Genomic DNA, 130,784 nt, shown 5'->3' with positions numbered 1-130,784 from the left:
TTAGCTGCATTGTTGTGGGGGAAGAAATGTTTTTTCTGCCCATGCATGAAAATGAATAGATAAATCTCTTGAGATGAAGAGACAGTTATTTTGTCCTGAAGAGTGGGAAGTGGATGGAGGAAACAGAGGGGAGTCTACAGTGAGCTACAGCTTAAGAATCAGTGCAAGATATTTATTCCTTGCAGAGGCAAACGAGAGCAGTTCCACAATTTTTCTTCTTCTAGGTCAGGAACACAGGAGTGACACTACAGTAACACACTTCCTTCCTGAGAGAAGGCAGCAGTTTAAACTTACTGTATTTAATAAGGGGGTGAGAGACAACAAAGCAACAAAATAAAACGTCTGCCTACAACATATGGAATGTTGTAGACTGGGGAAGAAGTTAGTCAGAAGTCCAAATGCTTGAAAAGTGGAAAGCAGGAGTGCACTGGTTACAAAGCACTTACTCCAAAGTTATCCCTGAACTGAATGGATGCACTCTCTCTTTGGTTACCTACAGCTAACATCTCTCCCTTTAAAGTTTTCTGCCGTGGCAGAAAGAGCTCTGCTCTTTGCATCGTGAAGGATGCAGGCACTAGAAAGGAGGAAGCCAAAGTAGTTGTGGCTCAGGGGTGAGATAACCCTGCAGGGTTTGTATACTACAGTAAGTCTATCAGTAATTGACAAGACCTTGCTCGAGAGAATGCTTGTGCTGGAGCACTCACCAGAGTGGAGAAGCAGTGCACAGGAAGGGCAATTTGGGCCTTAAGAGCTATTCTCTGGATAAGGAGGTAGTTAAAGAGTAGGGAATGGAACAATCTGGGAATGCTGACAAGGCAGATACTTGCTTTTCCATTGCTCTATAAACTTTTGTCAAGGTGCAATATAGACATTAAGCCACACTGCCCGCGGCATAAGAGGCCAGGTTCTCATCTGCACTGGGGCTGATTGGAGACCTGTGCACGTTTCTGCTATTTATGCTCTGTGCTCAAGGGCAGAGTAGCTGATCTGCAGCCCCAGGATGCTAATGAAGAGCTGGGAGGAGGGTTTCAGTGGGATATGTGCTTTCCCTTCTCTTCTGGAAAGTGTCTCCTCTGTTCTTTGTTAAGTTGGAAAGAATAGAGCATGGAAAAAAGAGGTAAGCAGCTCTGTAGCAAAAGTTCCTTAGTAAAGGAAAAATCCTCCCTTGCAGTCTGGTGAGAATAACACACGTTGCTCTAGTTACTGGGGGCACGGGTGAAGGGAGCTAGTGAGGATGACAGAAAAAGAGTGCAGCAGGCGTCATTGCATGGTGGTGATCTACTTTTAAGAGATACCAGAAAAACCTATTAAGTATATAACCTTAGTGGCCAGAAAAATGTGTTAAGAGGTTTATTCATGTAGGAGAAGCTTTGTCTTATAAATACAGATAAGGGCTTCTTTTTCTTCTTTTGGATTTCCTATACAGAAAACATATGTGGACTATAATTTCCTTTCTGGGAAGCTCTACCTAGTTATGCTGCTTTCTGTTTGGCAGGACTGCGAGGTCCATGCTGCAAATGGGATGGCTCAGTGTGATGAGTTCTTCCTAACATGTATCCCATTACATCCTGTTCAAAGCCCCATCCTGCAAAGCTTTATGCATGTGCTGTCCTGCAAGAAGGCTGGTTATTTCACGAGCAAATGTAGGACCACTGTGTGCTGAAGGTTAAGGATAGCTGTTGTTCTTTTCAGAATGTACCTGCTGCAGGGCTTCCCCTGGCTGACCTGAAAAGGAGGGAAAGACACACAAAATATGGAGCCACAGATCCCACTCTTCTATTTTTTTCCTGCTTTCTCTCAACATACACACTTTCATTTCAGGCCCTACAAAGCACCTCAGATGGAAATACTGTTGTGGGGATTAAGTAAACCTGCTGTCCTTCATGTTACCACCTTCCTTCCTTAACAACTTTTTTGCCTGTTTGAGAGGGTAGAACAGGACCTCTTTCAGCTCCCCAGCTTCATCTACCAACACAAGTCTAACCACTACCTTTATGTTGAACTTAAGTCAACCTGTGTCTCATCTTTACATCCATCTTCTTTAGTCCAAATTAAAATCTAGTACTGTTTCTTTGTTGTTTCTTTATAGATGGCTGCCAAAAGCTCAAGCTCATCCATGCCCATTTTCAGCATTCTGAGAAATGCCAAGCTCAGTCCTCCCCACTTAGCATCAGCCTTTTACGGTCTCCCCAAACCACATGGCCATCACTCAGGGCTACCACACATCTGGTCCTTCTACCCTGGCTGCCTTGCTGTCTTCCTATCCACACAACCGTGTCCTGTATTATGTTGCTTACGCGTGGTCTTCCCTAGCCATTCATGTGTCGAACCACTCACTGAGACTCCTGACATCACATAACAGCCAGAGCCCTTTCCTCTGTCCTCAACAGGGGAGCTATAAAGACACCCCTCAGAATAATGCTGGACTGGGTCATCCCCCTTGTGCTTGGCTTTTTGCCTCCCTCTCATTTGCCTTGACTTCCCACATCTTCACAGCTCTCCAGATGCCCTTTTCCAAACGATTTTGGAGGCATGGAAGCCTGTTCCAGCCTTCCCTTCACAGTTATTCAGACATTGTTGGGTTGTACCTGTATGATTGCTTTTACCGCTGTGAACATCCACAACACACTGTTGTCATCCTTTTTCACACCTCCTCTAAGTTCCTGTTGTGTGTGTCTACAAACAAGTAAACTAAATAACTGCAAATGTTAGACACTCTTGTGTCTTAATCATGATGACTAACATTGCCTCATGGCTTCTTTATGCTCCTCTATCCACATCCATCTGCTGTTGCTTTGCTTACTGATCGATAACTGTGAATCAGGGCATTTCCCCTTCTCCACCCCAGTCCATGCCTGTTGCTCTTAGGGGCTATGAAAGCTTCCAAAATCATGCCATTCCTCAGAGACAGGGCAAGGCATGTCCTGCTGGTACAAGGAAGCTTCCTCTTATGAATGTTAAGGACCATCCCATCCATGCAAGTTGTGAAATAACAAAATTACACCATGCTTGCATTATAATGCCGTTGTATTTAACTGCTGAGGTGAAAGTAGAGCTCATAACCAAGTTGCAAAACTCCTGCCTTGCTCCTTCTCAGGCACTGTCGCTGCTCTGTGACACGCTTGCAAAACTGCCATTTTGCTGTATTTCTACCAGAGTGCTTTGGGTATTTTTTCTGGTTGTTTTTTGTCTCGGGAATATGATGATAAAAATCTGTTCTTTCTTGGTTTTGTCAAAACCTCTGAGGCGAGGTCTATCTCTGTGCCCCTGCAGCCTGGTTCAAGTGCGGTGCAGGTACTGGCAGCTTTTCCTCTTCTGGCAGGAGGGCTTGCCAGAAAAGTCATGAAATGCTGCAGTGAGCATTACTTTTTCCTACTGGGGTGGAAACCAAGGCAAAGAGGGATGTAGAAGCTAGCTGTTTGTCCTAAAGCAAGCCAGGAGGAAAGCCGAGGCTAGAGCACAAGGGTCAGGTTGACCTCTTCCTTGCTGCCAGAGTGGCTGTTGCCATCTCTGCTGTCTTCCCAGGATGAGGTCTGGTGCTGGTGTACAGGCAGCAGATGACATTGCTTCCCCAGTTCCAGCTGCCCATTGCAGTGTTAGCTCCAGCTTAAAATGTGTGACTGCAGAGGAATTAAAACATACTTTAAAAACCCAAACCGAACAAAGCAGAGCAAATGGCTCTTCTTGAAAAGCAGCTGCTGAACTCCACTGGCTGGAACCACAAGCCTTTTTAGGGCAAGTGACGGTTCCCTTCTCCCCTGGGGAAGAAGGCTCTGCTGCAGCTTATCTATCTGTCAAGGGAGGTTAGCAAGGGAATCTGGCATATGTTTCAGCTTTTCAGTGTGCAGCTCTGCTCTAAATCACATTTTCATGTGGCAGCACGATTGGGATGGCTCCAGCACTGCAGATGACAACCTGTTCGTGCTCGCTGGCCAGGGTGATTTAGCCAATAACAAGTCAAAGTTGGCATCCCTTGGGTGTTTGTGAGGGGGCTACAACCTCAGTTCTCACCTGTTCTGCCCCTTGAGCTGTCTTTTCCATTAGGCTAAAGTGGGAGTAAGGTAATACACCTAGGATTTAGTAACTGTCTGTATCAGGGCCAGCTTTAGTCACAGAGGTTTCTTTCAGGCAGCAAATTGCTGAGGAGAGCAAATCAGCAAATCAGCCTGGCAGTAAGCATTCTGCAGACCTGTTGCCTCTTCTCCTAGCTTCATCCTGTGCCCACCTCATCTTCAGTGATGCAGCCGCTGCTGGGGCAGGAGGCAGATCACAGCAAGCGCCTGGGCTTCCTCCTCCCTAGGGCCAGGAGTATAAAGAAGTGACAGGGTGCAGGGGGGAGTGTAACACCAAACAAGCTTTCAGACATGGGAAGTTATTTTCAGCTCATTTATGAGCAGCAAATATCTCATCATGTGTGGCCAAGGAGCTTTTCTCAGCACACAAGAAAACATAATTGGGAAGTGAAGAACAGGCACAAAACCATGCTGGCTGCTGCTGTTTCGAGGGCGCGTTGTTGCCAGGCTGAGCTGAGGAGGCTTTAGAAGCCTTGGAGTATGATGGTCCCTTCGCCTCCCCCAGGCATGATGCCTCTGGGGTGCAAGATAATGTCAAGTGCACAAGATGGAAAGTGGCGAACCAAGGTAACTCCCTGCCCCATACTGAAACCAGTGGGTTTGTACTCAACACAGTTTCTCATTTGCATAGAATTTCAGGGGATGATGCTAAAGAGGAGGTGGGGAGAGAGGTATTCCTAGTTCTCCCAAAAGGGCTTTTGACTCCATTTTGTTCTGGGGATATAGGTTTGCTTTTCAACCAGCAGGCCTGCCTGCTTTATGGTTGTAAGGGCAGTGCAGGGATGCTTGGGCAAGCTCCTACCTATAGCTCACCGCAAGAAGAATGGGCACTGTTTGCTCTGCCAGTACACTAATTCACAATACCTGGCTGCAACACTAATGCACAAAACCTGTTGCCTTCGTCAGGAGACTCTGGGAGCTGAAAAGTTGGAGGTGTTGGGTCATTTACAGTGAAGTAGAGAAGGCATTCATTGCCTGTTTATGTTGCAGGCAGGTGTCTGACTGCCTGTCCTGTGTGCTTTCAGTTCAAATTGGAAGTGAAATAGCAAAGCCTGCTTGTTTGGGAACAGTGACCCCATGAAGGTGTGCTCCTTGGAGCAGGAGATGAAATGCTGGTGGAGAAAGAGAACAAGGTGGTGGAGGGGATGAACCAGGGAGCAAATCTTGCAATTTAACATTCAGGAACCTTGGTAGAAGGTGAGAATCTTGGGCTTTCATTCCTGGCGTCATGAATGTGTTAGGGTTTATATAATGATTCTGAAATGCAAAATGTAAAAACAGTCCTGGGAGTATGGGCATGGTGTCCTGGACTTCTCCTTCCTATATGAGTCCCAGATCATTTGATTATTACATAAAGGTGACCAACATCCACAGCAAAATATCTTCCAGCATCAGCTCCTGTCTTGCTGTTAGGCCAATACTGTGAGAGGTATGAATTAGCTTCCATCGCAGAAATAAAGGTGTGGACCCTGAAACCTAATGATTACATATTTCTCTCAGAGTAACAAACAAAGTGTTTATCATAGGTAATTGGATGAAAGAAATCTCTTAAGATAAATGACAGCAGATAAATGAGAGACTGGGTTTTTTTTCTGTACAGTTGCCCAGGACTGTTTAGAAAGAATTCAGACACACCCAAAGAGTCTCACATTGTTAGCTCGGTCCAGGAATTAGAGTTTCTCTCCTATATGAAAAATGTGAAAAAATGCAAAGTGCAACTGGGAGCTTGAAGTCTTGTGGGATGGGAGGCTAGAAGTGTACTTGACAAAAGTGATTTTTATTTTACTTTTACTGCTGAATCACTCAGGTTTTTGTTGGTTGCCATTGAAAAAAAAGTTGATAATGGAAATGTCCATTTGTCCATTTTTCTATCTCACTTTTCATCCTGTGGGAAAGAAAACAAAGATAAACTGTACTCCATCAGTAATCATGAGGCCCGAAGTTAACCTTTTACTCACTTGCCTTATTCTGGCACATTCAAAGTGTGGGGAGTTCTGAATTAACCATCAAAACAGCACAAAACTGGGAGTTGGGCTTGATTTTGGTAGGTAGCATTAGAAAGCAGAAAACCAATGTGTTCATTCTTGCTTGAACTTCAGACAGAGCCTACAGAAGCTCTGAAGGTCCCAGCAGCAGCTGCAGATCTAGCTGGCCACAAAGCAGAGCCCTCAGCAGCTTGCCAAGGAGTATCTGGGGCCTTGCCTGTGTCATCTGTGCTTAATGAGCCTAGTCCTCTTGGCACCAAAGGGCAGTCTGTCCTGTCATTTAAGCATGCTCATGTCAGGACCAAGATGTTTTACCACTGCAGTATAGAACTGCTTTCTGCCTGCCCTTAGCAGAGGAACAATGCAACAGCTGAACTCCACAATACACAGTTTTGAGAATTAAACCAGGAACAGTGGAGCTCTGCATTATTCTCAGATCCCAAAGTGTGCACCAAGTTGCACTGCTGCTCCAGCTGCATCTGGGGGGACATGTGGGAACACTTCTGCAGTTCTCTAGCCGGGGTTTGAAGCCAGAGCTGTTACTGGCAGCCCAGCCCTGCAGCCCTCTCCCCTGCACTGTCTTTGCCCAGCTGAGGAGCGAGCAGGCAGACAGCAGGGGTGTCAGAGAAGGTGGGAGCAAGTCAAGTAGCCGCCTCACCTCTGGCCTTCTTCACCTTCAGGAAACATCTTTTGCTCTGTGTATACTCCAAAGCTTGAAGCTGCCACATGTTTCTTAGCGAGATGTTTCCCTAATGTAATTTCCCAAGCTGGTAGTGTAATGTTTTTCCTCACAGATAGATCATAACCTCAGGCAGAGTGAGACTTCAGACACGGGTACATCTATGAAAAAACTGGCATCCTCTTCTGTCAAGCAACAGTTAAAAGAAAATCTGCAAAGGGATTAGCTGCCATATACTCCGGGGCTTGTGACAGATGTCCTGAAAATCTGGAAATGCATCGATCTATCTTTACACAGGGTTGTTTTGGGCTTTTTTTTGTTCTCCCTCGTTCTCCCTCTCCTCGTCCCTATGCCCAGGGTACACAAATGGGAATTCCTTCACAGAGCTGCCTGGTGCCACGCATTAACTGGCATACTGGTCCTGGGGTGCAATCTAGGCTGAGTTGCACTCAAAACCTCAGTCTAGTTACAGATGCCAGCTTCTCTGCAATGGCAGCGCTGTTGGTTTGTGCCAGGGCACTAAGGATTTCCTCTCTGTTCCAACTGCAACCTCTCAGCTCATTTTAAAGGAGCTTAAATGTTGGCCATTAAATATAAATATCTTCTTTTTCCTCTGGGTGAAACTGATGTTCAGAACTTCACAGTGTAAATAAGGTCTGCAGAAAATGTTTTAGGCAATGTTTCAGCCAAAATAAATGGATCTGGCCATTTCTCCCTGCTTTAGCTGTTGGTGAGACTCTTCTTGCTTTCACAGTGTTGCAGAAGAGCTTTGGCCTGATATGGCTTTCCCCCAAGCACATCTTCAGGCTTCAAGTAGCCAGAACACCCTGAAATGTGTGGATTTTGTTGCGTGATCTTGGGCAAATCACATAGGACAATTGTTTCTTAAAGTGCTTTCTGTTTCTGGATGGTTTGATTCTGATTGCTCAATTTGAAACACCCAGGTGGCCTCTTGAGATGAGGGGGATGTGGATGCACACACATCATCACTGCTCCCAGTGGTACAGGATACAGCCTTTTAAACTGTTCTCCAGCTCTGGCTGGACTTGCTGCCCTCAGGGAGGAAGTTGCTCCTGCAACTGCAGTTAAACTTCCCTCTCCTCATTTTCTGGTATCTCTTTTCCTCACACACAGGAACAAATTGCTCCTCCTGACTTGTGGAGGAATTGGGAACCTCCTTACTTGCTTGGTTGAGCCCAGTCCCCTTTTTGCTATACTCTGTTACCATTAGCCATGCAGGTCACTGCTTGCTCCTAAAGGCTGCAAATCTGTCTTTTGCCTTGTTCCCTCCCCTGCTTGCTGATCAGAGTAGTGGGGTAAATACACACTGGGTCCAGTACTTGAGGGTGTGCAGTGTTTTGTCCTGAAGAAGCACCAGCATTCTTATTTCATTACATACATCTTGCTTTTCTGCCAAACCTCTTTTCTCTGAGGGCCAGACAATCATCTGACTTCACTCTTCATCTGTGGCTCATGGGAAGCCTGTTCACATTGGGGAGCAGCATATCTGGAGTCTGGATGTTGACATCACTTTGATTTCCTGGGGCAAAGGATGTAGCTCTCACTAACAACTGTTGTATTACAGCAGCCTCTGACAGCCCAGAGGTTTGTAGACATCTACCCTGGCCCTTGGCTGCACAGCAGCCACCCAGCCTTGCCTCTCACTCAGGCTTCAGACACCCAGTGTTTGTGCTTCTCCTGCTACAGAAAGCAGGGCCAACAGGAATCACCTGTGACTTGGTGTGAGCACAGAGCAGCTCAGCAAATGACAGCATAGGGAACAATTTTCCCTTTGCCCTGAAAGCAAGCTCCCACTGTCCGGCCTCTATCCTTCCCTGCTGAGGTGAACAATGGGAAAACAAGCCTGAGCACACTTCTGGCAGTGACGGAGCAACAAGAAAGACGATGGTGTGGGTTGCGACCTAACGTGTATATCATCAGCATCGCTTGAGTCACGCCCATCTGCCTCCAGCTATTGCAGCAATCCCACTGCCAAAGAGCAACCACATGGCCTGACCAAAATGATCCAGCTGCTGCTGAGGGCAGAGCTGCTGAATGATTCAGTTGTGCTGGGTGGACAAGGCAGCCCAGATCTGTCTTCCTGGAAAGCTGCTTTGCAGTAACCATGTGCTTGAAAATATATTGTCTTTGAGGTGACTGTGGTGTTTGTTCCTGTTCAACTGTGTGAATAAGTCGTGCAGATGGACAGACATCCATTGGGAGCCAGAGCCTCACCTTGAGAGCTCAAAATGCTGGAGGCAAGCCCAAGGGAGGGCAGGCTGTCTACTTAGGGTTAGAAAAGCCATCCTGCCCAACCCTCAGTTTCCCCACTGATGCAAGAGCGAGGCCGATGTTTTCCCCAAAAGAGTGTTTGTGAAGTCCTCTGAAGAAGGGCATTCTCATAAACACCACGCTATTTTTATTATTGGGGTCAGGGAGGAGAACGTGTGTAAAGGTGATGAAGCTTTTGAAACACAGATTCCCATTAATAGTCTTTAGGAGTTCTTATTATAATTTAATTTGACTGGAATTGGATTAATCTTATAATGCTATAATGTCATTTCCATGGTCTTTTTGTATTTTTATTGTTACTATGCATTAATGCAATATCCTGCCAGAGCTCTGAGAAGAGGATGTGAGTTTAGTGAATTGCTGATAACATTTTTGCAGGGCATTTTTATTGCTCCTGTTGGGCTCGTACACTATAAAGTCACACAGTGCCTGCAAATAGCGGGAACAACCCCAAAGTTATCTTGAATTATCTTTTAACAAGCTCCACTGGTGAAAGCAATGTATTCAGAATCAAGACACCAGGGGTCTGCTCCCAGCTGGTCCCTGACCTGTGCCAGGAGCTCACCTGAATCATGCCGTTGTTTTCCTCCCCCTCTTCAGCTGGAAGTGGAAATAGTTTGCCCATATAGGAATGTAGTGTGTCTGTGGTCTATATCCCTAGCCATCTAAAAAAGCTTCCTTGTATCATCAAGCTTTAATGCTTCCTTTTCATTGAGTTTATCCTTGAAAAAAAATGCCTTTTTCCTACCTGTGTCCTGTATTTCTTAATTTGCCTTTTATTTTTCCTCTGCTATTATTTGTTTCTCTAGTTATGTATCTTTTGAAGCATTGTCTTTATCCTGCATCCATTTAAAGATGCTGAAAGTTTTTATTTGAAAGTAGCCCCATGGTGCTTGGTCTGAACATTCATGGGCCTGTCCATGAGGACTTGGAAAGGAGGCTGCATGTGAACAACATAAAGCAAGCTGAGCAATATTCTAGTGGATGACGTTTCAGCTCTCAATTCATCTAAGAGAAAAGGTAAAGAGACTGGTATTTTCTATTAGCTCTTATCATCACCTCTGTTTCTTTTCCAAATCTTACTTGAAGGCAGTCTTGATGTAATTAAAGCTTAAGGGCTAAAGCGTTAGTTTCATTTTCAGTGCAAACGCAACAGTAACCCTTTCTCTCCCGTATGTCTCTGGTTATTCTGTTCCATGGCTCCTCCGTTCAAAGAACATGACAAAGCTGCAAATTAAACCTCCTACTCTGCAAATGGCACAGCTTAACATTATTAGCCCGCAGAAAGAGAATTTGCTGGGTCACTGGGAGCTGGCTACCAACGCATCTGTCACGCCAGCCACATTGGGAAGCGAGTCCATATGGTGAGACAGCCAGCTTCTGACTTCTGCTGGCTTCAGCTTCTAAGGACTTGGCATCTTTTATTAGATGGCTTGGAACTGTGCTCGTTTCTGCTGTTCTGTGACACAGGAGGGTTGGGGCTCCTGCATTTGCATCACCAAGGGGGTGCACTGGGGACTTCATTTGTAGACACAAGGGTCTCCTGCCAAGGGTCCTTGCAGGAATAGAGCACTAGAACGGGACCTCAAGCTGCTATTGCTGCCACTTCTGGCCTCTTATTTTTGTGAGCAAACAAGCAACCGGGGGTTTTGTTTGCAAGGATGTTGTAACATCTGTGCCATGGAGGACTTTCTCATTCCTCTGTTATTTACGAACAACATAAACCCCAGTCCCCAGTGTTGCCATGTATACATTCCAGTGGTTCCTGGATGTACTCTCAATGCATTTCTGCCGTTGACACACTAACGTTGACTGCCTCAGCAGCATCCCAAGCGCAGCAGTGCCTGCACATGGCGGGGGCTCACATCTGGCAACCCTGGATTAGGGTCTCGATAACAGCACATCGCAGCGGGACGGTCACGACTTGGTCGAAACTTGCAAATCCCGGCTGTTATTTTTTGTTTGCATGAGAACAAAGGAGAGCGTTTATGCCATTTCCCAAGAAGCCGGGTTTCCGAGGAGCGCCCGAGGACTCTCTTTTGCCCTTAAAACAAAGGAACCCACTTTACCCCCGCGCTCTTTCCCGAGCCTGGCTCCACCGCCCCACGCCACAGCCCGTTACAATCACGCTCCGCACCCCTCCTCCACGCCCCCATCCCAGCAGAGCCCGCTACCCGCCGCCCGGGGTGAGGAGGGGGGAGCGCTCGGTGGTGGCGGCGGGGCGGGCCGGGGGAGGAGTTAGTCTGCGCGGAGGAAGCGCCGGGCACCCCGCGGCGGCGGCAGCAGCGCCGGGCGGGAGGTTGGGCGGGCAGGTGAGGGCGGCGGGCTGTGCGCACAGCGCCCCGCTTATTGTTATAACTTTTCGGGGTGGGGTTTTTTGTTGTTGCTCTGTGCGCAGAGCCCCCCTCTCGTCCGCGCAGTTATTGTTTTTCGGACGAGACGCGCTTTCTCCCCTTCCTCCCGCCTCTCCCCAGGGAGCCGTCGGCGCGGAGCGGGGAGGGGAGGCGCGGCGGCCGCCTCGCTGTGGGGGCGATGCCCCCGCCTGCCTTGGCGCCTCCCCGTGCCGGCCCCGCCGCCTTCCCTTTGTGCCACCGGGCCCGGCGCGACGCCTGTCCCGGGAGCCGGCGGCCCGCGGCGCCCCGCGGAGGGAGGTAAGGGAGGCTGCCGCCCCGCGCCCCGGCAGCCATGCGGACCCTGCGACCGCAGCTCGCCTCCTTCCTCCTGCTCGGTAAGTGGCGGGCGGCGGAGGGGGAGGGCTGGGACGGGACGGGGGTCCCCGAGCGGGGCGGGTGTCCTACCTCGCAGGGCTTCCCGGAGGGTCAGCCCTCCCGAAAATACCCAACGCCTTCCCCGGGAGTTGTCACTGCCCACTGCGTTTCTGCAGTCGGAGGGAGGAGGGGGAATGAATGAATAAATAAATATATATATATATATATATATATATATATATATATATATATAAAATAAGTCGGTGTTTCCGCTTCACCTGCGATACCCCAGTAACCATCCCCCGCCGAGCCCCGGGGAGCAGTGCGGCGTCCGGCCGGAGCGGGCGGCTGGGCCGTGGGAGCGTCGTGGCCAGGCAGGGCAGGGCACGGCACCTCCACCGCTCCGGGCTCCGACATCACCTTAGGACGCCGAGCTGCCACCGGAGCTGCTCCGTGAGGGGGTCAGGAACCGGCGGCTCGGAAGGGCACGGTAAGGGTAGGGAATCCCGTGTAGGTCTTGAGCTTGCACAGTGAAGGCAGAGGAAGTGCCTGGGGGGTAAGGTAGGCTGCGGAAGCAAGAGTCCTCGGCTCTCGAAGCGTACGTGTAAATGTCGAGGGGAGGCAGTCCCTGCTGTCGTAAAATGCAGTTTGATTGCTTTGTACTGTCTCGCCGAACTCCTCCTGCAGTCTCTTCTCTTTCTGCCAGCGTTTTGTACCCTGTGAACCGTTAAACGTGTGTCTTTGTCCCGTCTCATAAGTACCTGCCCAGGAGGTGACTGTAGACAGTTCTGTAAAGTACTCTGGGAGGAACCCCGCTGCTGCGTGAGAGGTGCTGTAGCAGTGCAAGATGCCTTCCTACAAATTTGGGAAAAGCAGAATACAAGACAATTAAAATGTCTCTTACATCTCTTGCGGCAGCCCATGTGTCTGGTTTAGTATTGAGGAGTTGATAGGAACGTTTGTGGTAAATACAGTACAGCACTGTCACACTGCTTTCTGCTTGTGTATGTACAGAGCAGCTTCAGAGTTGTTTTGATTTGCCTTTCATTGGTAAGATTTTCTGCTGGCATTATTACTATTGAGGTAAGAAGCAGCAAGGCTGCTGTTGTACTGTCTTGAGAATTGTCACATACCTGCTCTGCCAATTTGGAAACATCTTCACTTGAATTGCAGCGTGCTTCTAGGTCTCCAATTTGCATGTGTGGTTTTTCATGCTGTCTGTCTTTAGGAAGAGAGAGAGAGATGACTCTTTGAAATGGTTTTGGAGAAGGTTCAAAGTTCCCTTAACCAGTAGCTCTCTTCCTTGGCTTCCCTGAAAAAAGCCATCTGAAAGCTAAGTTTATCCAGGGTGATTTAGCTCCATGAGTGCAAGTGGTCTGTTGTAGCCCACAAGATGGGTGTAGATGAATGGGAGTTGCTTGCTGCCTTGGCTTTTTGTGCTCAATATCTCTTCTCTTGAAGAACAATTATATCGTTGTGGATTAAGTCTTCCTAATACAGAACGAGTGAGTGAGCGAGCGACTGGTTTCCTGCACGCTGCTCCAAAGCTGATGCAGCAGCATAGCAGCAGAGGGCATCCATCGTCCTGCCGAAGGCTTCCTGCAGCAGTACAGAAGTGGGACTTTCCAGGCCTGGGCTGGACACCCTGTGTCTGTGCTAACCCCACTGCCTGACCAGCTGCCAAGGCTGCCCCGACTTGCTTAGTGCAGGAGCTGGCTTTCTGGGTTTGACCTAAAGCTGGCTCTGGTGTGCCTTTGCCCTCCCTGGGTTGGGGGTGAACTGCGAGGTGCCTTCTGTCCCTTGAAGAATTGGTCCCTAAATCCCATGGACATTTCTAGTTCCTAAAATCATTGTGCTGGCCTCCTTGTGTCAAATGTGGGGTTGTTGTTAATGGTAGGAAGCATACCATGTGCATGCTTGGAGTTAGTTTTCTTATGATATTTTTCATCTGGGTTTCTTGATACAATTGATCTGCATTTGCCCAGCTGATGATTTTAACAAAACTAGGGATGTGTGACTGTGCCTCAAAACCTCAAGGTGCACTTAAGTGCTTTAGGTTGCTGTTTGTAAAACTGAGACATCGTTTGACTTGGTAGGGAAGAGGCTGGAGTAAAAGGGCTTATTTTGTGACAAAAATTGCTGACTGGCTAGTAAAGGACTCTTGCTTTCCAAACAAATAATGTTAGTGCTAGAATATACTCAACTATAGGTTGTGTATGCAGAAAAAGAAATGTAACTCAATTTTTCCTTGTCCTTTTGCAAACTCATTAGAATCACTGAAAGAGGAATTGTGGTTGAGGAAAGAGCCAGTGGATGATTTAATATAACATATCAGGTATTAGCTAGCTACAAGAATCTAAGTAACTGCAAAACCAGGGTTTGAAAACCCACATCTGGCATGTGGGTGTAACATTTGTAGATCTCTGCTGGTTTTTCCCCTCTTGCTGCAGTGTTTGTTACAGGGTTCTTTAAACAAGTGGCACTTCATCACAGCAAGTACAAAACGGGAAAATAGAGCAAGTGCTGTAAATAATCCTCATGCAGCGATGAGACCATTAATACTTGTGCCAGCCAGTGCTAATCCTATGTGCAGTTTCAAGATTTACTTTCTTTCTTTTGCAAGGATGCAAAGTATGATACTCCTCATATTTATAGTGTAATATATAGGAAACACAATAGGCTTCTGGGGAATGCTGAATTCATTCATGTCAGTGACTAGTTTATGAATAGTTCAGCTTTTGAGTCTCTTGGCAGTCTCCAGTATACCACCTGTAAATGCAATTTACAGCTCTTTGTGTTCAAACATTGCATATGTATATATGTACATAGACTCATTACCCTCTTCCTCTCTCTATGCATAGTAATTGGTGATTTATTTGTGATTCCTAGAGGGGTGTAGAGCCTGCGTAAGGTCTTGAAACTGCAGCTCACTTGTAAATGATGTGTTGGAGTGAAATAATGATACAGAAGTGACTCTTGAAGAAAGAAGGGAACATCTTGAAGGCCTGTCTCCCAGAGGGGAAGGGGTGCTGGCTGGGAAGCAGCAGTGTGCAGGTGACTGCTGCTCAATTGTTTGGCTGTCAGGTGTCAGCTGTCACACCCTCCTGCTCTTCTGCTGCCTCTGTGGGCACAGGGGCTGAGGGGGTCCATATGGGGCTGACACACAAGCCTAGGTGCACTAGAGCTGAAGGCTGCTTGGCTGGAGGGGTAAAGGCAAAGAGATTGACAGAGTGGGTGTTGCAGACCCAGTGTTTGGGGTTGTTTTTGTTTACCAAAGCTAGCAGCCCAGGAATGTTGCTGGTGCCTCATCTGCTCATCCATGCATTGTTAGCAGCAGTGTCCAAGATTGTGCTTTCTCCATCTGTGTCTGCCCAAAGCCCTCTGCTGCAAGCTTTGTTTTGCAAACCCATCGTGCTGCCCTCACCCCTGTGTTTGCTGCCTCTAGGTCACTGTGCAGTGCCGGACCTGGACTGATACCAAAGGTGGTGGGTTGGCCTTTGGCTCTGCTTCTTTTGGGGAAGGTGTTGGATGGGGTGGCCCTGGCTGCTGCCTCATTTCTGCATGTGGTTCGCCTGTCTCTCTGGGCTTGCCAAGCGCAGCTGTTGGTGTTGGGCTGGCAGGCTCCACTCATACACATCCCCAGATGTAATTCTTCATGGTCAGACTCACTCCCTGCAGTCTTGGCCAGACTGCCTGACATCCTGAGGCTCCTGCAGATCCTGTTTATTTACACAGGAGGTTTTGGTTTATGCGAATTGTCATCTTTTAGTTGACCTTCCGTCAAGTTAGATGTCTTTATGAAAGCAGTTTTTATCGTAAATCAAATGTGTGCTTTGAACGCTTTTACCAGACCCATTATATAAAGTGAAAGGCAGAATAAACAGTGCTGCAGGCCACAGGGAGGGGGTAAAAGAAAGAGGGTCATAATGAGAGCATTGCTTCTGTGTTGGGAGGCTTACTGAATTTTTTGGACCAGGAAACTGCTTTTTCTTTAAAATTTTAAAAGAAAAGTTCTTCCTTTTGTCTCTCTTGGCTTCCCTCTTACCCCTGCAAAATCAGTCATGGATTCAGCCATTGACCTAAAGGTTATACAGTCTAGTATGAAGCCAGAGGTATTTTAGTTGGTTTAACTTAGATGAATCAGAGTGCTGTAAGCTGAAAGAGTACTCTGTATTGTCTGATAGTTACTGATCTGCAGACCCTGCCTAGAAACTCACAGCTTTTCAAGCAGGATTGGGATTTATTCTTGTTGCTAGGGTTCCACTTCTTACGAATTGACTTGTCTGCTGATATCAAGGACATTTAGGCCCTCCAGCCAGTGTCTGGAAAACTGCAATATTGAGATTTGCCTCTGGCTTTCAAGTTGCTAAATACTCCTTAATGATAACCCACTAAATTGGTTGCAACTCTGTTTTTATATTGGTATCTCTTTCCTAGTCATATAAAATCCTCTCAAGGAATAGTTCTCTGGTTAAATGTTAGGGGACATTTAGCATCTGTTTCTTATCAACTATGGAGAGGCTAAAATGGAGCCTTTCCTGACAAAGTAGGGTTTGATCAAATTGCAAGGAAGAGAAACTGGGTCTGTGGCTGCCTTCAGTGAGTATAGGATGTCTGTGTGTGTATATAAGCCCTAACCTGTTGCACACCCTATGTCTATCAGCATGCTAAGAACATGCTTCCAGTAATGTATGTTAGTAAGCTTTTTGTCATTAGGAGGTTTAATCGGGAAATGGCAATGAGACAAGAGGAAATCTTGCCTTTCTAGCTGCTGCTAAAGTCATAATTCAGTAAATAATTGAACATGAGCAAAAAAACCGAGACTATCTTAGCTATATGATGGGAAGCTTTTCTCCAAAAGGGAGAGGCTTTGACACTCAGGACTCGCACTGTTTATGCACAGGCGCTTGCACGAACACTAAAAAGCAGAGCAGCTTCTGCAAGGGCTTTTCCCAGTCTGGCTCCTGCCTGGCATGGGGAGCAAAGGGTGCAGGCCAGGGTGCTCATGTGAGGAACGGGTTGGAGGGACTTGCTTAATTTGAAAACTAACTTGTCAAAATCAGAAAATATATAGAGGGATTGTGGAGGACTCATCTGACTTGAATGTAGTTCTGGTTTTCACATGGCCCTGCGAATGTTTATGGGTGCCCAGGAGAAGGGGGGCTGCTGTACAGGCAGGTGGCTGGAGGGCACAGTTAATTAATTTGGCTGGGTTTCCCTGGATTGCTGTTCATGCAATGGGGCCTCAGTACCATGGGTCCGGGGTGTGTGACTGGTTGCTCAGTTCTGCCAAACAAGTGACATGAGTCCAGTGTTTGACTGCAGCCACTCTCTAAACTGCTACCGGCTCCTGACAGAGGCTGCTTGCTCTGCCCTGCATAGTGTTCAGTCTGCAGTTTCTGGCTGAAGCCACTGCCTGCACCCTCCTGTGGCTTCTTCCGTCTGATTTTACCACTGCTGGTGGTTCCTTAGTGATTCCAGGTCTGTTTCCCGCTCCTGCTGGATGCTGTGAAGTGGGGAAAAGATGAGCCAAGGGAAGGTGCTAGGAAGAGAAGGAAGATGAACCTAACTGGTAAGAAAGATGAGAACAGGCTTAGGAGGATGGATCTTACCAAACGCTGGGCCTTTCACAACACTCATAGCTTTTAAAGCGTCAAAGGCTCACAAGCACAGAAGAAACAGAGAGGATCATCTGTATTTATTATCTTGTTCCTGAGCCGGTGTACTTGCCCCCCTCTTGGCCGACTTCTTTCCTACCAAGGTATGGATTCCATTTGGGACTCAAAAAACATCTAGCACTTCTCCTGGCTTTTTTGATCTTGACAGCTGTAAGCCTTTGCCAGCCAGGAAGGGCTGAGGCTGCTGTTGAAGTGCGGGAGAGATACCTGTGCAGTTTATGGCCTCAAAGCTGGCCCCATTGGGATAGCAGAAACAATCAGTATCCAGAGCGTATGCCACTGGACAGCTGCACAGCCATCAGTGCTGCTGAGCATTACACTAATACTAGCTGTTTGGTTTGGGATTCTAGGTTTGGTTTTTCTGGCCCTTGCAAAACAGCTCATCAGGGTCTGACATGATCAGAGGTGATTTCAACAGCTAGGTTTTGTTTCGCTTTAACTAGTGTCAGAAGTCTGGAATTGGTGTCGTTTGCTTGGTGTTCCCTAATCCACACACAAGAACAAATAGCTTTGCTCTAAAGCAAATGCATTCCCTTCTGGAGATGTCATGATTACAGGGAGAAGAGCAGGCAATAGGTGGTGCATCTGAGTTTTTTGGGGATTATTTTATTTGTTTGCTTTCTTGATGGTCTTGATGGTCATTTTTCCCATCCTGCTGCATTCCTGATCTGTCTGCCTGAGGCACATTGCCACTTCTATGGCTTTTGGGCTTTGTATGGAAGTTGATAAGCTTAACAAGGGAGCTGGGAGCACAGGGTGAGGTAGATGTGTTTTTCTATGGACTCTGTATTGCCAAATACGTGTTCTGTGTTTTAGGGGAGGGAGCTCAGCACAGGCCCGCGCTGCTGTGTGAAATGGATGGTTTTGAAAGCTTTTAGAGGAATGGAGGCTTGAAGAAAGCCCAAAAAAGCAAGAGTTTTTGTTTGCCTCTCAGGGCAAGAAGGGCTCTGATCCCTCATTACAGCATGGGTACCAAGATTTGGCTGCTTAGATAAATTGTGATTTTTGACTTCTTGGGTGAATCTTTTGTCTCCATTCAGCATCATCACCAGGGATGTAGGAACCTGCCTAGGTTCCTCCAAATCTCTTTGGAAGCGTAGCTGGACCTTGAGTAAGAGCCACAGAAGGTGGCAGGTACTTGCCAGAAGTCATCCAGAGGCTCTTTACTCAGGAAGACTGTACTGCTGGAATCTGGCACTTATTAACTCAAGTTACCCAGTACCTAGAATCTAACCAAAGGGCTGTGGCTGGCTGCCAGGCTGAAATTACCACCTGGGTGTCAAGCCTTTTTGGTTCCTTCTTGCAGACTTAAAATAGGAGCTCCCAACGAGCATGTGTGCCAGCCCTTTTTCTAGTCATTATTCTTCTTACAGCTTTGTAAAGTGTTCAAGGTAATTATAGTACTTACTAATATTTATTCCTTTCTCAGCAATTATCTGAATGCATTTATCTCCAGTGTGCTTTCAAAGTACTCTGCCCCCTCTCACCGTATCATTTTGTCTTGCTGGCTTAGTGCTTTCTGCTCCCTCCCTTCTCACACAATCACAGAAAGTCTCAGGGCAGACATGCTGCGCTTGTATTTAACAGTGCATGTAAACATATTACTGTTTGGGGGCAGGGGGCAGATACAGAAATCCTAGGCAAAACTAGAGCTCCTTCCCTAGAATCTATTCCATTTAGCAAAAAGCCACAGTCTCACTTTTACTCCTTTTACTTTTACTCCTTTTGTTGTCCTTGGTCCTCAGCTTCTTCCACCTCCTGAATGCTCTGTCAAGCTTGCTTTTCCTCTCCTGAAGATTCCTGTATCCCATGTTCCTGTTCTGCTGTCTAATCCCATTATAGAGGAGGGGTGTTTGCTCTGTCTTGGAGGGGACAATTGCTTAACTGCCCTGCCAGGTACTAAGGCGCTTTGCGATGAAGAGCATGGATATCAAGAGAAACTGGGCTGGCGCTGTGCCATCTCCCAGCTTTCTGCTGACTGCCTGTGGCCTGCAAACAGTATCTTAAGAGCTCCTGCTGAAGGGTTTGACCTTTACGCCTGCAGCGTTATCGGGCGCCTACAGCAGGAGTCACAACATGGAAATTCCAGTGCTTTCTTCTCACTGGTGATATAACTGTAGGCAGGTTGCTCTGTCTCTGCTCTCATCTTCTTGAAGCAGAGAGCGGTTTAAAAGGTGTCATGGGTGGTTTGTTTGTTGGAGAAGTGCTGTGTTAGGGCTGAGGTTTTGCCTGCTGCCATTAAGCAAGCAGGCTGCTTGTTTCTTACATGTTGGGAGGGAGCGTAGCGTGGAAGAGATCGTTATGCCCTAATTGATTTCACTCTTGGTGTTAGGAAAGGAAGAAAATGGATTTTTTTGCTTTGTGCTCTGTGGTGTTACTTACCTGCACAAGCTCTCTCGCTTACCCTACATGAATGGGACCTGCCGCTCCTTGCCACCCCATTGCATTCATGAGGCATAACCCACGTGAATGTAATTTGGAGCTGCTGTGATTCGTTCTAGCCGTCAGCGTTACAGCGGCACAGTTTATCTATGGGTCACTGGCATGTAAGGAGCTGTTACATTTAATCAGTCCCATGCCATGAGCTAGCTGGCAGTTAAATCTAATCCAGAGTGTGTAGCTGCCAAATGCTTTAAGTCACCAAGCACTTGCTCCTTTCTGCTGTAAATAAAGCAGACTTGAAAAAGATCAGCTTCAGGTGCCCTGCCTGTGAGCGGGGATTAGAGATCAGCTTTGGGTGCCTGTGCTGCAGGGGGTTAGAGGCTGTCCAGTGTCTGCATTCTTGCACGTGTTTAAGTCTTGCCTGAGATGCCTAGTTTTGTTTTCTTCTTTCCTTGCTTGTGCTGCTTTTACACCCCATCCACTCGTCTTCAATTTTCCACTTGTACCTGCAGTGTCCCTCTGCAGCTGCAGGTTAACCCGTTTCCCCTCCATAGCAAGAGCTCTCCAATGATGTGCTTGAAATCAGGTACACCTCCTTCTGTTGCTGAAGGTGGGAGAGGTGAAGCTAAAATCTTGCAGCTTGTCTGCCTTTGTGGGGCAGGTCATGGAAGATCACCCTGTTTAAATGGCATTTTAAATGGAATAACTTTGCAAAAGTCACGGATGAAGACTGACAGTTGGTATGCACACAGGTTTGCCCTTGGTTTGCTTTGGCTTGGGCGCTCCCAGGGAGCTTGGCAGAGGACCCTTGCTGCCCTGCAGCCACCATGTGAAGAAAGGACAGTGCTTACTGCAGCAGTTACTTAGATACTGCAGATATTTAAACCTGATATTTACTGCAGCAGCCTGTCCCTGGTGCTCAGGCTGACTTTTCTTTATTTCAGCCTTTCACAGAATCACAGAATCCCAAGGGTTGGAAGGGACCTCAAAAGATCATCTAGTCCAACCCCCCTGCAAGAGCAGGGTAACCTACAGTACATCACACAGGAACTTGTCCAGGCGGGCCTTGAATATCTCCAGTGTAGGAGACTCCACAACCCCCCTGGGCAACCTGTTCCAGTGCTTTGTCACTCTTACAGTAAAGAAGTTCTTCCTGATGTTAACGTGGAACTTCCTATGCTCCAGTTTACACCCATTGCCCCTTGTCCTATCACTGGATATCACTGAAAAAAGCCTAGCTCCATCATCCTGACACCTACCCTTTACATATTTGTAAACATTGATGAGGTCACCCCTCAGTCTCCTCTTCTCCAAGCTAAAGAGACCCAGCTCCCTCAGCCTCTCCTCATAAGGGAGATGTTCCACTCCCTTAATCATCTTTGTGGCTCTGCGCTGGACTCCTTCAAGCAATTCCCTGTCCTTCTTGAACAGAGGGGCCCAGAACTGGACACAATATTCCAGATGCGGCCTCACCAAGGCTGAGTAGAGGGGGAGGAGAACCTCTCTTGACTTACTAACCACTCCCTTTCTAATGCACCCTAAGATGCCATTTGCCTTCTTGGCCACAAGAGCACATTGCTGGCTCATGGTCATCCTCCTATCCACCAGGACCCCCAGGTCCCTTTCCCCTTCGCTACTTTCCAGCAGGTCAACCCCCAGCCTGTACTGGTACATGGGGTTGTTCTTCCCCAGATGCAAGACTCTACACTTGCCCTTGTTAAATTTCATCAAGTTTCTCCCCGCCCAACTCTCCAGCCTGTCCAGGTCTCGCTGAATGGCAGCACAGTCCTCTGGTGTGTCAGCCACTCCTCCCAGTTTTGTGTCATCAGCAAACTTGCTGATGGTGCACTCAGTTCCCTCATCCAGGTCATTGATGAAAATATTAAACAGCACCGGTCCCAGCACCGACCCCTGAGGAACTCCACTAGTCACAGACCTCCAGCTAGATTCTGCGCCATTGACCACAACTCTCTGCCTTCTTCCTTTCAACCAGTTCTCGATCCACCTCACTACTTGATCGTCAAGCCCACACTTCTTTAGCTTATCTATGAGGATGCTGTGGGAGACAGTATCAAATGCCTTACTGAAATTAGAAGGTGGCAGCAAATGCGTGGTTGGTTTTTTAACTGATGGAGGTGGTAAGGCCATCTGAGACATCCCTGAGGTGTTGGGGTAGCATAGGGTGGGCAAGGAGTTAGTCTTGGAGATGTCTGTCATCTCTTTTCAGAGGGTTGCCCATGCTGGGCTAGTGCCACCCTACTTCTGGCTCTCATCTGGATCACAAACCTGTATAGTTTAGTCTGTCCCTGTCTTCTGGCTGGCTTGTTTTGGGGGAAGATGTAGGGTGAGAGGGGAGAGCATCAGGGAAGATCTATTGTGTATCAAGCACCTAATAGCTGCTCTAGCAGATCCACTGGGATATGTTACTAAAAGCATCCTAATGATCTTAAGGTTTGAGCCTTGGAAACCTGCTTGCTGGGAAGGGCAGCCCAGGGCCTTATGCTCGGCTCCTGGAGGAGGAGGGCTGGGTTCCTGGCAGGGATTGGAGCAGGAGTTGGGTTTTTGGGGTGCCGGGGGTACCCATCCCTCTGTGAGAAGGAGCTGGAGCCATGCACAGGGCTTTGGCATGGCAAAGGAATGACTTGGGAGGCTTGGCCAAGCACCAGCTACAGCTGTTACCTCAGAAATGTAGATTACCAGTGACTGCAGCTGTATGGAGGCCAGCTAGGTCCCTGAAGAGATGTAATCTGAGGAAAGGGTAATTTTCTTCACAGAGACATCTGGGTGTTGGTGGAAGAGGGAGATGCCCAGAGGAACGTGGCAGTAGCTGAGGCCAGCAGCCGGGCCACTGGCAGCACATGTGGGAGAAGCACTATGAATTGTGGCTCCCATCCCAGCTGCAGGAGGAGGACCTGGCTCTGCTGCTTCCATTTCTTCTCACCACTGCTGCTCCTGAGGTAGCAGTGTCTGCCTTCCTCCTCTGGGAGCTGGGGATGGTCTGGAAAAGAGGTGGGCCATTTCTCAGCTGAAAAATGATGGAAGCAAGGGTTGGGTGAGAAGGGGGGATCCATTAGGTCTGGAAGTTGCCAGTGGAGCCATGGAGACCACTGAGGTAGGTGGGGGTGATGAGGAAGGGGCAAAAATGAGGATGGACAGATACAAAAGAAATGCATATACATGATCCTGAAAGTGCTGTGTTAGAGGTTCTCTGTCGTTACTGTGGTGATCAGCATCAGTTTCTAAATCGTCCTCCATATGTGGATGTGAGTCTTGAATGTGGGTAGGGTGAAGTGAGGCTTCTGGGGAAGTGTGCTAGCGGGAGGCCAAAAATAAATTATCAAAAGCAAGAATTGAGAAATTAACAAAACTAAACGGATGTATACAGCTCTAAGAAAAGGGTGTCGTAGTTGAAAGCATATTTTTGAAAATCCATTTGCTTAGTCATCTTACAGATAACTTTGCTATTTTTACCTTCTTTGCTCTGATGACATTTTGCTGTCTATAATGGGTTTAGCATCCGCATTCTTGTGTACAGGGGAAACGTATCTGCTAATTTTGAGTTGCCATTGTAGAGCTGCTATACCTCTTGGCTGTGAAACAATTAAAATACTGTTCTTAAAGCTGTTTGAAAGGAGTACAGCTGGCATTACTTCCCCTTCTAGCCCTTTTATTTTTTTTTTGAGCCCATCTCTCCTGTGTGCAGTAAAATTTGAATAGAGAATATATTCCCTTGCCTTTTCAAATGTAATAAGGAGTGTGCCCTCAACTCCCCCAGACAGAATAGCAGTGATGTTTGGGTTCAGCACAGTAATCTACTGGGAAATGAATGTAAGATCAAGGGCATTTGCAGATTTGTATCTCTTGTAGGGGCTGTGGCATTGCTAGGAGGTTGCTCACAAATGGTGGCTTAGATTACCTCTCTTGCAGGCAGCAAGATTTGCATCTTGGCATTCTTGTTTGATGTGCAAGTAGTGATGAGAGCTGTATACTTGAATTCAGATTTTCTGAGTTGCAGTCTGCAGTTATTAGGGCAGTGCTTAGACCCGGGAGGCTTTCTTCGTGTTTTCATCCTGTTTCAGTAACTGTGTCTCTTGTTATCTTGTTCCTGAATGTTTTCTCTTGTAAGAGGAGACTGTTCATTGCAGTTGTTAAACCTCAAATGTCTTGAGTCTCCCTTAGGGAAGAGGAGGAACAGTTCCTGAGGTTTCTGTGTAAGTGGAGCATAGAAACACCTACGTGTCTTTCCCAAGTATACAGCCAGGAGCTATTACTGGTGCTGTCCTAACCAGCTGATGGATTCTGGCTAGTTCAGCCTCTGTTTCCTCCCTTTTGCTCACTTGCTGCATTTAGTAAGGGAGTTTAGTAAGGAGTTCAGTAAGGGAGCTGGAGTTTCTGCTTTCTTGGGTATATAATGGTATGGGATGCCTCTGGTTGCTTTTGTCAGAGCAGTTTAGCTAGGAGGTGTCAAAGGAAATTATGGGTGTTTGGTCTCCTGGCTGGATGTAGCCATGCAGATTTTAGTGAAATGTGCATTGAATAAACACTGGGTAAATCACCTGGGATGAGGACTGCCTGGAAGCCAGGGTTGGGAGCTGTGCTTGTCTTTGGCAGGATTTAAAACATTTGAATGTGAAGGGTTTTTTGTACCCTGTATTTGGTTCCTGTTGGTTCAATGATTTATAGTGTTCCTTCTTATGCTCTCTTTAAAGTCAGCCGGCCAACCTTAGGAAAGGATTATCTGAGTAGAATTCTTTCTGATGCATTGCCATCAGAGTTACTTCTTTCCCGCTCTTTCGCAGTGCTGGTGTGACCCATTGCCATATAACGTGCTGGGATCAACCCCTGGGCGTGACAGAGCCCCTCGGTCGTGCCTCAGGAGACAGGTTGGGCCCAGCTCGTGTGCCGTGGAGGAAACAGCTGTGGTGGGCTTGGGGACACCTCCCCAGGCTAGGATGGCCATGGCTTTAGGTGCTGGGGGTGGCTTTTGTGTGCTCTGGGATACATACCAAGAGCAGCCACGCACCAGCAGTGCCCCGATGTTGCCTTGTGAGCCTGTGCAGGGCATTTAATTTTGCTTCCCTGTCTGGAGGTAGTGTTTCATAGCTGCTGTGGGTAGGTACTCACCAAGCCATGCTTGTGCATGCTTAAATGCAATCTATGTCAACCCTCACATGCAGTCTGCTGCAGTAAACTGAGGAGGGGGGATGGCATCAGCAGTTCCTTTGGGCTTACTCTTCCCAGCTTCCTGGATCTCCCTTTCTTCCTCCCTTCTCTCTGTCTTTGGTCTCCTCCAGCTCTGTCAGTCCCCAACAGTTCCAGACCTGCGTGTGTGGTGTTTTGGTGTCATTGCCGTATCTGTTCAGCTTGTATCACTCAATTGCTGTTAAAGCTTATAATCACTCTAAGAATCTCTGGAGTGCAGCTATTTACAGAAAAAACCAAACCCCACCCTTCCAGACTTGCATCAAACAAGAGTTTTATTCTCATTAATTGAATTCCTCTAGAGGCTGATGACTTGGGCATGCTGAAATCAGATAAATAAAAAGCCTCCCTCCCTGGCAGCTATATAAGCCTTTCCTTAACTCCCTGATCGGAGGGGACTAGGACTCTGCTAAGTAAGTAGCTGAAGACCAAAACTGCTGCACTGGGGAATATATGCAGGAGGACGCTCAGTGTGGTGTATTGGCTGAGAAAGGGTTTACCTCCACCTCTCCCCCACTTCCTTTTCTCAGTTGATTGAGGAAGATTTTTTGTTCAGTGACAAATGGTGTTTAGTCACCCTCAGACACATAATCTCTGTCTAGAAACTGGGGCTCTGCTTTCTTTCAGGCCTTCTGGTAAACCTGCAGCCCTACAAAGGGACAAGTCTGCTCTTGCTGGTCAGGCTGTATCTCCTTTGGAGCATCTCTTGGGCTGTGCTGCCCCATCTCATCACATGGGTGCTGAGATGTGTTGCTCTGGGAGACAGGAGAGCATTTGGACTTGTGCCCAAGGTGTGGTGTTGCTGAACTGATGCTGTAATCCTTAAAAAATCCAGTTTACAGCTTTTTCCATACTCCATAATCAAGTGAGACTGCGGTCATTAAGGTCAGGTCCCCTTCTCCATTGCATCTGTAGTTCTTGTCTTGGTGCCAACAGCTGGGGCCCCTCTCATTCAGCAAGTGCTGTTGGTTAGTCCAGGATCCTTCTTTCCTGTGCATAGATCACACATGCCTTAGTGAGGTCCCTTGCTTGCTTAACTTGGTTTTCAGCAATACCACTTTCCTCCTTTAGGGTCTTTCTGCTGTCTCCCTTCTCCTGCCATCCCTGTTGCCAGCTTTCTTCTTGCACGCTAGACTTGGATTTCCCCCCACGCCTCTCCTTCTGTCAATATTTGTGTCCCATATCTGTTTAAACCTCTGACACAGTGGCATCTGCCCGCAACCCCTGGGACACTTTTTCCACCATCTCTCCCATGTCCCGGCCCCACCATCTGCTGCCTCTGCTCCGCTGTCAGCAGCGGCTTGAAGCCGGCGTGAGTCCTCTGACTGCACCAACCTACCTGTCTCTGAGAGCGCTCAGGTCCTTCCCTCTGCTTTGTCCTCATAAACACTCTAACTTCTTCCGCCCTCTTGAATGTCACTAATGGTACTGATATCCCCTAGCCTGGATAGCCCCTTCTTCACCATCAAATTTGCTCCTTAAACTTTACTGACTTCACAAAGAGGACTGGCATGCAAATAAGAGCTTGCCTTTACCTGGGGATTTGCTCTGTACTCCTCTTTTTCTCCATGCTTTTCACAAGGGTGTATTTTCTAACCCTTTTACTTGCTTTAAGGGTCCCAGCTCATTTTTCCTTGTCTGTGTCATTTGCTTTGCTATGCGTAGCCTCTCTGCCTCAGCGCAAAGCTGCTTTATCCCCTCCTCCTTCAGCAGCTGTTTTATCCTCTACAAGCCCCATGGGATACTGTCTGGAGCTCTTGCCTCCCAGCTCTCTGCCAGTTTCGTCTGCCTCTGTGATTTATTTTGCAAAGGTTTTCTTAATAGCACCCGCTGCTCTACATCTCAGCCGCGATCCAGTGTTACCTTCCTTAACTTCAAAATTGCCCTTGTGATAACCAGTTTTGGTCTCTTTCTCTAACGGTTTCCTGCAAGCCCTATTATCTTTGCCTTTTACCTCTCTGACAGAGCTTTTCCTACAACCTCATGAGTATACTGTGTCCAGCTTCAAAATTTTTCTGGTGGCTGTAAGGGGCCTGTTCTGTGATGCTGACTCTTTCTACAGTCCCTGCCGCTTGGTAATTTTATCCACTAATAAAAATTGGACTGGCCTCTCCCTGCTGATGTTACAAGTTCATATTTATGTTCAAATTAAAATCTTGACCTCTGTCTCTGGTACTTACATGCATGTGCATGCGCCTGAATCTCTCTGCTTAAGATGCAGCACTTCCTATCCATCTCTGCCTCTGAAATTTGTTAAGGCTTTTTAATGTCTGCTCGTTCCACTGAACTCTCAGGTTAGTTCCTCCTCTTCTGCCCTGCCAAACAGAAGATGCTTGTCTTCCATTTAAAAGTCCTTCTTAGCCTTGCTGTACCTTGTCTTTTCTAGCACTTCCTCCCTCTGTGTGGTTTTCCGTTCCCAGCCTCTGCCTCTCATTGGGTTTCTCAGGCTGGGTTTTCAGAGAAAGATAGCTTATTGCTGCCTTGTCTGTCACCACTTCCTGGATAACCTTGACAGCCTTTTGGCCAATTTCATACAAATTTAATGGGAGTAGGGAGCTTGGAGACAAACGAGTTCCTGCAAGTCTTGTGAAGAGTAGGAAGCTGAGTTGGGCGGGTGGCAGGGGGCTGAGGGAGCCTGTTTTCTTCAAATGCTCTAGCAGTGCCTCCAAATGACTGTGGCAGCCGTAGGAGAAGCTGCAGCTGAAGCTTGCAGTCAAATTATTAGTCTCAGAGACAGCCTCCTGCTTCCTTCCTGAAGGCATAGGAAGATAGGCTTCATTAAGTCCCCTGCTCTTAGGGTTGTTTTTTAAAAATGGTGGCTTGGAGCCTTTATTATTTTCATGTGTGTGACTGGGAGTAACCTGCAGCACTGCTTCACCTGATACCTTGTCGCAAGGCTTGTTAAAAACCTGCCATCTATGCTCCCAACAGAAGGAGACTACAGCACTTCCTTACATTATGCCTTGCTTTCTCCTGCTCCACAGCCTCTCTTGACCCATCTGTTGCCTGTCTGAAGGTCCTTTTCACAGTATGGCTGAGCTGGTGGAATATCCTAGCTGCTAATGAGAAGGGTTGTTTGCCACTGGTCCTGACCACCAAAGAAAAAAGTGTGCAGTCTTAGTGGAAACAACTCTTTCCTTGGATCATTTTTCTTTCACCACGTATGGGAGTCAAACATGGGGAGAGGAGTGTATGTGTTGCTGTGGATGGGGAAAGCAAGACTGCTTCTTTTTTTCCATGACAGCTGGTACATTAATCAACTGCATTGTGAAACCACATTTCTAAACTGAATTTCCTGGGATGAAGGTGTTTCTGCTGCTGTTTTCACCGTAGTGGAGCTGGCACAGTGAGACTGCTCTGAATAGGTGCTTGGTGCTGAGCTAAGGCAAGTCAGAGCTGATGGCAGCAGTGAATGCAATCCTGTTGGCGTGACCTTCATGGAATTGTCCAGGTTGGAAGGGATCTCTGGAGGTCATCTGTTCCAAGTCCCTTGCTCAAGCCGGACTATCTAGAGCTTGTTGGTTAGGATCATGTCCAGACAGCTTTTGAGTATTTCCAAGGATGGAGACTCCACAACCTCTTTGGGCAACCTGTGTCAGCACACAGTGTTTTCTTGTGCTTTCCAGCTGGTCACTCCCCCCACTACCTGGGGTTGTTCCTCCTTACTCATTGGTAATAGTGTTGTGTTATGAATGTGAGTAAAGGGAATGAGTGTGTCTTTCTTCCTCCCAGACTGGAAACAGTAGTAATGTAATGTTTCTGCATCTTTTTGTTTTCCATTCCAAATACCAGAAAGCACCTGTCCTCCCATTTGAAATGGGAGCCTTGGTAATTTGGTGACAACTGCTGATAGCTTGACATGCTACAGAGACTAATAAATTACAGTGTAAGGAGACGAAGAGTTCTAACATCCTAATTAGCAATAAGAGGCAGCAGGTAGCTGAAGAATCTCCCTGGATCTGTCTCTCTTTTCAGGCTTGGTGTCTAATGAATCACAGAATTTTTGAGAGGCAGCATCTTGCTGGTGTTTTGTGAACAGGGAATAAACCAGAAGAATTTGGGGGAGGGGGAATGGAAACTGTCTGCCCTTGAACAGCTATGCTTTGTATTCTTTTAACCCTTTATGGTGGGGTGGCAGACTGGTTTAGAGAAATGCATGCTTTTAGCCAATACAATTGACCTTGGGGATAACTTAATTTGCTGTTTACCTGAAAGGTCTTTCTGCTGAAGAAGAGGTACAAGATGCCAGCTTTGCATTGAAGATCGGATGTTCTCTCATGCTAATGGCCATGGCCGAGTGGCGCAAATGTTTCTTTCGCATGCCAGAAGGAAGCAGGAGAGATTGCTTGTGGCCGCATTAATTTCTAGATATTATAATTCATAACTCCTTGCAGTGCCATTTCTGCAGAACTGTGTGCTCAAAAGGAGGTGGGAGCAGGTACAGAGCCCATACTTAAGGATACAGCTGGAGTGCTGGAGGGACAGTGTGCTTTGGGAGGTAGGGAGAGATGTGTAACATGGCGGTTTGTCATCAGCTCGTCAAACCTGTCAATATTTAAGATTATTAAGTGTCTCTCCTTAAGAAAGCAAATGAGTTGGGGTTAAGCAATTCATATTTGGAATTATTTGAGGGTGCTGGTTTGGAGGTTTGAAAAGGAGATGCTCTGGCCCAGCCCAGGGCAAGCATGCAAGTAAAGGTCTCAGAGAAAGTCAATGTGCTGAACTTTTAAATGTGATCCTTACTAAAGTAAGAGAAAGCCTGGAGTCACTCATAGCAAGGGGAGGGGAAGGAAGCCAAATAAAAAATTTCCAGGAGTATGGAAGGATGGGCCAAAACACTAGTGTTTCTCTTGGAGGTGAAGGGAGGCATCTGTGTGTGCTCCCTTGCTCCATTTGTTTCAGATGAAGAGAGCAAGAAGCTTTGCTTTTCTTAAGGAAAAACGAATTTGAGGGAAGGTAAGGAACCAGGCTCTTTGTGCATCAGAAGTATTTGAGAGAACTCCTCACAAAAAAGAGGAAATTCCTTTAATGAAACGCTGGGTAGTAAATGCTCTTTCCTTTTGGCAAGGATAAGGTGAAGGTGAGATTTGGGACTCTATGGTCTTTCCTGGGAGAGTATTTTAAGCATCTGGGATGTTATGAGATGAATTACAGCAATAACAGGAGCATTCAGTTGTTTAATAGTGGGAGGGATTTCAGAGCATGCAGGAAAATGAAAAAAAAAGGGAGTTACATTAAAACATTGACTGTGAAACAAAATGATGTTTCTTACTGTCTGAGAGTGAGTGATCGGACGGGGAATAATGTTTGACAGTTCTGAGAGTGACCCTGGCTGTTGAACATTTAGGACCTACAGACTAAAGAACGATAATAAAAAGAAATACAGGGGCTGCAGGGCATAATGAACTATGTCAGAAATTTCCTGCCTAGCTTCGTTGCTCTAACAGTTTAATTTCTCTCACTGCTGTTGATAGGCTGGGAGCACATACCAGCTAAAGAGTTCAGTAGTCTGAAATAAGTGTTGATGCTTTGGTACTACCACGACAATGCTGAATCCTTTAGAGGTCTGGGAGCAGTGCTACAGATGCCAGGGTAAATGATGTGTCCTTATATGTATTTTAAGAGCTAAAAGAACAGAAGAAAAAAACATACATAGAAATCTTGGGAGACTCCACTTTTTGTGTAGGTCTACACTAAATCTCACAGTGAGCACCTGTGGTTACAGCTTTGAAGCTCCGGCTGGGAAGGCAGTAATGAAGTCATCATTACTTTTCATTGGGAAAGATATGAGTAGGCATTGCCTTGGGCATTCCAGCAGGCCACTGTAAATGCTGCTGTGTATTGTGCTTAACCATACCTGGAATTGGCAGTAGTGATATAAGTCACTAGGGCATGTGTTCAGAGGGCTGTAGGAAAGAAGAAACTCCTGAGGATAAGACAGGGAGCAGTATGAGTTAGGAGTAGTGTGCGGACAAACCAACACTTCCTACCTGCACATTCCCAGTATAAGTATAATCTGCCAAGGAGCTTCTGCTTGCATATTTTTCCTGTAATAAGAGTAATGATGGTATGGTATGTGAAGAACATAATGACCTGAGAGCTGAAAAAGGCCTGGGAAGGTTCTGTTCTGACCTTGGAGGAAGACAGTAGATTAAATAGATTCACAGGATGGGCTCTACCTTAAGCGCAGAAAAAAGCCTATGGTACTACTGGAACTCTCTGCTGTTCTGTGGGGTTAGTCTGTTTGGGGAGTGCAAAGATTGCAGATTATAATGGACTTTTTTCTCAGCAGCTTTGCAGGAGAGTAGTCAAATTATAAGAAGCAGTAGGTGTATTGCACAAAGGTAGTCATTTGCCATTACGAATCTGAACCAGCACTACAGTCAGCTCAGTCTTTCCTTCGTACACTAGCATATATTGTTATGCACCTTTTACATCAGGTACACCTTGATCCATCAGCTTCTTCAAAGTCTGTGTGAAGTAAAGAGGTTGAGCATCATGAGGCTCAGGATGCTGTGGGCAGCTGCCCTGGCATCCTCCTTTCTTTTGTTAATAAGGCTGTCTTTTTTGACCACAGAAGTGGCTGGCTGGCTTCTGGATGCTTGGCTCTGTGACTTTTCGAGGTAAAGCTATACTAGATTAAAAGAGTAGTTTCAGACTTTAGTGCAGCCAGGTAACTTTAAATTTACTTTCTGATGGGATGATTGAGAATGGTAGAACTATAAAAGCAGGGAGATCTTGTGTTGTGCATCCTCTGGGGCAGGTTCATTTCCTTATTCGGGAATATCACAAGAGTGTGATATTCCTGAAGAAGGTAAGTGTCCATCAGAAGGAACTGTAGTGTGAGAGGCTTGAGTTTCACAAAGCAGTCTCTCTGATGCCTCATGTTCCTCACTTCTGGGAAGTTAAAAATGCACCTAGCCCCCATGTCAAACCTGAATCTTTGCTGTTCAAGTCCAAGCCTGTTGTTTCTTGTTTTCTCAGTGTCCATCATAGACAATGAATTACAACATACACCTTCCAACAGTTTTAGAAGTTTAAAGGTGGTGGAAATAGAGATGATTTGTGGCTCAAGAATATGCCATTCTAAGCCAATGTTAAAACTGGCATATATAACATGCCTAATTGTAGATACAGAGAAAAAGCAGTTAGAAGAATGTGAAGTCCATATAGCATGAGGTTTGCTTAAAAAAAACCCACAAAGGCAGATCACATTTAATACTGTGCAGCTGTAGAATACCAATGCTGTACTGGGGAAAGTAAGGAAGTCATCTGTCAGTATAAGGACCAGATCTGAGAAGAACCCAAGGATGAAAAATGGCTCTGATCTTGGCAAGGGGTTTGGATGTCTGACTGGATGCATAATTATAGCAGAAGTACAAGACCTCTGTTGCAATCAGAACTTGGGAAGCTAGTCACAGGCCACAACAGTCTGTGGTGATTAAAAGAAAAGTCATCTCTTTCATATTTATTGAAAACATTTTCCTTAAAAGACAGTAAACATCTGCTGTGGAAGTGAGCGGCTGTGTGACGGAGCAGCTAAGAGAGATGAGTGGAGGCAGTTATGTTGGAAGAACAAAGAGCTTCACTGGCGGCTCCTGTCTTGTTTGCCCGTGCTTTGATATTTCCCTGCTGATTGTGATATTTCCATACCAATTATTGTATAAATTGTTTCTGGCTGACCTCTCTACTTAGCCATTTTTAGTTGGCTCAGCAGTGGGAGGAATTTGAATGAGGAATGACTAGCTTTTTGAGTCAGTTCAGGAAGGACAGTTCATGTGCTAGGAGTGGTGGGATGGTGGCAGGAATGGAAGAGGAGGAGGATAGGAGATCAGATACTCTTGGTAGCACGATTTAAACATCAAAGGGTGAAGAATAGGGACGGAGCTGTTCTGCAGGTGGCTTCAGCCAGCCTTTCAATACAGTGAGCTCTGTTGGCATGACAAAAAATACAACCAGCAAAATACTGTATTTTCCCAGAATTAGGCTTTACAGTAATAAAGGGGGGGGGGGGGGAGGGTTACCACATGTTTTCTTCTGATAGCATGGTTGTTTTCCATCTGGCAGCAGGTTGCAGTATACAGAGATTGTCCCTGCTGTGACTCATTTATGCAAAAATTAAGCTTGAACCTAATTTTTATTTGTGCGTTAACAGGAGACTTCACAAAATAGCAGGTGCGTGTTGCCAGAAGATTGTCTCTGGTTTGATGTTACCTTTTGGGACAGAGTTTCCCTTACTTTAGTCTTCAGTTGGTGGAAAGTAAGACAGCTGCTTGGGGAGGTGTTCTCAGTGGCTGGACAATGGTGAGCTTGGAAGACACTTTTGAAACAAAACACTGTTTTATGCAGGTCAGTCCCTGTTTTTAATCTGGGCTCCACAGCAGAGGTAAGTAAGGGGCTGGTCTTGGCAAGAGCTGTCTGTGTCTTCCCTGGGGGACAGAAGGGAGAAAGGAAGGGCCATCCCGTGAGAAGCATTATGCCCAGGGGAGACTGAAGAATTAGTCTGAATTAAGACTGAACGTGAGGCTGGAGGATGTTAACTGTCCTTAAGCAACTTGCTGGAAGCAAAGGCTTGTGCAGGACACAGTGCTCTTGGTTTGGAGTAGGGACATAGAAACACTGAAGAGGAGCAGATTGCAGGGGAGCCCTGCTTGCGTGGGTACAGCTAACTGTAGGTGCCATACTGGTTTATGAAAGCAGCCAATGTGTGAACTGCTGCAGTTCAGAGGATGCTTTGACAGGCTGAGGGAGTTGCGCTTGTTCAGCCTGGAGAAGAGAAGGCTCCGGAGAGACCTTATAGCAGCCTTCCAGTACCTAAAGAGGGCCTACAGTAAGTCTGGGAAATGACTTTTTAGCAGGGCATGCAATGATAGGACAAGGGGGAATGGCTTTAAGCTAAAGAGTGGAAATTTAGATTAGATATAAGGAATAAATACTGAGTGTGCTGAGGTACTGGCACAGGTTGCCCAAAGAAGCTGTGGCTGCCCCATCCCTGGCAGTGCTCAAGAGCAGGTTGGATGGGGCTTGGAGCAACCTGCTCTCGTGGAAGGTGTGGTTGGAACTGAATGAGTAAAGGTCCCTTCCAAACCAAATCGTTCTGTGATTCTATGCTTCTGCCCACCCTGCTGTTCCCTGTTGCCTGCTGCCTGTGAGCTACTTGCTGTGGCTTTGCTCCACAGTGCTACTGTGCTTGTTTGTGGTGGGTTAGGAGTATATGGGAGGCAGGGGGAAGCCACAAATTAACATCCCTGGTTAATAAAGCAACAGCACCCTTGGGCTGGATGGAAACCATTGCCTTGTGGGCATAGCATCCTTTCCTCACCCCACGGTTGGAGCAGGGTGCAGGAATGCCTGCTGCCTCATGTGGCGTTGGGCCAGGGCTGAAGGTGCTGAGCACAGCCAGAGGAAGAGTCTGCTGGCACTCACCTCGCCTCAAACTGTGCTGTGCCATGTAATGGAGAGCAAGGGCCAGCCAGGTGGTGAGCCTGGCTCCTGAGCTAGCCACGGACCTGCAGGAGGGCAGCAGTTGCCATGGCCTGTGATGCTCTTGGTGCTTGCACCTGCTCTTGGTGCTTGCACCTGCTCTTGGTGCTTGCACCTGCTCTTGGGTTGTGGATGCCCAGAGCATCTCTCAAGCTAGGAAGTAGACACTTCAGCATAACTGCTCTTTAGCACTTGGGTCTGAATTATCATCATTACTTGGGACTTTCTGCCAGGTCCTGTGATCTGCTGCAGATGCTAATTTGTCACAGCCAAATAGGATTTAGGCACACTCCCCTTCCCTGCACAATGGCACTAGCTCCCACTTCGGTTCTGGGGGTGTTTTGAAGGAACTGGTTCAGTTGTCCATGTTCAGAACAGAAAAAAAGCTGTAATGGTGCCTTTTATTTATTTACATTTTTTTTAAACTTTCTGTTGTAGTGTAGCCAATGCATAGTCTGCAGTCTAGATGTGACTTGTATGGCTGAAGAATATGGCCTGCCATGACACGTTATACAGGGGCATGAGGACAGCTGTACCAGTTCAAACCAAGTGTCCTTTACCTAGCTCAGTATCACATCTAAAAAAGCTATAGGCAGACAGCTGTGCAATTATAGGTTGTTCTGGGAGCCTCCAACCAGATGTGATCTATCTATTTACTACTCCTCTTTCAGGTTCTTGTCCCACGCATGTTTTGACCCATGTGAACTTTACGTATGCACAGCATCCCTCAGCAAGGATGTCCCCAGGTCTGTTATGTGGAGCTGCAAGAACTGCCTCACTTGTTATAAAACTGAATCTGACTGGTTTGGGTTGATGGCCCTTAGTTTTCAAAATAGAAGAGATAGTAAATTCTTGTCCATCTTCTCCATGGCAATACATATTTGTGTAGACCTTTACCAGAATCTCTTAAATTCATCTTTTTTCCAGGCCAGAGTCCTCATCAGCTCCATTACTTCTCATGTAGAAGTAATTCCCTTGTGTCCTGTCATTGTTCCTGCTCTTTTCCAACACTTCCTCAGGAGCACCTATAAATTGAGCAAACAATAGTGACAACAAAAGACCCCCAGTATGTGCTGTGTATTTGTGCAAGGGGACAGGGAGAGGGATCTCTTTTGAAATGTTTTCTGCCAAAAAAAGGGACAAAGTAATTTTTAAAGGAAATTTAGGATTAGTTGTTACCAGTTATTGACAAATGCCGTTTTAGAGCTAGGTGAAGGAAAACTGCTGTAAAGCAGCAGGGGTAGAAACATTCCTTAAGGCTGTGTAATCCATTTGGTGTTCAGCACTGTGAGCCCTATGCTTCTGGAAGATATGGGAAAACAGATTTCTTTTTTAATTGCTCTCTGATGATTAGAGACCCAGGATAATACTGCTTCTAAGAGCTCATGTCTCTCTTTCAGATTAAACATCTACTGGCAGTGATTATTGATATCTAAGATACCTTGATGTGACTTCCTGTGGTGCTTTGGGGTATGGTACAGGCATAACCTACAGTCAGAGATGGGAGAATGTTTGTGCAAGGGGTTCCTCGTCATTCTGTCCCTAATTCTTACTTATTCTTTCAATGTGTCTATGCTGTGGCAGATTTTCTGTGTGCACAGCCATCCCTTCTTCCATTACACTCACCTAAGCCGTAAGACTTGAATCAACATTCTTTGATAGTTTTGCATGCCTGGTTTTGGGGTTTTTTTCTTCAGAAGGACCTGAAGGTCCACCTCCTTCCTGAAGAGTAAGTGGCTGAAATAGGGCATCTTCAAAGTATTTCAAATCAGGCACATGAAATGACCAGTTGTGTCTGGAAAACCTGAGCTCTGATCTCTGCGTGTCTCCCTGTGGAAAGGTCAGCTCTTGCCATAGTCAGCTGACATTGCTGGGAGTGTGGTGGTTTGGCAAAGACAGAAGAGTACTCAGAAGCCGAGCTTACAGCACTTCTGGGTGAGATGCCTGGCTAGCAGGGATACTCAGTGCTCCTTTCTTGCCTGTAGATTGAATGGAGAAGTATTGAAGTTCTGTCTGATGTTACAAATGGCCGGGTCACTCTGACAGTGCATTTCTCCTTACAGAGCTCCTTCATATGACATTAGCTGAGGCACTGGAGCTTGCTGGGTAGGCTGGTGAAGGGGAGGTGCAGGGACCAGGCACCTGCTGGTGCCTGGGTCCTGCATGGTCCTCTTGCTGCATGACCTTGAGTCTGATCACCCAGCAGCAGCATCCCCTCTTTCTGCTGCCGTCTCCTCTTTCCCTCACACACCTTCTGTCTCCCAAATGGGGCCTGGGAGGTAGATAAGCCAGCAGAAGCAAAGAGAGCTGCCTTGCTCGTAGCTCAGAAAGCTGGAACAATAGCCCTCATCTGTAGGGGATAAAGATCAGAGAGCGCTTCCTTCTTACTGCGGGGGATTTTTCTCCTTTTGGAAAAAAGCCAGATGCACAAACCTATCATTTCTTACTAATTTTAAAGTAGCTCTTGGCTTGCTACCTCCTCCGTGTCAGCCCTTGCATTGTCAGTAAATTATATTGGATTTGCAATTAAAAGCCAGCTGTGCCAGTGTGGTACCAGCCAGATGCCACCATAACTGTCTCCTGGGTATCCTAGGGGAGGTGTGGAGCACACAGCTCCTCCTCCAGTGAGCTCCTCACTCACTTTGAGAGGGAGAGATAAGAGTTGAAAATGGGATCTCAGGCACATTATTTTTATTAATCAGAATGCTCGCTTGTTAAGAAATGCAGTTCTTTTACTGATACTGCATGTTTCTGGTTACAGCAATTCTCAGAGCTTGAAAACTGCCACTGTGAAAGTTAACTGTTTGAGGGTAAAACTTGTAGTGGTGGATGTCTGTCTCAGGCTGATTGTTTTTCCTCTTCCTTTTATCAGTTAAGATGATTTAATGAAAAAGTATCTCTGCTTCTGTTGTGTGGGCTTTTATGAGTATTGAAAAGCATTTGTGCCCACCTGTGTTGGAGCAGGAGTTTGCGGGCAGTGAGAGGGGAAGAGAGTTGTTGATGTGCTGCTCCCTGCCCCTCTGGAGATCCAGTCCATGTCTCTCGCCTTTCAGAGACTCAACAGAAGCTTGCTGCAAGTTGAAGCAAAACCCCAACTGCTTTGTCTTCTTTCCACAGTGGAGCTGGGCAGGGCTTTATCTGGGCTGGCTTCTTTTGTCCCTCAGCTGCTTGGCCTCCTGGAGCCAGACAGGAAGCAAAAAGTTCTTTGGCTCTTGCCTCTCACTTTTGGCTGGATCAGGAAGGTGCAGCAATCCAATGCAAGAGGGAATAGGAGAGAAGGAAAGTTGGTCTCTTCTGAACTTGGAGGAGGACTCCAGGCTGTTACATTACAGGCAAGGTCCCCTAAACCACTGGCAATAGAAGAAGGAAGCCCCAAATAGTGTTGGCCATGAGGGTGGTGGGATTTGACGTCTGCCAAAAGGCTGCATACATCAGATCTGCATTTTGGGTTCCCGAGGTCGTAATCTTGACAGTAAGCTTTGGACGGTGCCTCTGATAAAATTATGATTTTCAACTGGATAGTTGGAAAGCTCCTCAAAGAATTCATACGTAAAAGGCATTGAAAGCCTGCAAAACAAGGTTGTGTGCTCAGCTGAGAAATGCCTGAATGGGTGTTACGTGCAACTTTAAATTCCAACTGCTGCATGCTTGCCTTGTGGTGCAATTTTAATTGTGCCATTGTGTGCACAGTGTTTGTACGCTGTAGCAAGGCTACATGTGCATACAAAAACTGCATTACTGGCTCTCTTTAGGTGTGCAATAAAGATCTTACCCTTCCTGCTGCTTTAAAAACAGTGATTCAAAGAACTTGCCAAGAACTTGCCAACAAAGTTTAAGTTGGCAAGCAGGTATTCTTTATTGCAGTGCTGGAAGACACGGGGGATATCTCCTCCTAATGTGTCTTGTCCCAGCATCAGTCAGGCTGTGATTATATTGTTGCTTAATATACATATTCATTATGTTTCCAGTAAATGACATACATATTCATAACATTTCCCAGAACTACTTTACATGGGTTTACACCTATTTTTGCATGCACACAACAGCATGGTGGTGATCTCTGGGACTCCTGGTGGTTGTTTCTTCATCATCTTCATCACTTCATTCTTTGGCTGAACTTCAGGTTTGGAAAGCCCCGTTGTCAAGCACCCCACCACTAGTCCAGTTCTAACTGGTTATTGTGAAACATTTACCCAAAATGTTTCCTTCTTGCTAGTACTACTCACCATTGAGGTCAGTGTTGCTTAGCTACAGAGCAGAACTAAAATTACTTCTGTACGAAGGAGTATATTTCATTTTGTACTTCCCTGTCTCAAATCCCCCCTTTTTCTGTCCTCTTGCAAATTCTTTTGCAAGGTCCTTTTAAGTTATTCCATTGTGTCACATGCTGGTCAAAGGCTGGAGCATGGTTTTGCATGTATTCTCAGAGTCAAGCACAAAGAACTTGATTTGCTCACCAGCAAATGCTCACCAACAGATTTTAAAGAGAGAGAAAGAAGGAAGAGAGGGAAAGTAAAAGGAAAGAATTAAAAGAGTTTACAGTAATAGCTACCACCCTGGAGCTGCGGTGTCCCGACAGTCTACTCTGTTTCCAAGTCCAGGGGGAAAAGCATTCCTTCCAATGCAGGTTGGTGCTGTTCCTTTGTAGAGCTGAAAGCACATCCTCCACCTGGTGACAGCACACATGCGTTCCTTGGGGTTTTCTTCTCCCCTGTTGTTCCAAGGTTTTAGCTGGGGGTTGGGGGTGTAAATGTCCTGCATAAACATCTGCTGTGGCAGTGGTGTCAGCCATGTCGGTTCTCGCTGACACCATCTTCACCAGTGAAGTCTCTTATACCACCCTGTGGATCAAATTACCGCCTTAGGAAGCGTTATCCACGGTGGCATGAATGATAGGGGTAGAGAAAAGGGGAAGGGAGAGAGAGAGCATGCGAGGCAATAGCTAATAACATCTAATAACTAATGACATCTAATCAACTTTTGCTTAACAATTATATGTAACTAACTACTTTAAGCAACACCAGAGGGTTCAGAAGGAGGAGGAGAAGAAAAAGAAAATTCATGGGCAATTACAAAGTGAGCAATTACAAGGCTAAGTGACCTGTATCAAAACAACAATTAAAGCAATAGCTAATAGATTGAAGGCTATACAATAAATTGGTACAAATACATTCAGGTATTCCATCATTTTCCATGATTTCAATGGAATAAAGTTGAGCGATTGCAGACCTCGTGGTTCATGCTGCCTGCTGTCCTGGTCGGCCAGAGTCAGGATATGCAGCAGGAAAAGCGATTTCCACACCCACTTACCTTAAGGCGCATGTGCTATTTGGTCCTGGAAGCTTCTGTCCTAGATTTAGGAAGGTGAAAATGAGTTCAGTACTATTGATGATATGTTTCGGCACACAACACGATTTTGTTTGACACTGTCAGGTGTGACCGTAGTTGTAAACTGCATTCTAGCTACAACATGTTGAATCCATTTAATAGTGTTTTAATTACTGGTCTCACCTTATTCATCCTACAAGGGAATGCTTCTGGCCAGCCTGAAAAAGTTTCCGTCAATACCAACAAATATCAATAACCTCCTTTTCTAGGTAATTTAGAAAAGTCTATCTGCCATTTTTGTCCTGGATAGTTTCTTTTTCCAATTGTTCTAATTTGATTCCTGTTTTCAGTTTTAGGGTTATTTTTCGAACACAATTGACATTGTTTTGTTATCAGCTTGACTGTGGTATATAAATTTCTTCCTACAACTTGTCGGTCTAAATATTTGTACAATGAGTCGGTGCCCCAGTAGATCTTACTATGTTCTTCTCTTACTAATTTTTGTGACTAATTACACAGAACTGCAATTCATCCACCAGGTACTTGAACCCAACCTTCTTTATTCCCCTCCCCATTCAAATACTCAATTAACTTCCTATCCTCCTTTGAATATCTAGGTCTAGTCTGTTCAATTGCTAGTTTACTGTCAGGGATCAAGGACATAATTTCGGCCTGCTCTACAGCTTGTTTGGCTCAATTATAAATCGGCCAAATTATTCCCAATTTCTTGATCAGAATTACCTCTCTGATGCCCTTTACATCATGCATAATGTCTGTTTCCTTAGGTAGTTGCACAGCCTCTAGCAATTGCAGAATTTCTGTTGCATGTTTAACTTGCTTTTCTTGAGGAGTTAAGAGTCCTTGTTCTTTCCAAATAGCACCATGCATGTGAACAAAGGCATATTTAGAGTTTGTCCATATATTTATCTGTTTATCTTTTGCCAACTCCAAAGTCCTAGTTAAGGCTATTATTTCAGTCTTTTGTGCGGACTTATTAGCAGGCACGGGTTTTAGCATATGCCAGCTTTCGTTTACCATTCTTCATGAAACTGCTACCATTGGTAAACTAGGAATTTGTACCTTCCAGGGGTTCCTCCTTTAGGTCTGGTCAGCTCAAGTATACTGTCTCTCTGGTGGCCAAGCAATCATGAACCAGCGGTTCAGTAGGGGTTACCTGAAGGAAAGATGCTGGGTGCACAATATTAGTGACCAGAATTTCAGTATCATCTTGTTCCGCAGGAGTGGCCTGATATTTCAAGAAGAGCGATGGAGATAGCCAATGAGTCCCTTTTTATTCCAGAACTGCTGATACAGTGTGGGATACCAACAGTTATCTTTTCTCCCCGGGTAAACTTGCGGGCTTCTTGGATGTTAATAACCACCACAGCCACAGCCCTCAGTCACGCCCTCAGTCAACCTGGTCATCCTTTTCCTTACTTCATCAAGCCATTTTGGAAAATATGCCACTGCCCTTTTGTAGGGTCCTAATCTCGGAACCAGGACCCCTAGAGCTACCCCTTGCTTTTCACAGGGGTCAAACACTTTCTCCGTTTGATGAGTCCAATTTAAACCAGAAGGATTTCCTTTCAATAGTTTGCATAACTGTCCATTATTCCATAATCACAGATCAAAAGTTGACACCACCCAGTCATACCTAAGAATGTTTGAAGGTCCCTGATTGTGGATGATCTTGGTGTTTGGCAAATGACTTCCTTTTGGGCTGTTCCAAGCTCTTGTAGTCTTCCAGTTATTTCATATCCTAAGCAAGAGACTGAAGTTTGAATTAACTGTGCTTTCTGTTTTGGACACTCTTATCTGCATAATCCCAGAAAATTTAACAATTCAACAGTCCATTGACCACATTCTTCTTTAGTTTCAGTAGCAATTAGCAAATCATCAATATATTGTCGCAACGTTCCTGTCTGAGTGGGTGTGTTCCATGATTCTAGTTCTTGAGCTAAACGATTTCCAAATATCGTTGGGCTGGTTTTGAATCCTTGAGGTAATACTGTCCAAGTTAACTGAGCTTTTCTTCCCGTTTTGAGGTTTTCCACTTCAAAAGCAAACAAATTTTGGCATTCTTTGGCTAAGGAAAGGCAGAAGAATATGCCCTTTAAGTCCAAGATAGTAAACCATTTTTGGTTATTGTTCAATTAGGTTAATAAGGTGTATGGATGAGCTACTACTGGATAAATATTCTCCACAGTTTTGTTGATTGCCCTTAAATCCTGAACTAGCCTGTAGCTTTTTCCGTCTGGTTTCTTTACTGGTAAAATAAGGGTGTTATATTCTGATTCACATTCAATTAACAATCCATATTTTAAAAATTTATCAATGATTTCTTCGATTCCCTTCTGATCCTCTTAATTTTAATGGATATTGTTTTATCCCAACTGGGTGGGCCCCCTTTTTTATTTCTATTTTAACAGGTAAGGCATTTTTCACCTTATGTGGAACTTCAGATACCCATACTCCCAGATATTCCTAATTAAAGACTTCTTCTATTTCAGGGAGGTCGTTCTTTCTGCTTTTCTGTTGAATTAAAGATAAACTCAGGACTTCAATTAGTTGTTTGTCTTTAACTTTTAATTCCATTTCTCCTCCTTAAACGTTATGTGTGCTTCCAAATGTTCTAGTAAATGTCGCGCTAGTAAAGATTTTGGAGAATTCGGCATGTATAAAAACTTACATATTCCTATTTGGTTTCCCAATTTGTACTCTAAAAGTTTCAGAAAGAACACTTTTTCTTGGTGGCCAGTAGCTCCCACAGCCATAACAAATTCTTTTCCCAATGGAGTCAAACTCTGATTTAACACCAAATAGGTTGCTCCCTTACATCCTTTTCTCTGGTCCCTACCTTTAATTTAACTAGTGGGTCTTCTAGGGTGGATGCCCCAGGTCCCTGTCAATCTAGCTCCAATTCAGTCACTGGAACATCTGGAGATTCTTTAAGTTAGGGCAATATCACTTCCAGTGTCCAGTTTTCGTACAGTATGCACACTGGTCTGGTCCCACAGACAAAGGATTTACTTTATCTTTGTCTGACATTCCTTCTCTACCTCTGCCTCGTGCTCTTATGCTAGTTTCTTTACCAGTTCTTGCTTGTCCCAAAGCTGCCACTGTAGCTGTGGCTATGGTGCGACTCAGCTTTTTCTTCTACTTGTTCTCAATCTCTATACACTCTCCACACTTCCTCTGTCAACTTTTCTGTATCACGATTATCTGCCTCTTTGAACTTCTGAAGGTTTTTCCTAATATCTTCTGATGCTTGTCCTAAAAACAGATTGGCTATCTGTTACTTCCTTTCCTCTGAGGAGGGATCTAACGTAATAAACTTTCACATCACTTCCCTTAACCTGTCCAAAACCTCAGTTGGTGTTCCCGGTTTGCCCTTGTTTTACAGCAGACAGGGCTGACCAATTTACTGGTTTTGGAATTGCATTTTCCAATCCAAATTTTATCCAATTTTGATATCTTTTCAAAGCAGCATAATCCTTGGGCAGATCGTAATCCCAATCCGGTCTTGCAGTGGGGATATAATCTTCCACTCTACCTGCTAATGCTCCTGAAGTAATATGACCACGTACTTGAGCGCAGGTGGTTTTTAATACCGTTTTTCCATTTCAGTGAATGTATCCACCATTATATCTGTGTCTCCTCAGTCACAATCTTGGCTTTTAGCAATCAACTCAAACCTTTTTGCCATTCCTATGAGATCATCCCAATACTCTTTCACAGTTAACTTCCAAGCATCCAAATCTCCCATTGAAAAGTTCACCTTTATTCTTGTCCAACCGTCTGGTCCCATTGCTTGTCTTAAAGGTGCCTGAGTTATTGGCCCTGTTTTGCTACGAATGCGTGCAGCAATTGGGGTAATGTTTTCCAGTCCTTCTGTTATATCATCAGCAACTGCAACCCCTTCCTTCCTCCTTGTCATTATTGGAGGGATGCAGGGCAGGGGATGCTGCTCTCGGAGGTACCGGTGATGCATAATCCTCCACTGTATCTTCCTGATTACTCCTTTTTCTTAACTTTAAACATCTTTCTCCAATATCACAGGCTGAATGACATCTCTCCAATTTAGATCCCTGGTTTTCCCTTTATTTTTCCAAAGCTAAAATTAAGGGATCCAGTGGAGCCACATTTATCCTGCATTCTCTCTGCCACTCCAAGTGGTTTCTTTATGTGAAAACCATATCTGCATACACTACTTCATCCCATGTCTCTGGGTCTCAGTTGGGATCATTTACAAGGGCACAGACTCGTGGCCCCACTGGCTTTGTGCCTTTTTTATTGCTCCATTTCTTTGGGGTTTTTTTCCCCTACATCTCTCACCCTGCTCTGCAGTGGCTACAAATGCCTGCCTCTGCAACAGCACTTCTGCTTTAACCCTTTCTAGCTCAGAATGTAAATCTCTTACCTGTTGCTCCAGCTCTGTATTGTTACCTACCATGCCTTTGTAGGCAAATGGCAAACAGCCTCCCATGCATGTTTGCTCAGTCATGAGCAGCATGGCTCAGTCAGTCCTTCGAGCAGGTATGGGGGTTTGTACAAACTCACCCCAGTAGTTTAGCACTCCCATGGGGTCTTTGGCTCCCCACAGTTCAGGTCCTGCATTAGTGCAAGTTTCTATTTTATCTCACAACATGCTCCACAGGAGGAGCCAGAGGCACTTTCTTATGAAACATGATTGTATATTACAGAAAAACTTCAACACAAGCCCGACAACAAAAATGCACAGAACAGTGTCTCTTGGTGCAGCTACATACCCCACTGACCAAGCCTCGCCCTCAACATACACATGCAAGGGATCCCACAGGCACAGTCCACACAACTACAATACTTAGAACACAAAATCCAACTACACAAACAACTATTAATGACGCAGTCGTAACATACAGTACAGCATTAACCACATCATGTTGTCAGTACCAAAATCACTACTGTGATAATCTGCAAAACTATGTCAAATACCGTCAAGTCACAGTGTTCCTAACAAATCCGAATGTATACCAGTTGGACGCTAATAGTCGGGTATATGCCTTGCCTACAAGATTTCTAGATCTCGATTTACAGAAGGCTCCAAACTAAAGGTTAAGCCATCAAAATCCAAACCCCGTGCAGGATGTCTCCTACGACTTAAGGAATGTTAACCGAAACAAAATCATACTTACAAAAGAATACCTTCTTAAAGATGGTCCTTGTCTGCTCCCGCAGGGATCCAGGTGAGTTGAGGGGTCCCTCCAGGAAACATTCCTGAGGGCCCTAGAGAGCCCCATCCTCAGCTGGTCCTGCAGCTGAGCAGAGAGGGTCCCATCTGGGACACCAAACTGATTCAGAGAACTTGCAAAGAACTCACCTTAAGTTGGCAAGCAGGTATTCTTTATTGCAGCGCTGGGAGACACGGGGGATATCTCCTCCTAACGTGTCTTGTGCCAGCATCAATCAGGCTGTGATTACATTGTTGCTTAATATACATATTCATTATGTTTCCAGTAAATGACGTACATGTCCATAACATTTCCCAGAACTACTTTACATGGGTTTACGCCTATTTTTGCTTGCGCACAACAGCATGGTGGTAGTCTCTGGGACTCCTGGTGGTTGTTTCTTCATCATCTTCATCACTTCATTCTTTGGCTGAACTTCAGGTTTGGAAAGTCCTGTTGTTAAGCGCCCCTCCAGTTCTAACTGGTTATTGTAAAACATTTACCCAAAATGTTTCCTTCTTGCTAGTACTACTGGCCATTGAGGTCAATGTTGCTTAGCTACAGAGCAGAACTAAAATTACTTCTGTACGAAGGAATATATTTCATTTTGTACTTCCATGTCTCAACAGTTCACTTCAAAGGCTGTAGTATTTGCTTTGTCCTTTGGTCTTTACCAGATGAGACAAAAGGCTGTCTGCACTTTAGATGTGTTGGTTGTTGTCCTGGTTTAAGCCCAGAAAGTAACTCAGAAACACGCAGCTGCTCACTCACTCCCCACTTCTTCCCCCTGCTCCTGGAGGAATGGGGAGGAGAATGGAAAGAATGTAATTCCCATGGGTTGAGATTAGAACAGTCCAGTAACAAAGGTATAACACAAACCACTACTGCTACCAATAATAATAATGATAAGGGAAATAACAAGGGGAGAGACTACAACCGCTCACCCCCCACTGACTGAAACCCAGCCCAACCCGAGCAGCAATCTGGACCTCCCAGGTAACTCCCCCCGGTTTCTATACTGGCATGGCATGCTGTGGTATGGAATACCCCTTTGGTTAGTTTGGATCGGGTGTCCTGTCTCTGCTTCCTCCCGGCTTCCCCTCCTCCCTGGCAGAGCATGAGACTAAAGAGTCCTTGATCATAGTAAACATCACTTAGCAACAACTAAAAACATCGGTGTTATCAGCATTGTTCTCAGGCTAAAGTCAAAACCACAGCACTGCACCAGCTACTAAGAAGGAGAAAAAGGACTGCTGCAGCTGAACCCAGGACAGTTATCTCTAGCGGTATCTTTCCCCAGGTTAAAGAGATTGGTAGAGCAAACAGTGTTTGCCTCTATTGTTCCTCTCACTGTTTGTTTCGAATATGCTATCTTTCCTCCCTTAAATCACATTATTTAATAAAGAGTAAAAAGAAACATAATTTGGAGCAGCAGCAAGCTGAGCCCAAGTTAATAGTTTAAATTGCACTCCATCTGTTCAGCTGCGTGGCCTGATGGATGTGCTGAACCCATTTTTCACAATTTGTTTTAAGCTGGTAAGAACCATCTCCTGGCTCTGGTCCAGGCTGGCTGTGAAGAAAAACTTCCTATGTGGACTTTCATGTCCAGAGCAGGGGATTGAGTCAGTAATCCCCAATGCCAGGCTACCTCTTCTACCTGCAAGTTGCTAATTTTTGAAAGGTTAATTTCATCTCTGGAGTTGAACATTGTTGTAAAAAACTGAAGAGGGGGAAAACTCCACCCCCCCATGTATGCACACACAGAGGATGAAATTTGCAAACATGATTACGCAGGACACACTTTAAATCGGCTTATTGCTGTTCTATGATGGCAACCAAGCAGTCACAGAAGCCAGGGTGATTGGTCTTGCCATGTGCGCATGCTGCTGGTAACTCAATAACCGATGAACACCCACTGTGGTCTCCAGACCTCGAGCCTTTGATGTAGCAACAAACAAGATAGATTGTGGTAATTTATCTGGCCCCTGGAGGGCTGTGCTGGTAATGTGCCATGAGCCCAAGGGCCAGCCATCCATAATCTGTCTAAAACTACAGCGGATCGCAGTCGCCGTACTGCAGGGTTGTCTTTGTTCCGTGCTGCACGAGTTTGCGTGTGTACAGTGCCTGGTACCGGGTCTAAATTTCCAGCAGCCAGGAGTGGTAAGTGTTAGTGTGATATGCCTACTCCCTCCATTAACCTTAATTGTTTTCGTTATATAGTAAATATACTCCTTTTGAATAGACTTGAAGCAGCAGTGCTGGAAGTGTGATATTTCCCCATATGCGTTTACCAGCGTAACTGAGAGACTGGGGAAGACATGCTGGGTTTCAGGGAAAAAGATTTTGGATCAGCCAAAGCCTTCAGTGAGTTTGCTGATGGAGTGCGGATGCCTGTGATACGGCAGTTGTGTAGCCTGGAAACCCAAGGAGAGGGTGTGTGGCCTCCTGGCTTGCACATGAGCATCTCTCCTGGTAGAAGGCAGTCTTGACTGGGCTGTGAAAGGAGAAGAAGAAGTCGCTGCTGGACTGGAGAGCCCCAGCAGCAGCTCCCCAGCCACCTATGTGCACTGGAGTGCCACAGAGTGTCCATGTGCCACCACCAGTGCCCTCCTGCAGCAACCCCATTCCTGGGATCTCAGTCGTAGGGTTGGAAAATTAAGAGTAGTACTGAAAACAAAGCCTTGTCAGCTTGAGTTTCTGGTTTGTTTTCCATGTGGTGGGATACCCTTTGTTTCTGGATTCTTACTGCTACCAAAGAAGGATTTTATATCATCTCAGTGCTGCTTTCACAGGGTATCTTAAAAAACATTCCTCTTGAGTCAGCAAGGAAATTGCGACATGGCTGGGAGGGTGCTATGCCAGAGCCCCATGTGCCAGTTTTAAAATGGAGTATGAGGGCTTGCTTTGCTGAGCACAGCTGCCAAAGAGTAGGACAGGTACATCCAGGGGAAGGCACAGGGGCTGCCTGTTGGGAAGTAATGCTGGGCTCCTCTCTTCCCTTAGGCATGGCCTTGGCCCAGCGGCAAGTGGAGGTGCAGGAAGGGCCCCTTTACCGCACGGAGGGGTCCCACATCACGCTGTGGTGCAAGGTGAGCGGCTACCAGGGCCCATCGGAGCAGAACTTCCAGTGGTCCATCTACCTGCCCTCGGCCCCCGAGCGGGAGGTGCAGATCGTCAGCACCGTCGACCCATCCTTCCCCTACGCCATCTACACCCAGCGCGTGCGCAGCCGCGGGATCTACGTGGAGCGGGTGCAAGGGGACGCCGTCCTGCTGCACATCACCGACCTGCAGGACCGGGACGCCGGCGAGTACGAGTGCCACACGCCCAACACTGACGAGAGGTACTTTGGGAGTTACAGCGCCAAGATGAACCTCGTGGGTAAGCTGTCCTGATAACAGCGTGGCTGGGGCAATGGGGTATCTCCCAGCCAGCATGCAGCACAAACCTGTGAACCCCTCCATGTGCATGTGTAGTCCACATAAGCTGTCAGAAAAAACACCAGTGAGGAAGACAAGGAGAAGAGGGCAGGCAGCATGGGTAGTGTGAATTGCAGGAAATCACCATATAGAGGCACAGGAGGTACCAAACTTTCTCTAGGAATAAGGCCCTTGTAAAGAAGAGACACCAGGTAGCATAGCTGGGGAGAGGAACATTTGAAGCTCTGGCTGAAAGCAAGAGGGATGTGGAACTGATGTATGTAGACGAGAAAGGTAGGGAGGCTTCTCCAGATGGCATAAGCTGCAGAGGAGAGAGCTGTGTGCCAAATGTGACAAAATAATGGAGTGGGGAAGAGAGAAGATGTAACGAGTGGCAAATAAGGGGAACAGGACAGATCATAGAATTGTAGAATGAGCTAGACTGGAAAAGACCGTTAGGTCAAGAATTCCAACTGTCACCCCAGGACTGCCAAGTCTACCACTAGACCATGTCACCGGGGGCATCTACATGGTTTTTGAGAACTTCCATCTTCAGGCTCTTAACAGAGGGTAATGCTGAATGCATCCTGAAAACACCACACCGATCAAATTGAGTTGTCTGTAGACGAATGTGAGGGAGTTGATTTGAGGTTTGGTTGGTTGTGTTAGAAAAATTGAAAACAGGTTCTTTAAAATCTGGAGTATTTCCACAGCACCTCTCATACTAGCTGACTTGACCATTTCAAGCTTCAGCTTGTTTTCTGTATCTCAAAATGGGATTGGATTTGAAGTCTCTAACTCAGCTAACAGAAGTCTAATAACTTCAATAAACTCTTTGCTGAAGGACTTCTAAAAGAACTCTGCAGCAGACACTCCTCTAGCAAATTTAAGCCCACAGACAGCAGGCTTGCTTTCCTGTGAGCCTGCAGGTCTCTGGTTTGGAAACCACTTCGATATTATCCAGACTAGCTAGTCAGGGTGTTGGCTGTTCAGGCCATGTTGACACAGGATGCCCATTGTGAAAGGAGTATAGGTGTGAGTTTAAATCACAATAGCCCTCCTTTGGGTTGTGCTTCTTGCCCTCAGCTTGTGTGCACCTTGCCTTCCCTTCAGAGGTGCCAGCCCAGCCGCTGTCCCAGGTGAAGCCCTGTGCTTGGGTGCAGGTTCTTACTTAGGTGCCATCTGATGTCCATGAGAAGTTGGGGAGGCAGACACTTGAATACTCTTTTCTATGTGGTTTTGTTTGTTTGTTTGTTTGCTTTGTAGTTCTTTGATGTTCTTCAGGTGCCCAGGTTTGTGGTTGCCCTTTCGTTTGAACAGGACTGAGTCACCACTGCTGCTCTAAAGTCACCTTAGGGAGTGAAGCCCGTTGAAAATCAACACCCAGTGAGGAAAAAAAAGTGCCTGGGGGCAGGGTGGTTTGGGGCTGAGTTGCTCTGCCAGGGAGCTGCACCCTGTGGGCTCTTGAAGGAAAGCTGTTAAAACAAGTGAGAGTACCTGTGTTAGCTGCTGGTGGTGCACAGCAGGGGACAGGGATGCTGGTAAGTACAGCCAGTGTGAGTGATGGCTGTAGTGTACTGGGGAGCTGCTCCGGCAGGAACTGGGGAGCCAGCACCCTCCTGGCTGATTTGATGGCCAGCCTAGGGCTTGCTGGCTTGGTATGCTTTTTCTCTGTCTCTTGCCACGAGTACAAGTACAAGGATTTGGGATTCCGTAGACACGCGTGAATGGTGTTTTGAGGATATTGGCTTGGGGGCTTAATGTGCGTCAGGGATGTTAAAGAAAACAGATCTAAAGTAACTTTTAGTGGATTAGTTAAATCACATTATGCCCCTTCATGGATGCTTGCACTTAGAATTTGGGGCCCTAATTTGGTTTAGCTTAATTCATTTCTGGAAATTCACTTCAGAAATGACTAAAGGTCACTTGTGTTTTGAATGTGTGTATCTGTGTAGGTGTTTTCTGTGGTTTAACCAAACTCTTGACAGAAACTGACTTTTCCAGAGTGCCCCTTGTGATAAGCTGTAGGACAACAAGCCCATTCATGTGAGCCGGTGTTGATTTGAGCCCTGTTGGACCTTTAAGTCCTGCTGGGGAAATGGGCTGTTCTGTAGGGCTGGGAAGAACACACAACCTTTTTATCCCCTGACATTTCAGCTCTCAGCTACAGGTCATGGGTTTTCAGGCTGGCTTTGTTGCTGTAGACAAGAAGAGGTACAAGAGCTAAATGAGAGTTACTGTTGTCATTTTCTCAGAACAGAACAAAACTTTTTTTTTTTTTTCTTTCATCCAATTATGAATTTTTAATTGACTCATTAGATTGAGTGACTCTTTTGGCAACAGCAAAGCCTGCAGGAGGCAGGTTTGTAAGCATCTCTATTCTCTGTTTATATGTGAAATGGATGTGTTTGGAGCAGTGTTGATTCTAGACTTGCTGCTCTGAAAGCTTTGAGTTGTTGTGTCCTGCGTTTTAAGGGAAGAGATGCAGGAAGAATTTCTCCCTTCTTCACTGAGGCAGTACAACTATGTAATGGGGAGGCTGGATGGGACACTGGTGCCATCAGCACATGGGGCTGCTGTCTGCATCGGGACAGACTGACAGCAAAGCAGCCAGTGTGTGTCTCTGCTCCTGTTGTCTGAGCAGCATTGAGGGCTTTATATCCAGGGTTCTGCAGCTGCTAAAACAGTCTTGTCATCTTCAAAGATGTGCCAGTTGGGCTTGAAAGTACAGTTCTATCTGCCTCACAAACAGCAAGTATGGTTGTTGTCTCCAACTGAGATATCTTTTTATTCACCGAGGTCTTGGCCAAGATCTAGTACCACTACAAGGACCAGATGTCTCTGCACTGACAAGTGCTCCTCAGTCACTTTGTGGGATTCTTATCTGGATTTAGGCATGCAGTACAAGTGATAATCTCTCTAAAGCTAGGAATGAGGCCAGTAATGTGGTTCAGTGGCCTTCTGCTATGGGAGGCAATGTGTATCAAGGCTTAAACTTTTTCACCAGTCTTCAGTTTCCTTCAGTTGCTTCAAAAATAAGTCTTTCTATCTTGCTACCCTTCTTCTCATCTCCTCCTGAGCTGTATCATTGGGAAGGAGGAGCTATACCTGGGTTGCAAGATGTGTTAGGAGGAAGAATTTAGGACAACTCAGATGGAATTGCTTGTGCTGAGGGAGGTGGCAAAAGGGAAGAAAATAATGAGCACAGCCTTTCAGGATGTTGTTGAACTGTGATTGATTATGAGAAAGGATTATCGCACATGCAGAGTCTGCTGGCTGTGAGAAGTACATGGGCTGCACCTTTAATTTATGAAGAAGTTAAGGGCAGGAAGGAATTTTCAGGTGAAAGAAGGCAGCATCCCAGTAACACAGCATCACCACTGGCAGGGCAGCAGTATTTTCCAGATTGCTATTGGAATGATTGCTTGTCTTAATAACACTTGAAATATGAGCAAAGAGCGGATTCCTGTGCAGTAATTTAGGTGGTGAAGCTGCAGGGATGCTGTGCAATCCAAGATGCTGGTTTGTGCTTCTCACCTTATGTTAATAGGTAAATAAACTTGTGTTTTGCTGTGGGATAGAAGAGAGCTCATAGCAGTTACTTCAGAATTCGTGAGTCACTGCAAATTTGTACTCCACTATATCTCTGCAACAAGTTGTTTGTGTGCCTGTACCCTTACAGCCCGTACCTGATAACAGTGAAGAGGTCCAGGTACAACCTCTTCAGAAGCTTCAGGCTTTTCTCTCAGTGTTATTTTATCTGTGCTCCCACAAATGTTGAGGTCTTTTTCAGAGTACATGTTTTGATGGAAGAAATCAAGCTTTGAGGTTTTTCTTGAACAGGCAGTGATGACAGAGCAGGAGGAAAGGTTTCAAAGCACTTGAGGAGGTGGCAGCTCTTGTACTTTTTATTTTGTGGGAAACAGCTGTACAGCATCAACCCTAAACAAGTTAAAGCAAAGAAAATGAAAGGGTTTCGGATGGGGCGGGCAGGGGGAGAGACCACAACCTCCATGGTACCACAGAGTGAGAAGGAGCAATTTCAGTGCAGAGTTTAGAAACAAGCAGTGCTTGGACTCTACTGTTTTAGAGAAGGGCAGGAGCTGCTGTGGAGCTGGTAGTGACTGCAGGGACAGTCACTGACATCTCCTTCCTGCCAGGCTTAGGTGGAAGGAGGGCAGAGAGGATCCGCACTAGCCAGGTACTATTCAGTGGCTCCACTGTTCACCCTCTCAGCCTGGCCACACTTCTGCTTTCTGCTAGGTCTCACCCTGCCCAGGTAGACTGGTGCCTTGATCTCTGTCCTGTTCTCCTGGGTCCTGTCTGGCTGTGATGGCTTCCAGGGGTTGGGGGTGTGTTCTTTTGGCTGGCAGCCCCATTGTGGTGAAGTTTCAACACTGTGCCAGACTTGGGAGTGGTAGTGCATGTGGACACTGGTGGTATGAAGAGCCGGCTGCCTCTCTGCCTCGTGTCAGAGTTGGCTGCAGCTCCGCTTGAAGGAGCCCTGTCTCCAAATGCTGAGCTGCCTGAGTCTGCGGACCAAAACTCAGTCCATGGGTAGTCTGACTGTGCCTTAAAGATTGTGTCTTGTAGGAGTCCACTGTGGCATGTGACTGTGTGGCCAGCTGCAATCCCATGGCAAGAAGGATAGCTGTAGGATGCATCTGAGAGGCTTTAGTAACACAAGAGGTGGAAGAAAGACTTAGCTTGATGCTGGAAGGGAGGGAGTTGCATAGGTCTCAGACAAGCATTGAAGAAAAGCAAGCAGGACTCTCTTGTTGACCTTGCAACCGAGAATCTCATGCCAGTGGAAAGATAAAGGGCATGTAGCAGGCAAAAAAAGAAAAAACACAAAGAAATGTATTAGCTAGTACCAGCTGTTACTGGTTGTTACCAGCAGCTTCCCCTCTTCTCTGTCAAGTGCTGCTGTACATGATCTGCCCATGCACAGAGCAGAGGGGGGAAGTCATGTCACAGATTTGCCATGGGAGATCACTGCCTGCTCCTGGGAACCTGCGGGCACTCAACCCAAGTGTAGTCACCTGTGCTCACGTGAGGAGCGTGGACCTTGGTGGCTGCTGGTTTATTCCAGCTGTCAGATGGGCAGAAGGTGGCTTTGCTTGAGGGAGGTGTCAGAGGTGGTAGTCTTGCAGACAAGGATCTACTGGTTTTGATAGAAGTCTTTGGGAGTCTTCTTTCTATGCTGCCATTTTCTCTTCGTTCTGAGAGACAGGGGGAAGTGTTTGTCACTCTTATGTGTGTCCTGGGGGGACTAGGCTTTTTGCAGATGAGCAACAGCATGCAGAAGTGGAAATGAGCAGTTCAGACTGCCCTGAGGGTGTTGCACAGGCTCCATCTCTGGAGCGTTTCAAGACAGGATCAAACCCTAAGCAGCATGGTCTGACCTTATAGTTGACCCTGCTGAACCTGCAGCTGTGCTACAGACACCACCACCCCCGCCCCCCCCCCCCCCCCCCCCCGAGGTCCTTTTCAGCCTGAATTGTCCTGTGATCCCATAATGAATCTTACAGCTGCTGTGCAGTAGGAACCACTGTCAGGCAGCAGTTTGGAGAGAGCATATTTAAGGAAAGGTATAAAATGGTACATAGTGGGGATTTCAGTGCTAAATAGTGGCATAACATTGGTGATCTCAACAAGGTGAGAACAGCAAAGACCTGGCACATTTTTTTGTATTTCATATTTCTTCAGAGAGGTTGGAGGAGATTGTCTCTATTGCTTGCCTCTGGTCTGCAAAAGGAGAATTTGAGAACCTAGTGCAGATGTCCTGATCTCTCTGAGGCCATCTCAGTGACTTTGCTACCTCCATGAAGCATGTGTATGCTTTATTTGGCCAAGCCATCAGTTAACCAAAGTGAATTCCAGGACTAGTATTGTTGAAATTCCTGCTTTGTGAGTTACATTCACCTTTGCCTGTTTGGGATGTGCTTGTTGCAGTAATTAGCTCCCCAGAGGAGTAAAATGTCCTTCACTTTCAAATTACCCTTTAGGTGACATTAAAAAAAATTAAAGAAAAAGTAAAATCAAATACCTTCTCCTAGGTGGTCCTTTGCAGCTAGACACCAGGGTATTTTGTTCTAACTGTCCTTCTCTACATGCCTAAAGCTCTTTGTAGTAGCCTTGGAATAGAAAATTTGACCTATGATGCTCTGCTTTTTCTTTCTGTTCCTGCTGTGGATGGAAAGGGAGTGTTCGTCTGTTCTTGGGGGAGGAATGAGGAGGGGAAAACATATTGTATCTCTGGCAGTTCCTATGGGTACAGCCTGGGAATTGCACCAGGAAACCAGAGTACCAAGTTTCTTATGCTAGGGAGTAGTGGGGGGCGGCAGGCATACAGGGGTCCTACCATGCTGCAGGCATTGGGTCATACCATGCTGTCGACTCACTGCGTGTCCCTGGGTACGGCACGGTCTGTCTCCCTTACCATTTTCCAGCTGGTAAAATCAGCATACAAGCGTTTCATAAAGTCTAAGCTAAATAACTGTGAAGCGCTTTGAGCTCCTCAGATAGCGGGAGTTAGAAACAAAGGCTTATCTTTCAGCTCTGCCTGGTAATGACGCTGAATAGGATTCATCTCCAGTCCTGTTTATCCATTTCTGATGTCTTGGAAGTGTAGCTGCTTAAGCTCGCTCAGTTTTGCCCTTGCAGAAGCGGTGAGGCTAATAAGCACTGCCAGGTTGAGGAGGTTGGTGGTCTGCTGGTGCAGGCAACCCTGTGGCCAGTGGCTCTGGAGCTGGCAGTAGGGGCTGCTTCCTTACAGCCTCCTCTGGCATGGGTGTGCATGATGCCAGTCAGAGGTTCCATGCCCCATCCAGATGTAACACTCCTGATGGTAAGAGGAAGGCACCAAGACCTATTTAAATTTCCAGTGTTTGTCCCTTTTTTTAAACCTTAGCTTTAGTCATATATAATCCGGCAATGAATTGCATGGGTTTAGTTATTTCTTGTGCTTTCTGAAACACTTTTGGGTAGATACTTTTGGGTAGATGTTACAGCTGAAAGCTTCTAACATAAATCTCTGTATATGTTCTCACATTGCTAGACAAGATTCACTTATTATTTTATGTATCTTTATCTCATCTCCTGTTACTATTTAAAGTGCTAAACACTTCAAATTATGACAATTTTGTTGCAGTACGCCATGCCCTGTTCTTTCCTGTTGGAATTGCTTGCCTAATTTTTACTTTCTTGCTGTTGCATTACAGGACATCACTTCTGTACCTCTATCTGCACTGATAGACATTTTAGACGGACCTGCCTGAAAAAATGGATAATCCATTGTATCTGTTCTCCCCTTCTTTGCTGTTGAGCTTTTTCCTTCCCTCACCTTCGTGCCCTGTCCCTCAAAAATACAGGCAACTTGGTGGTATGACGTGCTTTGTGGGGAAGGCTCTCCATTGTGGAACTGTTTCTTTCTTTCTCCCCCGCTGTCCACCTACCCATTTCTCAAAAACCTGGCGTTAGACACATTTGGGGCACATCTCCATATTCCTTATGTTTTTTCCTACATTGTCCCTTTTGAGGTAGATACTTTTTTAAATTTAGCTAGCGTGTGGAGGAGAATTACAATAAGAATACATGTCCCTTTTTATGCATGTCTGTACTCTTATACCTATGCATTGTAAGAAAAAATGTATTCTAAAATGCATTTCTAAAAATGTAAATGAATGCAGCCACAGGCAATTCCACAGCCCTCTGCTCGCAGATCTAGGCTGGTCTTTAAAAGGAGCCCTCTCGCTTCCAGGCTTTCTAAGTCTCTTACTTTTCAGGAAGGGAGGTGCAGGAGCCCAAATGCTGATTTGCCTTCAGACTGTGAAGAGCTGCAGCATTTTGCATGGGTAGGTTTCTGTGTAGCACTGAGCCTGAATAACAAAATCAGTCTGGTCAGTTGAAATGATCTTTGAAAACTAAAGCAGCCTTTCCTGCAAAAGCCTCTTTTCTGAAGACTCCGGGTCCTGCCCTCTATTCTGCCCCAGCCATGCTTGGCTCCACTCAGACGTGTGTCTCAGGTTGATGGGACTGTGGCACTGACTCTTCCACCAAGCCCTTTGCCTCTTCAGTGTCGGTGAAGCTGGAGGCTGCAAGGCTTGGGATCCTCTGCTACCATGGAAGGAGGTGCTGCAAAAGCAACATTCAGCCCACATGCCCTTTTCGCTTCTCCTGATGACTCTTCTAATATACTCCACGAGTTCCTGGTAAAATGAGGCATTTGGTAGTCTTAAATCCTAAATCCTTTCTTTCAAGAGGAAAGTCATCTTTATTTGTAGGATGCCTCTTAGGTATCCTTCTGAGATTAGTGTTAGGGGCTGTTTGTGTATATTTCCATATTGTATATTGCATTTGAAGACCAGCTCTACCTCAAGTGTTCAGAAGATGTGTAGATGAAGCCTTTAGTGACATGGTTTAGTGATGGACTTGGCAGTGCTGGGGGTAAAGCTTGGACTTGAAGACCTTGATAAGGTCTTTTCCAACCTAATTGATTCTATGATTTTAAGTGTGCTACTCACGACCTGAGGTTAAAATCTTCTGCTCTTCATCTTTTTCAGGAAAGTAAACCTGACATGTGAGGGAACTCGTTCAGGTCACGCTCCCCATGCAAATCATGGGAAGCAAAGGGTCATCTGGTGCTACTAGTCACTGTGTTTACTAGTTAGTAGTATTTCGACCCAGTGTGTTCTGGGCAGCGCCCAACATCTTGTTTTTTCCCCTAAGTGATTACTTTTTCACTACATGCACAAGTGAGTGAAGCTCTGGGAGATTCAGAAGAAAGGCAGAGCACAAAAGGAGAGCCAGAAGGAGCTGGGCTTGGTTGGGTGAGCAGGTGGGAGCCAGTGGGCTGTAGTGTGGGATGGACAGAGCTTGGTACCTTCCCCCTGCATGCTCAGCAGCTTGCCAGAGGCTGCCTCCAGCTGTATCAAGCCCCTCACTGGAGGGTGTTTGAGAGGCACTTATCTCTTCTGCCTCCCCGCTTGTGATGGGTACCGGCAGGGCTGAGGGGCCAGGACAGCCTGGTCCCTCCCTGGCACTGGGACCTGCTCCTCAGCTCACTGGCACGGCCTGCTGGCATTCCTGGCAGTGTTACTAGAATACCGGGTGGCAGAGGAGAGGAACAAAGTGTGCAGGTTTCTCTGTTTCTGTGCCTCCAAACAGGCTCTCAGCATTAAATGGGGAAAGCGATAACTGTGAGTGCAGCTGGTAACATATGGCACCCGTCCCCTGCCTTAGCAATTGCTCAGTGAACTCTGAAAGTGGAATACGGTCCCCATGGCTCCAGCCAGCTGCAGCACTGAGAAATCCCACAATGGAGCGGCCCATTGTTCGCTTACTGGTGGAAACCTCACATTCCACATTGCCTGTTTTTCATGCTGCCTCCCTGAGGAGGTTTGTGCTACACTTACTCCTTCCTCCTTCTCTTCTCTTCTCTTTATTTTTATTTTCTTTATAATTCATTTCCCCTGGAGGATTGCTGTATTTATTCTTTAGTTCCAGCCCCTTAGACTTGGTTGCCCTGCATTTCTGTCGGTCTGCTGCCTTGAGAGGCAAGGGCAGCCGTTTCTGCTGTTGATGCTTTTCTCACATTGCCTGTGTTGCCACAGTAGGTCTGGTGGTGAATGATTGAGTCCCCATGTAGCGAAGTGCCTGTAGCCAGCCTGCTTCTGTGGCACAAAGCTCTGTGCTCATTGTGGTGTGGATGCATGAAATTTTGTTGAACAGTTACAAAACAAGCAAAACAAAGTCAAACTGGGGGCCATTGCTCAGGCAAACTGCGGGGAAGCAGCAAACACAAAAACTCCTAGCAGCATTACCAGTTGTACATCAGATCCTTTTTGTCCCATCAGGTAGGATAGCACAAAAGCCGAAAGCCTACTGCTTCCGTCTCACCCTCACAAGGGCTCAGAAGACTAAGTGAGACCCCTCTGATTCAGTCTCCTTACCTGATAATTTGCAAACGTTACTATAGAGCATCGTGGGGGAGAGATTTACTCTGGTTTAAAGCATTAGAAGGTCTCTGCCCTGCTTCTGCTGCCTGCTGGGGGTGGGTGGGAAAGGGAGAGCAGCACTTTAGTGCTTCAGAGGTGGGCTTTTGGTCCCAAGGCAGCCTATCCTCTCGCTTCCTCCAGCCAAAAGCCCTGGCAGAACTGGCCTTTCCCATTCCCTCTAGCTCCTCCCAGGCAGTGCAGGGTTTTGCTTCATATGCTGAGCAGGAAGCCTGACCTGCCCTGGGACAGTGGTGCCCCTCAGTAGGGAGAAGCTGGGAGGAGACATTTTCCATCATGGTTCTGTGTCTGCCCTGTCAGTTTAGCTGTGTAACAGTTTTACAATCTTTATCTGATATAGGTTTAAGAGGATTTCCCTGGGTGCAGTGGGATTATTATAAGTCGGAGTGCAGTCTCCAGATGATACTCCTTCAGCAAGTATTTATTTTAAGTGGGTTTAACAGTATTTAATTTAATTTTTTTTCCTTTTTTTTTTTTTTTTTTTGCACGGCTTATAAGTAAATTGTTTACGCTATCAGAGAAGTAGAGCCTGGATAAAATGAAGGAATGTAATACTGGTTTCCAAGCTGGGGGTGGTGAAAGAAAGCAGCAGCTGGAAGTGGGAAGGAAAGAAGATAAAATAGTAATGTTGAGGGAAATGTAACGTTATTCCAAGTGGCACTGATTAGTAATACTGCCAAACATCTGTTTATAAATAGGAGATGTAATGGGAAGGAATGCTGGAAGGAACGTGAGAGTGATGCAGGCAGCACTGGCTTATCATTTGAGGAGGGGATGGGTTCTATCAACCCTGTATCTATTCCATGCAGCTCCAGAGGATGTGCTGCTGCAGCCTTCAGGAGCACGGGGGGCTGGGGTCTCCCATGCACCCTCCCAGCCTTCATGGGACGGCGCTTGGCCAGGTTGACACTGAAGTGTTCCCTCCATTTTAAGGTTTCCATGCCACCATCTGTAAAAGAGCAGCAGTGGCGACCCTTCCATTGGGAAGGCTGCATCTGTACAGCAAAAGTTTCCTTTCGAGCCATGTGCAGGCTGTTTCTTTATCTTCTCCCTGCCTCCAGCATGCTTTATTGATATCAGAGGACTGGATGTGTGTGCACACAGCCTGAAGTCCTGCTGGGATAGCAAGAGCTGCCTTCCAGCCACCTGCACCCGGACAGTGTCCATAGTCCTTGGAGTATTTCAAAAGATGCTAATGGAATGGGATTAGCCGCCTCACTTGCCCTTGCCATTGTCTCAACAAGAGACATTTCTAGAGAGCCTACAAAGAAGAGCAAAGCCAGAACTAACTTGAACAAAGCTGCTTTTGAATGCGGAAGAAAGTGATTTTACCCTCTGGCCTTATGGAGGCAAGAGGTGGGGCTGCTCTGTTCCCCATTTGATATCTGAGTGAGCCTCTGCCTTAAGGGATGGTTGTTGGCTGAGTTAGTCCTAATGGGCTGGATGCCCTTCAGTGTCCGTGCTCTGGTTCTTTGACACTGTGTTTCAACATATTGTGCCCTTTATTCCTTACTGGGTACTAGTTAAAATGGTGACTTAGGGCTCTGCAAAGAAATGTAGCTAGGGAATTCCTGCCTTAGGGCAGTGTGTCATGGCAGGCAGGGTTTTCCAGACAGGGATGCCTCTGTGCTGGGCATGATGTGCTCTGAGCACTTAACTTTCTCAGACCCTGTCATTCTTCATTTTTAGCTGCCTGTTCAAGAGACCAAGATTTTCATAAAGCTGTTCCTTACCAAAAGCATTTCACAACTGTGACTTGTCATGCCAGACTTATTGAGGGTGAGAAGATTTAGAGAGACCAGTTTTTTATGGCATTATGCTGTTGCATGGAAACTAAGAGATCCCAGAGCAGCAGGATACTTATTGGAGGGCTCATGTTAGGCTCTTTTGAGCCATGTCCTCTGAAGAGTTGCATCAGCATGCCATGGATGACCACAGGCGCTCCGGCAGTCTGTTGTCACCTTTGAGCTCTCTCAGGTGTACTGATGCCACCTGTCCACGGATGGGACTCCTTGGAAGACTGCAGGTGATGGTTGCATATGATGGATGGTCCACATGGCACTGCAACTAGAAGGCAGGAGCACTGGCACAGCAATGCTGACCAACAGGGAAGGGAAAGCTGGTGGAGAGGTGGGGTTGGCAAAGGCATGAGCCATGCATTTGGAGAGACTTTGTGCCTCAGAGGAGCTCCCTGGCTGCAGGGGCAGCCAGTCTTTGACAGCACAGAGACGCACTATGGGTACAGGGATTTTTCCCCTTTGCATGAAGGGCTCCTGCCTCCAAGCTGTGTCCTGAGGTGCAGGATAAGCTGAGCCGAAGATGTAGCCCTTTGGCTGCAGTGTGGTCAAGGGGAATCAAGGGGCTCCTGCCCTTGCTGGAGAGAGGGAAGGTTGTGGAGATCCCAGAGCTGGACTGGGCAATGTGAAAGGGAGCAAATGGAGATAAGAAAGGTGGAGAGTGAATAGGCTGAGGGAGACTGAAAGTGAGGGAGTTAAAAACAAGGAAAGGTGGAAGGAAAAAAGAAAGAGATCTGAAAAGGAAGCAGGAAGAAAAGCAGGAGCAGCAGCACTGGGAAGGCAAGAAAAGGGAGGAGTGTGGAAGTAGCAAGTGGAAGACTGAATGAGAGTTTTTGTGTTGTGAAGAACAGCAATGTGTGTGGCAGGGTGGGATCGTGGAGGCGCTGGAGCAGGGAGAGCAGCACATGTGGATGACCAGTGAAGGACTGTGGCTGAGGTGGAGGGAGCATCCTTGCTGCCTCCTCCAATAGGAGGAGGCCCCAAGGCTGCCAGAAATGTGGGTCCCTTCTTCTCCAGCTGGCCCCCTTCTGCAGGAGCCATGTGGGACTCTTCCCCCACCCTTTCCATACATGCTTCAAGTGCCCTAGATGCTGTTTCAGGCTCTTGGCTATCAAGCAGGCAAAGGGTGTTTCAGTGCTGTCTTCCATCAGGGCTGTCGGGATGCAGTAATTACCTTTGTGCTGCAACCTCGTACCCTTTCTTCCTCTTCCCCTGTGACTGGGAAGTCAGAGGCAGTTATGATGCTTTGAGGAGCTCTTTTTGAAGTGACTTTGTGAATCATAAGGGATTGGTGAGTGGTGGGGAATGAGATGCTGGCGCCCAGCACTCTCAGATCGTTTCAACTCCCTTGTGTCTGTGGCCAGAACAGCATGTGCTTTGTGCCTGTCCTCAGAGATGCTGGTTTCCTTAGATCTCATCTGTTTGGACAGGCTCCTGTGGAGCGCGTGATGTGGACGGAGGGAAGAGGAGAGGAGGAACCAAGGCACCAGAGGTGGGCTGGGCTGGGCAGCAGTGTAGTGGCTTTTGATCATTGTTTCCATTGTGTCAGGCTTAGCCGGAGCCTGTTGCTGTAGGACAACACAGTGCTGGCTCGAGGTCCTGAATGAGTGCTGAGCTGCTTTCTGGCAGCAGTGGGATGCGTTTCTGGAAGAAGCCCTGTTGCAGACCATTGCTATGAGAAGATGGACTTGTCATCTTCTGTGGTATGTTCAAGCCACAGGATGCTCTGGTGGAGTAAATGAAGCTGGATAACTGTGGACAGTTTCCACTAATATGATGGTTTAGATGACATGTGCCCCAGGGGCCTCCTCAGGACCCTCTGCTCTTTGGGCCTCTCCCTGAAAGGCTTGAAGGTGTTTTCTGTCACTGCTAAAGTCTAATGAGTTTGAGACAGCCACCACAGTCCCAGTCCTATTACTGGTCCACTGAGCTGATGCCCAAGGGGCCACCCATCCTGTCCTTTACTATCTGCTGGTCGAAGTTGTCAAGACCAAAGTGCAGATTCTCCTGTTGACTGCTAGGATGTAGTGCTGCTGTTGAGTGTTCAGGAAGTGCTGTCTGGGGCAGCAGGACAGCCAGCCTGACAGTGAAACCCCCATACACCAGCCAGAGCAGAGCCTGATTAAGCTTATGAAACCTGACAAGATCACAGCCCAAGGTGGTATTGCTGGAGGCTGCTTGACTGGGAACCGTGTTCCTGCTGCAACAGCATGAGCATTAGGGATGTGTCATTTGAAGCCTGTCACGATATACATCTAACTGTTGAGTAGGGAGCATGTGAAAGTCTCATGCAGTTATTAGGCTGCCAGAAGAGCCACCTTCCGAAACAGGCACTGGCTGCTGCTGTCTGCAGACGCGGAACAGCTTATTGTTCTGTGCTGGGTGATGCTCCATCTCAGCTTTGAATAAGTGGTCCCCTGGGCAAGCATACACTGGTCAGGACACAGCTCCTCCATCTCTGCAGGTGCAGTGGCCCCTCCACCAGCTTGGCTGGTGTGTGTCCCTCCCAGGATAATCAGGTTCGATGACCTGCAAAGGACATCCCCATAGCCCTGCAGCTCCATCCACACATGCCTGTGTGTCTTTGACCCCAAGCAAGGTTTGTCATTTATCAAGGTATGGCAGTTGGTGCCCAAGGGCACTGCATGGTGCCAGCTGTAGGTCTCGCAGCCAGTAGAGCAGGGACTGGTGCCTGGGGATGTGTGGCCTGCTTGCCTTCAGTTAAAATAAACTCTAAAGCAATGCATCCCACAGTATGACCTGCATAGAAGCCTACCTGGCTCACCACTTCTGGCTTAATAGCTATTGCAGGGGTCTATGCTGCTTGTTGTCGATCTGCATAAAATCGGAGGTTTCTACTTCCTAGCAATCAGTATTTCTCACACAGGCACTGCCCTTATTCCTGCTGGTCAGATTTGTGTTCATCTGGGAGAAGCAGCAGCCTCTTAAACAGGCCAGCTCTTATGCCTTTGTTTTGTTCAGTCCCCCAGAGTTAATCTCCTTCTTGGCACCTGATTATTTGCTGCTGTGGGGAACACACATGGGCTTGCCGGATGTGTGTTTGGAATTCTCATTTTGCTGGCTTTAATCCCTGTCTGGGAGCTGTGGCCAGGTCCCAGGGGCAGGTTAATACCTGAGCCCCCACAGGCACCAGCTCCTGAGCTGCACTCTCGCCTCTGCCTCTCCCTGTGGCTGCTGGTTCTGAAGTGTCTCTGAGGGAGGTATTGTAGTGAGCAGACGACTTCCCAAACAGTTATTAAGTGTTCTATGTTCCTTGGAGGCCAGTGGGCATTGGTATTGTCAGCTTAGCAGCAGGCCAGCTAAAAGACAGTGACAGGGGCTTGCAGGGCTGTTTCCGTGCTCCTGCTCCTGCCATGAGCTTCTCTCCTTCACCTCTGAAACATGCCAGGTGTTGGCACGACTGGCACAAGCATTGTGCCAGTCGTGCCAATGAGCTCCAATGAGCTCCAACTCCAATGAGCTGCCAGCTTCTCTCCCCCTTTCTGCAGCTCCAGCTCTTTGCTCAGAACTTGCAGGAAAGAGCCCCCAAAACTTTTCAGGCCAGTTTTCCATGTTGCAGCTGTCTCCTTCTCCTAGTAATCCCAGCAATTGCTCTTTCAGTATTCCTCTGCTACTTCATTGCATTGCCACCTGGGCAATGCTGTCATGCTGTTCCCTTCCCCTCTTCCAGCACCCTTGCTGCTGTGGCTTAAGACCACTCCTAGTAGAACTCAGGGTGCTCCCTGTATCCCCATGCATTACCCCTTTTCCTCCTTGTGCGAAGCAGGTCTGGTCTTCCTAACTCCTGCCCCCCCAGTAAGTTATCCATTGGCTTTATTACTTGGTTTGCTCTCTTTGTGATTCCCCCCTCCTCCAGGTGATTTTGTTGGTGTATAATTAGTTGGCACAGCACTGAGGCATGGATCCCTGGAGTGCTCTCACGCTGACATTAGCAGCAGACGGTGACTAAAACGGAGACACACTTGTATGTCTTGTACTCCTCACTACTGTTGGGAGCTCAGAAGGGATCACAGATGTGGAATAAATGGGAGCACTTTGAACAAGTGGCACTGTAATCCCTCACTGCCCCCACCCTTCTGCCCCCCTTTTTGCAGACATTAGTTTGATTAAAATTGCATGAACCCACACAAAAGTGTATTTTACTTTATTTATTTATTTCCCTCTCAGCAAGAGGCTGGTTTGAGGTCTGCCCTGTGGGAAAGCTGTGGAATTTGGGTTTTTTTCAGTAACTTTCCCTCTGTGGGGCTTTCAGCTGGTTGCTGTGGGGCTGGTTGTACCAGCGAGACCTGCTTTTCCTGCGGGATGCTGAACGTGAGCACCCTCTGACGCACTTGCTGGTGGTGCATGGGTGTGTGCCAGACAGGCAGGGGCCCCTTCCAGCAACAACATCTGGAAGGGAGTGGTAGGCTTGCTCTAGCAAATCTTCACCCAAGACTTTCCAGGTTACTGAAGGCATCTCCATGACTGAGGTGGGTGTAAGTAGCCGATTTAAAACGTAGGTGACTGTGTGGGAATTAAAGTATTGATAAAAACAGATACCCTTTGGGGTTTTTTTTTCAACCAGGTTTGTGCATCCAGGTTGGCAAGAAGTGAAGTTTTTACTGCCATTTGCAGCAGCCTTCTGTCTCTTGTAGAAGAAACAGGGATATAGGACAAGGGGTTTAAACTGAAACAGGGAAAGTTCAGATTGGATATAAGGAAGGAGTTCTTTACTGTGAGAGTGGTGGGGCACTGGAACAGGTTGCCCAAAGAAGTGCTGAATGCTCCATCCCTGGGGGTGTTCAAGGCCAGGTTGGACAGAGCCTTGCGTGACATGGTGAAGCATCCCTGCCCGTGGCAAGGGGTTGGAACTGGATGTTCTTAAGGTCCTTACCAACCCCAACTGTTCTATGATTTTATGGCATGGGGAATAAGGTTACTTCATGCTACAGCCCTGTTCCACTCTGCAAACACTATGTCAAAACTGTCATACTCCTCGATGGGCATTTATAGCATGGGCTCTTACTCTCTCATCCAGGGGCATGTGTGATTTAATTTTTGCATGTTTTCCCCTATGTTGGAAAAGGAAGATGCTGTTTACTTCTTTTCAGGAGGGATTGCTTTTAGTGAAACGTTTGCAAGGTACAGTATGATCCTCAGCAAGGGCTCTGTTGTGTGCCAGATGTGGTTTCCTTGTCCACATCCTCACTGTACCCTCCTTGTGCCTCTGCATTTTTGGCCAGGAGGAGCAGAGAAAGGGGCTGGCAGCTCCTGCATGTGCTTGTCCCAAGGCACTGTGTGGGTTTAATCTTCCTTCTCAGACATCAGTGTGTGACACAGGGCTCTGGGGAGTTGGGACAGGGGGAGCTGGCATCCCAGGCCCAGCTCTTCCAAAGGTGGAAATTTGGTGGAAGCTGGACCTTGCCAGCAGGAGACAGCTTCCTCTCCTCCTCCCTACCCCCAGGGGTGGAACGGCTGCTTGTACTCTTTGGAGGATAGCAAGGTTGCATGTAACAGAAGTGCAAGACCCCAATGAGTGGTCTGTGCAAGGGATTCAAAACCATGGTGGGTCCCCATCTCCTAAGGCCAGAGGAGCCCCCTGCAGTTCTTCTTATCAGCTGGTGCAGATGTGGCAATCACCTGGTATCCCCTGGCACTGAGGCTGGCCTGCTGCTGGTAAATCTGCTACTGAACATGTTTCAGTATCCAGAGCATTGCTCTGGAATGAAACAATTCTTAAATGGAGTATGAGTGGAACCTAACAGGTTGTTTCAGCATTTCTTCCCACACTGCCATCAGGCTGTGGATATCCTGAATCAGAAGTAATGTGTTTAAAACTCTTTCAGAAAAATGTTTAAAGTACTAATAATCAAATTATGTTCCATTATCTGGCATTGTCATGGGTTGTATGCTATGGCAGACAAATACCATCTTTATATGTGAGATCTAGATCGCTGCTCAGGTTGGGCTGGTTATTGGTCAGTGGGTGGTGAGCGGTTGTATTCTCTTCCCTTGTTATTTCCCTTTTCATTATTATCATTGGTGGTAGCAGTAGTGATTTTTGTTATACCTTAGTTACTGGACTGTTCTTATCTCAACCCGTGGGAGTTACATTCTTTCGATTCTCCTCCCCATCCCTCCCGAAGCAGGGAGAGGAAGAAATGGGGGAGTGAGCGAGCAACTGCATGGTTCTGAGTTACCGGCTGGGCTTAAACCACTACAGTTCTTTGTGTACCCCATATCTACCTGCCTTGAGGAGCAGTGCCAGTCCATCTTCAGGCAGGTCTTGCTGCAGCACACAGTGTACCGGATTTAATGAAATTTTGATGGGAGTGCAACTGCTCGCCTATTTTCACCATGGACTGGAAATTTTAGGCCAGCCAGAAGAGGTTAGCATAACAAAGTGGCAGGTGAGAGGGAGGCATTGAATTTCAATAAACTGGGGAATGAAATCTCCTTGCTTATGAATTCAAGCTCCTGGTCAGGCATCCTTCTCACTTACCTGGGAGCAAATCTGCTGTCATGCATAGGAAACAGCTCAGCAACTGCAGTCCTGGCTGCCATTGAAGTGGAGGCTGACGTTTATTAAAGACCTGCAGAGTTCCATGGAATGAAAAACATTTTTACATTCTTGGACTTAGTCGTTACAAGTCAAATATTTGAATAGGTAGAGGCAAGCATTTTGCTGAAATTGGATGATCTCTTTCATAGTAATGCTTAGTTACTCTTGCTCCACACGTATTTGGATGCTTGGCCAGGGGCAAGAGGGAGGTAAGGAATAAAAGGGACTTAGTATGGAGGGGGAAAACATGAGCAAGGAGAAGAAAGCAAAAGAAACTATGGAAGGTTAAAAATAGTAACAGCAATTAGGCTGGGGGGGGACCAAGAAGAGGCAGAAAAATAATGAAGAATCTTTGAAGAAAAAGGGGATAGACAATGAAGCCTCTTATGGAAATGTAAATGGCTGAGTCTGAAGATAAATGAGGATCCTGCAAAGAAACAGTGAAAATAATGAAAATTAAAAAAAAAAAATAAAAAGTGGAAGACAAAAAGGAGGCAAATATTTAGAAGGAAAATGACAGGGTTTCGCAGGTGTGTGCTGTTGAGCATGTCAGCAGAGACACTCTGTAGTCTCCTCTAATAACGTGATGGGTACTGGGGGCTTTGTAGAAACGATCAAAGCTCAAATTTTGCAATTATTTCTTCAGTGAAGTACAGTTTCCTGAGCATGTAAAGCTGATGGTGTTCTCCTTCTGTGGGTCTCCCAGCTGCGGGTTATGGTCCAGCCTTTCCTTCCTGGGGACTATACACCAGGAGCTCTGCTGCCAACAGTAAGCACAGTGTCTCCCAGGGCACCACTGGCTTTCGCTCTGGCTGTAGAGAGGCTGTAGAGGCAGCAGTTCAGTGCTTGCCTGGGGTTGCACAGCCAACAATGAGCTCCCTGACAGGCAGTGAAGGAAAGGGACTCGGATTTTACCTTGGAAAAATGTTGCCATTCTCTACCAAATGTGTTGGGCTTTAGAGGACTGTTTGTCATGGTTTGGTCTTTTTTGCTGTGTCCCTGTGGAGGTGGTTGGGGGTTTGGGGAAAGAGGGCATGTGGTGCCCTGCTTATTGAGGAGGAGCCAACCTCCCTTTTGGCTACTGGGAGAATTTGTAACATGGTCACTCTTTTGTCACTAGTTAAGTCTTCGGCACCATGGGGAGTTTCTTGGCTTGGCAGGATGCAGCTATATGATAGATGAGGATGTCAGATGATGCTCTGGAAAGGTGTGATGTTGCTTGCGTTTGTGGGTGGTCAGGCCTAACACATAGGCAGGCAGGTAGAAGAGTATGGTTACTACAAGCTTTCCTGGCATCTTTAGTGGTGAGTGACTCAATGAGTAGCTGTGCACAGCAGAATGGGGAAGGGACTGATTTCACTGACCTTGCCATTCCTCCTCTCCCAGTGAAGGAATTTCTTTCCGGTGCACCTGACTCTCACCAGGGGCAGTCTTGCTGCCATCCACACTGTGCCTGCATGGATGAGGCTGCATGTCTTAGCCCCTCCATGGAGATAATGTTTTCAGGAGGGAGATGATGCTGCATAGTTTAGTGGAAAGTCCTGTCACAAAAACCTATCTGGACAGTGTATTAGTCAGTGCCCAGGGTAAGACCACAGCAGTCACTGTGGGCATTAGAGGTGGAAAGCAGATATATGACTCTTCCTTAAAGAAAAAAGGTTGACTCACAGGGATCTAATTGACCACAGCTTAAAATAAAAATAAAAAGGAAGTAGGAGACTGGTGGGGATGAAACTCAGCAAGCCAATTATCACTGTTAGTCCCTGTCAGGCTGCACATGCATCCCCACCAGCCTCCACTGCTGTGCTCAGGATGAGCGTGGTACGTTGGTCAGGGTTGTGGCTGCCTTTTCCCCACTCTCAGCCTGTGTTTCCAGGGTGTAAACATCTCATAGGCCATGGGAAGGGGCTTCTGTATCAGGCTTAACTGAGGCCAGTCAAAGGCTGTACTCTCTATATGCTCAGCATGGTGGCGTGCACCTCAGCAGCAATGTGGGTAAAGGAGAAGCATTTATCAGCCTTCTAGGAATTTAATTTTCACATTTTTCTTATATTGGTTTTGGGCACTCTTGGGGGTTGAATTTGCATTGGTGGCATGAAAGGAATTGGCTTTTCACTTGCAGCATGTGAGGTAGCGGGCTTTGCGTTTAGCCTCTGTGCTTTTTCCACAGGCTTATTTCACACACACACACACACACACACACACACACCCCCCGAGGATACGAGGATACCCGTAAATTCTGCAAATTATCAAAGTAAACTGCACGGATTAAAGTCTGCTGCAAAACTGTTTTCCAGGAAGTGTAACGGGCTGCGCTTAGTTTAACTAAAATCGCTTTGCGTGGATTTTTCTGGCATAAGCCAGTCCTTAATAGATCCAGAATGTCTGAGGATGATGGACTACTTTAACTCGCAATGAATTTTAAGGGGAAATGGCTTTCTGTCTCTTTTATGTTGGGTTTGGTTTTGTTTTTCAGTGATGGCTAGAAGAATGAACATTTTTCTTAAACAAGGGTGTGTATTTTCCTCTTTTTTTTAAATCACTTCCCTGTGTATTTATTTGGGGGGAGTAGTGTGCAGTGTTGCTGTATAATGCGTTTTGCTTATAGAGTGGTGACATTTGAAAGAACCTGCCTAGAAAAGCTGTTTGAAGCCTCAGGTACAAGCAGAGAGTCTTCTTCCATCTCTGCCAATGGGCTGCAGGTAGCTAGTCTTTCCCAAGGAAGTTTTCTCCCAAGTGTGCCTTTTAATAGGAACAAGCCAGGACTCACAGGCTATAAGGGAAGGGAGCTTCAGTCAGTTTCTTATTGATTCACCACTCTCTTCTGTGCTGTCGTGATTCCACTAGTTCTTCAGTCGCCCTTGAGTCTGCCAGGGCACAGGAGACCTGAATACCTAATGTGCTCAAGCAATGGGTTTGGGAGAAAATCAGAATAATTAACTGGAAAAAAAAAATCTTGCCATTTCAATGTAACAGAAAAAGCAACAGGCTAAAGCTCTTCCTTTTTGAAGGTCACGTTTACAGGAATTTAGCTGTGATGTGAAATACAAGAGCCTTTAAAACTGTCCCACTGTCTAGGTTACAGGGAAGAAAACACTGATGGGCAAGGAGGAAAAAGGAGGACGTGTCCTAGCTGTGGTGCAAAACAAGGCTCCTGAGTCTACTTTTGGTGAGGTTTCTGTTTGAGTAGATGACTGGGTCCCCTGTTTGGGAAGGGATAGCATGCTGATACTAGTGTGCTGAGTTTGGAGAAGTTTTCTTTTGTAAAAGAAGAATAAATGTAAGCAGATGAACTAGTGAAGCTTGGTTTCCTGTGGGTTTTGCTTCATGGTTGAATTCCTAGGTATAGTGCAATCATTGTGTTTCCTTGATTCGGGTATCCCCATGATTGTCTTCTAGATGACTTCTTTGCTGTCTAAGGGTTGACTGAACATTGCATTGTTCCTCACAAAGAAATGCTGATGTGTGGTGCTATCTCCTCTAGTTCTCCAGCTACTTCATGAAACCTATGAAACTCACTCTGAGACTGCTGTCCATCTCTCAGTGTATTTGAGATCTTTAGTAGCTTTTGAAGCAATAGCCACTTGCTAAAGTTAGGTGGAGACAGGCACAAACACCTGCACTGTCAGATGGTGTTGTCTCCTCTGGAAGCCTGAGTATCTGTACCAACAGGTCAACCTGAGAATGCCTACCAGCCAACATTAAGATGGAAGAAGATACTGTCCAAAGATCCTGCAATGCTGAGAAGCCCATCCTGATGACTCCTGTCTTTCAGCAGTCCTGGAAGCGTTATCTTTGGGGGTTGCTCACTTATTTTTCTTTCGTAGGAGGACAGGACATTGAGAGATTCTCTCTTCTTTTAAACGCTGAGAAGAGCTTCCCTTTCTCTTTTCTGCTCAAGAGTCTTTTCAGGCTGCTGTGAGTTGGTGTTTCCATTACGCTGTGCTTTCCTCAATCTGCTGAGCAGACAGCAACCAGCAGAGTATCTGCTGCTGTTCTTGGGTATGCCTCTCTCAGTGTCTCAGCCTGTTAAAATCCAGAGCCTGCCTCATTTGGGGACATTTCTGAGATGCAGCAGTAGTACAAGTGAAGTGCTTCATGCTGGTCATTTTACTATTTACGTGCAGGGTAGTGAATGGCAGCTGGGAAGAGCCTTTTGCACTCAGATGAAATGGTGAAACAGGCACTGACTGAAAAAGCTGAAGTTTCTGGAGACCTGGGACAGCAGCGTGTCAGCTGTGCTTGGCTCTCACTCAGAAACTTCACCAGTAGAAGGCTGGAAGTGCTATAAATAAAATGCTGGATTCTGATGGAGTCGGTGGTATTGATCCTGTGCTGGAGACATCACAGGAACTTCCTATTTACTAATTTATTTCATTACTTACTTTCTGTACTGTTTTGAGTAGGTTTTTTAATGCACTACTTTGATACACTATGTGCCTTTTAGTTAATGATAGTACACCAAAAACAACCTCTTATTTTAATGTGAGATTTATTTTATGAACACTTAATTTTAAATGCCCACTGGTTCCTGCAAAGGATTTGGGGTATCCCATAAAACTTGGAGCCCTGAGCCCTAGGAGACCTACCTGTATTCAGATGTTTCCCTTCTGACTGTAACCATCAGTGGTGTGCATCAGTGCTGCTGACTATGAGCAAGTCATCTTCCTATGGGTCTGCTTGCCTTGTGAGGGTTACCTGAGGAGCAGAACAAGCAACTAGTGGCTGTAAAGCTGGAGAAAGTGTCCATGTCTTTCTGAAATGATGCTGCCATTCAGCATGTAGCATGTCTTGGATGATCACCTGCTGGTTTCTCTGTGGCTAACTCTGCTGTCAGTTCATTGAGGTTGTATGGAGCACGCACTGCTAGAGGAGAACAAGGCTTTGCCTGGGTAGTCATCACACCCCCTCCACATAAAAAGGGTCCAGAAACACGTGAATACAATTTGTATGGCAGTAACTGTTAAGTGAATCCTTTCCAGCTGCCTGGGTTAGGAGCTGCTACCATAGAGGTCATGAACAAAAGAGTTTCTTCATGCGTTTTGCCAAGGCAGTGCAGACCTTCATGATGGAGGGCTGTCGTCATTTCCATCAACTGATCCTTGTTCGCAGCCCTTTCCACTGCCTCAACATGCCCTGTCACCTTCTTCATCTCCTTCAAATACAGCATGGTTTGTATTGAAAAGTGATGTTCCCTTCTGTGGTTGTGCATGTGCATGCTGCTCAAGCCTTGCACACAGTGCCCTTTTCCAGGGAGAGCAACTTGATGGTGGCATTCTGTCATTGGGGTGATAATCAGAGAGGTGGAATGGGAGAAGGGGAGGAAAGGAAGGGTACTGTGTGCTTTAAAATGCCCAGATCGATTAATATAAAGATAAATACATTTATTAAAAGATTTCAATAGAAACATGCCAAGCACTCTCATGCAGAAAGTCAACTGCATGTTTGTGTGTGCCAAACCAGCTTTTCCAAGCTAGCAGATGGCTACACTGGAGCAAGAGAACACCTATTTGCACTGTCTCAAAAGCTCTTCCAAGCACAGCGTTTCTCCTCCCTTCTTATCCCCCAAATCCCCTCCATCTGAACAGGAGGAAGCTTGGAGTATGAAGAGCTTAAAGAGGACAGATGATCATACCTACGTACACAAGAGACAAAATTGCAGATGTACAGTAGGATAAAAAACTCATCAGGAAAATAGATTTGCAAAAGTGGCTGTTCCTGGTTTTCTCTCTGATACCTTGATCAGATGGTAGAAGTCTGTCAGTCGTTTGACTGAATTTGCATTATTTGTCTTAATTCTGCTTTCCACAGTCTCTAGAGCAGGAGGAGAGCAGGTGGTCCTCGTGGTTGGAGAACTTGGACTCCATCCTACAAGAGCCAGAGTGTGCCTTTCATTCATCACAAGAGTGCCAGCTTCAGAGTAACAGTTCTGAGCTGCCAAAACCTTGTTGGAGGAAAGTAGCTTGGAAATATCAAAAAGAATTAACATTTTTCATTCCAGCTCCCAGAAATCCCTCCTCATCACGCTGACTTCTTGGCTCAGTAGACGGTTGTTGTCTAGTGAAGATGCATGTTTATATAATATGTTACGAACAATTTCCATGCTTTACACAGGACTTGATTGAGAAAGAAAATATTTCAACTGTCTTAGTTTGTATGGGTGATTTTTTGTTCTTAGATTTCAAACCTTTTTCTCATCTACATACTATCCGCCCCATGTCAGTAATCTGCACCTGAAGAAGATGTGATTCTGATGTCCTTCCCTGTCTGTGCATCAGCATTTTCACTTTGTGTTCCCATAGTAACTTAAGACTCAGACATGGCCTGAACAGAAGTTTGGGCTGTAACAGAGAGTAAAACCCAATTTCTGTGCTTCCTTCAGTGCTTTGCTTCTGAGGGCTGAAATGCTCCATTCTTGTGTGTTCAGCAGGAAGATGAGTTTTGAAGGGGATGGACTCAGATTCTCAGTTTGTGAGTCTTTAGACTTTAGTTCAAATACTGCTGCTGACAAAACTTGTTTCCCGAGTGTGTCTTGGGCTGTGTCAGAGGCAAAAATAAATCATAGCTGCTATGCTTAAGGAGTGACTGGCTCAAAGGGGTTGTTGGAAGCTCTAGTCCTGGGCTTTGCAGCTCTAGGGACAGGTCAGGTCTCCAAAGGCAGATGGATGAAAGGCACTTGGAAGGTCCTAAAACCGTCATTATTGCATAAATGAAGGAAAACCAGCTCTCACATGCATGCCTTGACCTCCTGTGTGATCTCTGCTGAGCTCTTGAAGCTAGGGCACTAAGCTCTGAAAGCAGCTCTTGCACTCTTATCTCTAGTGTTGCTCCTGGTCTTACTCATATAGCTGAACTAGATGAGAATCCTCCTTGAAAATTGATTTTTGAGAAGGGTGACTCACCTGACTGTAAAGCACCACGAACATAATTGTAGTCCAGGGGAATATGGACTGAGATGTGTTGTTTTGAAATGATACTACATGACCCTCCCTGTTAATGCCTGCCTGCTCATTGTGCTAGGTGGAATGAAAGAAGGCTTGTAAAAAATTGCAAAAAAGGAGATTTTTTAAGCTTTCCATTTCTGGCATTTCTTAACTTCAGCTTCAGAGGCGTAACACATGAAGACAGCGCTGGATGCACAGCTTCAGAGGAGCCCAGGCTGCATCAGCTCCTTGGCTCTGTGTTTGCTGGGGTAGGTTTTTTTGCTTTCTGTGCCTGTCCTGCAGGCTCCAGGAAGCTGTGGCTTAGCAGGTTGTCCTGTGCTGTTTTAAGCCACAGCAAATAACCCGTATCCCTGCTCTTAGCTCCCAAGTGCCGTTAAGTAAAATGCATCAGCTTAACTCTCTGGAAGAGGTGCCTGCTGATGTGCTCTGCCCTCATGTTTTCACTGGCTTAGTCTTGCCTTAAGCTGCAGTAGCTCGCTGGTGGTGCTTGGGATCAGTGGGAGAGCTAAATCCTCACGAAGGTGAGATTGTAGAAGAGGGAGGGAGATAGAGAAGGAAGGATCTGTGAGCTGACTCACCTTGGCTTGCTGCTGGAGGTTACTGCTTCCAGAGGTGAGCAGTTGGTGTGGTGCATGGGGGTCTGCAGCCCACTGCTGCCCTCCCTGGTTTCTCCCCCGGGCTCTGTTTCAGACGTTTCCCCGGCGTGCCAGGGTGGGCCAGGATGTGAGTGACATCCTCAGCAGAGCTGCAGGAGCAGGGCAGTGCCACAGTGTGCCTGAATCTCACCTGGGTCTGCCGTGGAGCACTAACCTGTTGAATGGGGTGTGCTGCGGGCACAGAGCTCACCAAGGAACCATGTTTTGTCAGGGCTTGAGTAGCAGAGCAGGCTGTCATGAAGCACAAGTTTCTCCACTGCAGGGAAGGGAAACCTCTGTCCCTTTGGATGTCATCTCTGCCACTACCTCATTCCTTTTTTTACTTGCAGGCTGGTTTGCACACTCCTCCTTACAGAGAGCATCTGCCTTGCAGGGCAGGATGGCAGAAAACATGTGCATGTGCAAGGGAGGAAAGCTTTTCCTCCCTGCTGTGGCTGGGAGATGGATGCAGATGTGAGGCCCGTTCCCTGCCGCACCATGCACCTAGCTCACTGTGCTCTTTGGGCACCACTGCATCCCCAGCATCTCTGCCTCTGTTGTCAGGGTTCACTCCACCAGTGCTCCAGCTAATTTTTGCTTGATGAGCAAATGCTGACTCTCACTGCTGGGCACTGCCTTGTCCTTTCACCACCTCTCTCTGGTTTCTCTTCTCTTTTTCTTTTTTTTTTTTTGTTTTTCTTTTAATGAGGTCACTTGAACTTCTCCATCTAAATTAGCTGTCCTAATAACCAGATGTTCCTTGGATTTCTTTGGGACAGGGCGGGTGGAGAGAGGAGGAGGAGCTTGTTAGCAGGTGCCTGCTTTCCCCTGCTCCCTGAAGCTGCTTTAGCTGAGGGCAGAGGAGCAAGGGAGAACAACAAAACAGGAGCAGGAGGCATGAATGTGCACCCAGCACTAAGCACACTGCCTGCAAAGCAGTCAGGGACCAGAAACTTTGAAGAAGCATCTCTGAACAGCACTGTGCTGTCAGGGCTGGAGGTCCAGAATAAAGCCCGGGAGAAAGGGAAAGGTGAATGTCCTTTCTCCTGGAGCTGAAGCACTCATGAGCAGTGAGAAAGTTGTAGTTCTCCTGGGTCGATCAAGGACAAGCCAGAGCTGAGGCTGAGCACGTCTGTTCCCTTTTGGCCTGGACACACAGGGAAAGGGTTGCTGGTGGGGCATGGGGCACCTGCTGCCCCATGTGCCTGGGGCAGGCATGCTGGCTTGTGATCGCACCATCTGGCTAGCAGGTCCCATGTGGCAGAGGTGTGCAGCTTTGGCCGGGAAGCCCCCCTTCCAAGATGCACTGTGGAGCAGGAGCAGGCTGAGCAGTGGGATCCTCTGCAAGGGCAGGAGCATAGGGATGGCATTGACTGGGCATGTGGGGCGGGCTGGGAGCGTGACCAAGGGAGCCAAATAGAAGTTCAGGCCCTGAGTTGGAAGGGTGGCCCGATTTCCAAGTTTTGCATCTTTTGTCTCTATCTTTTCCCTTTTTTTTCTACATGAGTTAGTTTTGGTTTTTCCTGTGCCCTTTCTCACTGGCTGCTTGAACTCACCCTGTTGCTTTGGGAGATGCATGTCTATTGGCATAATCGTTCCAGCCAGTAGTTAATGTACCAACAAGGATACTATTGTAATTGGAGGATTTATTACTGCTGCTGTGAAAAAACTGCCATGCCTCCTTGTTTAACTCTTTGGCTCCCCTCTTGCCTTCTGCCAGCAGCTGAATCAGTAACAAACTACACTTTTAAAAAGCTGCAAACTGGAGTTATTTTTCAATTTTTATTATATTTTCCTGTTCTTACCCCAGAATGCTGCACTGATACAATTGCAAGGGACTTTAGTGCTTCACCATGCATTCTTGATTGTGCATCAACTGAAAGTGACTTCATAGTTCAGCTTCTCATTTAAAATAAGGCCTAAATGTTTGCATGAGGATTAAAAGTATCCTCTGACTGTTTTTAGAGCACAGACCCAGTTCTGCTCACCCCTTCAGAAGCTTGAAGTTAATTCAGTAATTCATAAAGTAATTCAAAGTTCATATTCTTTCTAAATTTAGTTCAACAATTATTAGTCTTTTATCTGCCTTTCATTTAAATTTGCCTTTAACCCTCCTTATTTCTCAGTGCAGGTGGGCTTTACTGAAGGAAAGTAAACCCCTAAACCAACCAGATTATTAGCACTTCCCTTGTGTTTTCCGTGTGGTATGTGTTGGCAGGTAAGAAAGAGAAGAGGGAATTTTGCACAGAGACCCCACACCCTCAGTCACAGTAAAGATTTGCATCCTCATATTCTGGTCTCAGGTGGGACTTTGGGCAGTGAGGGGAACACAAGCAGCAACAACCAGATCAAAGCTTTCCTCTGCCTGCCCAAGACCAGCTGCAATTCTCTACCTGGGACTTAAAAATAAGGCAAGCAAAGGATGCTACCAGCAGCATGGTCTGCTCAGTTTTGTCCCCTTGCAAAGGTGACATTTGAGGGTCTTCATCAGTTTTGCAGCATAGCACAGTATGTGTTTTCCTCCTCGACGAAGTCATTATGCAGACTTTTGATTTTCAAGAAGTCACAGTGTCTGTGCTGCAGCAGGTATGCATCATCATGTACAGCTAATTGCCAGTCACGAGGGCTTGGGAGGATTACATTGCTAATCTAGGTATCTTCCCTGCCTTATCGCCACCACCTTCCTCCTGCCGCATGCATGCACATGTATACGGATCCTCTAAGGAATGGAAATCAGTAGTGGTGTGTGGGAGGGATATAAGGAGCATGACTCCCTGAGAGCTTGCCGTGGGTGGGAGGAGCCAGGTCCCTTCCATCCTTGTGCTCCCACCCGCGTTGCCTCTCATGGTGTTTTTCAGTGCTTGCCAGTGCTCGCCTCTGGACTGATGGAGCTGGCACTGTGGTTGAACACTCTTGAGCAGCTTGTTTCTGTCTTGCATGCACGACCAGAGGGGTTAGGGGAGGAGATTCATGGTGCTGAACTGGAATCCCTGTGGGGCAGCAAGATGTCACAGGGCAGATGGAAACATAACTCTTGCTATAATTTCCTGCAAAATCCAGAGTGGTATTTCTCAGCCAGAAGCAGCTCCCCAGGGTTTGCATGCTACACGTATTTGTTCTTCCTAAATAGTTCACATTTGACGCTTGGCAAGCTTAGCTCTCTGCAGGCAGTATGAAGTGGCCAGTTGGGGAGACAGGGTGCTTCTAAAGTGTATCAGTGGGTAAAACCTATAACAAAATCCAAGGGAAGAAGAGGTTGGTGGGTTTTGCTTGTCGTACAGCAGCCCAGAAATGATGCTGGGTAGCCTGTGTGAGTTGTTTTACTCCTAAAGAGCCTCCAAGTGTAAGGGTACCGTGTTGCTAAGTGATTTTCACGGTGTTGTTTTACCAGCTCAAGCTAGGGAGCCTCTGGCTGCCAGCTTGATGCTCCTTCTGTTTCACTTGACAAGGAAACGGCACCTCATGCTGCCTTGCATGGGAGTAGATGAAATGTTGGTAGCTCTCTGGTTTGTATCCGGCACATATCCAGCTTTCCTCTTGGAGGTGATTGGGGTTTTGGATACCCAAGGATGAAGCAGAACCAGCCTGAGGAGAAGGGAGACCTCTTTGTCCGCATGGGCAGAGTGCAGCATGGTGCTGGGAGCTGCTGGAAACAGAGGTGGTCCTGGGGCTCAGAGGAATGTTGAGGCATGCACCGAGTCCAGACCTGAGAACTCCAGTCTGCTCCCTGCTTGTTTTCTGGGAGACTGTAAGGCAGTTCCTTGTCCTAGAGTTAGTCCTAATTAGTTCACCAAGTGCTCGTTGATTGCATGTTATTGAGGTGGGTTTGACCGGAGCTGCGTGTGCAGGCTTCCTGAGGAGGGAAGCCCATGGGCACCACCCTGGTAAGGGCGGAGCATCTCCAGGCTCCCTCCTTCTCCTTTTCCCAGCAGCAGATCCTCGGGTCCCTAGCTGGGTCCCTAACACCCTCTAGTGGCAATATTTACAGTCAATATTTCAGGAGATTTCAAAACGTGATGGGGTTGGGAGCACCCTCTGCTTAGCAGCCCACCCACCAGTGAAGGCCTGTCCCAGTGCCTTCTGCAGGAACCTGGGGTTTGGGGACCTAATAGGAAATGTTGAAAAGAGGGGAAAACAGGTAGAAGCTGGGTAAGAAAGAGCAGACAAGAGGACATGTCATGCAGCACCCCTCTTGGCTCCTATTCAGATATGGCATTGCTACCCTTTGTAGGGTGACAACTGTCATATAATCTTACCCTTGCTTTTAAGTAGAGCTCAGCTTGCAGAGTGCCCCAGGAATCCTGGTGCATCCTGTGGCAGGCGGCTGCAGGATGCTTGGGGACAGCTTGGCAGTGTGATGTCTGGCAGCAGAGCCAGGGCTCCTGGGTGGACACTATGTAAAGAGTTACTCATGTCCCGATACACAAACTGATGTCTTTGAAGCCTCGGTAGGGCAACTGGCTTGAGAAGCACAGAGCCTTACCAGTGGCCTGGCCAGCTCTGGGCTCTTGCCTGTCCCTCTTTATGTCTTATCCTTTGGAAACTGGGCTCTCATTTAGCAAGCAGGTCTCTAGTCCTCCTGGTTGAGAAGGTGAGAACAACCAGGTGTATGTCTGTGTCAGGCTGATGTAAGACAACAGCCTTAAGGCTGTGTGCAACCCAAAAGGTATTGCTGATTCTTCTAACTGGGAGGATCCTGGTTGGCTTTTTTAACCAACGGAGCAGGAGGAATGTAGCACAGTGTGTCAGGTGTTACCACAGTTAGGTTAGAGCCTGTAACAGCACGCCACCACCTACTGATTTTCCTCTAGGAATGCATTTTGCAATAGCTTGCCCATGTGGTGTAAATGATGCTAACCCTCCAGCCAGGTTCTGACCTGGAAACATGAAGTAATGGTTCTAGTTGTTGAAATGGTGTGCGTGCCAGCCTCAAACCTCCTTGGGGAATGGCAAGGCAAGTGTTTGCTTGAGACCTAGACTTTGGACAGGCTTCCTGGTGTTCCTCCTAGGGAACGGGCAGTTCCACATCTGGAAAGCCAAGTGCCTGCCCCTTTCTCAAGCGGGACCTGGTTTGTCCCACAGAGCCAGGCAGGCTCTTGGAGGTAAGCAGCAATTCAGTCTCTGCCTTGTGCTTAGACAGAGGGCAGCCATGCTGCTGAGCTGTGGGAGCGCACAGCCAACCAGTGGAATGTGCAGAGCTCTCAAACTGGGGGAAGGAGAATAAGCATACTTTCTTCACTGATACCCACTTTCACCCCATAAGCTGTTGTGCAGAGGCTGGTGTAGCAGGGAGCTTTGCCTTTGAAGCAGCTCAGCAGGAAAGTAGCTCCAGCAATGTGATGATCAGGTTTAATTTATTTAAATAAAGTAAGAAAAGTTACAAGAGCCCATGGCTGGAGGGCAAAGAAAAAGCTGTGCGGTTCTGGAAATTATTCAGGAAGGTCTGAAATGAGAAATTCAAATGTTACTGTGCGGGCAGTATGAACCAGCAAGGTTAGATGCTGCTGTCACTACTGGTTTGGGAGTCAGAGGGAAGGGGAAAGGGCAGAGAGAGGCAGGATCCTTCTCATGGTCTGCCAGAGGTTATTGCTGGTGAGCAGAGGACGGGAGCCCCAGCAAGGAAGATGAGAGGAAGGGATGGAGGAGGAAACATAGTTACAGGGCACAAGCAGTGGCCTGCGATGTCAATGACCTTACCAGGTACTTCCCCTGTCAGGGGCAGTAAATTCACTGGGTACTGAACACGTGGTAAAAGCAAATGCTCCCATCCGGGCTGGACTTGGGAAGATTTCCCTCTCATTTATATCATCTCATGGGTTTTTTCTTTCTCCTCTTTCTGGTTTTGATTTTTTTTTTTGCCATAAACAATCACAGCAGTTGTCTTCACTCAGCTCATTGCTTTCTGTAGCTGTGCCTGAATGAAATAGATGCAGCTTTCAGCAGCTCAGCTGATTTCATCAGACCTTCCAGTGCTGTCAATGAAACTGAACTGATATAGGTTGATTATATTCCACTGGTATGCAACGAAACTGTGGGCATTAGCAGGCTTTCTAACACTGCCTTGTCTGCAGAACTGGGGAGAAGGCTTGCATTCTTCCTTCCATGTGATGTTTCTTGAGACAACAAAGTCTAGAAAGGCTTCTTTTTAAGAAAGTCTGTCTTCTGCTGGTAGAACCTCATGCTAAAATTAAGGTGCTTGGTAAAATCAAGCAAGGTTGGGGGGCTGCTGTTTTCTTTTTTGTCCTGATTTTAGTAGCTGTACTTCTTCCCTCTGGTTAATCAACTAGAAAAGTAGCCAGCAGTTTTATTGCCTTGATATGTCTGTGTCCTGAGCAGGCACTGAGCAGGCTGCAATTAGTGCATTGCTGCCCTCAGAGGAGACACTTTCCTCCAGATGTTCAGACCCCTTCGTTTGGCCTGAGGGGGTCATTAAAACATGAAATGATATAAACAAAGGAGAGGGGAATTGAATCTCCTGACTCTTTTATGAAGGAAGATTAAAGGAACTATGTTTAGCTTGTCCCCGCTAGTGACTGAGGGGTGAAGACCATGCCAGGGCTAAGGACTGGCTGAAGGATGTGGGCAGGAGAGGGGTCATGAAACATGCTTTGGGCGCACGGTGAAGGGGAGGTTGCCCATGATGAAATGCCTTGATGGAAAGTATTATGCTCTGCAGCATGATGGAAAACCCTGTGCAGTTACTGGGGCCACTTAGGAGGAATTTAAGCACAGCACTGGAGTATGTGCTGCAGGTCATGGTCTTTCACAGCCAAAGGTTTGGGGAATGATTCTGCTCTTTTGGAGGGCTAGAAGTGAGCTAACAGTCCTTTGCCAATGCATAACAATTAATTACAACTGTAAAAAGAAACCTCTCTCCCAGCTCTCTGGGCTTTAGACTCAGCATTTTAGTATTGCTGACTCCCGTGCTGTGTTTCCCTATCCCCCTTTGCTGCAGTGATTCCCGACTCGCTGCGAGTGACAGCGGTCCCACAGACACTGAACAAAGTGGAGCACGACTCCCTGGAGCTAAAGTGTGAGGTGTCTAAGAGCACAGCCCAGCACAGCCACGTCTCCATTGCCTGGTACCGGCAGCGGGGCAGCGAGGTGCCTGTTGAGGTCATCTCCCTCAGCCGTGACTTCGTCCTGCGGGCTGGCAGTGCTTATGCCCAGCGGCATGCTACAGGGGACATTCGCTTGGACAAAGTTGGGGAGACCACCTCAAAGCTCACCATCTACAACCTCCATCCTTCGGATCAGGGCGAGTTTTACTGCGAGGCAGCAGAGTGGATCCAGGACCCTGACAAGGCTTGGTATGCCATGACCCACAAGCGCTCCCAGGGTGCCATCGTCAACGTGCAAGCCACCGGTCAGTGTCTTCTCTGCCTGTTCTCGCTCAGCTGGGTGGTGGGAGGAGTTGGAAAATGGGGCTGTGCCATGTTAGGTGGCTGGAAATTGGGTGGCAGGCTTTGTCTCCTGATGTGGTCACTGAACTGGGACTGACACAGGAGCTAAAACAGATCTTAAGCACTTGGTTCTAGCACAGGCAGTAAGAGTTTTGGTAAGTGGGGAGGAAAGAGTGACACAGCAGAAAATTAAAGCTTTGAGCAAGTGCTTCTATATTGCACAAGGTCTATTTGCAAGTCAAAATCCTTCTCCCAGCCCACAGCACAGGTTCCTTCTAAGGATCTAAAGACCCAGCTGAGCTCTTTCTTCCTCTCTGATATCCCCAAAGACCTTGCCTCTTGACCCGGGCCAAGCAGGGTCTGAACAGGACTAGGCTCCAGGTCACATCCCACAGCACCACTGGATTCTGGTGTTGCAGCAGAGGTGCTCCCAGGAGTAGAGTCTGGAGGAAAGGGTTATGATTAGGTGTCGTGGTTTAAACCGAACCACAAACCTCGTTTGCTCACTTCCCCCCCCTTCTTGCCCTCCCCCTGCTCCTGGAGGGACAGAGAGGAGAATCGAAAAGAATGCAACTCCCACGGGTTGAGATAAGAACAGTTTAGTAACTAAGGTATAACACACATCACTACTGCTACCACCAATAATAGTAATGATAAAAGAAATAACAAGAGGAAAGAATACAACACTTCAACACCAGTCGACCAATAACTCGCCCCACTCCCCCCAGCCGAGCACCGACCGATACCTCCTCCAACCCTGCAGTCCCCAGCCCTTCCGGGGTAACTCCCAGTTACATCCTGGGCATGACGTGCTGTGGTATGGAATACCTCTTTGGTCAGTGTGGATTAGGTGTCCTGTCTCTGCTTCCTCCCGGCCTCTCCTCCTCCCTGGCAGAGAATGAGGCTCAGAAAGTCCTTGGCCAGACCAAACATTTGAGCAGCAACTGAAAACATCAGCGTTATCAGCTCTCTTCCCAGGCCAAAAAATTAAAACATAGCACTGCACCAGCTACCAAGAAGGAGAAAAACGACTGCCACTGCTGAACCCAGGACATTAGGGAAGCCTTCCAGCTCATGGCAGCAAGCTGCCTGTCCTACAGCATGGCCAGTCTGGGCTCCCACAACGAAACCAAGCCCCTGACCCATTCATGTGCAGATGTGCATGACCAAGGGACGTTGGCCAAACAGGGAGGAGCAAGTTGTAAATACCTTGCAGAGGTGTGCTGGCTCTCTTGATGGGCTTTCCATGCTGATTTTGGGGCTTGATGGGCTTTTCCATGCTTTTTTTGTTGGTTTGTCTCTCCCAGATAAGGAGTTCAGTGTCCGTCTGGAGACAGAGAAGCGGACATACATTGTGGGTGAGCCGGTGGAGTTTCGATGCATCCTGGAGGCGCAGAATGTCCCTGACCGCTACTTCTCCATCTCCTGGGCTTTCAACAGCTCCCTCATTGCCAGCCTGGGACCCAATGCTGTGCCAGTGCTCAACAATGAGTTTGCCCAGCGCGAGGCCCTGGGCCAGCTCAAGGTAGCCAAAGAAAGTGACAGCATTTTCGTGCTGAAGATCTACCGCCTCCGGCTTGAGGACAGTGGCAAGTACAACTGCCGGGTCACCGAGCGGGAGAAGACCGTCACAGGGGACTTCATCGACAAGGAGAGCAAGCGGCCAAAGAACATCCCCATCGCTGTCCTGCCGCTCAGTAAGTAGAGACTTGCCTGTGCCCTCCTGGGGCCATTGCTCTACTGATCAGCTATGTGGTGAAGTTGTGATGTGCCGAAACTTCAGCGGTGGGGAAGAGGGATGATAAGAGTTTGCATGCTATTGAGGCTTGTCATCCCAACTGGCAAGATTATGTTACGCCCATTTTTTGATGGGAAGAGCATGATAGAGGAGGAGGGATATGTGTTGGGTTTGTAGGTGGTGAAACATGCCCCCACCTTGGTAATGAGTTCCTTGAGTTGAAGGTATGTGTGACAGCCTCTGATTTGCTCCTCACACTCTCTCCTTTGCTTGCTCTGCAGAGAGCTGGGTGCTCTGAAATACTCTGCAGGCATTATGGGGCGACCAGCTTGGCTTTGGTTTATCCTAAGAGCTGCTAGGTTCCTGCAGGCTGTTCAGTGGCTGTTGTTTAACTGCCTTGCAAGGCAACTGTACTGGGAGAAGCCAGGGTTCATGTGTTCCTCAGACCTGGTTTGCTCTTCAGCATGGAGCTCTGTTGAGGTCACTGTGTGTCTGCCAAACCTCGTGAAAACAGCCCTGCCAGAGGCTTGCCTGAATGTCTTTTGTGTTTGTCAGACCAACAGGATAAATACAAAAATAACAGGGTAAGAGGAGAGGGTCCACTTGTTCATTCCTTGTTTTGCTCTCTGAAACTCGGGTAGCTGTGGCATGATAAACCATGCATATGTTGCCAAGGCTGCCCTTGCAGTGGGGTTTGACCAAGCAGAGGGTAGCTGCATAAGGATTTTGTGCAGTGTTTATCTACTATCTCTTAGGTTTCATGGGAAATGCAGCCCTCTCCTCTAGCTTTTTTCCCCCTCCTTATTTTTCTGAAATAAATTCTGTTTCTTTTCTCTCCTACCAATATTTGGTCTCATTTGTTTGGCTTTGAAAATTACTCTAGCTGGAAATCTTACACTGGACGGATGTCTAAAATGTAATAGTTCTAGGCACAGCCACTTTTCAGACAGATTTCATTCTTGCCATTTGATTAATCACCAGCTCTAGGAACAAATGTGATGATTTTTCATGGGGGCTACATGTCCATAACTGACAGGAGACAGCAGGAGTAACCAGCACTCAGTATCTCTGAAAAACCAGACATAAAGCCTTACATTTGGGGAAGCTCAGGATATGAGGTTTTTTTGATGTTACCAGATATTGATAGCTACCTCTAGTGTCACTAGCCATGGGAGTTAGGGAGAGCTTCTGCCAGAAAGGGCTGTAGGAATGGGCATGGCAAGATGGTGATCATGGTGATGTGAACTGAAAAGCCCAGGGAGCTGGAAGCTTTTTTTGGCAGAGCCGTTTGCATGTGGTACATGTTGTAGCAACACACATTCCAAGTTGTGCTGAGATCCCATCCTGAATCTGCGACCAGAAGACTCATCAATGTCTTATGAGCCATAGGCAGAGAGATTTCTCCAGGCTTTGACCTACACCTGCTTTGAGTGTGCCAGTCACCAGGAGCAGCTCGCTGCCCATGAGCTGGTTTTGGATGTGGTCACGCATGAGGTTAAGACATGCCTTTACCCAAATCTGTGGGCAGTTTCCTGCACCTGGTAGAAAGCCTCTCTGGCTGGCAGCATCCTTCTTGCAGACTGAGAAGTGGCAAGTGAGTATCATCTCCCCTGTGTATATGCGTTTCTCCCCTTAGAGACCAGCATCTCCTTGGAGATTATCAACAACGCCAGCAATGTCTTGGAGGGGGAGAGCCTGCGCTTTGGCTGCAACGTACGCTCAGGCCTTGGGCCCCAAAGCCGCCTGTCTGTTGCCTGGCACCTGGTGGACAAGCTGAACCGGCGCAGTGAAATTGTGCGTCTGGATCGGGAGGGCACGCTGCAGCCAGGCCCCTCATACACTGAGCGCAGCAGCTATGGGGGCATCCAAGTGGAGCAGGTCCGGCCCGGCTCCTTCACCCTGGAGATCTTCAACAGCATCAAGGCAGATGAGGGCCACTATGAGTGCCGGGTGGTGGAGTGGACACGGACGCTGGATGGGGAGTGGCAGATGGTTGGGGAGCGGCACACAGGCACCCCGGTGTCCATCACTGCTCTGGGTGAGTACTTGAGATGCAGGGGGCCATGGGGCCATGCTCCCTGTGTGCCCAGCACCCCCCAGAAGGTCACCTGCGAACAACTTGGGGCTACTCTCGGCACTGTGGCCTTTGCTTGCCAGCACAATGGAGGTACCCAGCAGGTCCCAGTAGGTTGGTACAAAATGCCTGCATGCTCTGTTGCATCTGGGTACAAAGTCTAAGGGGTGGCTGTGGCAGGAGCAAAGCTGGGGATGGCTAAGGACAGGGACAGTGCTTCCAGTGTCCTTCCAAGGAGAGAGGCTGCTATCCCCACAGTACTGAAGCCAAGCTATGGGCAGTGCAGTGGTGGTGCTCCATTGACAGCCTGTGGGCATCAAAGACTCCTACATGCCCTGGGTAAACTTTATCTCTGCTAACCAGACCAGGAGAGCAGAAAGCTGCGGCAACTGTCCAGACACCAAAAATTATGAACATCTGGACAGCATCAGAAGTCTGATGAAGACATGGACCAGGAGTTGTCCTCACTTCCTCTGCAAGGAGGCCCTGAGCTGCTGGCCTGGAACTAGGCCCTGAAATCACTGCAGCTGGTACTCGGCTCTGCAAAAGGGCTCCTCCATTTCAAACACAGTGTGACCACATTGGTTTAGGAGAGGGCAGGTAGGGCATTAAGGATTTGGATGGATTGTGAATTACTTTGGTCCTGCTCAGGCCTTGGTATGTTAAGTTCAGGACTGGTTCGCTAAGTGCTCTGCAGGAGGCTGAAGAAGGGATGACTACTTGTATGAGGCCGCTGATTTGCAGAACGGCAGGGCTATAAACAATCAGGGAGCTCTATTGAAAGGTCAAGATAGGAATTTTGGGTTTTGGTGTGGTTTTTTTTTTTTTGCTGTTCCATATAGTATTAATCTTAAGCTTTGGCAGGATGTGTGAGAGACCAGACTTCAAAGTTGTATCTTACTCTGATCAAAATCTTGCTTTTTCCTCCTTTCCTGCCCTTCACTGACTTTCTTGCAGAGGCTGTTCTGTCTGCAGCTAGAAATCTTTGCTATATAATTTCCAAAAGCAGGTAGGGATGCTAGTTCATATAGAACTAAAGGCAGATTCACATCTTGTTTTAACAGCATCTTCCTCATGAGGTCAGCAGCATTTGGCCTGCTGTAAGTCAACATGTCAGCCCTTTTCTTTACTCTGCCATTTGCAGAAGTGAGGAAATTAAGTGCTGAGATTTTAAAATGTATCACTTTTACTCTTGTTAAAATATAAGATGCTCGGAATTGCCCTGCAGTTCAAGAACATGTGATGGAAAGGTAGTTGCCTGTCCTCCTCTGCTCCTTCTCACAGAGAAATTGCTGGCTGTTGGGCACATAAAGTCAAGTCCTAAGGAATTCCTAGGTCCTCTTCTTATAACTAGCAAAGCTGAAGTAGATCATGAAAATTTAGTGGAGAAAATACTGAATATTGTTTTGTTATTGCTGAATCTGGTATTTTTTGCTCACTGTAATGTTTTTGAAGTATCCTCAGAAATTCAAATGGAAGGTGCTAAGAAGGAGCAAGAGAGGTTTATGGCTATAGAAATCGCTAGTAAAAAAAATGTAGTAAATTTAGCGACACATTTCAAGTTAAGGTCTAATCATTTGCCAGTCTGCAAGGATAAGAAACTCTTCAGCTGAACCAGCACAGATGATGTTCCCCCCATAAATGTTCAGACCCATAATCTATCTACAGGGTGGCTTGGTAGCCAGAAGAGAGATGTGGTGTTGGAAGAGACCAGATGTCCCTGAACTAAGGATCTTGAGTGCCCAGTAGGGACTTCAGTCCCTGGCTGGCATGGGAAGGAGCAGGCAGGTGGGGAGGAGCAGGAGCAGGCTGCTGTGTTCTTGCAGGAAGGTCTTGCAGAAAATCTGCCCACTTCTATGCGTGGCTCCTCTCCTTTTGTACCAAGTCCTGAAGGAAGAAGGACCTTTGTGTTAGCCCTAAATTCCAGGAGCATGTTGGTTGAGCCGAGGACCTGGAAAATATACCTGGCTTTCACATGGCAGTCAAGGCAAGTCCCTTCACGAAGCTTCTTTGCCCAGACCAACTGGAGATCAAACATTACAATATCAGCTGGTCTTGGTGAAATGAAGTTGGCTTTCTAGAGCCATCACCGGCGTGGTAGCACTCCAAGTTAGGCCCAGTAACATGCTTGCCAGGGCTGGAGGGCTGCTGCAGGGTCTGAAGGTAAGGGCTTACATGGGGATGAGATTCAGCAGTCGTGAGAGGACACAGCCTGGGGTCTTGCTCTCCTCCCCTGGGTAGTCACTGAACATGTTGCAAGAGGCTTTAATCCCAAAGGCTGACCTGTTTTCTCAGTAGTCACACATCCTGGTGCTCTGTCATGGCGGTGCCATAGGGCTGCAGAGGCACTTGCCAGAAGCATACAGATAGAGTGGTGTTCATGCTGCGGCCGGTGCAGCCAGCGGCAGCAGCTCTGAGGGTTGCAGTGACCTCCTAGTTCACCTCTCAAGCTGTAGTGTCAAGCCAGTGGCAGGCTGAAGCTCCATGCTGATCCACATGTTCCTGTTTCTGCTGCACACTGGCTGGGGTCTCCCCCAGTAGCAGTGGCTGGGATGGTCAGGGGAAGGAAGAAGAGCTGCCAGCCAGTGTGGGACACCCCACAGAGCCTTCCAGGAAGGGAGCACTTCTTGGAGATATTGCTGGTAGGAAACAAGGTCCCTTCTAAATCTGCTGACCACACTGAAGTTATGGGAAGAGAAGAAAATATTGCTCTCTGCAGCTCAGAACAAATAAGCAATGGAAGCACTCTGACCCAGAATGTAAGCCACTCAACTGGGAATATGTTATCTTCAAGTTACTAGCAGACTGCTGGTTTTAAACTCCCCTAAACAAACAAACTGCTGAGGGTAGACAAGTCAAAATGTATTGATCACCTTGCAGAGTGGTAGACGTGAGGATAACTGCATAAAGCCATCCTGGAGCTGTGATCTGGAAGAGAACAAAAGCTATGCTGTGTGAAGAACAGGAGCAACCAGCTTCTCTTTTAGTTGCCTTCGTCCTGGGGTTTTGTAACCACTGCCACCACTCCAGACCATGAAAGAAGGCTGCTCCTTGCTTTCCTCATCGTCAGCTGCAGCAACCAAGTACAAACCTGGGGGCAGGGGGGGACGGGACAAGGTGGAGATCCCCTGCCCAAAAGGTGGATGTGAATCGTGGGGTCTGCCAGCAGTCAGACTGGAGCTGGATAGCTGCTCTGCCTGGTGCTGCTCACTGGTGCTGCTGCCCTGCTGTGTTTCTGTATGGGGCTTTGGCAGCCTGCAGAGGCTGGTGCTCACCTCTGGGTCTCAGGGTATCTACTCCTCTGGGTGGAAATCAGGCATGATCCTGCTTCCACTGGAGCCAGTGCTCATGCAGGCAGTCATCACTATGCAGCAGGCACTTAAGTGTGTTTTTGCCACTGCTTTTTGTGCCCACTTTGCAATTGCAAATAAGAAGCCAACACAATGCAAGTGACTGATTATTCCAGGCCCACAACTGAATGACCATGCTTTAGCTTTTGCACGCTAACAGCAGGGCCTAGCTAGGCAGGTGTCTCAAAGCCCTTCTCTCTTTCTGCAGAGGCCGGCTTTGCTGTCACAGCCATCTCCCGCACCCCTGGTGTGACCTACAACGAATCTTTCGACCTCCAGTGCATCATCAAGCCCCACTACCCGTCGTGGGTACCGGTGTCAGTGACTTGGCGTTTCCAGCCTGCAGGCAGCACTGAGTTTCATGACCTGGTCACCTTCACGCGTGACGGCGGAGTCCAGTGGGGTGATGGGTACATTGGTTTCCGCACCCGCACTGCTATCGAGAAGGCCGAGTCCAGCAACAATGTGCGCTTGAGCATCAGCAGGGCGAGCGACACAGAAGCTGGCAAGTACCAGTGTGTGGCTGAGCTCTGGAGGAAGAACTACAACAGCAGCTGGACGCGGCTGGCGGACAGAACCTCCAACCTCCTGGAAATCAGGGTCCTGCGGCCAGGTGAGTGGCAAAAGCGCATGAGAGGGGCTGGGGGTATGTGCTAGTGCTGTCGTAGTCTTCCTGGAGTGAGGACTACTCTCATGGCTGTGATTGACATCTCACGCTGGTATATGGCTCGGGTAGAACTGCTTAGTTCTTCAGCTGTGGATATGTTGGAGCTCCCTTGTCCACCTCTGGGGAACTGGGTCCTCTCTTTGCTCCTTGTGTACTGTTCATGGGGTTTCCTTCTGGGAAGCAGTGATCACTCCCAGGTTGGACAGCCTTCGGCGACATGGTCTGGTGCGAGGCTTCCAAGCCCATGGCCAGGGGAGTTGGAACTAGATGGTCTTAAGGTCCTTTCCAACCCAAACCATTCTATGATTCTGTGATTCTATGACTGAAGCTCAGTTCAGTCCCTGGGCTGTTCTTGTGAAATGGAGGTGGCTTTCAGGTTACCACCTCCATTCATCAGAGCTGACTAACCTGGGGAAGAGGGTGAGGGACGGGGCAAACAGGCTGAAAGAAGAGAGGCATGCTCCCACCAAAGCCTGCATGTGTGCATGCACCACAGGTGAGGTGCTGCAGCTCTTGTCTAGGACTTGCATCTCTCACTTTTGTTCACATCTTCAAAAGCAGCTAGTGATCAAAGAGCCTGACTTGCATCTCCACCAGAAACTAAGCTCTTACCAGCTGGAAGTCACCAAGGCTGTGGGTGCCCACACAGAGTTTACAGTGGCTAGGTAAGAGACACCTGGCTTGGCAGGGAGGGCAGGTAACCTGCTGGTGCTTATGCTCTCTATACAGCCAGGGGAGAGAGTTAGGTGCCTTCTGCAGGCATTGTCACTAATATTATGGTCGTGCCTTCTACTGTCCGTGAAAGGTGCAAAGATACATGGTCAGGGGAGCTCTGGGCCATCACTGAGCTGAACAGTTTACTGCTGTCTTGGCCTTACAGCTGGAGTTGATGTTTGGAGTGAGACTTCTAACATGTTCAAGACCTGGTTCAGGTCCTTGAAGCATGGTAGTCCTCCTTTCGTGTTCCTGTGCAGACGGACTCCTCCCTAGGGTCTGTATTCTGGCTTGAGCTGTATGTTTTCCCCCTCAGTGGCCCTTTTCATACTCTCCAACTTCCCCAATCTTAGCGTATCTTTCAAAAAGTCAGGAGATGCCGTGAGCTCCAGGCACCTCATGAGCTCTCCACCATCTTTTTTCCCTCCCTACTTCCTTGCTCTTATCTCCAGGTTAATGTCCTCCATTTATCTTGATTATCCTGCCTTGTAATACAAGTTTTATTGCTCGCAAGGTCAGGTTAGTGATGTTCATTATTTCAGCTTATTCCCCTAGGAAATAGCACTGACTGGCTATGGTCCCTGGAGTAATCCGCTTTTTCATTGCACATCTCTGTGCATGCATATGTGTCTGAAACAGAGAGAGAAGGAGAAATCCTTGTTAACAGCTTCCAGAAGAGAGCCTCTGTGTCACATCTCATGGTGGTGAGGGGGACATTTAAAGGACATAGAAACCATGGTCTTGCAGCCAGTTTGTCTCTACCAGAGTAGTAACCATCAAGTGATGCTTTAACCGAACAAGTTATCTAGGTCTCCATGGTTTTACCTTTCCCTATCTCCCTGCTGTTCAACAAACTACTGCTACACAAATCTTAGCTGTCAGTCCAGTGAGCCTTGCATAGTGTTTGTGGTTTTATGGTTCGCAAGGAGGGATGGAAGATAAGTTGAGGACACCTAAGAGTGTCTCCGGCAGCATGGTTGCACTCCCACTGTCTAGGGCAGCCTCTGAGAGCTGAGGTTGATGTTCTCCATGAATGCAGTACCAGCATTCGTACCAGCAACTGCTGTAGTTCTCTCTGGTTTTACAGGCTGCAGAGGGTCATGTCATTTCTTTGATGGATCTTTGGCTGAATAACCTCCAGAGAAGATCCAGGATAATGTGGAAGGCACCTTGGACACCTCTGAATGAATGTCCTGGATGCCCCCCCAACCCAGTGAGACCTGTGCTGATGAAGCAGGTGCTGGTTTTTAGATCAATATCCAGGGCGTCTGCAAAAAGGGTCATTCAAGACCCCTGAACTATTGAATACTTGAGAGTGCTGCCACTCTAATTCTGGATCTCTGTAGTCACCTTAATCTGAGATAACTTCAGTTTGCTATCAGGTGTCTTAGTCCTGGCTTTCTTCTTTCCCTTGCCACTACCTATGGATTCCTGCCTTGTCCTATATGCCAGTGAGTTTGGGGTGAGCTGTCTCTGCTACCAGTCCGCTAATGCACACTGTAAAGAAGGTTTGTACGGAGGTGTTTTGGTAAATTGAGCCAGTGTATGTTTCCAGGTTGTAAGTTAATGTTGGGATTTTGGTTTCCTTTTCAACCCCTGCTCCCTCTTTGTCAGAGTGACCTTTCTATTTGACAGATTCCAGGTGCAGATGTGGCAATCGATATATGTCAGCCTGTAAAGTGTGTTCAGGTGAGAAAGGTAAAATAGTGGCTGCCTGATTGCTTCATTAATCTCTTTGCTCTGTGAAATCCCACATCCTCAAAGGACAGGGTGCTGAAGCTTCTCGTGGTGTATCGGTTTGCCGTTTCAGTGCTCAGGCCCTCTCTTCTTGGCACTCTTGAAGTGGGTAGTATTTGTAGATGTCATTGTTACTGAGTGGTAACTGCAGAAGTGGCAGCGCTGGTCTTTGATTGCATTTATTAATGTGGCTGCACCTACGGCTTTCCCGTGGCCAACAGATAATGTTGAGGAAACATCAGAAGCTTGAAACACTCCAGTCATGTCCTATTCCCAGAAAGAAAAGAGCAGTATTTGAAAAATGAAAGACATAGCTCCTGAAGGAAGGAGTGAATAAGGCAGACAACAGCAGCATTAACCCAGTTCTGAATACAAGGTCTGTAGATGGGATGGCACAAGTGTCCTGCATGGCATCTGGAGCCAGATTTGGCCTTTGAATGTGGTATTCCTGGCATGAAGCTGTTAGAAGGACTAGCAGTGTGACGATCTATAAAAGGTGCTGGCCCTATGTGTGAGAGCTTACAGAAAATTTGAGTATCATGAGGACACGTTGTTCATCACTTGCTGTTGAGTGGAAGTTCACCACCAGCAGCAGAAGGATCCAAAGCTCCCTTTCGTGGCTTGCTCCTTGATGTCATGTAAGCCTGCACAGCTTGGGTTGCAAAGTAGAGGGAGGTTTGTGCACAGCTAGGAGCACTCAGTCCCAGATAGCTCATGTGTGCGTTGCAGGGAGAGGGACCTCACTGCTGTAGGGTGAGTGCTGGGTTTTAACTTCTGTAGGCTAGGACAGAAATCCAGGCTGGTGTAGGGTCTGTCAGGCAGGGCTGTGAACCAGACAGGCTAGATCACCTGTGGCAGGCTCTGTTCTGCCTCTTCCCTGGATTGTGCTTCCTTTCAGGGATGGAGCAGCTGAGAAAGGAGGTGCTGTCTGAGGGTGACGTGCGTCTGTGTGGTCTGTAGGGCTCAGGCAAGGGCAGAAGACATGATGGGGACTGTGCTGCAGTCTGGGCAAGCTAGGATGTCTAGGTAGGAATCTTCTGGCAAGGAGCAGATTTGTGCTGGTATATTGAATTGCTATTGCCCTTGTACACATTTTACCGCACTACCTTTCCCCTGCAGCACAAGTGAGGGGGTGACTTGCAGAGCTTTGAGAGCGCCTGGGGTCTGAGCACGAGGGAGTCTCTGGCAATAGCAGGATAAAGAAAAGCAGGGCTTTCACACAAGCAGGTGGTTGTGGCAACCCCCTCAGCCCTTTCATACTCAGGCACAGACCTCTTCAACCCAACCTGCAGGGCACCCACCTCCCCGTTATTCTGTGCTATTCCTACTCCTCCATCCTTGCATCGTCCCTCAGCCAGTTCCTTCAGGACTAATCCTTAGGCAGGTGCACAGGGAGAAACTGCAATTGTCTCTATAAATCTGCCATCTTGCCGATGGGTTTTTGACAGTAATGAATGTGGAGGAGGGATGGGGAGGGGTGGTGGGGGATGATAACCAGGCATACACAAGGGTGCTGGGCTCCTCACTGACTTTTTGCAAGCTGGGCTATGGCAGATTGATTGACCTGTGAGCCGACGAGCAAACAAGGCAGTCAGGCTCTCCATTAGAGCATTAATTAGCTTCGAGGGGCTCTCCAGGGGCTGCTTCTTAAAGTTTGGTTTATTAGGAGCTGTCAGGTTGAAACCATTGTCTTGGAGAGAGAAGCTGGGAGAGACTTGTGCCTGAACCTAATTTTGAGAGTGGGGTAAGCCAGAGCTGTGCTTCCCCTGAAACCCTTCACTTGGGTGGGAACACAGCACTCTGCTGCCCTTCTGCTATCCACGAGAAACCACCACTGACAGCAGTTTGGGTGCACTGGGCTGGTGGTGGCCCGTGAAATCTAAGGAGTGGAGGGCAGAGGACCCTTAGTTTTTTGTCCAAGACCCCATCTGTGGCAGCTGCAGAGAAGCTGCTCAGTATCCTGCTCACCTTCTCTGAAGACTCAGTGAGTGGCCAAGCAGGTGATGGTTGTGCCTGCACAGGGTGGGGACGAGGCAGAGAAGAATTGGAAAACCAGGCTGCTGTATGGCACGCTTAATGCTGGGGGAGGAGGGCAGACAAACAGTTGCCAAGACACTTGTGGAGTATAAGGAGAGGCTTTCCCTAGCTGATGAAAGATACTGCTGTTAATGCCTTTCTTCTGTCTCATTTCTTGGTAATGTCTGCATGTGAGGTATCCTCTTGTGGATGGATGTGAAACATGCCTTTTCTGTGATGAGTGGCCAGTGGGGTACTTATGACACTCTCAAATGGAGGCTCAAACAAGGGCCACAGAGTGCCCAGTTTAAAACCTGACACTATTTGCTGCTGGCAGCATCTGGCAATAAAGTTGAACAAGGAAAACTAATGAGCTGGATACAGAAGTTTAAGTCTGGAAACTTGAAGTTTGCTGCTTTCTTGATCCCAGAGTGTTTTTTCTCTGTAGGATATCACTGCTTCCCTGTTTTACAGCACCTGCTCCATCTGGCAGATAGTTTTACTCTTGCTTGAGTGATGAAAGAGGTCAAGAAGTGCTCAGGAGAGACAGGAGGCTGTTCATCAGCAGCTGCCACTGTGGCGCGGAGCAGTTTCCTTTCCCCTGGGTGCTCAGGGTCTTGCGCTTTTCCCTTCACCACCAGCAGGGCCAGACCTATTGTTCTGACTCAGAGCTGCTGCTCTTTCCTCTTGGCTTCCAGCACATTGTAAAGACAAAACGAAGGGGTTCAGTGTTATGTGACCCAGGGCTGTTCCCTTGCATAAACCTGCATTAGAGACCTAGCTGGAGCTCTTTTTGAGGTAGCACAGGTGAGTTTGCTGCTTATACCTCATACCCTTGGTAGTCTCCTACCTTGCACGTTTTCTTGGGAAGCTCTATCCCCACACTTGCCAGGTCCTCTGGAACAGCTTCCCCACTTAGACTTGCCGCTGCCTCTTTGGCATAGTTATTTATCCCATGCTGGCACCCCGGGGTGCCTTTTCTCCACACTTAACCATCACACTCCATCCTTGTCCCCCATCTTTTCTAATATACTGTCACTGTCACACATACCGGAGAGCCTTCTCTTGCTGCCTTTGTAGTGCATATCATACCCTCTAGTCTTTGGGCACTGGTTTGTGAATACAGGTTTGAGGTGGGGTTTCTCCTGCAGGGTATTTCCTGGCTGGCTTTGTCATGCCAGCTGTAGAATTGGAGAGGTGCTCTGCCATATCATTCAGCCAGGAAACCTGGACCAGTGCAGGTCATAGGTCGGTGTGAGCTTACATTGGTGTCACTAGAGCCAAAGCACCCACCTCACACTCGCAGGCCCTTGTCCTCATGGGGGACTTCAGCTATCCTGATACCTGTTGGAGGGATGGTATGGCCTGGCACAAGCAACCCAGGAGGTTCCTTGATTGTGTGGAAGACAACTTCCTTCTGCAAGTGATAGAGGAGCTGACAAGGAGAGGTGCCATGCTTGACCTCATGCTCACCAACAGGGAAGGGCTGATTGGAAATGTGACGCTCCAGGGCAGCCTTGGTTGCAGCGATCATGGTCAAGTTTGAGATCCTCCGGACAGTGAGAAGAGTGTGCAGCAAGCTCACTGCCCTGGACTTCAAGAGAGCAGACTTTGGCCTCCTCTTCAGGAACCTGCTTAGTAAGGTCCCGTGGGATATAGCCCTAGAGGGCAGGGGGGCCCAAGACTGTTGGTTGATATTCAAGGATCACCTGCTACATGCTCAGGAGCATTGCATCCCAACTAGAAGGAAATGCAGTTGGAGGGTCAGGAGACCTCGGATAAGGAGCTGCTGGGGAAACTTAGAGGGAGAAAAGAGGCTTATAAAAAGTGGAAGCAAGGACAGGCAGCCTAGGAAGAATACAGGGATGTTGTCCAGGAAGTTGGGACCACGTTAGCGAAGCTAAGGCCCTATTATAATTAAACTTGGCTAGGGATGTGAAAGGTAACAGGAAGGGATTATGTAGATACATTGCAAATAAAAGACAGACTAGGGACAGACAGACTGGGCCCTCTCCAGAAGCTGTCAGGAGAACTGGCTACCCTGGATTTGGAGAGGGCTGAGGTTCTTAGTGACTTCTTTGCCTCAGTCTTCACTGGCAAAGGCTCTGACCACACCACCCAGAAGGTAGATGCAGGGCCTGTGAGAATGAAGACCTTAGGCCTACTGTAGGAGATGATCAGGTTCAAGACCATCTTAAGAACCTGAATGTGCACAAGTCCATGGGACCTAATGAAATCCATCCACGGGTCCTGAAGGAGCTGAGGAATGAAGTTGCTAAGCCACTGTCCATCATATTCGAAAAATCATGGCAGTCAGATCAGCTTCCTGACGACTGGAAAAAGGGAAATATAACCCCTATTTTCAAGAAGGTGAGTGTGGAAGACCCAGGGAACTACAGACCAGTCAGTCTCACCTCTGTGTTTGGCAAAATCTTGGAGCATATTCTCCTGGAAAGCACACTAAGGCACATGAAAAACAGCAAGGTGCTTGGTGACAGCCAGCATGGCTTCAGTAAGGGGAAATCCTGCCTGACCAATTTGGTGGCCTTCTATGATGGGGCTACAGAACTGATGGACAGGGGCAGAGCAGTTGACGTCATCTACCTGGACTTGTGCAAAGCGTTCAACACTGTCCCACACAGAATCACAGAATCACAGAATCCCAAGGGTTGGAAGGGACCTAAAAAGATCATCTAGTCCAACCCCCCTGCAAGAGCAGGGTAACCTACAGTACATCACACAGGAACTTGTCCAGGCGGGCCTTGAATATCTCCAGTGTAGGAGACTCCACAACCCCCCTGGGCAACCTGTTCCAGTGCTCTGTCACTCTTACAGTAAAGAAGTTCTTCCTGATGTTAACGTGGAACTTCCTATGTTCCAGTTTACACCCATTGCCCCTTGTCCTATCACTGGATATCACTGAAAAAAGCCTAGCTCCATCATCCTGACACCTACCCTTTACATATTTGTAAACATTGATGAGGTCACCCCTCAGTCTCCTCTTTTGCAAGCTAAAGAGACCCAGCTCCCTCAGCCTCTCCTCATAAGGGAGATGTTCCACTCCCTTAATCATCTTTGTGGCTCTGCGCTGGACTCCTTCAAGCAATTCCCTGTCCTTCTTGAACAGAGGGGCCCAGAACTGGACGCAATATTCCAGATGCGGCCTCACCAAGGCTGAGTAGAGGGGGAGGAGAACCTCTCTTGACCTACTAACCACTCCCTTTCTAATGCACCCTAAGATGCCATTTGCCTTCTTGGCCACAAGAGCACATTGCTGGCTCATGGTCATCCTCCTATCCACCAGGACCCCCAGGTCCCTTTCCCCTTCACTACTTTCCAGCAGGTCAACCCCCAACCTGTACTGGTACATGGGGTTGTTCTTCCCCAGATGCAAGACTCTACACTTGCCCTTGTTAAATTTCATCAAGTTTCTCCCCGCCCAACTCTCCAGCCTGTCCAGGTCTCGCTGAATGGCAGCACAGTCCTCTGGTGTGTCAGCCACTCCTCCCAGTTTTGTGTCATCAGCAAACTTGCTGATGGTGCACTCAGTTCCCTCATCCAGGTCATTGATGAAAATATTAAACAGCACCGGTCCCAGCACCGACCCCTGGGGAACTCCACTAGTCACAGACCTCCAGCTAGATTCTGCGCCATTGACCACAACTCTTTGCCTTCTTCCTTTCAACCAGTTCTCGATCCACCTCACTACTTGATCGTCAAGCCCACACTTCCTTAGCTTATCTATGAGGATGCTGTGGGAGACAGTATCAAATGCCTTACTGAAATCAAGAAAAACTACATCTACCGCTCTACCATCATCCCTCCACCTAGTCACTTCCTCATAGAAGGCTATAAGGTTGGTCATACATGACTTCCCCCTCATAAAACCATGTTGGCTGTTCTTAATGACCCCCTCATCCTTGATATGCCTAGTGATGGAGTCAAGAATAAGTTGTTCCATCATCTTTCCAGGGATGGAGGTAAGGCTGACCGGTCTATAATTACCCAGGTCCTCCTTCTTGCCCTTCTTATAGATTGGTGTGACCTTTGCCATCTGCCAATCCTCAGGCACCTCGCCCGTTTCCCACGACTTACCAAAGATGATGGAGAGTGGCCTAGCAATGACCTCCGCCAGCTCCCTCAGCACCCGTGGGTGCATTCCATCCGGACCCATCGATTTACAGATGTCCAGTTTGCATAGCTGATCCCTAACCCAATCCTCATCTACCAAAGCAAACTCCTCCTTTGTCCTGACTCCTTCTGGGGCTATAGAAATCCGGGGCCCTCGGGGAGAGTCTGCAGGAGTAAAGACAGAGGCAAAGAAGGCATTCAGCACCTCTGCCTTCTTTATATCCTCTGTCTCCAGGGTACCCACTTCGTTCAGCAGTGGGCCTATATTGCCTCTTGTTTTAGTTTTATTTGCTATGTATTTGAAGAAGCCCTTTCTATTGTCTTTAACCCGACTAGCAAGATTGAGTTCCAAGGAGGCCTTAGCTGTCCTAATTGCCTCCCTACATCCTCTAACAACTGTCCTATATTCCTCCCAAGCGGCCAGCCCCTCCTTCCATAATCCATAGATTCTCCTTTTCCACTTGAGTTTGCCCAGCAGCTCCGATATCCTTGTCTCTAAATTGGAGAGACATCAATTCGATAGGTGGACCACTCGGTGGATAAAGAGCTGGCTGGATGGCCACACACAAAGAGTTGTGGTCAATGGCTCAATGTCCGGCTGGAGACCAGTAACAAGTGGTGTTCCTCAGAGATCGGTGTTGGGACCAGTCTTGTTTAACATCTTCATCGCTGACATGGACAGTGGGATTGAGTGCGCCCTCAGCAAGTTTGCCGATGACACCAAGCTGTGTGGTCCGGTTGATATGCCATCCAGAGGGACCTCAACACGCTTGTGAGGTGGGCTGATGCCAACCTTATGAAGTTCAACCACGACAAGTGCAAGGTCCTACACCTGGGTCGGAGCAATCCCAGGCACAGCTACAGGTTGGGCAAAGAAGAGATTCAGAGCAGCCCTGTGGAGAAGGACTTGGGGGTGTTGGTCGATGAGAAAATGAACATGAGCCGGCAGTGTGCGCTCGCAGCCCAGAAGGCCAACCTTATCGTGGGCTGCATCAAAAGGAGCATGACCGGCAGGTCAAAGAAGGTGATCCTGCCCCTCTACTCTGCTCTTGTGAGACCTCACCTGGAGTATTGTGTGCAGTTCTGGTGTCCTCAACATAAAAAGGACATGGAACTGTTGGAACAAGTCCAGAGGAGGCCACGAGGATGATCAGGGGACTGGAGCACCTCCCATATGAAGACAGGCTGAGAAAGTTGGGGCTGTTCAGCCTGGAGATGAAAAAGCTGCTTGGAGACCTCATAGCAGCCTTCCAGTATCTGACAGGGTCCTGCAAGGATAGGGACTCTTCATTAGGGACTGTAGTGGTAGTACAAGGGGTAACGGGTTAAAACTTAAGCAGGGAAAGTTTAGGTTACATATAAGGAATAAGTTCTTCTCTGTGAGGGTCATGAGACACTGGCACAGGTTGCCCAAGGAAGTTGTGAATGCTCCATCTCTGGTAGTGTTGAAGGCCGGCTTGGACAGTCTTGGGTGACATGGTCTAGTGTGCGGTGCCCTTGCCCATGACAGGGGAGTTGTAACTGGATGACCTTAAGGTCCTTTCAAACCCTAACTATTATATGATTCCATACTGCAGGCAGTTTTGCTTTTCAGCCCCCTGACAAGACTGACAGTGCCAGGACACCTGAGCTGTATTCAGGATATGCTGCTCTGTTCAAATTAACTCTCTTCATGCTTGCTTTTTTAGGAGCCATTTTTTCACTTCAGTTTCAAAGCACGCTCTGCTTCTCTCCTTAATATCTCCTGAGTGGTTTTCAACTCCCATTTGCAGCATGCATACACAGAACCACAGTGTCACCCTATTCGCAGTCTGTGCACATGCAACTTCTTTGATGTTGGCTTGAACACCTTTTCAACACACACTTTAGCTTCTCATTGATTTGCTCTTTGCTCTCCTTGGACTAAAATACTCCGCAATGAACAGTACTTAGATGTTGTCCAGCTCTAAAGCTTTGTGCATCCCTGATGTCCTTGAAGACTTCAAAAGCAGAGTCAGCAGGTGCAGCCCTTGGGGGAGAGGAAGCACTGGTGATGAGTGGGTTTCCAGCCAGGCATTGACCACCGTTCTCCTTCCCCAGCCTGTGTATGGAGCCCCAGCCTCTTGGCTGTCATGCTGGTCTTTGCAGGGTGAGAGGCCTTGGGGTCAGGAGGCTCAGTGCTGCAGCAGCATGATTTTTCTCTTGCTGCATCCTCAACCCTTCAGTCAGAGTGGTACCCAGACAGGCATCCTTCCCAAAATGCCCGAGCAACAGCTTTGGCTCTCTGTCCTTACACCTGGAACCTTATGCTTCCATATCGCGTTGGATGCTTCTCCTGGGATGAGAAACTATTACATGCAAGTCCTTCACACAGCCAGGCTATGTCCTGTTTTGAGAACAGTGCTGAAAAGCCAGGCAGAGAGGTGGCCCAGCCCAAATTACTCTTAAGTAATTTTTGTGTTGCCTTTGTGAGCATTGGTTTGACTGATGGTCTGGGGGTGGGACACAATGGCTTTGCTTTTCAATGCAGCAGTGACCTGCATAGCCAGGTAGTGCAGCAATGCCAACATAAAGCGAGCAATTTCAGTAAAATGAATCCAGCCATTTCTTCTCATGGTGATTTTATCTTGTGTGATTAATAACTCTGTGTCAGCAGAGTAAACAAGGACAGTTTTTATCTGAATGCTTTTCCAGAACATAGGATTCATAAAGGGCTGAGTATTGTGGGGTTTCTACCTGTATTGACATTGGTGAGAAACTAAATTCCTGGGTTCACTGAATCTGAGATCTGCTTCCCTAGACCAAAATGACAGGCTCCAGACATGCTGAACCTGTGGTTCAGGGTCTTTTTATTTTAACATGTATAATAGAAGTTGGCTCCCAGGGCCATCTTACTTGTTTAAATAGGAATTCGGAATGCTGTTAAAGAAAACTCCTACGTTTTCCCTGTCCCATACAACAGAGAAGCAGGGAGTGCAGAGTGATGAATCTGTAGCCCATCCTGCTGTAATACTTTCTTGGTCCTTAAGAAGTTCAAGACAACTTTAAGCAACAACAGATGGCTCATTTCACTTGGTTGGTCTTCCACACAGGAGTTGAATGCACTGATTACGGAGGCAGTAGCATCATGAGTATTTTGAGTGCGGGTAGAGCTGATCTAGTGCTTGGTTTCACAAAATAAATTGATCCTCATCCCTGACCTGCTGCTGGCTGCATGGTCCTGACCAATTCCTTGTGCCAGCATTGATGCCACTGTGAACCTGCTCAGTTTACTAAACCTGCAGAAAATTAATGTGGTGGAAGGGGATAGTTAAAGGTGAGTAGAGTGCTTTGGATGGATGCAGTTGTGTCCTTCTCAGGGGACTTCATCTCTGCACAGAGGGCAGCACTGACAACCTGGGCTTATAAGGGCTGGTGCAGGCAGTGTCCAGAACACCTCATGATCTTGCCTGGGGGCTGTCTGGAGAGCTTGCTCACTGGATGGCAAGAAAATGACATTTGCTATCACCCTCAGCATTTCATCTCTCTCTGCCTTGGAGCCAGCTTTTTAGCAGTAGCTGCAGGAAACTCTCAGTCAAATACAGTACATGCAGAAGTCAGCCATGCGTTACAGGGTGCAGTTGTACTCTTAGCATGCACCTACGCAAACTTCTCAAATATATTCCTGGCAGCCTGCTAGGAGGTTGAGCCATTAATGGCCAGCCTCCAGAACAGCATGGGAGTTTGTGTGTGGTGCTGTGGTGTGTGTGAGAACTTGCTCTTCAGGTACATTTAATTACTTTTTTTTTTCTCCCTAATTGACAGAACTTTCCTTTGTTTGAAATCTTTCTGATGAGGACTTGATTAAATATCTCAGTATGTTACTTTGTTTTCTTTCTTCATCCTCATTGGCTCTGCCTTGGTACTGAATTTATCTTCCAGTGATCCTATCTCCATATTTTAATTTACAAGTGATCAGTGAACTGTATATTGTTTTCTGACAGCAGGCACAAGTCATGCTGGAAATCTTTTATTCCTCCCTCCCCTCCTCTCTCTCCTGCAGAACTTTTTCATTAATTTTATTGGCAGGAAGGTTTCTGGTTTTAGTTTTGTGGGGCATTTTGATTTGGGGTAGAATTGTTTCTTGCTGTTCTTTAGAGAGACATGGTTTCTCTTTCTTGGAGGAAGTTATTGCTTTTCCCAGGCTAGTGGCACATCACAAATGGAGATCTCTGGCTTATCCATGACCAGACCTCAGAGGCTGTGCACTTCCCAGCTTTCTCTGTCCCTGAAGCTACACACTTGGCCTTTTCCATATATGCTCAAGATGAGATGTATGGCTTCTGGGCTTTCTGGGTCACATATGCATGCCCTCCGAGGCCACACTTGGTTACCTCTTAGTTTGCTAGCTGCTCCGGAGACTCCAGCATGGCATGGCTGGTAATCCCATGCTGAGCAGATTTTCTTGTCACTGCCTGCATGCAGTCTTCACACCGCAGCATAAGGCATGCAGCGATGGACTTGACTTGCTACCTATGTGTTTGGTAGGTCAGCTGTCTTGACTGTGCTGCTTTTGGGAGTGGGGGGTGCACTAGGCTGTTTGTCAGTAGGTTTGGATGATGTGGTGCTCACCTTCTACAGGGCTGGAGCCAACAAGGGTACAGCAGAGGAGTCAGGTCCGCTGCAGGTTTTGAGGGGAGATGCCTGTTCTGTTTTGCCACAGCACCCTATGATAGCATTTTGAGTACATCATGCTGCACTTCCCCAAGCTGCAGTACACAGTGAGCTTCAGGGCATGAGCCAGTGCTTGGGGCTGAATTCTGGGCTGGGGCTGTTGGTATAGGTGATGGTCACCATGGATGTGCACCAGTATTTAAGTGCTGAGCACATCTTGCTGCAGCAGCAGGCTGTGAGGATGGGGAATGCCTGTGTCTGACAGGCTATGGACCTTGCAGCAACTTGCTGAAATGCAGGTCACTTGGTTTATTCCTGGCCTCTTTCTGTCCCTGAGAGGAGGTGAGTGACACCAGCTCCTAGGCTTGCTCCTGGGGCTGAGAGCACCCACCAGTCCATGCTGCAAGAAACACTGTTTGCAGCATCATACAAAGAACAGTAAATCTGGGGAGAACTGTCATGTAGCTGATGTTTAGCAAAGCATGATCAGTACTTGCAGGCAGGCTAAAGCTTCTCAAATCCCAGGGAAGTGGAGTAGCATTTTGGTGGCTCCCAAGGTGATGCCAAGGGGCATGGTAAGGGTGGGTGAAGGCATGCCAGCTCCTTCCCACTCTGCACAAGGTTTCTGCCCTGGCACAGCCCTCTGCATCAGAAAGAAGGAGCATGGAGAAGTGAGGATTTAGCTGTACAAAATTGTACAGCTAGAGTGATTGCTGGAAGACCTGCAAGAGGTGGGAGAGCTCCAGCTGTGGATCTCTGTTGCTGCCGCGGACACACATATATTTGCTTTGGTTTTTTTTGCATATCCAGCCTAGAGCAGCATGTTTGCAACCTAGACACGAGCAGTTTGGGGGCTGTAGAAACTCTTGGCATTGCTCCGAAACCAGCACTCCTGAAGGTCAAGATGGTAGGTTAGTGTTCAAAGCCTCCCTGCCTGCTTGGGAGGGGGCAGCAGCTGAGTCTTCCTGAGGAAAGGGTTAACACTCTCTCTGCTTCCCATGGAGCTGCTCTCTCAGTAATTCAATCATGTCAGCCCTGTTTGCAGGCAATAATTCATTGTTATAGGAACACTACAGTAAAGTGACAAGTTAATAATGGCAGTAATAATGGCAGGCAAAGTCTAATGCTATTTCCCTTTCCCCTGCTCCTGTTGCACTAGCAGCCTCCCATGTTGGCTAATGCAGTTTCCAGCCTTGCTAATCCAGTTTCAGGAGGAATTTCATTCTGTTAAAAAGAGAATAGCAGGAGCCAGGAGCTGCGCTGCCATGTTCCTGCCATCTCCGAGGAGGCTGCCCAGCGCTTGGAAGTCTCCGTCTTTACTTTGCAGTGATTTCTATGCCAGATAAGCAAAGTCCTCCTAGGAGCATCTCATCTTCTCTTCTATGAATGCCATTCCTCTGGTGCCTCTTTTCTGAAAGGGCTCATACGTCTTTCCCTTTAGAACATGGTTTGCTTTCAACTAACCTAGTAACCTGAATCACCCACCCCTTGCCACACTGAGTCAGAAGGCTAGTGTGTACTTGCTTGATTCCCATTGCCCCATTTCTCCATGGTCATTAACATGGGTGTCCTTGCATCTTGTGGAGGTGGAGGAGGCTCTTCAGCCCTGCTTTGTGGAAGGGAGAAGGGCTGGCGGAGTGTTAGTGCATGTCTAAGCCTGTTACAGGGCGGTGACCTACACACAGGTCTCTTGAATCCCAGGTGAACATCACCCAAGAGGAATTTGGGCACTAAGTCTTTTCAGGCCCTAGCAAGGAAGATGATGACGCACCTCTGGGTTGTGACTGCAGGCTGAGGAGTCAGGTGAGTTTGCGCCAAAAGCCGAGTCAGTGCCCTTCAGGATACTGGAGAGATAGAGGTTCCTTGCAGGAAGTCACCTTGGGTCTGTGCTCCTGGAAATGAGTCGCTCCTGACCAGCCTGATAAACCCATGTCTGGTGTTAAACTGGGGCTGGGTTCAGGCTGGGCTGGCCTTGTTTCTGCTTACACCCCCTGCATCATACACCTCAGTGATAATCCCAGCGGAGGCTTTTAAAAGTAGGACATTCCTCAGGAAAACTTTTTGCAACACTTCATCAGTTCTTTCCAGGCAAGAAAATCTTATGGAGGAGCTTTCCCTGGAGGGCATCAGCCTGCAAAGTGGGACAGCGCCTCCCCGCTGTGGTGAGAGGGCTCCCCAGGGGCTCTGTGGGCTGCAGGGTTTTCTATGGGGCTGTTTTGGGGGCAGGCATCTTCAGCTGCAATTAGACATTGTCATTCCCAGGATTTGGCAACAGTGGCTCCCAGGTGGGAAGTAAATTCCCACTGTTATATTTTCTTGCTGTCTACAAGGGAAGATGATGTAAGGACTCTGAGATCCAGCATCTTTTCACTTTAAGGTACATATCGCAAAGTGCTTTGATAAAGGTAAGTGTTGTAACCCCTGCTTGGTAATTAGGAAACAGAGGGCAGGGAGCCAAGTGGCTTCACCATTGCAGCGAGTCAGCAGAAAAGCTGTGAATCACATCACTGCCTTTGATGACTGCTTTCCCTTCCCCCAATTATTTGTATAACTGTGCTTACCACATGTCCAGCTTGAGGAGACTGATTGCCTGCTTTATGGTGTATGGACAACTCCTACCATATCTACCAGCTTGTACAGCACCTAGCCATGCAGTAGCCTGCTGTGGTTGTAAGGTGGTGTCTGACCTGGCCCCGAGCCCAGAGGTGCAAGATTTGAAGACCAGGCACTGCCACAGGTATCCTGAGACTGTGCATGTCTTCTGATGTCTTCTGTCCTGTGCTGTCTGCATGGCCCCTGCCCAGGCACTGCTGAAGAGTTCAGTGCCTGTACTTGTTCTTCACAGAGCCTGCACTGCTTCACAGAGGCTGCTAGACCAGGGTAGCTTAAAAAAAGAGAAAAAATATGAGGATTGTTATCATGACTTGTTGCCAGTGTAAATTGAAAGCCTTAATAGCGTACATAGGGCCAATTACCATGCATCAAGGTATGATATCATCTTTACTGGCACCCCCCAGGGAGCCAGGAGATGTCGTGGCAACAGGATTATGGTTTGCAGATGATTTGCATGATAACTTCACCTAGATACATGAACCTGTTTCACTCACCAAGCAGATGTTCAGGAGGCTGTTAAGAGAACATCAGTCTCTTGACAGTGCAGCAGAAAGTGCCACATAGCTGTACCTGTTCATATCATTGTGCCCACCACCTCTGCTGCCTGACAGAGGGCTAGAGCAGCCCTGCCCGGGCACACCAGAGCCCCAGCCCCTGGGGCAGACTACATCAGTTCAGCATTTGAAGGCCAAGCCCTGTCCTGGCTCTCTGCCCAGGCAAATCTGTAAGCCAGGAAAGGGAGTTTCTCTGTGTCAGGAGGGCAAGGTTTGGCTGGCTCATTGCCTGGGCTCTTGCAACCTCACTCATGCACCAGCAGCTACAATCATTTCCATGTCATGGCAGACATCTTTAAACATGACCTGACAAGTTGCATGGGGCACAGAGAAGACCCATCCTGTGCTAGAGTAGACTTACTACCAGGTTGGAAAGAGTATTGTATTGTACCATTACCCTCACCATCACCCTGGACCACCAACTTCAGGATTATTTCTCCCCTCTCCTTTTTAAATCATTTTCCTCAAATGCAAAATGAGCCTTTTGGATTAGTTTGCACATCTGTGAATGATGGCTGATGATCTTCACTTTGGGAAGGCAAAAGCACAAGCTGCCCCAGAAAGCTTCCCATGTCTTAACCAGACTGTGGCAGAGGATCTCTCCCCTGCATGAGCCTGAAAACCCGGCTGTAGCCCAAAGGTGAAGCTGCCCCAAGGTAACCTGTGTGCCACAGTGCTTCTGACTCAGCAGTTTTCAGCCTGTGGTCTGTAAAAGCTGTGAATTATTTCTATAGGATCTGCAAAAGGTAATGAAGAAGAGGTAGGTATGTATTTACTATGAGGAGCCAGGACAGGAAAGCATTTGCTGTTCACAGACTGGAAAAGACTGAGAATGTCCTCTTTAATTCTGTGGGAGGGAAACAAAACCTGCACTTGCATCTTCCATGGTGTGCCTCGTTAGGAAAGTAAGTCATGTTAGATGAGAATTGCATTGGCAGGGGTGTCATTACCTATCACAGATACCTCTAATCTAGGGGAAACTCCACACACAGTGTAGGAACCTCTGCAAGTGTGTGCAGTCTAGCAAAGGGAAGACCTGTAATTCCCTGCCAGGGCCTGCTGCTCCAGCTGGCAGCAAGCAGGAGAAGCAATCATCTCATCAAGATCTGGGAGGTCTCTGTGCATGAGTACACAAATTCCCGGCTGCTGGCTGCAGTGGCTGCCAAGGAGGGCTTGGACAGCTGGGGGATTTAAGACCTCATTTTTGCCATAGTTAATAAGATTTCTTCCCCATCACCCTCACCAGCACAATAGAAGACATCTTCCCAAGTGTCAAATGGAAGCAGGGATTGCTGCACGGACGCCATCCAAGAGCTCATGGATGATCTCAGGGATCCATGCACAGCAAGAATTGCCATGATTATGGTGTGGGAGCAAGCTTTCACTGCTTCAGTGAAATACATCCATCACATGTGAGGTGCAGGTCTGTCGCCTCAAACACCAGGCTTAAAATTGGTCCATGCCCATCCTCCTCGTTTTCATCTCCTGTAGTTGCCATGATTTGGGAAGAGCACTGAAAGGGGAGCTTGTGTCTCAGCTGCTCTGTGCATACCCTGGCTTTGTGTGTGTGTTGATACTGAGCAACCCCACCACACACAGCATGTGTATATACTGCATTTTAATAGATACAGGACTACTGACTTAACATACATGGTTGCTATAGTAACAGAGGTTTCCTTAGTAACGGTTGCAGAAAATAATCCGGTACCAATTAAAAATAAACTGTTTGGAAAGGGGGCTGGGGGAGAAAGGAAACTGCTGAGAATCACCTTCCCCTTTATTGGTTCATCTCCCAGGGACTTGGAAGATTGATTAATGCTCAAAATAACCTTTCTTAACCAGTGGTGAGCTGAAAAGGTGGGATGAGAGTGGGTGCAGTGGCTAAAGCTGCTGTCCTGGATGAAACAAAGGGGAAAGAGCATGTCTGGGGTAGGGCAGAAATACAACAGGGTGATGCTAAATCTCTCCATTAGGTTGAAGTCTTCAGGGTGGAAAGACAAGGGACTATTTCCCTTCTTCCGTCTGTCCAGTCTCTGTGTGCCATACCCCTTACACAGCCATTGGGTCTTTATTAGCATACTGATTAAAGCCACGGGCAATCAGTTTAACAGGATGCCTATATCAGATGCTGTCTTAGAGCAGAACTTGTCACTGGTAGGAGTTCATCCCTCCGATTTGAAGTTGTTTGCCTGTGCGCATCCTATCACTCATCTCTGTCACTTACGCTTGTGCTGACAGGCATCCGAGACCCTAGGCCCAAGGGGAGCTGGAAGCAAAGCCAGGATGTAAAGTGAGGAGCCCCTGTGTCGATGAGAGAGAGGAGACAGCATTGCTTCCTCGGAAACAGAGGATGCGTGGGATGGGTTTCCAGGGTGTGGATGTGCACAGCTCCTCAGGCAGCCTGCAGTTGTTTGTGCCTGTGGTGCCACACTTGAGTCATGCCACTCGTGCCCAGGGCGCTCGCTAGGTTAAGAGGGTCACCAGTTGTCAGCAGAATCCCTTCGCTCTGCAGCAGGAGAGCATGCCCCCTTTCAGAGGGGAGCTGCCATGCGAGGGGAGGTGAAGGAGGAGAGACAGTGTATCTTGCCAGGAGCTGCTCCTCTCCTCCGGTCTGTAGCCAGCAGCGCTCCCAGGCCGGCCAAGAAAAGCGTCACAGGAGGGCGCTTCGTGTTCTCCCCTGCGGACTGGAATGCCCTGGGTCAAAGGCTTGGGTGACAGGTGCAGCCTGAGCACACACAGTGGAGGCTTCATCTGCTCCTGCAGGGAGAGAGGAATGGGAAAACCAGTGTGGCACTCTCCTTGCAGGGACAAGAGCCAGTGACGCTGCTGTGTCATCCTTGACACTGTGTGACTGGTTAGCTACACATGTGGGAACCGCAGTTGCTCTTGGGAAGCCAGGGTAGGTGATATGCTTGTATCTTGTCCTGGAGCAGTCTGTGCTGTACCTGGAACCAGATTTCCTGGCTGCCGGAGCTTGCTCCCTGCCGATCCCTTCCAGTCTGGTGCTTGCTCTTCTTTGCTAATTGTACCCATGTCTGGTCCCCTAGCTACTGCATGTCTGTGGGTTACATGTCATTGACATGGTTGGAGTGTGACAGCAGTAGAGTCTCATTTAATTCACCCTTCATGGAGATGGTTTTCTTTGTTGACCAGTTTCTCTGTTCAGCAGTTTATTGTTCTGAGGTGCAAGTGGTATGATTTCTCCATTAAAAAAAAAAACATTGAATATGGGTGTAGTCTTGCTAGATTTGGTGCCTTAGATCACAGTGAATTAAGAAAGGGAGTCTTTTAAATTACAAACTGTGAAAAAGCAGCCTCTTGCTTAGGGACATGGTGGGAGCATCTACAAGTAGAGCCAGGGGTGAAAGAAGAGAGATTTGGTATGAGAACATTGTCTTAAAAGTACAGGTAAGACCCAAGCAAGAGCTGCCATGCCTGTAGTTGGGGCAGGGCTCTGTGGTCCTCCCCAGACCAATTCAGTTTCTTTTCCATGTTAATGACCCACGTCTCCTCATCCTTCCCTGTTCTTCCCTTGCAGTGACCAAGCTGCAGGTGAGCAAGTCAAAGCGGAGCATCACTCTGGTGGAGAACTGTCCCATCCCACTCAACTGCTCAGTGAAGTCCCAGACCAGCCCTGACTCACACTTTGCTGTGCTGTGGTATGTCCACAAGCCCTCCGACGCCGATGGCAAGCTCATCCTGAAGACCACCCATAGCTCAGCCTTTGAGTATGGCACCTACGCAGAGGAGGAGGGGCTGCGGGGCCGGCTGCAGTTCGAGCGCTCAGCGTCAGGAGGGCTCTTCAGCCTGACGGTGCAGCGGGCAGAGGTTCGAGACAGCGGCAGCTACTACTGCCACGTGGAGGAGTGGCTGCTCAGCCCCAACCATGCCTGGTACAAGCTGGCAGAGGAGGTGTCGGGGCGGACAGAGGTCACCGTCAAGCAGCCAGGTACCACGTGGGCTCTTCTTGGCACTGGCTGTTGTGCCGGGCTCATGAGCTTGACAAGGTTTCCTGGGGCAACAGGGACGTTCTGCACTTCTTTCCACTACAGCCTTGTCACTCCCTCCTTGCATCCTCATGCCTATATAATCCCTGCACAAAAAGGGATGTTTTCCCCCTTTGATGAGCCTCTTCTCCATTTAGGCTGGGTTTGCATGCATTTGAGTGTCCCCACATCAGGGTTGGCCATCCCCCATGATCTAGAGGGCTGCTGTGTCCAGCCAGGTTTCTTTATCCTCAAGAGCATCATGTAGCAAGAGTGTCGACTAGCGACCTAGTGAGAGAGAACTAGCATGTGCCTACCTGGGAAAGCATTTTATGCTTTGCACACAGTTTAATTTTACTCCATGCCTGTATCCTGGCAGGCTCAAGAAGGAGCCTTGTCTCTTTTCCCTCTGTGCTGTGTGCACATGACATGTGAGTAATGAGTTTAATGAGGTGGGGAGCTGGCTGACAGGAAAGGAGAAATCTGTTCTGCTAGTGTTTTCCTTGACAGTGAACATCACTGGTAAAGTTGGGCTGATAGGGGAGCATTTTTAGTTCCCACAAGCCCCCACAAAGCTGGGGACAGAGCTGCTCACTGCCAGTCCCAGCTCCTCATTTCTGTGAGATGGCTGTGGAGTTGCTAGGGAGGAGGGATCTGTGATCTGTCCCCTCCTTTGCATCACCTGCCTCTCTCTGGGAGGTCCAGTGTGGGTCACTGCAGAGGCTGTACCAGGGAAGTCCAGACTGCCTGTGGAAAGAAGTCATGAAGGAGTTATGAGTGACACATCATTTCACATAAAAGGGCTGATTGCAGTCACCCACCCTCCACCCTCCATGTATCAATGAAATTGTGGAGTGAAAATCAGGGAAATTCCCAAGGCAGCAGAACACCATGTCTGACTTTGCCCTCCTGCCACTTCTCATTTTGCAGTGATGGTTCCCTATAATGAGCCGCCCACCCTCTGATTTGTTTATTTCTGTTTTCCCACAACAGTAGGGCTTACTGGTTGCTGTGTGACCAGGCTACTGCCCTGCCGCAGGAGGAGGGTGAGGAAAGACTGAGGTGTGACCGCTCTTCACAAGGTGTTTGTACTTAGGACGCCCCAGGTGTTACTGGGAGATTGTGGGTTTGCAGTTCCTTGTGCTGAATGAGGCATTGTTGGTGGTTAGCCTGAGATTTTCAGAAGACCCTAAAAAACACAAATCCCATTTTCTCTTCCTCTTCTATGTTTGGTTTTGGGGTTTTTTCCCCATGGATTTTTTTTTCCTCTCCTTCCTCATTTCTTTCATCACACCCCAGGACTCTGGCCATGCAAGAAGTGCTTGTGGGGAGACAAAGGACCCTTTGCAGCCCTGAGTCACCTTGCATTTCTCATGACCTTTTCCCACAGATAACCGCCTGCAGGTGAACCAGACCCACAAGAACATCACGGTGCTGGAGAACCAGTGGGTGACCCTGGAGTGTGTGGTCAGCAACCGAACCAGCCACTCATCCCAGCTCTCAGTGGAGTGGTACGTGTGGCGGCCGGGCCACCCGGAGAAGGAGGTGGTGGCCCGGCTGAGCCGGCAGAGCATCCTGCGCTACGGGGACCTGGTGGCGGTGGGCAACCTGCGGAGCCGGCTGCACCTGGAGAGCCCATCCCCAGGTCTCTACCTCCTCTCCATCCAAAATGCTACCGTGCGGGACAGCGGAGCCTATGACTGCCGTGTGGAGGAATGGCTTCTCGACCCCAGTGACCGCTGGTACAAGCGGGCAGAGGACCTCTCCGGAGTCATCACTGTCACTGTCAAACAGCCAGGTGAGGAGGATCTCATGCCAACATCTTTGAGCAGCGCTCTGCCATCTTGGGTCAAACACACAAGTCACCATCTGTGTGTCACTGACAGCAGGTCCGAGCAGAGGGCAGAACCACCGAGCTACCAGCCATGCTGATAATTTCTTGCATGTCTTCTTGGGCACACTCTTGTTTCTGTGGAAGGAGCATAGAGCAAGCCCTGCAAACAGCTAGATGGGCTTGGGATTTTGTCACCACTGCATCTGCAAATGTATTGTTTTCACAGCACTTTTGGCAGATTTTGGTAGGATATGCTTCCAATTTACCCACATTTTGATAGTGAGATGGAGGAAGCTATCTGTGCTTCCCAGTTGTGTGCCTCAGGAGCAAGGTTCCTGGCATGAAAAGAGAGTAGCAGAGGAGATCAGTACCCTTGCTGGTGTCCAGCTGCTGCTCCCTGTTCTGTGGGTGAAGAAGCAGATGTGGGCTTTGCAGCTCCAAGGGTTTGTCTGTTGGTTGGGATGAGGATTTAGGCTTCTTGATGGGGCAGGAGTTGGCTATGAGGAACCTGCTTCTATATGGACAAGAGAGTATTTGAGGGCTTCCTGATTAGCCTCTTACCAGTGATAGTGGTTCAGGTGGATCCTGCTACCTAGTGCCAGCATTTTGGCTATGCACAGACACAGGCAGGCATCAAGGATCCAGATGCTTCTTGTTCTTGCTAGTATCTAGTGAAGAAAAAAGTGCTACAGAAGTAGTCTGTTCTAACAACAGATAAGATGCAATGACAGTTTACCTTGGAAAATAGGGATTCCCTAGGTTTTGAGACATATGACTCAAGACTAAATGTTTTAAAGGCTGTAGGTTAAATAACAGTTAAAGTCCTCATTTGCTGGGTATTTTCCAGCATGTAAAGCAACCACTCTGCAAGTTCTGCTGTGGTGCTTTATGCCTGCTCATTCCAGTGAGGTGACTCTGCAGCGGAGCTGGCAAAAGGGTAAGATTCAAGGTTTTTGTGGTCATTTATGGCAGAGGAGATTTTTACTGCAGAGGAGGAACTCACTCAGGACAGCACAGCTCTCTTCTGCCAGGTCCTTGCTTGGAAAACTTTGCTGGCCTAGATGGCTTGAGCGGAGGATAAGGCGTCCCCAGGTAATCCCTGTGTCCTGAGTGCCTGCATGGTTGTTAAGTGCAGCTCTTAATCCAGGCTGAGAATTGCCAGCCCTGATGGAGGGAGAATGAACAGCAGGGGAAATCCTTGAAGCTCGTCTTGAATTGCAGAAGGATGTGGAGTGGGAAGAAGAGAGGGATAATTCCTGACAATTTTTTCTCTAAAACTGTTTTTTTGTTGTTTGTTTTTCTTTCATAGCAGCCAGTACTTAACAAAATTACTAAACTTGCTTGTGACTCATGTCTCATTAGTAAGGATCTCCATGCTCATTTTTCAGGACTACAATCATGAGCAAAGAGAGGACAAAATAACCTCTCGGCATCTTCAGACAGCAGTTCTGTTTCTGCTTAACCTGCAGAGGTGGGGAGGCTTTTTGTTGGTTTTGACAAGCCATTTCCTTCCCTTCCTCCCGTTTTCCTCAGTAGTCCCGTTTCTGCTCAGGAGTCTTCCTGGGGAAGCTGTGAACTGAAAACACTTGTGTTGCCTAAGGCCTAAAGGTCTCTGGCCTTGGAAGATTCTCCTTATGGGACCATTTAAAACGTGTTGGGCAGATGATATAATGAGAAGCCCTGTGGCTGATGAGAGCTGGGGGACAGCAGCCCCCTCCTGCAGGGACACGCAGGGGCTGCACAAGAGAGGGTTTGCCTAGCTATCTTCACTGAAGGAGAAAGCTCTCTACAGTGGGCTATCAGTTTGCCCTTCCTTCTCAGCTCTTACGTTGGAAAGGGCTTTTTAATCTTTAAATGAAAGCTTAGATCTGGACTAATTGTGATCCCTGGAGTGTATGTGTGTTCCCTGGCAAGATGACTAAACTAAATGTTAATTGCTCTTGAAGTCAGTGTTTAAATCAACCCATCTTGGGTCTGGCCACTTTATCTCAGTGAGGTAAAAAAATCCCTTTAGCCATGCAGCAAGCACTAGAACAAAAATTAAAAAAAAAAAAAAAACCAAACAAGAAAATGAGACTTTCAGAAGTGTCCCCACTGTGTCTGTGCTGGGAATATCTCCATGGAAATGTTACCTAAATAACTTCCCAGATTGCTAGAGAAAATCCTCCCCTCTTCTGTCATACTGATTTTCAAGACCATTGAGCGTTCTCAAAGAAATAAAAAGTAGGCATGGAGTGTAATGCTTTTTGCGTTGGTAGCTGGGGAGGAGTAGTACATTGCTCTTCAGCACAGGCACTGAACTCAGTGTTTCCTGGCATGTTCTAGTAGCACATCTGGGTAAGTTGCAGCAGCTTTCTTCTCTCACATGTGCACCCATTAGTTGGTGCCAGGGTCTCTGTGGGCAGGGCAGCAGTGCAGTGCTCACAGACAGCTCCTGTCTGACCCTGCGCCAGGTGGTGTGTGGTGAGGTGAGGTGAGGATGCTGCACCTGTGGAGTTGACCACAGAGGTACCTGTGGGAGCTGGCAGGCTGCGTCAAGCCTTTGGATATTACTTAGACTGCACTCAGTACATGGCAGAGTTGTGACAGTCAGTTTGCACTGGGGCAAGGGTGGCTTTGACAATACTCAGCACTCACGTCTCCCCTTATCTCAGATCCCACCCTGCAGGTGGAAACAGCTACTGTTAACCTCACGGTGCAGGAGAAGGAGTCCTTCCCACTGGACTGCAGTATCCTGTCCCGCTCAAGCCCAGAGTCCCATTTCGCAGTGACGTGGTACAACATGCAGGCTAAAGAGGTGGGTGGCCAGACTGAGGAGGACGAGGAGCAGGAGAGGGAAGCAGTGCTGACCGTGGGCCCCGATGCCATCTTCAGCACTGAGGCCAGTCGCTGGGAGGGGCGTCTGCGCTTCCAGAGGCTCTCGGCGGTACTTTTCCGGCTGACGGTGCTGCAGGCCAGCGGAGCTGACACGGGGAACTACTCGTGCCATGTGGAGGAATGGCTGGCAGACCCCAGCGGCGTGTGGTACCGGCTGGCAGAGGAGGAGTCGAGCATGGTTGCTGTTCATGTGCAGGATGCAGGTGAGAAGAGGCAATGGCCCTTTTGGGGGCATGTCCCTGGCATCTCCTGTATCTTTGGTTCAACCAAGATAAAAACGCCAAGGAATTAATGGGCCTGGGTCTCGCCTGCACCAGGGCAAGCCTGTCGTGCCAGTGCTTTTCCAATAGGCTGATGGCTTATAGCCCAGCTCTTTCTTGGATTAAGCACTGCACTTAGCTCTGTGCTGGGGCTGCCTGCCCCACAACACCACCTGGTGTGTCTGGAGTCACTGGGGGCAGACATGGTCCCCCGCTGGGGTTTAACCCTTCGCTGTGGGAAACACCCTGGAGTTTGGCTTGGCTAGACACAGAGGTGCAGGCTGTGGCAAAAAGGTTTTCTCCCAGCAGCTCCTGAAGCCACTGGATGGTTTAGAGGCCCCAGAGATAACTGAGGTGATGAGAGTTTCGTGGGCCCTTAAGGGACATACACTGGGGTGCTGCCTCTGTGTACAGCCTCTGGGGGAATCAGTCCTTTGCAAGGCTCCCTGCTTTGTAAGATACCATGAAATCTGCAGCAGGGAGGACTCTTCTCTAGCACTTATGAAACCCATGGTGGGGATAAAGCCAAAACATGCCCTGCAACAACTTTCTTCTGCTACTCTGTTCTGCAATATTGGTATTTTTCTCAGAGCCCCACCTCCTCTATTGACACAGATTAATGAGTGTCTGGGTTTTTTGTTTCTAAAGAAGTTTTTAGGCACTGTGTTGCAGAGGAGCCATGAAATGTGACCATCCTGTGTCTCTTTCCAGGCTCCAGCCTGCAGTCTGTCATCTGCTCCAATGATGCACTCTTCTACTTTGTGTTCTTCTACCCCTTCCCCATCTTTGGCATCTTGATCATCACCATCCTCCTGGTGCGGTTCAAGGGCCGGAACTCTAGCAAGAACTCTGAGGGCAAGAACGGGGTCCCCTTGCTGTGGATCAAAGAGCCTCACCTCAACTACTCTCCCACTTGCCTAGAGCCACCAGTCCTCAGTATCCACCCAGGAACCATGGATTAAACAGGCAGAGGCACCCAGGGGGACAAGCAGAGAGAGAAGCAGAGACGCACTGGGAGCCCTAAGGAACAGAGTGGGTTTTGTTGTTCTTGTTTCATTTGTTTCAGTGTCTGTGCTCTGACGTGGCGGCTGAGCTGTGTGGAGCACCCAGCCAGCAGGGATGGGAAGGTCCGAGGCTTCCTCCAGCACCAGTGGAGAACGTGCCACCTCATCCTAATGGACAGAGAGTCGCTGCTCTTGATGTACATAGCAGATGTTCCTCTCGGATTAATTTTGTTCCCATCGGTTGCTGTCTTTTTGGCCGTTACTATTCTGTCATTTCTTTTTTGGTCACTGAAAGAACTGTAGGCTTCTCCTGCCTTCCACACAGCGAGGAGTTCCAAGGGGGCATTTGGTCTTGGGATGATCTTTTTGGAAGTAAATGTGTATGTTTTCCAAAACAGCCTGGTTTTCCTCCTCAGACTGTGTCACAGTGAAGAAGGTCTTTTCCCAAGGTGTGCTGAGCTAGCTCCTCCTTCTAAAATAGATAAAGCCAGGTCCACCTATGGAGGGGTTAGCTGAGCTATCAAGATGTCCATCTCAAAGACTGGCTGTAGTCTCAGCATCTTCTTGCCTCCATCTACTGTTCTCTCAGGAGGGAGCAATTCACCTTTTGGAGTGTTTCCAGGTCTTGGAGAGACTGAATATTGAGCACATTAGTGATCAGGACAAAAGCAATTTAGTTTGTCCCCAGGAACTGAAGGGAGGGATGGAAGGAGGACACCTGAAAGCTCTGTCTTTGTTGGTAGCAAAGAAGGTCCTTGTACAGTCCTGCTTACCAGAGTTGTGATCCTCCCTGGTGTCCATGCTGCAACCTCTGACAAGGTGGGTCTCCTCTGTGCCCCAGTCGCCTGGGGACGAGTGGCTGGATCCAGTCTCTGAAGACTTCAATATGACCAAAGTAATGACTCTAGGAAGGGGGAAGGGAGAAGCTCCACGGGTTGGGTTCACAGCCCCTGGATGGCTCCAGCCAAGGAGCCCAGTTGCAGCCATGCTGTGCAGCGAGGACATGCAATTAACCACCGTGTGTCATGAGTTTTCCTGTGGCTTGCACTGCTTTCTGGTGTGAGCTTGGACAGAGCGAGGAGCCTGCACCACATTGGCACCCTGGGGGCTTCCTTGTCCCCTTGGGCTGAGAGAAATCTTCCCTGTGTGTGAACGTGCATCTGCCATTTTGAGTTTCTGGGGCTTGAGGAGGAAAAACCATTTCTCCATCAGCTCCCCATCCTGGCAGTCATCTGCTCTTGTAGGCAGTCACTGTGGCAGGAAATGCTGTTCTTTCTGTGAAAGATGTGGCTCTCACGAACCAAACCAGGGCTCTCGCCATGTGGGGCACCTGAGCTCCCGTGTACCCCTTAATGCCAAGTACCCCTGCCCTGTCCTGTGGGGGAATCCGCCTCCTCCCGTATACGCCCCAAGTGTTATGTCTGGCGGAAGAAAATGTTTGCCAAAAATGGCCTTTTGTTGTCTTCCTCGATGTCTTCCTGGCAAATCCAGCCATTTGTATTTTGCAGCATGGCTGAAGCCAACCGGGATGGATGGGCACAGCCACAAGACTCCCTACACCTCACGTGTGAGAGGTGCCATACCCACAGCCGTTGTCCTCTTCAGGAGTGTTGGACTGCTCTTTGTGAAGAGACGAGGACCTCAGCAGATGCTCTGTAGCACTAGTTGGTTAGACCCTGATGCCTTGATGTTTCAGAGGTGGTGAAGCCTCAGGTGGAAGATCTGCAGCGCATATCCTCTCTTCCAGCTGGGAGAGGACCCATGCAGCTGTGGACTCTTCCATGCTAGGGCATTTGAAGTCAGCCACCTCTGCTCTTCTGCTAGAACATTGGTTTCTTCTTCCACTAGGAAGCCCAAATTTCACTCGTCCCTCTGCAAAGTCTGCCTCCTCGAGATGTAACTGCTTACCGACCCCAGCATATGCATAGTAGCACACTCCTATATATATACACACACATATCACACACCTGCATACTTGTCTTCCCTTTCTGGTTATGACATCTGCAAAGAGAAGAGTGGGATGAGAACTGAATGGAAATGAAGAACCAAGGAGCGAACAGCAGCAGCTGAAGCCAGTGGGTATTGTTTTGTAAACGTAGTGTCTCCTGTACCTACTGCTCCAGGGCAGGAACTGCAATTCACTTCAGCTTTAAAGGAAGGAAGAAGAGAAAATGAAGTCAGCAGGAGCTGTTCTTCCCTGGGAGAGCACTATGCTGCATCCGAGCCATGCTCCTCATCAGCCTGTCTGCCCTGGAGCAGGGCTCTCCTGGAGAGCTCTCCATGGCCCTGTGCCCCTGGCTGGCTTGGGTCCCTTCCTAGCCCTGAGGTTCCTGCACTGAGCCCAGGCTTTCCTGGGCTTGCAGGTGGTCCCTGAATGTACCTTGCCAGTGGTGTTTCTCCATTGCTCTGGCAGATGCTGCCCAGTCTCAAACTTCTGTTTTTATAAGGCACACTCTTCCTGTAACGAGTTTTCACATGAAGCTTTTCAAACCACTCTCTCTGCTGTAACTTCCTGTAACAAAGCCAAGAAGAGAGATCCTCTATCCATGCATGATGTGGAAAAATATTTGGGATTTTTTTTTTTTTTTAACAGACGTTTAACAAAAACTTTGTACTATGTTGCACTAAAACATGTTTTATACAACACACCGGAGAGCTGTAGTAAACTGTGTTGAAATTGTGAATCCTATTGCCACTGGTTTTTATCAGATTTGGGCTTTCATTATGCCTTTATGCACGCCCCTTGCATAAAGGTGTGCTGAACACCCCCTTTCAGGCAGCCTCTACCTTTTCCACCGCCCATTCACTGATGCATTCTCCCACCCTGGTAGTGCATCTCCTTTCTTGCATGCTGGAGCTTGCAGGCACCTTACACCCTCTGGCTCTTCATACTTCTCCCTCCATCCCTTAATTCATCCCATAACAGAATACAACATTTAACAAAGGCACGTCAGGTCTGTTTATTGAATGGGATACACCATTTTTTAAATTGCTCTGAAAACAGGAAGTACATTGCTCTGCAGTAGTCTGGATTTGAAGAAAAAGCTTTTTTTTTTTTTCAATAGAATTATCCATAGCAAACGTTAAGCAAATAATCTTTAGTAACCTTGATTTAAATGGAAGAATATTGATCACTACAGAAGCTGCTTAAGTTATGTAAAATGCAACCTATTCATTTTCATTACCCACTTTTACCTTGATTAAGGGTTTGGTTAGTAGTCTTGAACTCCCACGTTAACTGCAATAGGGAAACAGTATGATACATTCTCACCTGTATAGCAAAAGTGCTGTGACATTGTGCAAAATGCACTGCTAACACAGCTGTGAAGTTGGGTTTGGTTTTTTTCCCCACATTCATTTAAAACAAAAAACTCCGCTAAAATAATTGTATGAGAGAGCTGCTGTCTCCAGGCACAACTGGCTGTTTGCCTGCTCCCCTTGCACCCCGCAGCAGGTTGTCTTGGGCTGCATCTGCTATAGTCTCAGTGCTAGATGGCAAGTGGTGTCCCCAGCACTCCCTGGTGACAGTACCAGGCAGGGAGCTTGGGCTAGCTTAGGCTTGCCAGGAGGCATGTGCAGCCCATGTACACTCCCTGCAGTAAGGTGTGCATCCCTGACCCTCTCAGGCATGCTCATATGGGCAGGACCCTGGTCTGGGGCAGCTTGAGTGGGTTTTGCTGCTGGGACATGGCTGCAGCAGATGCCCCTGCTCCCCTTGAGGGCCAGGCAATGTGCAGCCACCATGAAGTGGAGGAGGGATGTTTCAGGGCTCAGCTGCTCCCATCAAACCACCTTGTAAGTGCTTCCCCCACCCACCATCCCCAAGCTGCTAGCTGCAAAACAGACCCTCATTGAGGCTGATGCGCACACAAAAAAAGCAGACCTGACTCTGGCTGACACTCCTGTGCTTTAACCCAGCAGGTTTGCAAATGGAGTTTGCTAAACCTTGAGTGAGCGGAGGGTGGCTGCGAGGTAAGCGCACCCCTGGGGGCCCTGCTGCCCCCATCTAGGTGAGGTGGTACAAGGCTTTGGCCACCTGCTCCAGGCGGTCTCTGTACTCAAGTTGGGCATAGAGGGAGTCATTGACGCCCTGGAAGCCATGCATGGCGCCCCACCAGCAGGCCGCAATGGCAGCAGTGGAGTCGCTGTCCCCACCATGGAAGAAGGCTCGGTGAGCCAGCTCTGCCCACGAGTCCCCTGCACCCAGCACCGCATCGTAAGCGATCATAGGGGCATCGTGCCCGCTGCTGCCCCCCCAGCCATCATAGCTGAGGGAGGTGTAGAAGGAGTCCCTCTCTTCCACGCCATACCTTGGGGGGAAAGTGGGTGGCGAGATCCCGTCTACTATGCCTCTCTCTGCCAGGTATTTTTCCCACTGCTCTTCAAAATAATGCCTGCAAAACAGGACGGAGGGGCTGTAAGAGACATCCCATGGCAGAAGCATGTACGTCAGCTCCCTGCTCGGCACCAGCTGAAAACGTGCTGCATCAAGAGCCCGGAGCGATGGCTCAGCAAAATGGTAGGCATCCCCCCATTTGTCAGACTAGGGACATGATTTCCAGTAAGAGGCCCAGGGACATGTTTCAGTGAGTTAGATTTGCCCTCCCTCCAGCCACATGGGAGAAGGCAGCCCAGCACCTGCTGCTGTCGTGCTGCATGGGATTCAAAGGCTCAGAGTGAAAACTGAGTCATCCTCTGAGATCCAGAGTACCTCTGCCCCTGCGTGTGTGTGCCCCTGCACACACATCCCCACTGAATGTGCAACCAGATTTGGTTATGACTTTCAAACTGAGCTCAGTCCTAAAGCCTGGTGCTCTTCCCCTGCTTCCAACTTTCATCAGGTCATGGTTGCTTGATTTGACAAATCCAGCTACCTCATACTGGATCCAGAAAGTGGCACAACTGCATGACCCGAACACATCGTGCTCGGTTTTGTTTTAAATTAAGCTAGAGGTACTCTGAATCTATTCAGTCCCACAGCAGGCATGAGCTGCTCCGGGACTTTACCATATGTGGTTACTGAAATTTAAGTATAAGAAGAGCTCACCCTCTCATACATGAGGTTTATTCTAGTTTTAGCAAAGCCCGGTGCTGGAAGCGCAGCTCACCATTGCCCCATGTTCTCCTCCACGAAGAAGCCAGTGTCCTGCACGTAGGCTTTTGCCTTTGGCAGCACCTCCAGCAGCTGCTTCCCCCAGGCCTGGGGGGACACACCGTTCACCGCAAGAGCTGTGAAGAGGGCTGAAGCCAGGGACCCCAGGTAGCCAGTAGGATGGTGGTGGGTCATTCGGCCACTCTCAATGCTGACTTGCACCAGGGTGTCCAGCTCACTGGTGTGGCAGAAACGTAGCCCGATGCACATGGCACGCATGGCAGCCCCGCAGCCTCCTGCATGGGGGCTGAACAGGGTCCTCCAGCCATCTGGCTGCTCCGGATCCAGCTTCAGTGCATTCGCCATACTCATGGCACCTGGACAGGGGGGACACAGCCCAAGAAAGAAAAGAAACAGAAACATACTTCAGTAGGAGACAGGGTCATGTAGCTTGGGAACTGAGGGAAGACAGGCTAGGTAATGGAGAAGGAGCATTACTCTGCATGAGGGATTTGAGCTTCCCTTTAAAACCATCAGTTGTCTACTCGCACATGTATCCTGCCTTAAATCGCCAGTGCACCAAGCATATACCCAAGCAGCCCTGGTAATTCCTGTTCATGAAAATAATTAGGGGGTAAGAAACAAGTCCACTGCTGGTTTATTTCCATTAATTTTATTTACATATCATGTTGTTTAATAGCTTCTCTATAAAATACTATATATATATTAATACATGCTATATATAATACATACTATATATGTTAGGTATATTATGTATACATACATCTAAATACCTAGATAGATATATATAAATAGAAACAGAGAGGAGGTTTGGAGGATCCCTGACCTGAGGCAGTGCTAAGTACCTCTGCTTTTTCAGTTGTTCAGCCTCTTTACTGGACCTTTTAAAGGCAGAGACCTCACAAGCTCCCAGGCATCTTTCCCATTGCATCACTGGTAGGAAGTGTTTTCCAGTTCTCCCTTGCTGCAGTTTGTTTGTCAGAAAGTGATGAATGTATTACTTCTCACTGCAACATGGTCTACATAACTGGCTTTACTGTACTTCTCTTCAATAAGCTGAAGAACAGCTGTGCTAGGTGAGACCAAAGGTTTGTCCAGCCAACTAGTCCATCTTCACAGTCACTAACAGATAACTATGGAAAGACTATAAAAAATGAGGCAAATACAACATTCTCCCAAGAAGACCCGCCTGGCTTCCAGCAGACACAGGAGTACAAGCTTGCTTGAGTCAGAAAACAGAGCCAAAGTGGTGTGTTCAACTCCTAACGTACCTAGCCACCAGGAACCGGCCTCCTCAGCTTGAACCCTTGCATGCCTTCAGACCCCTTCAACATCCCATGGTAACCAATGCCATGATTCAGTTATGCAAACCACTTCCTTTTGTTTTAAACTGCCATTTCCCTAAATCCCTCCCCCTAATTTTTTCACTACAAAAAATAACTTTTCATGCTCCTTGCTATTCAGGATTGTACTTTATCCCCCTTCCTCAGTTTTCTCCTGCTCCAAGATCATACTCTAGTCCAATTTTGCCTCTCTTCTGGTGGGAAACCAGCCAGCTTCCCCAGCCAAGACTTTAAAACATGTTTTGAGAGCTAAGCCCAAATGCTTGTGTGCAAGGAAGAGGAAACAGGTTTGAAACATTAAATTATCTTCGTTTGTCTTCTACCTTGCCTTTTTCTCCTAGTCTTCTCTTCTGGCCAGATCTGAAATGCTGCTCTTCCAGATGAAGCTAAATGAAGGGCAGGTTTCAAGCAGCTTCATTTTACCTTTAATGTACTGGACAATGGCAAAAGTGGAACTCAAAAAAGTAGTCTTTGCCCAACCCCAATGTGCCCAGTCCTCTCGCAGATACATAGAGTAACAGCAACAGCTGGCATGCTCTCACACCCAAAATTAGACCATTGCTCCTGTACTTTGCTGGGACATGTAGCTGGTAAACTTGAGGGTGCTCTGTTACTTTGAAAGTCAGACTAAACAAAATAGAGTAGCAAGGAAGAAGCCTGGTCAAGAAACTTCACCTAACTTTACAATTCAATTACCTTTGGTGCAATTTGATCACCGTGATCTGGGACCTTGCTCATCACAGGTAGGTACTGCACCAAGTACTCTGCAGAGTTCTTCTTCACTTTGCACTTTCATGTATATGCTTGGCAGTAGGATTTAGTATATAGCAGCCTACTGGACCTGCACATAGCATTTACAGCACCCTTGTAACTGAAATACCTTCATATCCAAACACAGTTTGAAGATTGGCTTCTGAACATAGGCTGAAAGAGATGATGGCTGGCTGCTGTCAGTAAGAAGGTCACATGCTGCTCTAAGTGTTTTGAGCATGTTTCTTTTCCAACAGTGTTGTTATATCACATATTTACTAGATGAGAGCAGGACACAGCCCTCTGTGCAGAGGGAAGGGGTGGACCAGCTCCCCGTGAATGGCTGTCTCAAACTGAGAAAGCCGCTTGATCCTGTGGCTGTCGGGCTGTTTGCCCTGCAGTCTGTCGACCAAAATCAACTTTAAGAATGGAAACAGCTATGCAAGTCTCCCACACAGGAAAAAGCAGGCTGCTGATCAGCGCAGCCCACAATGTCGGGCCACTTCAGCTCTCATGAATTCCCCAGAGCGTGACCCAGGCGTGAACCAGACCTGCCATTGCAGCAGAGTCATCTGTGCTTGCTGTGCCAGCACACCAGCCTTTGGCATGACGCTGCTGTCACACCCTGCCCAGTAGATGAGACCTGTTGGTTTTGCAGTGCCACACAGCGAGCCAACCCCTGGGATTGGTCCAGATGGTTTTGAATCAGGAAATTATGTTCTGGAAATCCAGCAAATCCTGGTTAGGAATGCTTTGTACTAACAACAGTAAGAAGCTAAAAGTAACCGCAGGAGGGTACTGGTCTAAGGAAAGAAGAAATACAAGCAAAAAGCAGCGCATGAAGAAGTTTCAAGTGCAACTGATCACTATTCCTGGAATAGGCTTCCAGTCCACTCATTTAGACTCTTCATGAGCACAGACAGTAACAGTTCATCAATCAATGCACATAAAAAAGTGAATTAAAACAACCACATAGTGGTAAGTAATTCCACACACTTGGACCGAAAGGCAGAGTTTCTGAAGCACGCGGTTTCCTGGAGAGCTGTGGAGGCAGATGCAGTTGTACCATGGGAAAAGAAGTATGCCCATGCTTGTGTCACTTAATTCACTGGCTTTGTTACCTGCACAGATCAAAGAATTTGGGGCCGTGGCACATCACAAATAGCAGTAACAGATACAGAGATTATCTTGTCACTGAATTAAGACAATGAGCTCTCTCCTGGGGACCCTGCCATGGCTGTCTGATGACTCATTACATTGTGGGAATCCCTTTGTTGCTTCAGGTTTTGGTTTTCAGGTCTGGGCTCCCTCGTGTGGGTGAGCAATATGACTTTCCCGCACTGTTCTGGGGAATCTCTGTTGGGTGAAAGTTGCAGCAGCCACTTTCCATTCTCAGCCTTAAGGGCTACAATTCCCCAGTAAATACTTGCTTTGGCGCCAGCAGCATCACTGTGGGTTATGTTCTCACTTAAAATCCATGTACTCTAAACTGCCAAAAGAAGTTATTGACATGCAACTTGTACCATTGGGATTGACCAATATGGCATAGAGACTGCAGACAGCTTTTCAGGACATGGATTAGGTATTCCCTCTGTAGTACATCAGTGGGCATTAAACTGTGAAGTGTAAGGATTTATGCTTTCAGTGCTGAGTGCCTTTCCTGTGGCTGTGCAGGAGCACTCCAGAATGCTGTTGAAAGAACATTCCCAGCAGATGTCCATTTTTATCACATTCCTTTCCCTAAGATCATACAAGGTTGTGCTGATGGACACACTAAAGAAGTTGCATTTCTATCTTTAGCTAGATAATCTGACCTTTCATTGTCACTCAAATTAGTGTACATACCAAATTCGCTTGAAAATCCTTCACTTCCAGATGGGAACTGCTTTTGGGCATACTGCAGCTCAGTTCCTCACAGAAGGACTGCAGCAGGTGTGCTATTATCCTTCTCTGTTAATTACTAACAATGAAATTTTTGGTGCTCCTTTTCATCTCAGGTTTTAGTCTCCAAGCTTAGATAGTGGAGGCAAAACCAGCTTCCAGGTGCTGTCTCAATGCCAGCTGTGGTTAGTCCACCTTTGCAGACCCCATCAGCAGGGGGGAACTAAAAGAAGCTCCTTTGCTGAGACAGCAGTGAGTCTTAGAAGCTTAACCTGCTGGCTCCTGCTATTTTGGCAAGTATCATTTCCCCTTCCTAAATATTTTACTAATTAGGTCACTCCAACAACTGAAACTGTGTTAAAGAATACTGATAGTTTAGTTCTTTACAGGAGAGTAGGTCACTGTGGAAAGGTAAGCAGAATAAATTCCTGCTCAAGTTTCCAACCTGGTTTACCTTGGAAATGCACAGCTGTGACACTGTGCTCAGTGGCCCTAAGAGAGCAATGCAGGATTTCACCTTTCCCATGTTTAATGTCAAGCCAGAACATTCTTAATATATTCTGGGCACTCCAAATAGGCACGTGTAGGACATTTCTTTTTGATGTATAAACTCTGCATAGGATTGAGAGTTTCCTGGATACTTCACACTGCCTACACCTCTTAAATCGGAGGCCCAGCCTTAGCAGCTCCAGTTTAACAGAAGCATCTAGAAGAGGCTGGGCCATGAACACACTGATGGGGAAGAATTGGGTCAGCAGGCCACAGTGAAACATGAACTACAGGAATATGTAGTATATGGTTTGGCTACTGCAGCCTGTCAAGATGCCCTTCCTGAATACTGCCACACACTGCCCGTCCCCGCTGCCTGTGACCCCGACTTAGCACAGTTGTGCCAAGAGAGGTAGTACAGAGTTCAGACAATACAAATGTGGCCTGAATACCCTGTTGCAGAAACCAGACATGCAGAGCTAGCCAAAAGTAGACTTTGGGTTTAATAACCTTTATTCCAAGCAAGGATCTTTGTGCCTTTAAATATACTTTATGTGTAATTTATTACAAAAAGTTCTTTGTTAATTCTCTGGTTTTATGTGTTGCTTTAACACAGCATCTCAGGGTGTGCATTATACATGGCTGAATTTGCATTTTGCATCCTCTGAGTGTAAGAAGAGACATATCCCCAGTGCAAAGGCCACGTACTTCCCCTGAGTTCAAGCTCAGGCCTCAAACTTGCCTGTAAGAATGTTTTGTAGATGTAGGTTTTTATCTAGTTCAGAGGAGCCCAAGCTACTTCAGTTTGCCTTATTTTGTTCTCTCTAGTTCATCATGAAACAGGTACTGAGTGTGGAAAACTCTCTGCCTTTTCATGAAATACAGTTAATGTTATAAACAGCCAAAAGCAGAGCCAGGGCCAGCCTCAGTTCCAAGCTGCAAGAAAAGGAGAGACATCAGTGAGCACACAGCCCTGCCCAGGCAGTATTACAGCAGGCTTACCTGGAGCTCTGCCCTTCATATCATTCATGCACTCCTTGTAGTTCTTTGCAATCAGGGAATAGAGATGTGCTAAATTTGGGGTTTTCCCAGCAGCTACCAAGGCTTCGGCTGTGGCCAAGTGCATCACTGTATCATCACTGACTTTCCAACCTTGGATGTTCAAGTTGCCGATTCCCCCCATCTCCGCCAGCTCCTTGTGGATGGCTGGACCACTCTGCAAGAACTCCCATTGCCCGTTCTTATAGCCCAGAGTGTCACCAACTGCACTCAGCACCATCGACGCCACATAGTTTTCCATTGCCTTAGGACATAATTTTTGCCCCAGGACTGCTTCAATGCAGAAAACACTATGAAAAAAAAAAAAAAAAAACAAACGAGGGAGAGAGAAGACAGTGTCTTTCCCAGTTGAGGATGAGCCTCCACCACTAAGCTCCAGCAGGCTGGATACTCTAGTGCCAGCGCCTCCCTCAGAGGGCATACTTCTTCAACCCAAATGACTCCCCAGGGACCTCTGGCCGCATGGGTAAGTGCATGGCAGCCCAGCTCTGGGCCACGGGCAGCTGGCCTTATCCTCCCTGGGGGTGCGGCAGCAGCCCAGGATGACGCTGCTCCTCATAGCTGGGTCACAGACTGACAAGCAGGGGCAAGCCTGCAGAAACGGGTGCAGGTCGTATGATTGTACCCGTGGCCACCGCTTCTCTGAGCACAGCCCACAGCACAAGCAAGGAGGTTAGATCAGCTCCTAGCAGCCTTCCTACCCTCGGGATAATGTGAGGCTGAGCTCGGTCAGTTTCAGCCAGGCAGTAAGCTCCGGGTCCCTGGGCAAGGCCTGCCCTTGCTTCACCGGCCGGCTACGGGCCGAACTGGCGATCCCAGCGGGTACTTCCAGCGATATCCCCCCACAGCCCACGCTTCTCCTCAGGCTTCGCTGCGGCACACGGCGGGGCCCTTTGTTTTGGCCCAAGCGGAAGCAGGGAAGGCCGTTGGGGCCGCTGCTCGGCCGCAGCAGTACTTACGCTGCCACCCCTGCGAGCAGGGCCGGCGGGGGCCTGCCGCGCCACGGGAGCTGCAGGAGGCTCCGCGGGGACATCCAGCGCGGAGGACAGCCCTCGGCGGCGGAGGCTGCCGGTGGCCGGTCGGCCCTCCCCTTCCGCGGCTGCCCGGGGCGGTGCGACCGGCCGGAGACGGAGGCTCCTCCTCGGCAGCCGCCAGGCGCAGGGCGCCACTCCTCCGGCGGGACCCGGCGCTCCGCCGCCCGCTGCCGCCGGTCACAGCCAGGCTGTCCGCGGCGCGGGCGGAGGGTCTGGCTCCCGGGGCCCAGGGCTGGGTGTTTTCGGCCATTCTCGGTATTGGCTCATTGCTAGGCTTTGCTATGGTCAGTGGTGCTGCTTTACTCTGAATCCCGAGCTGCCAGGTGATCCCACTGCCTTGCTTTATAGTTTGTTTTTAATGATGGTAGTGGTTAGGTGGCTGAGGGCATCTAGTGAATGGGCAACGAAGGGACAGCAGCGGGAAGCAGGCGCAAGAAACGGGACTGATCGCGGCTGGCGTTTCGTTTTGCAGAGGTTGAACTTGTTCACCTAGTGGTGGTCACTTGACGTGCTGCACAGCGAGTCTTCACAGCCCCAGTTTGCCCAGAAGGTACCAACCAGTGCCTCTTCCATGAAGGGACACCCCTTCCCCGTGGCTATGAAAGAGCATTGGTAGTTTCTGAGCTGCAGCCCTGGGGGATTTCAGGGCAATCACAAATGTAGCGCAGAGTCCCTGGGGAATTTGGGGGCAAGTGCGACCGGGGTCTGGAGCAGGGCCCCGGGGGATTTCAGGTAGCTGAGAGTGCAGGGCTGCATGGGAGCATCACCCTGGTGGCTGCGGTGGTTCAGTGTGCCGTGCGCAGTCAGGTGTCTGCTGCCCCTCTGCACCCTGCTGCTAGCGTGGAGTTTGAGCAGAAGCTGGTAGAGCACATAGTACTAGAAAGGAAACGGGAAAAGAAGCAGCTGGTGTCTGGGCACTGCCAACGGTGCCTGCTGGCGTTTTGTGCTTCTCCTCTTAATTTTGTTTTATATAGAGCAGCTCTGAATTTACTCAAGTTGGTGCAGTGCTTAAAAGCAAAGCGGGATTTTTCTCTCCCAAGGATTAGGCCTATGAAAGGGAACACTCCTGCCCCCTGCTTTTGGCTGGCTATCTATGAGGAACAGCTTCTGCTGCAGCCTGAACAGCAGAGGAGCGGAAAGAGGCAGGGTTCCCCAAATAGACAGGAATATGGGAGAACGCCTCTGCACCAGTACAAAACGCCTGCAGCACTGGCATCTTTGTATCTCATCGCTGTTTCCTGGTTCCTGAGCTCTTTCAGCTTCCTAAGAACTGAATCCAAGACACACAGTGCAGTTAACTGACATCTGAGATATCACAGAAAAACATCGAGAGCTCCTTGCTGACAGACAAGTGGACAGTGACCCAGCAGCAAGAACCATTGGCAGGAGCCTGCAAACTTGGGGTGGGGATTGCAGCAGCCATCAGTCTCAAATGCATGCACTGATCCCAAAAGGATCTCCTTGCATGAGTCCCACGGCGGGTGAGGAGTGCAAACTCCATTAGGGAGCAACTCCTCAGCATTGACTCAGCCCATGGTGCGGTGAGGTGGGCACAACCAGTTCCCCTTTGCAAGGATGGCCTTCTGGTACTGAGCCATGGAAAGAGTTAAAGGCACCAGATGTTGCATCTTTTGGGGGGTTTTGTTGTATTTTTTTAAATGAAAATTTAGGCTGCAGTGGGCCAATGGCCAGGATATGCCTTCTGGAAAGTACCACCTTGGAGCAGCTCGTTAACGTGCCCCTGACATGTGCTGGACAATGTGGTTAGCACTCAAACTCAGAATTTTTCTCTATATTCATCTATAAAAAAAAAGGGTAATTCTTTCTGACTAAAAAAAAAAAAAAGCACCTTTCTAGATAAGCCCAGGGTTGAGGGCTCCTATTTGGAGGACTGTGAAGGCTGGCACTGCAGCACTGGAGCTACTGCATGGTTTAGACAAAGTGGAACATTTCTTCAGAGCTACATGAAGCCTTCAGGCCAAGACGACTTAGGAGAAGGTGAACATTAAAAATGCACAGTGTGCCGCCTTAAACATGGCAGTGCCCCTGTTCTAGCTGTCCCTGAAATGGGACTGCAAGGGGACATCTGTAATTCTCATTTTTTACCCCTCCTATTCATCTTCTCTTTGCCCCCCAGGTTTAAAGGTGACTTTCTGCAGGATTTTCTGGGGCCCTCAGTCATGTTCATTTGGGACCAGTGCCAACCTTTTAACAGTCTCTCGTCTCTGTAATAGCACTTTTTTCTCTGTAATAACAGCAGGCATTTTTTTGATTGGGGAGTATTTCTGGGCTTACACTAATTCTCAGTCCCCAGGTGCATGTCTGTCTTTGTCACTGGCTAGCAAATAATAATACGCTCTAAAAGGGGCATTCAAAATGGGCAACAAGCACCATGACCAACAAGGTCTGCCTGGGACCTGACTGGCTTGCTGTGAGGAGCCTGGGCAGCGATTGCTGGTGAGGCAGCGGTGCATGACCCCACATGCACGTGTGAGGGAAACATTCAGCCTTGCAGGATGCTCAGGGCTGCTGCTCTCACACTGACTGGATGTTTGCAGCAGGGGATGGGCACCCAGCAGCAGTGGGTGCTTCTGGCTCTGTGCTTCCTTTGCCCTAAGCACAGCAGGGGCTTGCTAACATTGCTGGGATGGCGATCCTCACTTCCTGCGGGCTTTCCAGTGTTAACACTGGACTTCAGCATTCAAGAAACCAGACTTCACTGTAGAAATACCCACCTCTTTCTTTTGAGGCTTGCCTTTCTCCACAGACTGTCTCAGAGCAGGTCCAGCTCACTGCCCAGGGTGAAAAGGAAACAGTGGAATATTAGTGTGATGTGGTCATTGTGGCACCCACCACTCTCTTCAGGATGCTCCAAAAGCCTTCTGTAACACAGATTTTGAAAGAAAAATTGAAAAATTGCAACACCGCCCAAGTCTGTTTCAAATAACCATAATTCTGCAGGGTAGAAGCTGAGCAGGATAATTGCATTAGCACAGAGAGAGGCACTGCAATGCCAGCTTTTGACAACCAGCAAGGTCAGTGACACAGGGAACATCTGGGTAAGCTGAAGACTGTGATCACCTCTCCACACCTAGCCAAAGGAACTGCAAACTCGTGTTTATTGCCCCTTTAT

The 130,784-nt window shown here is 47.9% G+C and overlaps 2 protein-coding genes and 1 long non-coding RNA gene across 8 annotated transcripts; 1 reads left to right on the top strand and 2 right to left on the bottom strand.

Annotated features, from left to right (window-relative positions):
- The first annotated feature begins 11,287 nt into the window (after positions 1 to 11,287).
- Positions 11,288 to 118,666, top strand: IGSF3 (immunoglobulin superfamily member 3). 2 transcript variants are annotated; one of them, XM_065676423.1, is made up of 10 exons: positions 11,288 to 11,757; positions 48,024 to 48,401; positions 81,348 to 81,758; positions 83,103 to 83,492; positions 85,170 to 85,571; positions 89,166 to 89,570; positions 109,560 to 109,970; positions 111,398 to 111,805; positions 114,496 to 114,921; positions 115,690 to 118,666. In XM_065676423.1, the coding sequence occupies exons 1-10, from the start codon at positions 11,715 to 11,717 to the stop codon at positions 115,938 to 115,940; spliced, it is 3,525 nt and encodes a 1,174-aa protein (XP_065532495.1). In that variant the 5' UTR covers positions 11,288 to 11,714; the 3' UTR covers positions 115,941 to 118,666. The 2 variants fall into 2 exon arrangements, with proteins under 2 accessions (XP_065532495.1, XP_065532496.1); XM_065676424.1 differs by lacking the exon at positions 85,170 to 85,571.
- On the bottom strand, positions 32,967 to 45,474 carry LOC136013101 (uncharacterized). Of its 2 annotated transcripts, XR_010612146.1 has the most exons (4): positions 45,170 to 45,468; positions 39,793 to 39,832; positions 37,433 to 39,323; positions 32,967 to 35,507 (listed from the first exon to the last, which is right to left on the bottom strand). It is a non-coding gene; the product is annotated as an uncharacterized LOC136013101 (long non-coding RNA). The 2 variants fall into 2 exon arrangements; XR_010612145.1 differs by lacking the exon at positions 32,967 to 35,507 and having other exon boundaries at positions 37,157 to 39,323; positions 45,170 to 45,474.
- Positions 107,625 to 127,753, bottom strand: ADPRH (ADP-ribosylarginine hydrolase). 4 transcript variants are annotated; one of them, XM_065676427.1, is made up of 6 exons: positions 127,577 to 127,750; positions 126,561 to 126,907; positions 121,091 to 121,451; positions 120,293 to 120,376; positions 118,363 to 118,494; positions 107,625 to 110,754 (listed from the first exon to the last, which is right to left on the bottom strand). In XM_065676427.1, exons 1-6 carry the CDS (start codon positions 127,648 to 127,650, stop codon positions 110,619 to 110,621), a joined length of 1,134 nt encoding a protein of 377 aa, XP_065532499.1. In that variant the 5' UTR covers positions 127,651 to 127,750; the 3' UTR covers positions 107,625 to 110,618. The 4 variants fall into 4 exon arrangements, with proteins under 4 accessions (XP_065532499.1, XP_065532500.1, XP_065532497.1 ...); XM_065676428.1 differs by lacking the exon at positions 107,625 to 110,754 and adding an exon at positions 110,824 to 111,196 and having other exon boundaries at positions 127,577 to 127,748; XM_065676425.1 differs by lacking the exon at positions 107,625 to 110,754 and having other exon boundaries at positions 118,059 to 118,494; positions 127,577 to 127,753.
- Between the last annotated feature and the right edge of the window lie 3,031 nt (positions 127,754 to 130,784).

Source organism: Lathamus discolor, chromosome 4 (genome assembly GCF_037157495.1).
Source record: "Lathamus discolor isolate bLatDis1 chromosome 4, bLatDis1.hap1, whole genome shotgun sequence".
Classification (NCBI taxonomy): domain Eukaryota; kingdom Metazoa; phylum Chordata; class Aves; order Psittaciformes; family Psittacidae; genus Lathamus; species Lathamus discolor.
This window is presented reverse-complemented; position numbering and strand designations above follow the sequence as displayed.

Coding starts and splice junctions, on each gene's coding strand:
- IGSF3 (XM_065676423.1), top strand. CDS start 11,715: ATGCGGACCCTGCGACCGCAGCTCGCCTCCTTCCTCCTGCTCG. Junction 11,758..48,023: donor CGCCTCCTTCCTCCTGCTCG/GTAAGTGGCGGG, acceptor CTCTTCCCTTAG/GCATGGCCTTGGCCCAGCGG. Junction 48,402..81,347: donor CGCCAAGATGAACCTCGTGG/GTAAGCTGTCCT, acceptor CCTTTGCTGCAG/TGATTCCCGACTCGCTGCGA.
- ADPRH (XM_065676425.1), bottom strand. CDS start 127,650: ATGTCCCCGCGGAGCCTCCTGCAGCTCCCGTGGCGCGGCAGGCCCCCG. Junction 126,908..127,576: donor CTGCTCGCAGGGGTGGCAGC/GTAAGTACTGCT, acceptor TTTTTTTCATAG/TGTTTTCTGCATTGAAGCAG. Junction 118,495..120,292: donor CCACCCACTTTCCCCCCAAG/GTATGGCGTGGA, acceptor GCTTTGTTACAG/GAAGTTACAGCAGAGAGAGT.